This window comes from Ranitomeya imitator, chromosome 4, assembly GCF_032444005.1.
Source record: "Ranitomeya imitator isolate aRanImi1 chromosome 4, aRanImi1.pri, whole genome shotgun sequence".
Classification (NCBI taxonomy): Eukaryota; Metazoa; Chordata; class Amphibia; order Anura; family Dendrobatidae; genus Ranitomeya; species Ranitomeya imitator.
In genome coordinates this window covers 293,194,867-293,339,045 of record NC_091285.1, presented here as the reverse complement: position 1 = coordinate 293,339,045, position 144,179 = coordinate 293,194,867, and positions in this window count along the sequence as shown.

Here is a 144,179-nt window from a genome sequence, read left to right as displayed (position 1 = left end):
GAGAGAGACAAGCCAGAATCTCTCTGAGAAGAGACTGCACAGGCCATGTGCACCAAAACAGCAAGTATCAATGGTTGCTATGAATGATAGCTGTTTTGTGTCACCTAACTGAGACTTGCTCAGCCGTGTCTGAGTAGCCAGGTTCTGTATTATTTAGTTAGCGCCTGGACAGGGCTAGTTATTTTATATTTACGGCTTTATTTTTAGTACTGTGCAACCAGTGGAAATAAACACTATTCTTTTTTTGAGGTAAAAATCCTTTGGCTCCCTTTTCTAATCGGCTACCCGATAGGGTGAATACTTACATCTGTAGCATTACACACGGTACTGCCTGAGAATGAGTGTAAAATCTGCATTGACAGGTTCCCTTTGAAGTTGAATTACTTTATCCAATTAAAAAGCTGACTGTATCTAACTGACATACACTGCCATTCAAAAGTTTAAGGTCACCCAGGCAATTTTGTGTTTTCCATGAAACCTCATACTTTTATTAATCAAATGAGTTGCCAAATAATTGCAAATCTAATCCAGACATTGACAAGGTTCGAAAAAAAGATCCCCTTGCAGCAATTACAGCATTACAGACCTTTGGCATTCTAGCAGTTAATATGCTGCAATAATCTGGAGAAATTTAATCTCATGCTTCCAGAAGCCCCTCCCACCAAGTTGGTTTGGCTTGATGGGCACTTTTTGCGTACCATACGGTCAAGCTGCTCCCACAACAGCTCAATGGGGTTGAGATCTGGTGATAGTGCAGGTCACTTAATTCCTGATAGAATACCAGCTACCTGCTTCTTCCCTAAATAGTTCTTGCATAATTTGGAGGTGTGCTTTGGGTCATTGCCCTGTTCTAGGATGAAATTGGCTCCAATCAAGCGCTGTCCACAGGGTATGGCATGGCATTGCAAAATGGAGTGATAGCCATCCTTATTCAAAATCCCTTTTACCTTGTACAAATCTCCCACTTTACCAGCACCAAAGCAACCCCAGACCATCACATTTCCTCCACCATGCTTGACAGATGGCGTCAGGCACTCTTCCAGCATCTTTTCAGTTCTGCATCTCACAAATGTTCTTCTGTGTGATCCAAACACCCCAAACTTGGATTTATCTGTCCATAACACTTTTTTTCAATCTTCCTCTGTCCAATGTCTGTGTTTTTTTGCCCATATTAATCTTTTCCTTTTATTAGACAGTCTTAGTTATGGTTTTTTCTTTGCCACTCTGCCCTGAAGGCCAGCATCCCGGAGTCACCTCTTCAATGTCAATGTTAACACTGGTAATTTGCATGTACCATTTAATGAAGCTGCCAGTTGAGGAACTGTGAGGCGTCGATTTCTCAAACTACAGACTCTAATGTACTTGTCTTGTTGCTCAGTTGTGCAGAGGGGCCTCCTACTTCTCTTTCTACTCTGGTTAGAGCCTGGTTGATCTCTCCTCTGAAGGAAGCAGTACACACAGTTGTAGGAAATCTTCAGTTTCTTGGCAATTTCTTGCATGGAATAGCCTTCATTTCTAAGAACAAGAATAGACTGTCGAGTTTCACATGAAAGCTCTTTTTTTCTGGTCATTTTGAGAGTTTAATGGAACCAACAAATGTTATGCTCCAGATTCTCAACTAGCTCAAAGGAAGGTCAGGTTTACAGGTTCTCTAATAAGCCAAACTGGTTTCAACTGTGCTAACATACTTGCACAAGAGTTTTCAAGGGTATTCTAACATCCACTAGCCTTCTTATACAGCAAGCACAAAGTACCATAAGATCACTGGAGTGATGGTTGTTGGAAATGGACCTCTATACACCTATGAAGATATTGCATTACAAACCAGACGTTTGCAGTTAGAATAGTCATTTACCACATTAACAATATATAGAGTGTATTTCTAAATCACTTAATGTTAGCTTTTTTGGAAAAAACTGTGCTTTTCTATCAAAAATAAGGACATTTCTAAGTGACCCTAAACTTTTGAATGGTAGTCTAGGTCCTAAAAAATAACATGAATACAATAATTTTTGGCCTTAGACATACACATATTAACTGTATTGCAGTATTTTTTAGACATTGCATAGCTTTGTTATTGAAATATTTATGAGGCTGCTATTTGACTATCGTATGCTTGTGTTGTTATAGTATATATTTATGCACAGTGTGGCACCATTATTTGGATGGGATATCGATAAATATGGGATATTGTATAGCAAATTATTTGCTGATGATAGTGATATTGTATAACCATATAGAGAGAATATCAACAGGAGGTCCTTCAATCATGATGGCATGCACCTCAGTTGAACAAGATCATGACAACTTTGTAGCCACTGGACAAACACAAAAATTATTTTTACTTAGTGTTTTAAGATTTTAAAAATGGTGAGGACCTGAAACAATGTAGTTTAGAAGATGTTACAATGATTATTATTTATTTTTATAAGACTAGAACAATTTATTGTCATCACAATTAATCTCTTCTTATAGTATCATTACTCTTGTAATTAGAAATGAGCGATTAGGCGAATATTTGAATTCGCCTGTTCACACAGATTTTCCCGGGAAATTTTTCTCCCCTAGTTTAATGTCACTTATGATGCTATGGCGTCGCTCTAGACCTCAGAGCTAGGGTTGAGCGAAACGGATCGGACAAATTCAAAAATCGCCGACTTTCGGCAAAGTCGGGTTTCATGAAACCCAACCCGATCCTAGTGTGGGATCGGCCATGAGGTCGGCGATCTGTGCGCAAAAGTCGTGTTTCGTATGATGCATTCAGCGCCATTTTTCAGCCAATGAAGAATGCCGCAGAGTGTGGGCAGCGTGATGACATAGGTCTTCCAGCCACTTTCTGCCACTTAGATTGTGTTGTTTTATACACTGGGCCTGAGTTTTGGTTCAGTCTCCCCCCAAAAAAGTGAGATTCAAATTCTCACAAAGTGGATATACTTCAGTCCTGTTAGTTTGTCGTATGTCAGCCAGCCAATTTCTGCCACTTAGTCTCCCCCCATAAAAAGGGAGATTTAAATTCTCAACAAGTTTATATACACCTTCTACCTTGTTTTACAGTACCATATAACGGTTATTATTTTGGTTAGATTTTCCAAAAAATTAGGAAGTCTGGTGGAAGAGCCCGTGGGCGGTGGTTGCCAGCTGGTACTGATGGTGGTGGTGCTGCATCTGGTGGTAGTGGCAAAAGCACAATAGCTCCTAAGGCTGGAGGTGTTGAGCCAGTGTCATCGTCTGGCTACACAAGGCCTCGAAGGCAGTTTACATACAGAATATACAGCGTGCTTACATATATATACACATATTTACACAATATAATGCACATATGCAGTATATATATAATATACACAGACACACATACTATATACTGTATGTACATGCATATATATATATATATATACACACACACACAAATGCACCACATATATACACAATCATGCTATATACTGTATGTACATGTAAACACAATATATATACATATATAGACACACACATTGTATATTACCCATGTACACACAGATACACATATACAGTATATTTATACTTATCAGATCCTGAGGACAGTGATGTAGGAGCAGTCATGATGAGGATGTGACACACACACACAGGCACTGTGTGCAGACATTGTCCTGCCCCTGGTCTGACCTCTGCTGCACTGTGATCACGCCCCTCCTCACTCTCAATTTCTAACCTGACACTGCAGGGGAGAGAGAGGGGGGATTGGAGGGGGTTTGAGATCAAAGACTATTGAGGATGCACAGCGTTATTCACTGTAAGTAATGCTGTAAACGCTCTAGGCACTTCACAAAGAGGCTTCAGACACAGGGGGGCCCCTTTGTGGGTGGGGGCCCCAGGCGGCTGCCTTGTCTGCCTGCCCCAAACGCCGGCCCTGTGTGGGGGCTAAAATAGCATTTTTGTGGTAAAAATGTTTTTTTTTTTGACAGCCCAATATTATAAATTTCTGTGAAGCCCCTGGAGGTTCAGGGTGCTCACCAGACATCTAGATAAATTAGTTGAGGGGTCTAGTTTCCAAAATGGGTCACTTGTTGGGTGTTTCCACTGTTTAGACATGTCATGGGCTCTCCAAATGCAACATGCCGTCCTCTTTCGATTCCAGTCAATTTTGCATTCCAAAAGTCAATGGCATTCCTTCCCTTCTGAGCCCTGTCGCACACCCAAACAGTATTATTCCCCCACATATGGGGTATCGACATGCTCAGGAGTAATTGCAAAACAAAATGTATTTCTCCATTTTCTCCTGTTACCCTTGCAAAAGTAAAAAAAAATAGTTCTAAAGGAAAATTTTTGTGACAGAAAATTAAATGTTTATTTTTTCCTTCCACATTCCATTCATTCCTGTGAAGCACCTGAATGGTTAATAAACTTCTTGAATGTGGTTTTGCGCACCTTGAGGGGTAAAGTTTTTAGAATGGTGTCACACTTGGGTATTTTCCATCATATAGACCCCTCAAAGTGACATCAAATGTAAGGTGCTCCCTAAAAAAATGGTTTTGTAAAATTTGTTGAAAAAATGAAAAATTGCTGGTCAACTTTTAACCTTTATAACGTCCTAACCAAAAAACTTTTGTATCAAAATTGTGCTCTTGTAAAGTAGACATATGATAAATGTTTTTTTTTTTTTACACCCGGTCCAGTCTCTGTACCTTTATAGCGTCCTTTCTAGAGGCATTTTTGCAAGACTTTCGATAAACCCTGTCGTGCTACGTCGACAGCTTCGGCTCTTCTTCGACTGCGACAGGAGGATTTTATAGTGGCTCAGTATGCAGTGCAGTTTCGTGCCCTATCGTCTGAACTATCCTTGAACAACGAAGCTTTGGTAGCTACCTTCTGGCAGGGTCTTTCAGGAACAATAAAGGATGAGCTGGCGGAATGGGGCATACCTACAATTCTGGATGACCTGATTTCCCTGGCAAATCGGATTGATCTACGGTTTCAAGAACGATTCCATGAAGACCAAACATGAAAAGGGGTCCTATTATTAAGGTTCTAATACTCCTAAATCCACAACTTCCTCAACTTCGTCTCCCTCACCTATGGCTATGGAGGTGGATCGTGCAAGCTTGGGCAACCGCCGCCAGGAGGCACGTTCCCTGGAGGGGAGCTGTTTCTACTGTGGCAGTTCCAGGCATTATATTCACTCTTGTCCAAAGAAGTCGGGAAACTCCAGTGCCTAGGGTCTGTAGGAGAGGCTACCCTAGGTAAGGATCATCTCTCTCCTTCACTGCAAATAACTGTCTCCGTAGCCTTTGGCAAGGTAAAATTTTCAGAACTCTGCCACCTGGATTCCGGAGCTGCCGGATATCTCATTCAGCAGGCGCTGGTGGATCGATATCAGATTCCAGTTCAGCGTCTTCTGGAGCCGTTGCAGGTGACATCTGTGGATGGTAATCCCTTGTCCGAGTCCATTCGGTTCCAGACTGAGTCTTTGGAACTTTGGGTAGTTTCAATGCATTCAGAAAGAATCTGCTTTTATGTGTTGACATATTCATCTCACCCCTTGCTTTTAGGCCTACCTTGGTTTCAGATACATGAACTAGTCTTAAAATGGAAGACAGGAGAGGTTCTTCGCTGGGGAGACTCCTCCTTGGATTGGTGTATCATTCCCGTCCATCCTGTTCTCCCTCCAGTCCAGCCTACTGCCCAGCCGGGTCTACCGCCTTCTTACTGGTCCTTCACTGATGTCTTCGGGAAAAAGGAGGCAGAGAAATTACCTCCACACAGGTTGTATGATTGCCCCATTGATCTGCTCCTTGAAACATCACTTCCTCGAGGGCGAATTTATCATCTTTCTCAAGCAGAGACTCACTCCATGTCTGAGTACATCCAGGAGAATCTGGCCAGGGGATTTATCCGGAAGTCATCCTTGCCAGCTGGAGCAGGATTGTTCTTCATGAAGAAAAAAGATGCTTCTCTACGGCCCTGTATTGATTACCGGGGGCTGAATCAGATTATGGCAAAGAACAGGTATCCATTGCCACTAATTTCTGAGTTGTTTGACCGTCTTAAGGGTTCTAAAATGTTCACCAAATTGGACTTTAGATGAGCCTACAACCTGATACGCATTGGTGAAGGAGATGAGTGGAAAACCACCTTTAACCCCCGGGATGGACACTACAAATACCTGGTTATGCCGTTCGGCCTAAGCAATGCTCCGGCAGTTTTTCAGGAATTGGTTAATGATATTTTTAGAGATCTGCTTTATTCATGTGTTGTTGTTTATCTGGATGACATCCTGATCTTCTCTCCAGATTTAGCTTCTCACCGGAGACAAGTACATCTGGTGTTACAAAGACTCAGGGAGAACAGACTTTATGCTAAATTTGAAAAGTGGCTCTTTGAACAAGCCTCTCTGCCTTTACTTGGATACATAGTTTCATCCACAGGTTTAAAGATGGACCCGGAGAAGGTATCCGCTATCCTAAAATGGCCTCGTCCTCGTCCATCCGGCCTAAAGGCCATACAATGCTTCCTGGGGTTCGCCAACTATTACCGTTTGTTTATTCCACATTTTTCTACCCGAGTGGCTGCCATCTCTGCCTTGACCCAGAAAGGTATGAACGCCAAGGAATGGACTCCTGAGGCAGAGAAGGCTTTTGTTTCTCTAAAACAGACCTTTTCTTCTGCACCTGTTCTCCATCGTCCGCATTCTGATCAACAATTTTTTCTTGAGGTAGACGCTTCTTCTATAGGTGCTGGAGCTGTTCTCACCCAGAAGTCGTCTACTGGTCGGATGGTTACTTGTGGTTTTTTTCTCCAAGGTTTTTTCTACTTCAGAAAGAAATTATTCTGTAGGAGATCGTGAATTGTTGGCAATCAAGTTGGCCCTGCAGGAGTGGCGGCATCTCCTTGAGGGAGCTGTTGATCATGTTGTCATCTTCACTGATCATAAAAACCTCGCCTATCTTCAATCTGCTCAAAGACTGAATCCTCGCCAGGCTCGCTGTGCCTTATTTTTTGCTCGATTTAATTTTGTTCTTCATTTTCATCCAGCTAATAAGAACATGAAAGCTGATGGACTCTCTAGAGTGTTCCTGCCTCCCGACTCTGAGGATGAACCTCAACACATCATAGAGCCGTCTAAATTTGTGTCTGTGGCTGCAGTTAATCTTGCTCGTCTTCCTCCGGTAAAACTCTTGTATCTAGTTCCGAAAAGATTCGAGTTCTTCGCTGGGGTCACTCTTCTAAGTTGGCTGGTCATGCCAGTCAGAGGAAGACTCTGCAACTCATTTCTCGTTACTACTGGTGGCCCACCATGGGCAAAGATATCCAGGAATACTTTGCTGCCTGTCCTTCGTGTGCCTGCTACAAGACTGCTAAACATCTGCCCTCCGGGCAGTTATTACCTCTTTCTGTTCTGTCTGTTCCCTGGCAGAACATCGTGATGGATTTCATGACTGATCTTCCTGTTTCTTCTGGCTGTTCTGTCATCTGGGTAGTGGTGGATCGGTTCTCGAAGATGGCTCATTTTGTTCCGCTGCCTGGTCTTCTGTCTGCTTCTGAGCTTGCTGACCATTTTATACAGCACATCTTCCATCTTCATGGATTCCCTCTCCACATTGTGTCCGACAGGGGTGTCAAGTTCACCTCCATGTTTTGGAGAACAGTTTGTAAATCTGTGCAAGTGAAATTAGACTTCTCTTCTGCATACCATCCTCAATCCAATGGGCAAGTAGAGAGGACCAATCAAATCCTGACAGGATTCCTGCGTCACTTCATCAATGTGCATCATGATGACTGGACCAAGTTGCTGCCTTGGGCAGAATTTTCGTACAATAATCAAGAAAGTGAATCTTCCAGAAAATCTCCTTTTCAGATTGTGTTTGGACTCCAACGCGGAATTCCTCTTCCCATCTCCGTGTCCTCTTAGGTTCCTGCAGCTGACACTTTTACTGGGGAATTCTCGAAGATTAGGAGTGACACAAAAGTCGCTTTGGAGAACGCCTCTCAACGTATGAAGAGGCATGCAGACAAGAGACATCTGGATGCTTCAATCTTTCGGTCTGGAGCTCAGGTGTGACTTTCTTCCAGGTTTTTCCGTCTGAAGATGCCTTTATACAAACTGGATCCCCGATTCATCGGTCCATTTGAAGTTTTGAAACAAATTAATGGAGCTTCATACAAATTGAAATTGCCTCCTTCTTTATGTGTGCCTAACTCCTTTCATGTTTCCCTTCTCAAACCAGTAGTTTTGAGCTCCTTCTTTAAAGACTGGGGTCCCACTCCGAATCCCGTCAGTGAGGAGGATGTTTTTGAGGTAGAGAATATCTTGGCCACTAAGAGAGTAAGGGGTAAAATCTATTATCTGGTGGATCGGAGGGGCTTTGGTCCTGAGGAGAGGTCATGGGAGCCTAAAGAGAATATCCGGGCTCCTCTTCTTCTGAAAAGATTCTATGCAGGCTTGAAAAGAGGGGTGTAAAGAGGGGGATACTCTTACACCCGGTCCTGTCTCTGTACCTTTGCGGGATCCCCGTCGGGACTCCCGCTCTGTGCTGACTCCACGCTTCCTGGCCTGCTGCCATTAGGTTCTTAGGCAGAGTGCTTAGGGCACGCGCGCACTCGTTCCCGGTCTCCTTAAGAGACAGTGTGCATTTTTTAAAATAAGCTTCTAGCCAATAGCGTGTTATTCATTGCTATTTCTATTTCCTCCACCATAGGGAGGGCGCTGTAGCAACAAGTATCTACTGTTGCTTACTTCCGGTTCCTGTCTGCATGTGCTACTGTTTCTGAAGTGCTTTCGCTTGTACTCCGCTTATACTGTCTGTTTCTACAGATCATCAGCTACCAGTTAACTGGCTATCCTGGACGACAACTGTTCTTTCTACGCAATCCCGTCTCGTCCCGCCAATCTGCCATCCTCATCTCCGGACAACGCCAGTACCATTGGAACCAGCTTCTACCCCTACACCTGGTATCACCTGGTTAGCTCCACGTCTCCCGCTAACCCTGCTTGTCCAATTCTCCCACTGGGACAGCTGCCACGAGTTTGGGGTCTAACTGGAGGTAGCACCCATGTCCCCCAGGCTTCCCACTCTGTCCCTGTTCGAGGGGACTTACCACGAGTGTCTGGGGCTCATGTAGTCACGCTCCCTTCAGAGCCCCCCGGACCGTGGTCCCGAGGTTCCACATTACACCTAAATAAAAATGAATGTGAACTTCAACTTCTGTGCCTCCGTTTCCATTCATTACATTTTTATTAAATATTTTGCGGCATATGACTCACTGATTTAAGGGCATAACAATTAAAATTTGAAAATTGTGAAATTTTCAAGATTTTCACTAAATTTCCACATTTTTCACCAATAAACGCAAGTCATATCAAAGAAATGTTACCACTGTCATAAAGTACATTATCTCACAAGAAAAAATTCTCAGAATCACTGGGATTTGTTGAAGCGTTCCAGAGTTATGACCTTTTAAAGCGACAGTGTTCAGAATTGTAAAAATTGGCACAGTCACGAAGACAAAAACAGGCCCGGGCACAAAAGGGTTAACCTAGAATAATACAGAAGCATTGACCAGAAATGCCCAATATCTATAGTTCCATTTCAACTATTTACTATTCATTGCATCTTCAGGTCACAGAGGTGGGTAATGGAGGAAGACTCACATGATCAGGGTAATGTATCTCATGATTTACAACCAGTCCATTAACAGGTAACATTTCCATCAACAATTCCAAGAATGCGTACATTATCTTTTCGTTTAAATGATTTATAAAGTGTTGTATTTGGAAGAACTGATTCTAAGGCATGTAGATAAATATACCGTTTGCAATTATCACAAAGGATATCTGACATTATAGTTAGGTAATCACAAACACATAAGGTCAAAACACAAATATATTACCAGCAGAGCACTTAGCCTTTGGGTGAACAAAAATTATGTCCACTATTAAAGGAATAACAAAAGCAACCGTTAGCACTAATGTAGTAGGCGTAATGCAGGAGCAAATTGAGCAATCATAATAAATAACCAGTAGATTGCTTTTACCTTGACAGACATAATTCATATTTTCTCTTAAGTTCATACTCATTTCCTGGTCTTTGACGATAATGGGAGCATTTTCCCATTGATTAATACATTGATACACTTTTTCTTTCAGATTCTGGGTTTAAACATGAATGTAATAATATTTGTACAGGCAATTGCCAGATAACATGTCATGTTATCTGGCTGAATCAATAGATAATGCAACTTTTTATTGTTTAAATTAAATATTGTATTGCAAATATAGTGCATAAATAACCACTGAGGATGTAATATGCTTTACAAGGATATTATTTTAAAAATGTGACATGGGCACTGTCAAATTATACCATGAGATATTACAGGGATTCTCCACTATTCATCAAAACCCTTCTGCATTTGTTAATTGTCCTATGTAAAATAGAAACATTTCTTAAATGGCCTCACACTGGAAAGTGACTATATACAGTATCTTTTATGTTATATGAGGCACTTAAGAAATTAACAAAGGATTGTCCACTAGAAGAGCGTATCCAGTAGTGAAGAGACATTTTAATGGAATACTTTGAAGACCCACTCCATCTGTTTTAATTTTATTTCAGTGCTGAAGTGGTATGAGTAATGTAAGTTCCCTGCCCCTAGTGTTATACTCACGGACACTGTCTTCAACTCTACCCAGTACCACTCTTTTCCCAGGCCACCATCTTATGACTAGTGTTGAGCGATACCTTCCGATACTCAAAGGTATCGGTATCAGATGGGATTGGCTAATATCCAAAAAATATCGGATATCGCCGATACCGATACCCGATACCAATGCAAGTCAATGGGACACAAGTATCGGAAGCTATCCTGGATGGTTCCCAGGGTCTGAAGGAGAGGAAACTCTCCTTCAGGCCCTGGGATCCATATTCATGTAAAAAATAAAGAATACAAATAAAAAATATGGATATACTCACCCCTCAGACGAACCCTGGCTGTCACCGCTCCAAGCGTCTGCCTCCGGTCCTAAGGATGCAGAGAGTGAAGGACTTTCGATGACGTCGCGGTCAGGTGACCGGTCACCTGACCACTCACGTGACCGCGACGTCATCGAAGGTCCTTCACTCTCTGCATTCTTAGGAACGGAGGCAGACGCTTGCAGCGGTGAGAACCAGGGTCCTTCTGAGGGGTGAGTATATCCATATTTTTTATTTTTATTCTTTATTTTTTACATGAATATGGATCCCAGGGCCTGAAGGAGAGTTTCCTCTCCTTCAGACCCTGGGAACCATACGCACCACACACTCCGAAGATGACTGGGAACACTTCCGATTCCGATTTCCGATATCACAAAAATATCGGAACTCGGTATGCATGAGGTATCGGGGTCTGGGTCAATATTTACAGCTTTCATTTGAACATCAAAGTAAGATGAGGGGGGTGATGGATCAGTATAGACCTGCTGTGCTTGGAGCTCTGATAACCCATGCAACAGCTCAACCTTCTTTCATGCCCAGCTGCACTCAGGTGGCACAAATATCAGTTTCATAGACTATTGTTATCAGAAAAATGTAAGGATAGTAGAAACACGGGTAATTAACTCAAAGGTAGTGGAGGCTTGACGGTCTCGGAGGCCTACTGCTACAGTTAGCATGCGTAAAGGAAATCCAACCAGGAGTCTACACATTTACCAAAATTAATGGCAGACACCAGTGAAGTGGCATAAATTCACCAGAGTACAAATAGTATTATGGAGGACGATATCTCTTTCACTACAGTCAACCCAGCAGATGGAGATACACAATCAGTACTCTACATATTTCTAAAAATTATTGTCAGAAACTATCCAAAGTGGCATCAATTTCAACACAGTATAAATAATAAAATAGGGACCAACAGATCTTCCACTACACCAAACCCAGCAGATGGACACTCAACCAGGAGCATTTACATTTAGAATAATTAGTTGCATATTCCACCAAAGTGGCATCGATTTCACCACAGTAGAAATAGAATAATAGGGACCAACAGGTCTTCCACTTCAGCCAACCCATCACATGGATGCGCAACCAGGAGTGTTCACATTTACCAAAATTAATGGCAGACACCACTGAAGTGGCATAATTTTCACCAGAGTACAAATAGTATAATGGAGAACGATATCTCTTTCACTACAGCCATCCTAGCAGATGGAGATACACAATCTGGACTCTCCACATTTCTAAAAATGATTGGCAGAAACCACCAAAGTGCCATCAATTTCAACACAGTATACATAATATAATAGGGACCGACAAGTCTTCCACCACACCCAACCCAGCAGTTGGACACCGAACCAGGAGTGTTCACATTTAGAAAAATTAGTGGCATATTCCACCAAAGTGACATCACTTTCACCACTGTAAAAATAGTACAATAGGGACCAACAGGTCTTTCACTAGAGCCAACCCATCACATGGACACCTAACCAGGAGTGTTCACATTTCCCAAAATTAGAGCAGGACATCACTGAAATGGCATTAATTTAACCAGAGTACAAATAGTTTAATGGAGAACAATAACTCTTTCACTAGAGCCAACCCAGCAGAGAGAGAGACACAATCAGTACTCTCCACATTTCCAAAGATTATTGGCAGTCACCACCAAAGTGGCATCAATTTTACCACAGCATAACTAGTACAATAGGGGTTAAAAGTTAGGTGGTCTACACTTTCAGGGGAAATCCAGCTGCCCTTATCCATCAGGACACCACCAGGAGTGCTGAAGACATGTTCTGAGAGAACGCTGGCTGCGGGGCATGATAAAACCTACAAGGTGTGAGAGTCGAGCTCGGGCCACTCATCCATTTTTAAAGACCAAAATGTAAAAGGGTCCAAACCCTTCCTGATGGTATTGGTATTCAGTTCTAGATACTCCTGCACCTACTCACCATTCGTTCACCACATGTAAGACATGGTGTCACGATAGGACTGGTGAGTAAACTGAGACCAGGGGCACCTTTCTTGGCCCTAGCACTAGGGGGCACCCTAACTCGCCCTCTTCCCCGGGATACCTCAGATGACGAGGATGCTGGGGCCTCCGCCCTTGCCCTGTCTCCTTATTGCAGCCCTTTCTCTGTCTCCTTCCCCCACCCGGGGAAGAAAGGCGCTACCGTGTACCACAGTACACCAACCTGACAGACAGGGGAACAAAGACAAGGGTAAAATAAAATTCCACTCGCACAAAATATACTCTCCCAAATAACAGAGGTATTCACCAGGGTGTGAAGGACGGGGGAAGAAAATAAGGCAGGTATGGATGAGAAATTTCCAAGCGTACAAACCAAGCAACAGTCACACAATAATCTCCTCCAGCTCTCCAGACACCAGCTCTTCACTCTCCAGGTCTATTTAGCAAGTGCTATCTCAGACAAGGATCTGTCCTGAAGGCCTAGCTTTTATAGGAGAGAGGAGTGGCTAACCAAGTATAGCTGAATGCAGGGATTACCACATGGCCAATTAACCCCTGTCCTGCTGAAAGAAAACAAACACATTTAATACACAAGGAGAAGTGCTTCTTCTCAGCGGCGAAGCATGAGCCATCAGATGCTGCGGTCTTCTGGTACTGCTCTGTCACGGTAACTCCGTGACACTTGGACTCTGTTTGGTTTCAACGGACTCACAGAAATTGCTTCTTACACTGCTGCAGCTAGTGCTGCTAATGTTTTGGTGTTGACAAATTGACATGCCAGAAGTTGGAAGTCTAGAGCTGCGTTACGCACTGTGTGCCTCACAGCTGTCTTGGGGAAAACCTCTCCTAAGGTTGAGTAAAAGTGTGTTTGGATACTTCAGCATTAGTGATGAGCAAATATACTCGTTACTCAAGATTTCCTGAGTGTGTCCTCCGAGTATTGCCGTGTGGGGATTCCATAGCAACCAGGAAACCCCCACATGTACTTATGCTGGCTAAGAGATGTAAATCATTCAGCTGCGGCAATAAAAATTAAATTTCCGAGCACTAAAAAATACTCGGAGGACACCCGAGCGTGCTCGGGAAATCTCGAGTAACGAGTATATTCGCTCATCACTATTCAGCATTCATGTGACCCTTTACAGAGGGGAATCATCTAGCAAAATTTAGTCTTAAAACATCATTCTAACAGTGACAACCCAGTAGTCAGCATTATTTAGAATTATAAATATACGGAGATCATGTTGCAGGCACTCATATGTCAGGCTCTTCCATGAGGTTCCAGCCCATGCTGTGTTGGTGGCTAGGTAACACTAATGCATGTTTCTTCCATCTGCTCCCACCAGCCATGAGCAACAGAGAGAGGATGATTACTCTCTTCATCTCCTGACAGTTGCTCACCTATCACCTCTTCCTCCTCCATTTGCTCCTTGGCTCTTGCACCTTCACTAACAGTTTGTTATCACTAGCCCCACTAGATCACAGTAACCCACCATCCCTTGACACTAGCCTGTGTGAGACAATGTTAACCCTTACGCATCTTCCTCTGCTTCCTCCTCTTCTTCTGGGATGACCACCTTCTCCAGCAGACTATTCAAAGTCTGAGCCAGCATATAGATGACCGGAATTGTGCTGCTCATGACTGTAGTCAGCGCTAACCATCTTAGTAGCCATTTCAAAACTGTGCAGAAGGGTACAGATTTCCTTAATCTGTGCCCACTCCGTAATCTGATATGCCCCACTTCTGTACTGCATTGACCCAGGCTATACAACATGACATACTGAGTCAGGGCTCGTTGCTGCTGCCACAGTCGCTGCAACATGTGCAGAGTGGAATTAAACTGTATCAGCACATCGCATATCAACCTGTTAATTGGTATGAACAAAGGCCTCTGAATCGATGCAAGTCAATGACATGAGGGGTGCGAACCACGGAAATGAGCTCACAGCTTCCATGCTTTCTGCAAAAGCTCACCCAGGCCAGGATAAGGGTGGAGAAAATGCTGTACCACTTGGTTTAGGACATGAGTCATTCAAGGCACGTGTGTGAGCTTGCCTCGGTGTAGAGCCGCCACCAGGTTCACACCATTATCGGACACGGCCTTCCCTGGATGCAGGCTCAGTGGAGACAGATATTGCTCAAACTAAGCCTGGAGAGCTATTTACAACTCTTCAGCTCTATGACTGCGAACTCATAGGCATATCAATTTCAACACTGCCTGATTGAGGTAAGCCCTAGCTGCGCAGTACGGAGCTGTTGAGGATTTGCTCTGCACTGTTGGAACACGTATCTCATTAAGTCAGAGGTTGAGGGCAGAGATGGAGGCCCTAGAGGAGAAAGTGGGAAATTTAGAGGTTTATCCTGCATGCATTGGGGATTCCAAGACAGCCACCAGAGTCACCTAGTGCCCAGTCAGTGAGATGTAACACCCTTGGCCATGCTTACTCGTCCAAGTGTCTGTGGTGAAATGCACCCTGACAAACATCAAATTAGTCAAGGAAAGGCCAAGCACAGCTTTCTTAGAAAAGTAATGACGACTGGGCAACTGGTAATGGGGGACTAAGACGGCCATCAGCTTTCAGAAACTGTCTGTATCTACCAGGCTTTTTCATGCATAGGAGGAAAGAATCTTTTACGTGACCACAACTGCGGGACCGTGGGCTGGCTGCAGTGCTGAGAGAGGGTGGAGTACGGTGAACCAGACACACTGTTGGACCGTGATGGAGGTACGGGTGGAGATGTTACGGTGGATTGAGAAAGTTGTGGTGTGCTCATTCTCTGAGATAGATCAAAAACAGCAGGCATATTCGCTTCCATTACAACTGACAGCAGGCTCTCAGTCAGCATGATTTTAATAGGTAAAGAACCCAAGTTTCTGCAGTTGGAGATCGGCGTCACAATATTTGGCACGGTAAAAGAGAAGGAGGAAGAAGCAGCAGATGCATTTGGTGGAGAGGCTCATGTTTGTTGAAGTTTGCTGGTCCGCATTTTGGCGTAGTGGGACTCCCAGAATAACGCATGTTAATTGCGCATGTGAAGGTACATACATGTAGTAGTCAAATTATTGTACTTTTCCCCTCTACTTAGCTTTTATTTTTCAAAGTTGGCAGATTACATGAGTTTGCTCATCCTTTGTGGTGTCCAAAAAGGCCCAGGCTAGGCAACCCTTGCCACCCCTGTGAGGTGCAGACCTCCAGATGCAGCTGGTCACAGCCGCAATGTAACCTCCTTGTCTTTCTCCTCATATTACCTACTCAGCTATGTGCCTCTGTGTTCATGCCAACTGGGATCTAACACCTTGTCATCATCATTATCCTTTGCGTTATCACATTTCTCGCCATTAGAGTCGCCCTCCTCCTCTTCCTGCCCTGACAGCACAGCACAATCTGCGTGAGCCTCAGATATCTGAGTCTCATTAGGATCACCCCCCAAGGGGGGTTAACATCTGGTTATGGGGGTCAGAATGATGCTCAGACCCTATTTCATACTGCCTCGATTCCAAGTTAAAAATATTTTGGACATTGGTGCAGATTTCCTCCTCTTGACTCTGTGAAGCTTTTGAGTATACTTCTGATGCTCATGGCATAAAATGTGTGAACAGCTCTTCAGACTCACCCATCTGTGGTTCCCTACAGTCAGTTGTATGGTTGGAGAGTTGTGACGCGTTGGGAAGCAAAGTTAATTTGGGTGCCACCTCTGTGGACTGTACTGAGTGTGATGTTGAAGTGGAGGAATAGGAGGAGAAGCCACTTAAAGCTGAACTTGCCATCCACTCGAGCACATGCTCTTTCTGTGCCTCATCAAAAAGGCGTACCACTGTACGTCTGCCAAAGAAAGGTAGTGGAGTAGCCTGTCCAGTAACAGAAGTTGTCAGTTTTCTATGTATAGAATGTGACGTTGTTGGTTCACTAGTGCTTTCAGAAATATTACCACTAACCCCACGTATATCTTGAACTCCAGGCCTAATCCCCCTTCCACCACAACCTCACTTTTTACCAATCATTTTTGGTAGCTGCACAGTATTAGCAACAAAAAAATTAGATTTTAAACTCTGCACTAGCTCTGAAAACAGCTGAATTTGAGCAGCACTAAGTGACAAGGTGAAATATAGCATGCTGAATCACATTAGTCATAGAATAAAGAATTGTTTGAGTGTGAATGAGGCCTGTATGACAAACAAGATATGCTCAAAGCAATTTTAAAATTAGCCTTCCCCTATTGTATGACGTGCTAGTAACACAAGATTTTTTTTTGGGGGGTGCTTTGGATGAGGCCTCTATAACATAGAGTAGATGCAACAAACAATTTGAAAATGAGATCTCCCCTACTGTATGACATTAGTAACAGAAGAATTTCTTTTGGGCCTGTGGATGAGTCCTCAATAACATAGAGTAGATGCTACAAAAAATTTCAAAGTGAGGTGTCCCCTACAGTATAACGTTAGTAGCAGAAGAATGTTTTTGTTTCTGTGGGTGATGCCTGTATAAACTAGAAGATATGCTCCAAACAATTTCACAATTGTATTTACAGTGTTGTGTCATGTTTGTAAAGCCCCCCAAAGTTTTTTTATGTGTATCAGCTCTGTGTAATTTTACCACCACAAAATTACAATGAAGAATATGGCGGGCTGAATCACGTTTAGCAACAGAAAAAATTTATATATATTTTTTATTTGCGTGAGATCTGCAGACAGCATAATTTCAATCAACACCAAAAATTTAGAATGTGGGATACGGCAGGCTGTATCACGTTTACCAACAGAAAAAAATTATATAATTTTTTAATGTGCATGAGGGCTGCAAACAGCTTTATATCACCGCCATAAAATTACAACTTGTGATACGGCGGTCTGTATCACATTTAGCAACAGAATTTTTTTCTTTAAATATGCATCAACTATGCACACTGTGGAATTTCACTGCCACTAAATAACAAGGTGATATATGGCATAGTGAATCACGGTAGCAACTGCCACAAAAAGACATTTCTTCATGCACAACAGTTCAAATCACAGATCAATGCTACTACAGACCTGAATGGCAAAGTGTGACATGGTACGCTGTTTCACATTTAGCTAGTGAAAAAATAAGATTTAGAACAGTGTACTCATGCATGGAGCACAATAGAAGCAGTGCACAACACACTTGTAAGACATGTGCCCTGCTGTCTTTATCTGTCTACCTCAGTAATGGCAAAAAAAAAAAGAATCGTTGGAAGGTCGATTTCACAGCCACACAGGACACTATCTAGATAAACTATCTGATTAAGAAACAACTGCCTAGCTAACTACATAAAATCTATCTGCTAGCAGTGCCAGCATCAGGAGCAGCCTCTCTGCGTTGTTACAGTGTCAAAATGGAGCTAAAACAAGATGTCTGCTCTTTATATGGAGAGGGACATGTGATTGCAGCAGGCAATGACACAAGCCACTGTGTCAGGACATTGTGGATGTTTCCTGTGCCCTGATTGGCTAGCTGCAATGTGCACACATAAAGTTAGGAAAAAAAAGTGTTTACAAGTACGCTGCGCCTCTGAGCTCTGCAAAGCCCCTGAAGTACGTGCCCAACGCTTATGATACACCACCATTATCGTAGACAAGGTGCTGAAAATACTTTATTGGCAACGCAAATATTTTCCCACACTTTTACTGAATGCTACCAATGTTTTCTGATTTTATAAAATTTTGCACATGTTTCCAATCACGAATCCGAATGTGCCATATTCGTGCCAAATTTATGTTTGGCAATAGTTTTTCAAACAAATTCGCTCATCACTAGTAACAAGCTCTCAACTTAAATCTATGACAGCCTCGTTATGGCTCTCAAATACAGGGTGGGCCATTTATATAGATACACCTAAATAAAATGGGAATAGTTGGTGATATCAACTTCCTGTTTGTGGCACATTAGTATATGGGAGGGGAAAAACTTTTCAGGATGGGTGGTTACCAAGGTGGCCATTTTGAAGTCGGCCATTTTGGATCCAACTTTATTTTTTCAATGGGAAGAGGGTCATGTGACACATCAAGCTTATTGAGAATTTCTCAAGAAAAACAATGGTGTGCTTGGTTTTAACATAAATTTATTCTTTCATGAGTTATTTGCAAGTTTATGACCACTTATAAAATGTATTCAACATGCTGCCCATTGGATTGTCACTGCAACCCTCTTCTCCTACTCTTGACACACTTATAGCAACACCGCAGAAGAAATGCTAGCACAGTCTCCCAGTATCCGTTGTTTCAAAAGCTGCACATCTTGTATCTTCAAAGCATAGAAAATTGCCTTCAGATGACCCCAAAGATAAAAGTCTAAGGGGGTCAGATCGGGATATCTTGGTGGCCATTCAACTGGCCCACGACGACCAATCCACTTTCCAGGAAATTGTTCATGTAGGAATGCTTGGACCTGACACCCATAATATGGTGGTGCACCATCTTGGGTGTTAGGTCCCAGCAGCACTGATAAAAGATGAAGACGACTGCTAGTAAGTAGAAGACTTGGGCAGGAAACTTAGATAAAATATGCAACCCAACTCTGAGAAATCATACAGCTAAAAAAAAACCTCATAATGAAAGTATCACAATATTCATAGTCTGTAAACTTTCCCTGTAATATTTTTTATAGAATTTTCTGTTTAGCAGTAAAGGAAAATCTCTATATGCAGTATGATCTGTAAACATCAGTATATATTTATTATTTATATCATATTATATATTATGTAAATTTGTATTTCTGGGACATGGAATATTAACAGGAGTGATCTGATGTTGTAATGGGCAACACTAATATTTTTTAGAGCACTTTTATTCATGAGGCCTACTGTATAAATTCAACCAGAAGGTAAAGATCATGTGCTGTATGCAGGGTTATACACAGCTGCAGTCACACTTAGTCATGTTATCCTCAGGACTGTAAAGTACAAGGCTCAATTTGCCCCAAAAACTTGTTGTACTTGCCACGCATTACACTTATTATGCATGTTATACCATTTTTTGGCTGGTTTGACAAGGAACGTGACCTATTACAAAGGGAATTTTACTTGCAATGAAAGAGCGTGGCTTGAAATGTAACAACATGTGTAAACAAATCCACACAAAATGCTGAAGAAAAGCAAACTTAAGTTAGGCAAAAGTGATTCACTACGAACCCTTATAATACATCTTGCACATTTTGAGACTGTTCAGTCTTAAAATTTCTAAAAATGATCAAGCTTTAGTAAATCATTTAAACTCTTAATTACTAACTTATTTTTCATTATTTCTTCCCGTCTTCCCAGGGCCAGAACTTTTCCATTCTCCTTTTTTATTCCCCTAATCTGTTGTTGTAGAACAAATTTTAGTTAAAGGGAATCTGAAGGTCTTTGCTACCTCATCTGAGAGCAGCGCAATGTAGGCAAAGAGAAGCTGAATCTAAGAAGTATCACTTAGATTACTGGGTGCAGCCATTCTGATACAATTTGCGTTTTTAAATTTAAAATGAAGCAGAGCTGAGGAAGCTAACCACGCCCACACGAGACTCACTATGTACAAAGTCCATAGACAGTGAGGGGAAGGGGTTGCCAGACTAGTGTAGTCTGTCAATGTTAATCTCTTAAGGTACCTTCACACTGAGCGACTTTAGAACGATAACGATAACGATCCGTGACGTTACAGCGTCCTGGATAGTGATATCGTTGTGTTTGAAACGCAGCAGCGATCAGGATCCTGCTGTGAGATCGCTGGTCGGAGCTAGAAGGCCAGCACCTTATTTCGTCGCTGGATCACCCGCTGACATCGCTGAATTGGCATGTGTGACGCGCTTAGTAACCTGATGTTTACCCTGGTAACCATTGTAAATGTAAAAAAAAAACACTACATACTTACATTCCGGTGTCTGTCGCGTCCCACGCCGTCAGCTTCCCTGCACTGTGTCAGCGCCGGCCGGCCGTAAAGCAGAGCACAGCGGTGACGTCACCGCTCTGCTTTACGGCCGGCGATTACACAGTGCAGGGAAGCTGAAGGTGGGGGACGCAACAGACACCAGAATGTAAGTATGTAGTGTTTTTTTTTTACATTTACAATGGTAACCAGGGTAAACATCGGGTTACTAAGCGCGGCCCTGCGCTTAGTAACCCGATGTTTACCCTGGTTACTAGGGGACTTCTGTGTGACAGCTCTCCAGCGACCACACAATGACGAAACAGCGATGCTGCAGCAATCGGCATCGTTGTCTATATCGCTGTAGCGTCGCTTAATGTGACGGTACCTTAAGTGATAAATCCTTCACAGTTTGTAAACAACAGAATCCACTTTGACAAGTGACACATCCCTGAATTTTCAGCCTCTATCTCCTGCTGTCTTCAGATTGCATAGCAAAAACCTGCTGACAGATTCCTTTAACTCCTAATCATACAAGGATCATTATCTGCGTACTTTGAAAGATTCAGAAAATTTAAGAAATCCATGCCATACCTTTTTTGTATCCATTTTTCACCAGGTACATTTTAGAAAGATTTCAGTTTTTTATATTTTGCTCACATTTGTTCTTTCTGCTGTGCTATGCACTTTTGTAGCTTTATAGCAATGTAGCTAACTACAAACAACCCTTTAAAATTTAACCTTTATTGATGGATAAAATCCTTTACCACCAGTGAAAGTGCATTTGTGCATATAAAAGATAGGAAGACCTGAGCGGTATATATCAAAGCAGCGTAAAGCCAACATACTACTCTATCTACCCTGTTTAAGTTTTCAGATCAACGATAACTCACTTCAGATCCTATACAGTCCCAATATGGACTAATTATGGGTCCTGTACCAACCACTCCTCCAATTTCATATTTACCCAATCTCCAAAAGAATGGCATATATCAATGCGTCTATGCTACATAACCTAACCATATGTAATGCAAAGTGACTGTGCTCGAAAAGTATTCCAACGCTCAGACACACAAGGTTCTGATATAGGTGCACTGTCCATATTCAGGTATCTATCCTGTATCATACCTACACTCCCTGACGGAAGTTATGTCTCTTATCCATGTTATGTACATGAGAGCTTATAGCCTGGCATTAAAGACATCCATTGGTTGTATAAATTCTTTTGAAAGCTGAAACCCTCTGAAATGTGGTTTAGGTTAAGAGAATAAATTGGCATCAATGCAGAAATCTTGATCAGTTAATGGACACAGAATGGTCAGATTTTGTCAAGACAAAAGTTGTGTCGCCCACAGAAAGTAATGTGATATTCAAATAAATAATTAACTTAAAATACAAATATATGTTGCATAACATTGGTGAATGAAGTTGTGCTGCTATTAGAGTCATATTTCATATTTTGTGTGACTTCCATGAGCTTGAAGGACTGCATCCATTCGGTTCAGAAATGATTCATACAATTTACTAATGAAGTCATCAGGAATAGCAAAGAATGCAGTCTTGCATGCCTCCCAGAGTTCATCTAGATTCTTTAGTTTTGTCTTCCAAGCTTCCTCTTTCATCCTTCCCCAAACATGCTCAATGATGTTCATGTCTGGTGACTGGGCTGGCCAGTCCTTGAGCAACTTGATCTTTTTTGCCTGGAGGAACTTTGTTGTAGAGATGGATGTATGAGATGGAGCACCATCCTGATGCAGAATTTGAACCTTTTTATGATTTGGAATATAAGAGGTAGCTAATACTTCTTGATATTTTAGGCTATTGATATTGCTTTCCACCTTGTAAGTGTTTTGCACACCCCCATACAGAATGTAACCCCAGGCCATGATCTTTCCACCACCAAATTTAACTGTTTTCTAGGAGTATTCTGGATCCATACGGGCTCCAGTAGGTCTTCTGCAGTATTTGCGGTGGCTGTGGTGTAATACAACTGAAGATTCATCAGAGAAATCCACCTTCTGCCACTTTTCCAGCATCCATCTGTTTAGCAGGCTGTGGGACTTTGCAAATGCCACACAGTTTTTTATTTTCCTTTTGTTTAGTGCTTCTTGGCACTGATTCGACCATGGAGGCCATTTCGAGACAGAATCCTACAAACTGTTCTAGTTGACACAGGGACTTGAGGTGACCAGGCCTGTTGGAGCTCTGCTTCAATGAAAGAGGGGCTTGCTTTGGATTTTCTAACCAGCAAACAATCCTCCTGAGCAGATGTCTTGCGGGGTCTGCCGGACCAGGGCTTGTGAAACACATCTCCAGTCTCTTCAAATCTTTTTTTAATTCTTTGTACTTGACACTGAGACACATTAAAGGTGCCAGCCACCTCTGCAGTGGATCTGGTCTTCAGCATCTTGATAATCCAGGCTTTGGTCGCAGGGTGGATCAAGTTGCCGTTCAAGTGAAGGTCTGGGATGATGGGTTTCTTTTTATACACACACACACACACACACTAATTAACCGATCGTTTACTGAGCACAGGTGAGGATGTAAACTAGGATTGGGTGCATTATATGACCAGGCAACAAAACTTTTGTCTTGCCAAAATCTGACCATTCTGTGTCCATTAACTCATCAATATTTCTGCATTGATGCCAATTTATTTTCTTAACCTAAACCACGTTTCGTGGATGAATTTAACGTCAGGTTATAAGCTTTTATTTACATAACATGGATAAGTGACATAACTTATGTCAGGGAGTGTAGTAGTACGTGGTGGGGCCCTGGGAGGCTTGAGGAGATCTCTGCGTGTAGTAGCCGTAGCTCTCTGATATCCCTGTCTTATGCACCGGTTAGAGTACCCGCGTGCAGTAAATCTCACTTTTAAATCAGAGGCCTGTACTTCAAATTTATCATCAGATGAGCAGATCTGCCTCATCCGTAGGAAATGTCCGACAGGGACGGCCCTGATTGTAGATGGATTGTGAGAGGAGGATGCATGACTCAGAGAATTGACTGATGTGGGTTTACAATAAACATTAGTCTGAATGCAACCACTATGGTCAACCTCAAACATGACATCCGGAAAATTAATGTTTCTAGGGTCAAAGTATAGTTAAGATGAATGTTTAGAGAATTCTGATTCAGCATCCCAATAAATTCCTTGCGCTTTATCTACTACATCGGGAGCCCAGGGGACCCAGATTCACCTGTGGGAAGCCATACTATCCCTGCTGCCGTAACATCACCCCAGTGGACCCCTTTAAGCAGCATCGGTCATCCCTGACCGAATACCACAGGTGGCATCACGAACATTCTTATTTCTAATAACCCCTTTAAAGACCTTTCCTTTTACTTGGACACCCAGGGCCACGGACCGGGTTACTGCCACCATGATCACCCCTTTAATGATGACCGGACCCGGTACCGAGTACCCCTAGGCCCTGGCGGGCACTCCATAACAGGATAAGAGTATAAAGAGGAGGAAGGGGAGGGATAACAAGGGTTATCAGGAAAGTAAAGGGAAGGGAAATTAAAATTTTGAAAAGGAAATATAACCGGGAAAGAAAAGGAACAGGGATGGGAAGGGATGGCTAATAAAAACAAACCCTATAAAAATAGGGAAAAGACAAGTATACATACAATTCAAAAAGATATAAGTCAAATTTAACTGTTGCTTTAATCTCAATACCTGTAAAAAGAAAACATGTTATTAAATATGCAAATGATGTACAAAAATGTTCCTACATATGTAGAACAAGTAAAGTTGTTTAAAGTGTATGCATACATGTCTGGTCTGGGTATACCCTTGAGTAACCCTAAGACTTGATGGAGGGAAAGTTCGGTTTTGATGTAACTGTAACAATCTCTTAATAATCAAGATATATTCAATTATCAAAGTTGCGAATATGTAAATAAAATGTAATGCAAGGATGAAAAGAGCTTTACCTCACTTCCGGTATTTTTCCCTCCTCATTTAAGCATGCCATCATACATCCATTACTTAAAAAACCATCCCTCGACCAAAACTGTGCCGCTAATTATAGACCTGTCTCTAATCTTCCCTTCATCTCTAAACTCCTCGAACGCCTGGTCCACTCCCGTCTTACCCGCTATCTCTCAGATAACTCTCTTCTCGACCCTCTTCAATCTGGCTTCCGCTCTTTACACTCTACTGAAACTGCCCTCACTAAAGTCTCTAATGACCTACGAACAGCTAAATGTAATGGTCACTACTCCATGCTAATTCTCTTGGATCTCTCTGCAGCATTCGATACTGTGGATCATCAGCTCCTCCTCACTATGCTCCGCTCCATCGGCCTCAAGGACAATGTTCTCTCCTGGTTCTCCTCCTATCTCTCTGACCGATCCTTCACTGTATGTTTTGCTGGTTCCTCCTCCTCTCACCTTCCCCTTACTGTTGGGGTTCCTCAAGGATCAGTCCTAGGCCCCCTCCTCTTTTCATTGTATACTGCCCCTATTGGACAAACAATCAGTAGATTTGGTTTCCAGTACCGTCTCTATGCTGATGACACCCAATTATACACTTCTTCTCCTGATCTCACGCCTGCCTTATTAGAAAACACCAGTGATTGTCTTACCGCTGTCTCAAAAATTATGTCCTCCCTCTATCTGAAACTAAACCTGTCAAAAATTGAACTCCTCGTGTTCTCTCCCTCTACTAACCTACCTTTGCCTGACATTGCCATCTCCGTGTGCGGTTCCACCATTACTCCAAAGCAACATGCCCGCTGCCTTGGGGTCATCCTTGATTCTGACCTTTCATTCACCCCCCACATCCGATCACTGGCTCGCTCTTCTTACCTGCATCTCAAAAACATTTCTAGAATTCGCCCTTTTCTTACTTTCGACTCTGCAAAAACTCTTACTGTTTCACTTATTCATTATCGTCTGGACTATTGTAACTCTCTACTAATCGGCCTCCCTCTTACCAAACTTTCCCCGCTCCAATCTGTCCTGAATGCTGCTGCCAGGATCATATTCCTCACCAACCGTTACACCGATGCCTCTACCTTGTGCCAGTCATTACACTGGCTACCCATCCACTCCAGAATCCAGTACAAAACTACTACCCTCATCCACAAAGCACTCCATGGCTCAGCACCACCCTACATCTCCTCTCTGGTCTCAGTCTACCACCCTACCCGTGCCCTCCGCTCCGCTAATGACCTCAGGTTAGCATCCTCAATAATCAGAATCTCCCACTCCCGTCTCCAAGACTTTACACGTGCTGCGCCGATTCTTTGGAATGCCCTACCTAGGTTAATACGATTAATCCCTAATCCCCACAGTTTTAAGCGTGCCCTAAAAACTCATTTGTTCAGACTGGCCTACCGCCTTAATGCATTAACCTAATGATCCCTGTGTGGCCTATTAAAAAAAAAAAACAAAAAAAAAACAACAGGTTCCTCTCATTATGTTCTCATTCACTTTATGCAGTTAATAGCCCTCTGTGTCTGTACTGCTACATACTTAGGCAGTTAACTGGTTCATGCAGCTTTACATGAACACCCGAGCCTTACACTATGGCTGGTCCGAATAACTATAGCAATTGTTACCATCCACCTCTCGTGTCTCCCCTTTTCCCCATAGTTTGTAAGCTTGCGAGCAGGGCCCTCATTCCTCCTGGTATCTGTTTTGAACTGTATTTCTGTTATGCTGTAATGTCTATTGTCTGTACAAGTCCCCTCTATAATTTGTAAAGCGCTGCGGAAGATGTTGGCGCTATATAAATAAAAATTATTATTATTATTATTATTATTATAAATTATTATTATTATTAGGGAGTACAGTGACATAGTAACATAGTTACTAAGATTGAAAGAAGACTTTAAGTCCATCTATTTCAACCCATAGCCTAACCTAACAAGCCCTAACATGTTGATCCAGAGGAAGACAAAAAAAAACCCATGTGGCAAATAGTAAGCTCCACTTTGGGGAAAAAAATTCCTTCCTGACTCCACATACGGCAATCAGAATAGTTCCCTGGATCAACACAATATCAGGGAAACTAGAGTATATAACCTGTATCATTATACTTTTCAAGAAAGGCATCCAGTCCCTTCTTAAATTTTAGTAGGGGATCACTCATTACAACATCATACTGCGGAGAGTTCCATAGTCTCACTGTTCTTACAGTAAAGAATCCACATCTATGATGATGCTTAAATCTTTTTTTCTCCAGATGTAGAGGATGCCTCTTTGTCCCTGCCTTAAGTCTATGAGTAAAAAGGTCATTAGAAAGGTATTACTGTCCCCTCATATATTTATACATTAAAATAAGATCACCCCTTAGCCTTCATTTTTTGCAAACTAAATAGCCCCAAGTGTAATAACCTATCTTGGTATTGCAGACCCTCCAGTCCTCTAATAACCTTGGTCGCTCTTCTCTGCACCCGCCCTAGTTCAGCTATGTCTTTCTTATACACCGGAGACCAGAACTGTACACAGAAGTCTAAGTGTGGTCGAACTAGTGACTTGTATAGAGCATCTATGCCTCTTTTAATGCATTATTCATGCATAAAATCCATTATTTTATTTGCCTTTGTAGCAGCCGCCTGACACTGACCACTAAATGTGAGTTTGTCATCCACCATACACCCAGGTCTTTTTCATTGATGGTTTTTCCCAGTGTTTTACAATTAAGCACATAATTATACATTTTAATTGCTCTACCCAAGTGCATGACCTTACATTTATCCCCTTTAAAGCTCATTTGCCATTTATCAGCCCAAGCTTCTATTTTACATAAATCCTCCTGTTTTATAAAATTGTCCTCATCTGTATTGATTATCCTGCAGAGTTTAGAGTCATCTGCAAATATTGAATTACAACTCTGTATGCCCCCTACAAGGTCATTAATAAATATGTTAAAAAGAAGCGGGCACAATACTGACCCCTATGGTAACCCCACTGCTAACTGTGACCCAGTCCTAGTGTGCTCCATTAATAACCACCCTTTGTTTCCTATCCCTGAGCCAGCTCTTAACCCGCTTACACATATTTTTCCCTAACCCCATTGCTCTCATTTTATGTATCAACCTTTTGTCTGGTACCATATCAAAAGCTTTTGAAAAGTCCATATACACTACGTCCACTGCATTCCCTTGGTCCAGCCTGGAACTTACCTCTTCATAGAAACTGATCAGATTAATCTGACAGGAATGGTCTCTTTAAACCCATGTTGATATTGGGTCATGAGGTTCGTCTTCTTCAGATACTCCAGTATAGCATCTCTGTTGTGAATTCTGTTATGGAACTCCCTCCTGTGGTCATGAATGGTACTTCGGCGAGTTCTGTCCATGGACTCCCTCTGGTGGCTGTGAGTGGAGCTGCTGGTTCTGAGGTTCCTTCCACAGGTGTCCTAGTTTAGTCTTAGGCTGGCTGCTCTATTTAACTCCACTCTGATCGTTACTCCATGCCAGCTGTCAATGTTCTTGCACTGGTTCAGTTCGCTCTTGGATCTTTCTGGTGACCTGTCTACTCCAGCAGAAGCTAAGTCCCTGCTGGTTATTATTTGTTCTTTGTTTCCTTGTCCAGCTTGCAATCATGATTTTGCCTTGCTAGCTGGAAGCTCTGGGATGCAGAGTGGCACCTCCGCACCGTGAGTCGGTGCGGAGGTCTTTTTGCACACTCTGCGTGGTCTTTTTGTAGTTTTTTTGTGCTGACCGCAAAGATACCTTTCCTATCCTCAGTCTGTTTAGTAAGTCTGGCCTCCCTTTGCTGTAACCTGTTTCATTTCTGTGTTTGTGACTTTCATCTTTACTCACAGTCAATATATGTGGGGGGCTGCCTTTTCCTTTGGGGAATTTCTCTGAGGCAAGGTAGGCTTTGTTTTCTATCTCTAGGGCTAGTTAGCTCTTAGGCTGTGAAGAGGCGTCTAGGTAGAGTTAGGTACACTCCATGGCTATTTCTAGTTGTGTGATAGGATTAAGGGTTGCGGTCAGCAGAGCTCCCACTTCCCAGAGCTTGTCCTGTGTGAGTTTACCCATCAGGTCGTTCCGAGTGCTCCTAACCACCAGGTCCATAACAGTACAGCTGGCCCAAAGTATTAATGCATCTCAATAGAGGGATAAGAGAAGTTCTGAGACCATTTTTTTTTCTCTGCAGTGTGTTTTGTCTTTCTTTTCCCCTTAACCTCTGGGTGGTTCAGGACACAGGTGTAGATATGGACATTCAAGGTCTGTCCTCTTGTGTGGATCATCTCACTGCAAGGGTACAAAACATTCAAGATTTTGTGGTTCAGAATCCGATGTTAGAGCCTAGAATTCCAATTCCTGATTTGTTTTCTGGGGATAGATCTAAGTTCCTGAATTTCAAAAATAATTGTAAACTGTTTCTAGCTTTGAAACCCCGCTCCTCTGGTGACCCCGTTCAACAAGTAAAAATCATTATTTCTTTGTTGTGTGGTGACCCTCAAGACTGGGCATTTTCCCTTGCGCCAGGAGATCCTGCATTGCGTGATGTAGATGCGTTTTTTCTGGCGCTTGGATTGCTTTATGATGAACCGAATTCAGTGGATCAGGCAGAGAAAATCTTGCTGGCTTTGTGTCAGGGTCAGGATGAAGCGGAGGTGTATTGTCAGAAGTTTAGAAAGTGGTCTGTGCTTACTCAGTGGAATGAGTGTGCCCTGGCGGCAATTTTCAGAAAGGGTCTTTCTGAAGCCCTTAAGGATGTCATGGTGGGATTTCCCACGCCTGCTGGTCTGAATGAGTCTATGTCCTTGGCCATTCAGATCGATCGGCGCTTGCGTGAGCGCAAAGCTGTGCACCATTTGGCGGTATTCTCTGAGCATAGGCCTGAGCCTATGCAATGTGATAGGACTTTGACCAGAGCTGAACGGCAAGAACACAGATGTCGGAATGGGCTGTGTTTTTACTGTGGTGATTCCACTCATGCTATCTCCGATTGTCCTAAGCGCACTAAGCGGTTCGCTAGGTCTGCCACCATTGGTACGGTACAGTCTAAATTTCTTTTGTCCGTTACTCTGATTTGCTCTTTGTCATCCTATTCTGTTATGGCATTTGTGGATTCAGGCGCTGCCCTGAATTTGATGGACTTGGAGTTTGCCAGGCGCTGTGTTTTTTTCTTGGAGCCCTTGCAGTATCCTATTCCATTGAGAGGAATTGATGCTACGCCTTTGGCCAAGAATAAGCCTCAGTACTGGACTCAATTGACCATGTGCATGGCTCCTGCACATCAGGAGGATATTCGCTTTTTGGTGTTGCATAATCTGCATGATGTGGTCGTTTTGGGGTTGCCATAGCTACAGGTCCATAATCCAGTATTGGATTTGAAATCTATGTCTGTGTCCGGCTGGGGTTGTCAGGGGGTACATGGTGATGTTCCATTGCTGTCAATTTCGCCTTCCACTCCTTCTGAAGTCCCTGAGTTTTTGTCAGATTACCAGGATGTATTTGATGAGCCCAAATCCAGTGCCCTACCTCCTCATAGGGACTTCGATTGTGGTATTAATTTGATTCCTGGTAGTAAGTTTCCTAAGGGCAGACTGTTTCATTTATCTGTACCAGAGCACGCCGCTATGCGGAGTTATATAAAGGAATCCTTGGAGAAAGGTCATATTCGCCCGTCGTCATCACCGTTGGGAGCAGGGTTCTTTTTTGTGGCCAAGAAGGATGGTTCTTTGAGACCTTGTATTGATTACCGCCTTCTTAATAAGATCACAGTTAAATTTCAGTACCCTTTGCCGCTGCTGTCTGATTTGTTTGCTCAGATTAAGGGGGCTAGTTGGTTCACCAAGATAGATCTTCGAGGGGCGTATAATCTTGTGCGAATTAAACAGGGCGACGAATGGAAAACAGCATTTAATACGCCCGAGGGCCATTTTGAGTACCTGGTTATGCCATTCGGGCTTTCTAATGCTCCATCTGTGTTTCAGTCCTTTATGCATGACATCTTCCGAAAGTACCTGGATAGATTCATGATTGTATATTTGGATGATATTTTGGTCTTTAGAGATGATTGGGAGTCTCATGTGAAGCAGGTCAGAATGGTGTTCCAGGTCCTCCGTGCGTATTCCTTGTTTGTGAAGGGGTCAAAATGTCTCTTTGGAGTTCAGAAGGTTTCATTTTTGGGTTTCATTTTTTCCCCTTCTACTATCGAGATGGACCCTGTTAAAGTTCAGGCCATTTATGATTGGACTCAGCCGACATCTGTGAAGAGCCTGCAGAAGTTCCTGGGCTTTGCTAATTTTTACCGTCGCTTCATTGCTAATTTTTCTAGTGTTGCTAAACCGTTGACTGATTTGACCAAGAAAGGTGCTGATGTGGTCAATTGGTCCTCTGCGGCTGTAGAGGCTTTTCAGGAGTTGAAGCGTCGTTTTTCTTCTGCCCCTGTGTTGTGCCAGCCAGATGTTTTGCTCCCGTTTCAGGTCGAGGTTGATGCTTCTGAGATTGGAGCAGGGGCTGTTTTGTCGCAAAGAAGTTCTGATGGCTCGGTGATGAAACCATGTGCCTTCTTTTCTAGAAAATTCTCGCCTGCTGAGCGCAATTATGATGTTGGCAATCGAGAGTTGTTGGCCATGAAGTGGGCATTCGAGGAGTGGCGTCATTGGCTTGAAGGAGCCAAGCATCGCGTGGTGGTCTTTACGGATCACAAGAATCTGACTTATCTCGAGTCTGCCAAACGGTTGAATCCTAGACAGGCTCGATGGTCGCTGTTTTTCTCCCGTTTTGATTTTGTGGTTTCGTACCTTCCGGGCTCTATGAATGTGAAGGCTGATGCCCTGTCAAGGAGTTTTGTGCCTGACTCTCCGGGTGTTCCTGAGCCGGCGGGTATTCTCAAAGAGGGGGTAATTTTGTCTGCCATCTCCCCTGATTTGCGGCGGGTGCTGCAGAAGTTTCAGGCTGATAGACCTGACCGTTGTCCAGCGGAGAAACTGTTTGTCCCTGATAGATGGATTAGTAGAGTTATCTCTGAGGTTCATTGTTCGGTGTTGGCTGGTCATCCTGGAATCTTTGGTACCAGAGATTTGGTGGCTAGATCCTTTTGGTGGCCTTCTTTGTCACGGGATGTGCGTTCTTTTGTGCAGTCCTGTGGGACTTGTGCTCGGGCTAAGCCCTGCTGTTCTCGTGCCAGTGGGTTGCTTTTGCCCTTGCCGGTCCCGAAGAGGCCCTGGACGCATATTTCCATGGATTTTATTTCAGATCTTCCTGTCTCTCAAAGGATGTCGGTCATTTTGGTGGTTTGTGATCGCTTCTCTAAGATGGTCCATTTGGTACCCTTGTCTAAATTGCCTTCCTCCTCTGATTTGGTGCCATTGTTTTTCCAGCATGTGGTTCGTTTGCATGGCATTCCGGAGAACATCGTCTCGGACAGAGGTTCCCAGTTTGTTTCGAGGTTTTGGCGGTCCTTTTGTGCTAAGATGGGCATTGATTTGTCTTTTTCCTCGGCTTTCCATCCTCAGACAAATGGCCAAACCGAACGAACTAATCAGACTTTGGAAACATATCTGAGATGCTTTGTTTCTGCTGATCAGGATGATTGGGTGTCCTTCTTGCCTTTGGCTGAGTTCGCCCTTAATAATCGGGCCAGCTCGGCTACTTTGGTTTCGCCTTTTTTCTGTAATTCCGGTTTCCATCCTCGTTTCTCTTCAGGGCAGGTTGAGCCTTCGGACTGTCCTGGTTTGGATACTGTGGTGGACAGGTTGCAGCAGATTTGGACTCATGTGGTGGACAATTTGACATTGTCCCAGGAGAAGGCTCAACGTTTCGCTAACCGCCGGCGCTGTGTTGGTCCCCAACTTCGTGTTGGGGATTTGGTTTGGTTGTCGTGTCGTTATGTTCCTATGAAGGTTTCCTCTCCTAAGTTTAAGCCTCGTTTCATTGGTCCGTATAAGATTTCTGAAGTTCTCAATCCTGTGTCATTTCGTTTGGCCCTTCCAGCTTCTTTTGCCATCCATAATGTTTTCCATAGGTCATTATTGCGGAGATACGTGGCGCCTATGGTTCCCTTTGTTGACCCTCCTGCCTCGGTGTTGGTCGAGGGGGAGTTGGAGTATGTGGTGGAGAAGATTTTAGATTCTCGTATTTTGAGATGGAAACTCCAGTACCTGGTCAAGTGGAAGGGTTATGGTCAAGAAGATAATTCCTGGGTTGTTGCCTCTGATGTTCATGCTGCCGATCTGGTTCGTGCCTTTCATTTGGCTCATCCTGATCGGCCTGGGGGTTCTGGTGAGGGTTTGGTAACCCCTCCTCAAGGGGGGGTACTGTTGTGAATTCTGTTATCGAACTCCCTCCTGTGGTCATGAATGGTACTTCGGCGAGTTCTGTCCATGGACTCCCTCTGGTGGCTGTGAGTGGAGCTGCTGGTTCTGAGGTTCCTTCCACAGGTGACCTAGTTTAGTCTTAGGCTGGCTGCTCTATTTAACTCTACTCTGATCGTTACTCCATGCCAGCTGTCAATGTTCTTGTACTGGTTCAGTTCGCTCTTGGATCTTTCTGGTGACCTGTCTACTCCAGCAGAAGCTAAGTCCCTGCTAGTTATTATTTGTTCTTTGTTTCCTTGTCCAGCTTGCAATCATGATTTTGCCTTGCTAGCTGGAAGCTGTGGGATGCAGAGTGGCACCTCCGCACCGTGAGTCGGTGCGGAGGTCTTTTTGCACACTCTGCGTGGTCTTTTTGTAGTTTTTTGTGCTGACCGCAAAGATACCTTTCCTATCCTCAGTCTGTTTAGTAAGTCTGGCCTCCCTTTGCTGTAACCTGTTTCATTTCTGTGTTTGTGACTTTCATCTTTACTCACAGTCAATATATGTGGGGGGCTGCCTTTTCCTTTGGGGAATTTCTCTGAGGCAAGGTAGGCTTTGTTTTCTATCTCTAGGGCTAGTTAGCTCTTAGGCTGTGAAGAGGCGTCTAGGTAGAGTTAGGTATGCTCGACGGCTATTTCTAGTTGTGTGATAGGATTAGGGGTTGCGGTCAGCAGAGCTCCCACTTCCCAGAGCTTGTCCTGTGTGAGTTTACCCATCAGGTCGTTCCGGGTGCCCCTAACCACCAGGTCCATAACACATCTCTTAGAAAACCTTCTAAGATTTTACCCACAGTAGAGGTTAAGCTTGCTGGCCTATAATTAGATATTGATAAACTTGTAAACTTAGTTAGAAGATCATTGTTGAAAAGAACAAACAATATAAGGCTGAAAAAGTAATCCGTTAAGTGGAAGAAAAGTCTTGTGGAGGTGAAGATGAAAAACCATTGGGAGGAGTGGAAGATCTTATACCTATTTGGCTCAGAATGTCAATGCCTTTTTCAAGGGAAGATATAATGATTGGTATGGAAGCATATTTTAATCGTAAGGTAGAAATTTGGGTCCACCTATAAAGTATTCCAGCACAAAGGAGTTCCCGTGTAACATAGTGAAAAGATTTCCTTGACTGCATCTTTACTTTAGACAGGTGTTTGTAGAAAGAAATACCATTATAAGGGGATGAAAATTTTTTGAGTCTCTTGTCAACTCGAGTAAGCCATTTCTAATCCAAGTTGAGTGAAAAGACATGATTACGTCTCTAGCTATATTAGCTGGGAGAAAGCTTGGTTTACGGATTCTGTATGCTTTCTCTAATCAGATTTTTCTCCTTTATGTTTGGTAATAGATGAGAGATCATTTTAGAAATGTAATTTCCTAATTGAGAAGACTGGACTGACTCAGGAATCAATCTAATTTTAAGGTTATTTTTCCTTTTAACGTCTTCATAATTTGCCAGACGATTTTTAAAAGAAGCAATGTCCCTTTGAGTCTGTTCAGAGAATCCAAAAATTTAAATATATATTTAGAAAATTATTGGGTTTTGGGGTGTCAAAATTCTTTAACCCCTTCCCGACCTTTGACGCATACGCTGCGTCATGAAAGTCGGTGCCATTCCGACCCATGACGCAGCATATGCGTCATGGAAAGATCGCGTCCCTGCAGGCCGGGTGAAAGGGTTAACTCCCATTTCACCCGATCTGCAGGGACAGGGGGAGTGGTAGTTTAGCCCAGGGGGGGTGGCTTCACCCCCTCGTGGCTACGATCGCTCTGATTGGCTGTTGAAAGTGAAACTGCCAATCAGAGCGATTTGTAATATTTCACGTAAAAAAATGGTGAAATATTACAATCCAGCCATGGCCGATGCTGCAATATCATCGGCCATGGCTGGAAACACTTATGTGCACCCACCCCACTCCTCCGATCGCCCCCCCAGTCCCCCGATCTGTGGTCCGCTCCCCTCCGTCCTGTGCTCCGCTCCCCCGTCCTCCTGCCCGCTCCCCCGTGCACCAATCAGACCCCCCGCGCTCCAATCAAACCCCCCCGCACTCCGATCCCCCCCCCCGCACACAGCGACCCCCCCCCGTGCTCCGATCCACCCCCCCCGCACAGCGATCCCTCACCCCGTGCTCCAATCCTCCCTCCCGTGTTCCGATCCACCACCCCCCATGCTCCGATCCACCCCCCCGTGCTCCGACGCCCCCCCCGTGCCCTGATCTCCCCCCTCTTATACTTACCTAGCCGCCCGAGGTCCGTCCGTCTTCTTTCCTGGGCGCCGCCATCTTCCAAAATGGCGGGCGCATTTGCAGTGCGCCCGCCGAATCTGCCGGCCGGCAGATTCGTTCCAGAGTGAATTTTGATCACTGAGATATAACCTATCTCAGTGATCAAAATAAAAAAAATAGTAAATGACCCCCCCCTTTGTCACCCCCATAGATAGGGACAATAAAAAAATAAAGAATTTTTTTTTTTTCACTAAGGTTGGGGTAAGAACTAGGGTTAGGGTTAGGGGTAGGGTTAGGGGTAGGGGTAGGGTTAGGGTTAGGGGTAGGGTTAGGGTTAGGGGTAGGGTTAGGGGTAGGGTTAGGGGTAGGGGTAGGGTTAGGGGTAGGGTTAGGGTTTCGGTATGTGCACACATATTCTGGTCCTATGCGGATTTTTCCGCAGCGGATTTGAAAAATCCACAGTGCTAAACCGCTGCCGATTTATGGCGGATTTACCGCGGTTTTTCTGCGCATTTCACTGCGGTTTTACAACTGCGATTTTCTATTGGAGCAGTTGTAAAACCGCTGCGGAATCCGCAGAAAGAAGTGACATGCTGCGGAATGTAAACCGCTGCGTTTCCGTGCAGTTTTTCCGCAGCATGTGTACAGCGATTTTTGGTTCCCATAGGTTCACATTGAACTGTAAACTCATGGGAAACTGCTGCGGATCCGCAGCATTTTCTGCAGCGTGTGCACATACCTTTAGAATTAGGCTATGTGCACACGGTGCGGATTTGGCTGCGGATTCGCAGCAGTGTTCCATCAGGTTTACAGTACCATGTAAACATATGGAAAACCAAATCCGCTGTGCCCATGGTGCGGAAAATACCGCGCGGGAACGCTGCGTTGTATTTTCCGCAGCATGCCAATTCTTTGTGCGGATTCCGCAGCGTTTTACACCTGTTCCTCAATAGGAATCCGCATGTGAAATCCGCACAAAAAAACACTGGAAATCCGCGGAAAATCCGCAGGTAAAACGTAGTGCCTTTTACCCGCGGATTTTTCAAAAATGGTGCTGAAAAATCTCATACGAATCCGCAACGTTGGCACATAGCCTTAGGGTTGGGTTGGAATTAGGGTTGTGGTTAGGGTTAGGGGTGTGTTGGGGTTAGGGTTGTGGTTAGGGGTGTGTTGGGGTTAGGGTTGTGATTAGGGTTATGGCTACAGTTGGGATTAGGGTTAGGGGTGTGTTGGGGTTAGTGTTGGAGGTAGAATTGAGGGGTTTCCACTGTTTAGGCACTTCAGGGGGTCTCCAAACGCAACATGGCGCCACCATTGATTCCAGCCAATCTTGTATTCAAAAATTCAAATGGTGCTCCCTCACTTCCGAACCCCGACGTGTGCCCAAACAGTGGTTTACCCCCACATATGGGGTACCAGCATACTCAGGACAAACTGCGCAACAATTACTGGGGTCCAATTTCTCCTGTTACCCTTGAGAAAATAAAAAATTGCTTGCTAAAACATCATTTTTGAGGAAAGAAAAATGATTTTTTATTTTCACGGCTCTGCGTTGTAAACGTCTGTGAAGCACTTGGGGGTTCAAAGTGCTCACCACATATCTAGATAAGTTCCTTGGGGGGTCTAGTTTCCAAAATTGGGTCACTTGTGGGGGGTTTCTACTGTTTAGGCACACCAGGGGCTCTGCAAACGCAACGTGACGCCCGCAGACCATTCCATCAAAGTCTGCATTTCAAAAGTCACTACTTCCCTTCTGAGCCCCCACGTGTGCCCAAACAGTGGTTTACCCCCACACATGGGGCATCAGCGTACTCAGGAGAAACTGGACAACAACTTTTGTGGTCCAATTTCTCCTGTAACCCTTGGGAAAATAAAAAATTCTGGGCTAAAAAATTATTTTTGAGGAAAGAAAACGTATTTATTATTTTCACGGCTCTGCGTTATAAACTTCTGTAAAGCACTTGGGGGTTGAAAGTGCTCACCACACATCTAGATAAGTTCCTTTGGGGGTCTAGTTTCCAAAATGGGGTCACTTGTGGGGGGTTTCTACTATTTAGGCACACCAGGGGCTCTGCAAACGCAACGTGACGCCCGCAGACCATTCCATCAAAGTCTGCATTTCAAAAGTCACTACTTCCCTTCTGAGCCCCCACGTGTGCCCAAACAGTGGTTTACCCCCAGACATGGGACATCAGCGTACTCAGGAGAAACTGGACAACAACTTTTGTGGTCCAATTTCTCCTGTAACCCTTGGAAAAATAAAAAATTCTGGGCTAAAAAATTATTTTTGAGGAAAGAAAACGTATTTATTATTTTCACGGCTCTGCGTTATAAACTTCTGTAAAGTACTTGGGGGTTGAAAGTGCTCACCACACATCTAGATAAGTTCCTTTGGGGGTCTAGTTTCCAAAATGGGGTCACTTGTGTGGGGTTTCTACTGTTTAGGCACACCAGGGGCTCTGCAAACGCAACGTGACGCCCGCAGACCATTCCATCAAAGTCTGCATTTCAAAAGTCACTACTTCCCTTCTGAGCCCCCACGTGTGCCCAAACAGTGGTTTACCCCCACACATGGGGTATCAGCGTACTCAGGAGAAACTGGACAACAACTTTTGTGGTCCAATTTCTCCTGTAACCCTTGGGAAAATAAAAAATTCTGGGCTAAAAAATTATTTTTGAGGAAAGAAAACGTATTTATTATTTTCACTGCTCTGTGTTATGAACTTCTGTGAAGCACTTGGGGGTTCAAAGTGCTCACCTCACATCTAGATAAGTTCCTTTCGGGGTCTAGTTTCCAAAATGGGGACACTTGTGGGGGGTTTCTACTGTTTAGCCACATCAGGGGCTCTGCAAACGCAACGTGACGCCCACAGAGCATTCCATCAAAGTCTGCATTTCAAAACGTCACTACTTCACTTCCGAGCCCCAGCATGTGCCTAAACAGTGGTTTACCCCCACATATGGGGTATCAGCGTACTCAGGAGAAACTGCACAACAACTTTTGGGGTCAAATTTCTCCTGTTACCCTTGGGAAAATAAAAAATTGCGGGCTAAAATTCATTTTTGAGAAAATAATTTTTTTTTTTTATTTTCATGGCTCTGCGTTATAAACTTCTGTGAAGCACTTGGGGGTTCAAAGTCCTCACTACACATCTAGATTAGTTCCTTTGGGGGTCTAGTTTCCAAAATGGGGTAATTTGTGGGGGATCTCCAATGTTTAGGCACACAGGGGCTCTCCAAACGCGACATGGTGTCCGCTAATGATTGGAGATAATTTTCCATTTAAAAAGCCAAATGGCGTGCCTTCCCTTCTGAGCCCTGCCGTGCGCCCAAACAGTGGTTTACCCCCACATATGGGGTATCTGCATACTCAGGACAAACTGGACAACAACATTTGTGGTCCAATTTCTCCTATTACCATTGGCAAAATAGGAAATTCCAGGCTAAAAAATCATTTTTGAGAAAAGAAAAATTATTTTTTATTTTCATGGCTCTGCATTATAAACTTCTGTGAAGCACCTGGGGGTTTAAAGTGCTCAGTATGCATCTAGATAAGTTCCTTGGGGGGTCTAGTTTCCAAAATGGGGTCACTTGTGGGGGAGCTCCATTGCATAGGCACACAGGGGCTCTCCAAATGCGACATGGTGTCCGCTAACAATTGGAGCTAATTTTCCATTCAAAAAGTTAAAAGGCGCGCCTTCCCTTCCGAGCCCTGCCGTGTGCCCAAACAGTGGTTTACCCCCACATATGAGGTATCGGCGTACTCGGGAGAAATTGCTCAACAAATTTTAGGATCCATTTTATCCTGTTGCCCATGTGAAAATGAAAAAATTGAGGCGAAAATAAATTTTTTGTGAAAAAAAAGTACTTTTTCATTTTTACGGATCAATTTGTGAAGCACCTGAGGGTTTAAAGTGCTCACTAGGCATCTAGATAAGTTCCTTGGGGGGTCCAGTTTCCAAAATGGGGTCACTTGTGGGGGAGCTCCAATGTTTAAGCACACAGGGTCCCTCCAAACGCGACATGGTGTCCGCTAACGATGGAGATAATTTTTCATTCAAAAAGTCAAATGGCGCTCCTTCCCTTCCGAGCCTTACCATGTGCCCAAACAGTGGTTTACCCCCACATGTGAAGTATCGGTGTACTCAGGAGAAATTGCCAAACTAATTTTAGGATCCATTTTATCCTGTTGTCCATTTGAAAATGAAAAAATTGAGGCTAAAAAACTTTTTTTGTGAAAAAAAAGTACTTTTTCATTTTTACAGATCAATTTGTGAAGCACCTGGGGGTTTAAAGGGCTCACTATGCATCTAGATAAGTTCCTTGGGGCGTCTAGTTTCCAAAATGGGGTCACTTGTGGGGGAGCTCCAATTTTTAGGCACACGGGGGCTCTCCAAATGTGACATGGTGTCCGCTAAAGAGTGCAGCCAATTTTTCATTCAAAAAGTCAAATGGCGCTCCTTCCCTTCCAAGCCCTGCCGTGCGCCCAAACAGTGGTTTACCCCCACATATGAGGTATCAGCGTACTCAGGACAAATTGGACAACAACTTATGTGGTTCAGTTTCTCCTTTTACCATTGGGAAAATAAAAAAATTGTTGCTGAAAAATCATTTTTGTGACTAAAAAGTTAAATGTTCATTTTTTCCTTCCATGTTGCTTCTGCTACTGTGAAGCACCTGAAGGGTTAATAAACTTCTTGAATGTGGTTTTGTGCACCTTGAGGGGTGCAGTTTTTAGAATGGTGTCACTTTTGGGTATTTTCAGCCATATAGACCCCTCAAACTGACTTCAAATGTGAGGTGGTCCCTAAAAAAAATGGTTTTGTAAATTTCGTTGTAAAAATGAGAAATCGCTGGTCAAATTTTAACCCTTATAACTTCCTAGCAAAAAAAAATTTTGTTTCCAAAATTGTGCTGATGTAAAGTAGACGTGTGGGAAATGTTATTTATTAACTATTTTGTGTCACATAACTCTCTGGTTTAACAGAATAAAAATTCAAAATGTGAAAATTGCGAAATTTTCAAAATTTTCGCCAAATTTCCGTTTTTATCACAAATAAACACAGAATTTATTGACCTAAATTTACCACTAACATGAAGCCCAATATGTCACGAAAAAACAATCTCAGAACCGCTAGGATCCGTTGAAGCGTTCCTGAGTTATTACCTCATAAAGGGACACTGGTCAGAATTGCAAAAAACGGCAAGGTCTTTAAGGTCAAAATAGGCTGGGTCATGAAGGGGTTAAGATACTGTCCAATTTTTTTAAATGAGTGTAGGAAAGAAACTGGAGCATTTAAAATATTTGAATTGGTGAATTTGGACATACAGTAAGAGATAGAGTATTGTGAAAAAGCTTTTTCATAAAAATCTTGGAAGCCTTGACCTCATTTGTTTGGGGGGAATCGGACATGATCAGGTTAATCTCTAGATGATCCTCCGTGTTCCTTTCATTCCAGATATAATTTCCTGGTGTGTCAATTGAAGCTAGAAATGCTTTGCAAATGTTTACCATAAAGCTTTCAGAAAGAGAAAGCGGGTATGTCGTTAATCTTAGAGAATTTAAAGGGGTGATTGCTGGTCTCAGTTGAGAGTTGCTCCTGGTTAAAGCTTTCATTATATGACTGATTTGAGGGTTTAACTGAATATTCCAAATTCTCGGAGTCAATAGATCCCTCTGAGTGAGAATGTAGAAAGGAATTTTTTTCTGAGTCAATATCATTGGGAGTTTCCTCACAATAAGAGGAGTCTGTTGTATCAATAAAATCTTCAGAATAAAAGCTTCCAATCCCTCATGTGAATTGGAGGAATAATCTGTATCAGAGTTTCCCATTTTTAATATTACTGTTAATTTTATCCTTAGGTAGATATTCAGTAGAGTTCGGACCGGTAGGAATCTGAAAAGAAAGCGCATTAAACCTCTTATCAATGATAGATACAATTATATCCAGTGAAGATGCCATCCAAGATTCTTGATTAATGTATAACTGTTTTAGGATAGGAGAATTGCCCATATGATTAGTGGCATTATAATCACTTATATCCCCATATTTAAGAGTCTTAGTGTCAGGGATAACACAAGACTCTCCAATAGGATGATTGAAGCTTCTATGTAATTCTGACCCTTGTGTAAGGTCGTAGCTGTAATATATCAGTCGTGTTGTTTATTACATTTCTGCATGGTCTCCCCTGGTTAATAATGTTATCAGGCATATTGTCCCAAATTTTGGAGTGGAAAAGATCATTTTTATGGGTGGCACAGTCATTCAGTAAAGCCGGTTGTAAAGTGCCATGCTCCTGCAGCAATGATTCACTCACCCCCTCCTTGCTCTGTCTCATTATCATGCTGGCTCCTTCTTCTGTCCCCTCCTCATCAGTTGATGAGGAGACTGCATTATTAAAATGGTTCCTCCCAATAGATTCCTGGTGGTCTGGCGGAACTGCCAAATGTTCTCCAGACCCCGGCACATGCAAAAGAATCTCCTTGGAGCTCCACAGCAGGGCTACACCACCTGTCACCACCGCAGCCTCCAGGTGCCTCCTCTCCTTCCCCGCAGCTGACAGGGAATCCTCAACGTAGCGGAGGAAATTCCCTCCTAAGTCCTGGTAGCCGGGGAGAGCCCGGAGGGTCTTCACTAGATCCAGAGCGGAATGAGTCTCCCCTGTAGATCTTTGCAGCGGTGATGTATCCACCGCCACAGCAGCAATGTCCCGGCGTCCATTTATTTCCCCGGCAGCCACATCACTAATAACGTAAGAGATCTCCCCTCCTGGCTTGCAGTGCTCTGGCATGGTTTCTGATGGCTTCTACTGCCACAGCACGGGTGGGGGAGTCTCAGCAGAGTTGCGCAGCAGAGCCATGCTTACCTCCGGCTCCCATGCTGTCCCGGCATCAGTCACACGATGTCTCCTCTTCTGTTCAGCGGTACTTGCAGAGAGCACAGCTTGTCTGAGGGTCCCTCTTCCCTGGACTCGGTGAGCTGAGGCACCATTAGGCACCGCCGCCCTCTGAGATAGGAGGAGACCGCCAACGGAACCAGCTGTACTCAGCTGTGAAAGTGTCAGCTGAGTTTGCGTCCAGATGTGTCTTGATTTTCGGCATCTCAGGACTTTCGACATCTCTCTTCTTTGATCTGGAGGTGTAATGTCCTCTGTGGGGTTTTCTTTTCAAAGCTTCTTGTGTGGCCATATTGTCTGTCAGTTTCACAACAGACAAAGAAGCTGCAGTACCAGATCAGACCCAGTTCCTTCTTTGTTCAAATAAGGGTTTCTTTTCCAATAATTCCATTTATTTTTTCCTTTGAATGGTTGCTAACATGATCCAAGAGGTGTTCCAGAATTATTAGTCCATATTAATCCACTTTATGTATGCTGAAAGTAGCTTTTTATAGGGGAATCCCAGGAGCTCAGTAAGAACACGTCTGCTCCTGTCCCCTGCAAACCACGCGCCCCACAAGTTATGCAATGTAAACAAACATCTATGGTGTCCGGATACTACCATTTTTTTGCTCCTTGACTTTAAATTATGATTTACCTCTTAAGATGAAAATTTGTATTTGCTATGAACAAGTGTCCCTTATTGGCCATTTTTCCTATTTCAAATGCATTGGCCTCTTTGGGAAAATTGTTCATTTTCATTCTCAAATAGGGAGCACCAGATAGATGTTAGTAGATTATAATTATAGCAAGATCCTGACTTTCCATATAAATGTAAGCTACCAGCTCATGAGAGGAGTTTCAAATAGGATAGGTGCCAACAAAGAGAACCGCCTTATAGCAGCTGCTGGGTACACATGAATTGGCCAATTTATGTGCTAAGTAGTCTCAATGTTTCATATTCTAAACTAGTAATGCAATACAAATTTCATATATTTCATGTTTTCATGTTATATCACTACAGAGTGCTATTTATTTTGTTGGTTATGGAGATGGCTAAGTAAACAACTGTAAACACCTGATTTTTGTTGGGAAGTGACAGTCAGTGTTTTTGAGGTTTATCTATTTACTTTTCACGGCCAGAGAATCAGGTCGAGGAATATAATATCTTCAATTAATATGTTACTGATCATTTGATATTCTTATTTATATATATTATTATGCACATATTTTCAATCTATTTGGAAATTTTTTTTAAATTGAGTCTCTAATTAAATGTGATATGCTCTTATCTATGAAAGTTTTGTGATCCTTAGTCAAGGGGCATGCCAGTACATCATATATGTGTGTAAAACTGAATCATATATCAAAACAAAAATCTTTCAATATTTGGTTATTTATTCATTTTTTATATTTATTTGTCCAGTTACACCCGAATAAACTTCTTTTTCTTTCATTTTAAACAAAGAGATCTTGTACATAACCCTTATTTTGAATACAACAAGGTCAAAAGTAGACAATGGGTAATTAGAACATTTTATTATAGGAGACTAATAATCTCCTTCCCTTTTGTAGCAATTATTTTCTCACTTCTTATATTTTGTTATTATTTACTATTTTAGGACTGCTCCCAGAGGTAGCTACTAATTATTTTACATGTTAATCCTTCATGTATCTCTTCAAAGTTAGCAGTTTTGTATTCTGCTTGTTTGTTTAATTTTCTAGTAAAAAAAGAATATTAACCCCTTCATGACCCAGCCTATTTTGACCTTAATGACCTGGCCGTTTTTTGCAATTCTGACCAGTGTCCCTTTATGAGGTAATAACTCAGGAACACTTCAACGGATCCCAGCGGTTCTGAGATTGTTTTTTCGTGACATATTGGGCTTCATGTTAGTAGTAAATTTCGGTCAATATATTCTGCGTTTATTTATGATAAAAACGGAAATTTGGCGAAAATTTTGAAAATGTCGCAATTTTCACATTTTGAATTTTTATTCTGTTAAACCAGAGAGTTATGTGACACAAAATAGTCAATAAATAACATTTCCCACATGTGTACTTTATATCAACACAATTTTGGAAACAAAATTTTTCTTTGCTAGGAAGTTATAGGGTTAAAATTTGACCAGCGATTTCTCATTTTTACAATGAAATTTACAAAACCATTTTTTTTAGGGACCACCTCACATTTGAAGTCAGTTTGAGGGGTCTATATGGCTGAAAATACCCAAAAGTGACACCATTCTAAAAACTGCACCCCTCAAGATGCACAAAACCACATTCATGAAGTTTATTAACCCTTCAGGTGCTTCACAGCAGCAGAAGCAACATGGAAGGAAAAAATGAACATTTAACTTTTTAGTCACAAAAATGATTTTTTAGCAACAATTTTTTTATTTTCCCAATGGTAAAAGGAGAAACTGAACCATGAAAGTTGTTGTCCAATTTGTCCTGAGTACGCTGATACCTCATATGTGGGGGAAACCACTGTTTGGGCACACGGCAGGACTTGGAAGGGAAGGAGCGCCATTTGACTTTTTGAATGAAAAATTGGCTCCACTTACACCATGTCGCGTTTGGAGAGCCACCGTGTGCCTAAAAATTGGAGCTCCCCACAAGTGACCCCATTTTGGAAACTAGACACCCCAAGGAACTTATCTAGATGCATAGTGAGCACTTTAAACCCTCAGGTGCTTCACAAATTGATCCGTAAAAATGAAAAAGTACTTTTTTTTCACAAAAAAATTCTTTTAGCCTCAATTTTTTCATTTTCACATGGGCAATAGGATAAAATGGATCCTAAAATTTGTTGGGCAATTTCTCCTGAGTACACCGATACCTCACATGTGGGGGTAAACCACTGTTTGGGCACATGGTAAGGCTCGGAAGGGACGGAGCGCCATTTGACTTTTTGAATGAAAAATTATCTCCATCATTAGCGGACACCATGTCGCGTTTGGAGAGCCCCTTTGTGCCTAAACATTGGAGCTCCCCCACAAGTGACCCCATTTTGGAAACTTGACCCCCCAAGGAACTTATCTAGATGCCTAGTGAGCACTTTAAACCCTCAGGTGCTTCACAAATTGATCCGTAGAAATGAAAAAGTACTTTTTTTTCACAAAAAATTTCTTTTCACCTCAATTTTTTCTTTTTCACATGGGCAATAGGATAAAATGGATCCTAAAATTTGTTGGGCAATTTCTCCCAAGTACGCCGATACCTCATATGTGGGGGTAAACCACTGTTTGGGCACACGGCAGGGCTCAGAAGGAAAGGCGCGCCATTTGACTTTTTGAATGGAAAATTAGCTCCAATTGTTAGCGGACACCATGTTGCGTTTGGAGAGCCTAAACATTGGAGCTCCCCCACAAGTGACCCCATTTTGGAAACTAGACCCCCCAAGGAACTTATCTAGTTGCATTTTGAGCACTTTAAGCCCCCAGGTGCTTCACAGAAGTTTATAACGCAGAGCCATGAAAATAAAAAATAATTTTTCTTTCCTCAAAAATGATTTTTTAGCCAGGAATTTCCTATTTTGCCAAGGGTAACAGGAGAAATTGGTCCCCAAATGTTGTTGTCCAGTTTGTCCTGAGTATGGTGAAAACCCATATGTGGGGGTAAACCACTGTTTGGGTGCAAGGCAGGGCTCGGAAGGGAAGGCATGCCATTTGGCTTTTTAAATGGAAAATTAGCTCCAATCATTAGCGGACACCATGTCACGTTTGGAGAGCCCCTGTGTGCCTAAACATTGCAGATCCCCCACAAATGACCCCATTTTGGAAACTAGACCCCCAAAGGAACTAATCTAGATGTGTGGTGAGCACTTTGAACCCCCAAGTGCTTCACAGAAGTTTATAACGCAGAGCCATGAAAATAAAAAAATGTTTTTCTTTGCTCAAAAATGATTTTTAGCCCGCAATTTTTTATTTTCCCAAGGGTAACAGGAGAAATTTGACCCTAAAAGATGTTGTCCAGTTTCTCCTGAGTACGCTGATACCCCATATGTGGGGGTAAACCACTGTTTCGGCACACGTCGGGGTTTGGAAGGGAAGTAGTGATGTTTTGAAATGCAGACTTTGATGGAATGCTCTGTGGGCATCACGTTGCGTTTGCAGAGCCCCTGATGTGCCTAAACAGTAGAAACTCCCCACAAGTGACCCCATTTTGGAAACTAGACCCCCAAAGGAACTTATCTAGATGTGTGGTGAGCACTTTGAACCCCCAAGTGCTTCACAGACGTTTACAATGCAGAGCCGTGAAAATAAAAAATCATTTTTCTTTCCTCAAAAATGATGTTTTAGCAAGCAATTTTTTATTTTCACAAGGGTAACTGGAGAAATTGGACCCCAGTAATTGTTGCGCAGTTTGTCCTGAGTATGCTGGTACCCCATATGTGGGGGTATACCACTGTTTGGGCGCACGTCGGGGCTCGGAAGTGAGGGAGCACCATTTGACTTTTTGAATACAAGATTGGCTGGAATCAATGGTGGCGCCATGTTGCGTTTGGAGACCCCTGATGTGCCTAAACAGTGGAAACCCCTCAATTCTAACTCCAACACTAACCCCAACACACCCCTAACCCTAATCCCAACTGTAGCCATAACCCTAATCACAACCCTAACCCCAACACACCCCTAACCACAACCCTAACCCTAACCACAACCCTAATTCCAACCCTAACCCTAAGGCTATGTGCCCACGTTGCGGATTTGTGTGAGATTTTTCAGCACCATTTTTGAAAAATCCGTGGGTAAAAGGCACTGCGTTTTACCTGCGGATTTACCGTGGATTTCCAGTGTTTTTTGTGCGGATTTCACCTGCGGATTCCTATTGAGGAACAGGTGTAAAACGCTGCGGAATCCGCACAAAGAATTGACATGCTGCGGAAAATACAACTCAGCGTTTCCACGCTGTATTTTCCGCACCATGGGCACAGCGGATTTGGTTTCCCATAGGTTTACGTGGTACTGTAAACCTGATGGAACACTGCTGCGAATCCGTAGTGGCCAATCCGCTGCGGATCCGCAGCCAAATCCGCACAGTGTGCACATAGCCTAATTCTAAAGGTATGTGCACACACTGCGGAAAACGCTGCGGATCCGCAGCAGTTTCCCATGAGTTTACAGTTCAATGTAAACCTATGGGAAACAAAAATCGCTGTACACATGCTGCAGAAAAACTGCACGGAAACGCAGCGGTTTACATTCTGCAGCATGTCACTTCTTTCTGCGGATTCCGCAGCGGTTTTACAACTGCTCCAATAGTAAACTGCAGTTGTAAAACCGCAGCGGAATGCGCAGAAAAACCGCGGTAAATCCGCGATAAATCCTCCGGTTTAGCACTGCGGATTTATCAAATCCGCTGTGGAAAAATCCGCAGAGGACCAGTATACGTGTGCACATACTGAAAACCTAACCCTAACCCTAACCCTAACCCTTAGTGGAAGAAAAAAAAAATTCTTTTTTTTATTATTGTCCCTACCTATGGGGGTGACAAAGGGGGGGGGGGTCATTTAGTATTTTTTTTATTTTGATCACTGTGAAAGGTTTTATCACAGTGATCAAAATGCACTTGAAACGAACGGCAGATTCGGCGGGCGCACTGCGCATGCGCCCGCCATTTTGGAAGATGGTGGCGCCCATGGAGAAGACGGACAGACCCCGGGAGGCTCGGTAAGTATGATGGGGTGGGGGGGAGCACAGGGGGGTGGATCGGAGCATGGGGGGTGGATCGGAGCACCGGGGGGGTGGATTGGAGCACGGGGGGGTGGATTGGAGCACGGGGGTGGGATTGGAGCACGGGGGGAGCGGACAGGAGGACGGAGGGGAGCAGAGCAGTGTAAAGGACAGATCGGTGGCTTGGGGGGGTGATCGGTGGGGTGGGGGGGTGCAGACCAGTGTTTCCAGCCATGGCCGATGATATTGCAGCATCGGCCATGGCTGGATTGTAATATTTCACCAGTTTTAATAGGTGAAATATTACAAATCGCTCTGATTGGCAGTTTCACTTCAACAGCCAATCAGAGCAATCGTAGCCACGGGGGAGGGGTGAAGCCACCCCCCTGGGCTGTACTGCCACCCCCCTGGGCTGTACTACCACTCCCCCTGTCCCTGCAGATCGGGTGAAATTGGAGTTAACCCTTTCACCCGATCTGCAGGGACGCGATCTTTCCATGACGCCACATAGGCGTTATGAGTCGGATTGGCACCGACTTTCATGACGCCTACGTGGCATCATGGGTCAGGAAGGGGTTAATAAGAAAAATGCAGTAGAAAATGTGCAAATTGTTAAGATGAGGTAGTATGGTTTAGGAAAGTGAAATTAATGAAACCATATAATCGATATTACCATAGTCTAGTACTTGTATTCCTGCATAAGTTATGGATCTGCCATAAATATCGTTATTCATGTGATTGAGCAACCACTGAGCCATGGTCCAGGGCGAGCCTGGAGGGGCGTAGCTAAGCAAACAACTGACTCTTCGCTAGAGCCCCTGATGGTGGGATTATACTTGGCTCCAGGTGAACACCAAGTGCTACTCTGGGATGGACCCACGGAGCCATGGCAGCTGACCCCTAAGGGTGACAGGGAAGCGGAACTGATCAGGAACTGGTTAGTGGAATGGTACAGCTGGAAGACCAGTGTTGGTTCAGGTACAAGCAGGACTTGTATAGGAACACGAGACAGCCACAGGTAAGGTTTCACAAATGCAGGTTCACAGGTGCAAGTTCAGATTGGGCAGGTGAGGTTAGCTTCACAGGTGAGGGTCAGATGGTCCAGGATCAGGACTATACATAGGCAGGGTGGATTCAAGTATGAGTTCAGCTAGACAGACAGGAAGAGGTGTAGACAGGGTGAACAGGGTGGACAGGATCAGAGAGCACGGGTTCGGGGACCTATCAATTAGCTAGCAGGATACTCACTGAATAACTAAAGATGCTAAGGTGCCTCCAAAAAAGGAAGTTGCCTTATATACCAAATGTTTCTTAGCTATTGCATTTTGGCGTTTTTAGCAACACACACTGGCCCTTTAAGAGGCCAGGAGGGCGCGTGCCCTAAGCACACTTCAAGGAGACCTGCATGCCATGCACAGGTCCTGGGAGGGAGCAGATGCTGAGGGACCATGAATAGGTGAATGCACATGCCGACATCCCTGTTGGGGGGAGAAAGAGGACACGTACAGGGGCGGCAGCTCCTCTGTAACAAATATTTGAGATGGGAACACTCAAATTAAGATTTTAGTTTTCGAAAGCTGAGGAAAACTAACTCAGTTATCTTGATATATCCATATAGTTTTTATTCCTTACCATTTAAGTGTTTTCAAGTGTATCTATTTTTTAGCTAAATAATATTCAAAGTCTTACCATTTAACTTACGAAATATCACAGTGAAAGTAATTTATAATAAATGCAAAATAAAGTGATTAATGTCTGCAATGCTCAAACATCAAATTCTCAAGAGGAACATAAAGAAAATCATCCTTGTTCAGATGTAATCCATTTCTTCAAACCATTTTGTTTGCTTTTTGAACTTTTGAACTTTGATTATTTTTTTCTTTGTACAAGGCATATATACTAAAATAAGTCACCTGATTAATAAAGCATTTTGTCTTTCTTATGGAGCAATTTGTAAATGTCTAGTTTTATATATCGCATGAAATATAAGATGTGGAAGAGCAGGGTAAGGTTACATCTGAATGAAAACGTAAGTCAGTATCTTGAAGCATGTCATGAAGTATCTGTTGACCTTTTGAATATAAAAATGCTGATCATTTAGGATAAAGTAAAAAGTATATTTTAGAGTGCATACTCTCAGTCTGAATAAACCTTAAATCAAGTGGTGGCAACAGTACAATTTTCTAACAATCTTTTTATAGTGAAACGTATCTGAAAACTGAAAAATGTAAGAAAAATTTCAATAATATTATGCAAATTAATATGTTTATGAAGAGGTTTTCAGTTTTTGTGAAAGGAATGCATGCTTCACAACAGTTATATTTTTAGATTCTGTCCCTCACAATTGAAGTGTATCTACGATAAAAATGGCAGACCTCTCCATTCTTTGTAAGTGGGAAAACTTGCAAAATTGGTAGTGTATCAAATAGTATAATACTTATTTACTCACTGTGTTTATATATATATAAAGTTAATTTTTCCTTGGCACCCTAACATATACAGACCAAAAGTTTGGACACACCTTCTCATTTAAAGATTTTTCTGTATTTTCATGACTATAAAAATTGTAAATTCACACTGAAGGCATCAAAACTATGAATGAATACATGTGGAATTATATACTTAACAAGAAAAGTGTGAAACAACTGAAATTATGTCTTCTATTCTAGGTTCTTCAAAGTAGCCACCTTTTGCTTTGATGACTGCTTTGCACACTTTTGGCATTCTCTTGATGAGCTTCAAGAGGTAGTCACCGGTAATGGTCTTCCAACAATCGTGAAGGAGTTCCCAGAGATGCTTAGCACTTGTTGGCCCTTTTGCCTTCACTCTGCGGTCCAGCTCACCCCAAACCATCTCGATTGGGTTCTGGTGACTGTGGAGGCCAGGTCATCTGGCGTAGCAGCCCATCACTCTCATTCTTGGTCAAATATCCCTTACACAGCCTGGAGGTGTGTTTGGGGTCATTGTCCTGTTGAAAAATAAATGATGGTCCAACTAAATGCAAACCGGATGGAATAGCATGCCTCTGCAAGATGTTGTGGTAGCCATGCCAAAAAATCTTTAAATCTTTAAAACAGAAAAATCTTTAAATGAGAAGGTGTGTCCAAACTTTTGGTCTGTATATATTAGGGTGCCAAGGAAAAATTAACTTTGCAAATTGGTAAGTTTTACCCCTCAAATTTGTTCCTTTTGGCATAAGGATTCACCATGTAAAAAATGTTGACATTAAATTTAGATTTACCACTTGTTCAAGGCATGTGAATTATTCCATGTTTCTCATTTTCCACAATATTGTACACACAATAACCACTCCATTTGCCATCATATATTTAACTGGATATACTATTTATAATTCAAAAAACATAGAATGGCAGTAAGCATTCTATTACAGTAAAATATGCATTACACAATTATGTACATTGTACATGTATCAGTACTTAGTAGCAGTCAGTTCAGTTTTTCGCGTAAATATAATTAATCTGATCGGTAAACGGCATAACTAGAGTTGAGCGACCTTGACCTTTTTAGAGTCGAGCCGGGTTTCGCGAAACCCGACTATCTCAAAAGTCGGGTCGAGTGAAATCGGCCGATTATGACATAAAGTCGGGATCGACCGAAACACGAAACCCAATGCAAGTCAATGGGGCAGCATAGTCGGCAGTGAGTGGGGGCCAGGAAAACACCTAGAGTGCCCATTTTAATGTCAAAACCATCCATTCTTCTTAATGAAGCTTGTCAAGCGTAATTTACCTTATAATAATTGGAAGGCATTTGAAATTGGGGGTCATTTGGCTAAAGTTGTGTGGGGTAGGGCTGGTTCAAGTAATTAGTGGGCCCAGGAAATCTGGACCACGTCACGGCAGTGGAGCAGGGAGAGGTAAGTATTTCAACTTTGCAAGTGCTGTGATCCTGAGCAAGCAGGGGGTGCCCACTTGTTGGCATTGGCACTGGCACAGGGCCCCTCAAAGTACAGCGGTGTGTTTGCACGGCGGGGGCGCCTCCCACCGGCAGCAACACTTTTGCATACTATGAGAGGCCCTGTGCCAGTGACGTCGCCAACTAGTATTCCTCCCCCCACCTGATGAAGGAACCTGCACTTTCATCTGCACCTTCCTCTTTGTCCCCGTGTAAGGTGGTATGGTATGCGGGAAGAGCAACCTGACTTTCAGCAGGGTCACAATGTTGTTGTGTAGCATGCACGGGGAATGTTGCGTTATGGGTCAATGTACCAGCAGACTCATCTATCACTGGCTGGGCAATGGGCACGATGAAGTGGAAACACAGATATAGGCCCAAAGAATAAAGTGGGCTAAATGCAGTTCAAAATTGGTAACACAGGAATAGCCAGGGGGCATTGCAGTGGAGGACAACTGGAATGAGAGGCTGACACAGAGAGTAGGGCCAAATCAGTAAGTAGTCGAAATGCAGTTCAAAATTGGCAACCGTAGTAAACAGGCGGCACAGCTTTGTTCAGTGGAGGAGAACAGCAAGGAGTGGCAGACACCGATAGTAGGCCCCAACCCAACTAGTAGGCCAAATGCAGTCTAACATTAACAACTACTTAACGAGAGCCTGAAAATGGAATTTCAGGACAGGAAACCAGGAGAACAGCAAGGAGTGGCAGACACCGATAGTAGGCCCCAAACCAACTAGTACGCCAAATGCAGTTGTTCCATTTAACCACAATTTAATGAGAGCCTGAAGATAGAAGCTCAGGAAAGGCAACCTGGGGAACACCTTGGAGTGTAACACACCATCTCTCTCCACCCCATACCCATTTTGTAGGCCTAATGCAGTGTACTTTTCTACAACTACTAAACGAGAGTCGGAAGACCGAAGCAATGGCAAGGAAACCTGGGGAACACCTTGGAGTGTAACACACCATCTCTCTCCACCCCATACCCAATTTGTAGGCCTAATGCAGTGTAGTTTCCAAGAACTACTAAACGAGAGCCGGAAGATCGAAGCTCAGGAAAGGCAACCTGGGGAACACCTTGGAGTGTAACACACCCTCTCTCTACACCCCATACCCAATTTGAAGGCCTAATGCAGTGTAGTTTCCAAGAACTACTAAACGAGAGCCGGAAGATCGAAGCTCAGGAAAGGCAACCTGGGGAACACCTTGGAGTGTAACACACCCTCTCTCTACACCCCATACCCAATTTGAAGGCCTAATGCAGCGTAGTTTCCAACAACTACTAAACGAGAGCCGGAAGATCGAAGCTCAGGAAAGGCAACCTGGGGAACACCTTGGAGTGTAACAAACCCTCTCTCTACACCCCATACCCAATTTGTAGGCCTAATGCAGCGTAGTTTCCGACAACTACTAAACGAGAGCATGAAGATCGAAGCTCAGGAAAGGCAACCTGGGGAACACCTTGGAGTGTAACACACCCTCTCTCTACACCCCATACCCAATTTGAAGGCCTAATGCAGTGTAGTTTCCAAGAACTACTAAACGAGAGCCGGAAGATCGAAGCTCAGGAAAGGCAACCTGGGGAACACCTTGGAGTGGAACACACCATCTCTCTACACCCCATACCCAATTTGAAGGCCTAATGCAGCGTAGTTTCCAACAACTACTAAACGAGAGCCGGAAGATCGAAGCTCAGGAAAGGCAACCTGGGGAACACCTTGGAGTGTAACACAACGTCTCTCTACACCACGGAAGGGCTGATTCTTAGGAAGGAAGGCTGTTGGAAATAAGCATTGCGCGTCCGAGGGTGATTATATTCTTATTAGGTATATACTCACCCTCGGACGCGCCCTGCTTCCTTATTTGGAATGAATGTTTATTTGCAATGTGGTGTTGACTTTCTCTATTATTTTGGTAATTAATGATTTTATTATTTTCATTGTTTTGCATCTTCTCGGCAATAATATAAAGAAGACGCGACAGGACAACACTCGGTGGATGCCATATCTGTGTTTTCAATTTAAAAAACCTTTCAGTTAAATACTTGCAGGAGAAAGTAATTGTAGCTGGTGGCCATTTTTAGTACTGTACCAGATTTTAGTTGTGTGTTTGTTTTTAATGTTAAAATGTCTGCATTTGATATCTCACCAGTATTTTCTTTTTTATAAGCAAAATACTTTTTTTTTTATTTTATGATGTTGGTTCAAGGGGTACACGGGCAGCAGTAGACAGGTCAGTGGAGGCCTAGTGGAAGGAGGGACCGCAGACAGGCTTCGAAGCCCTAACATAATAAATTGGGCTGCCTGTAGGCAATTTAAAATTGGTTCCAGGGGAAAACGGGCAGCAGTAGACAGGTCAGTGGAGGCCTAGAGGAAGGAGGGACCGCAGATGCGCCAATGTTTCCCCCATACCAAATTTGTATGCCTGATGCAGTGTAGTTTCCAACAACTACTAAACGAGAGCCGGAATATCGAAGCTCAGGAAAGGCAACCTGGGGAACACCTTGGAGTGTAACACACCCTCTCTCTACACCCCATACCCAATTTGAAGGCCTAATGCAGTGTAGTTTCCAAGAACTACTAAACGAGAGCCGGAAGATCGAAGCTCAGGAAAGGCAACCTGGGGAACACCTTGGAGTGTAACACACCCTCTCTCTACACCCCATACCCAATTTGAAGGCCTAATGCAGCGTAGTTTCCAACAACTACTAAACGAGAGCCGGAAGATCGAAGCTCAGGAAAGGCAACCTGGGGAACACCTTGGAGTGTAACAAACCCTCTCTCTACACCCCATACCCAATTTGTAGGCCTAATGCAGCGTAGTTTCCGACAACTACTAAACGAGAGCATGAAGATCGAAGCTCAGGAAAGGCAACCTGGGGAACACCTTGGAGTGTAACACACCCTCTCTCTACACCCCATACCCAATTTGAAGGCCTAATGCAGTGTAGTTTCCAAGAACTACTAAACGAGAGGCGGAAGATCGAAGCTCAGGAAAGGCAACCTGGGGAACACCTTGGAGTGGAACACACCATCTCTCTACACCCCATACCCAATTTGAAGGCCTAATGCAGCGTAGTTTCCAACAACTACTAAACGAGAGCCGGAAGATCGAAGCTCAGGAAAGGCAACCTGGGGAACACCTTGGAGTGTAACACAACGTCTCTCTACACCACGGAAGGGCTGATTCTTAGGAAGGAAGGCTGTTGGAAATAAGCATTGCGCGTCCGAGGGTGATTATATTCTTATTAGGTATATACTCACCCTCGGACGCGCCCTGCTTCTTTATTTGGAATGAATGTTTATTTGCAATGTGGTGTTGACTTTCTCTATTATTTTGGTAATTAATGATTTTATTATTTTCATTGTTTTGCATCTTCTCGGCAATAATATAAAGAAGACGCGACAGGACAACACTCGCTGGATGCCATATGTGTGTTTTCAATTTAAAAAACCTTTCAGTTAACTACTTGCAGGAGAAAGTAATTGTAGCTGGTGGCCATTTTTAGTACTGTACCAGATTTTAGTTGTGTGTTTGTTTTTAATGTTAAAATGTCTGCATTTGATATCTCTCCAGTATTTTCTTTTTTGTAAGCAAAATACTTATTTTTATATTTTCTGATGTTGGTTCCAGGGGTACACGGGCAGCAGTGCCCTGGTCAGTGTAGTAGTAGTTGAAAGAATGGACCGCAGACAGGCATCGAAGGCCTAAAATAAAAAAATTGGGCTGGCTGTAGGCAATTTTAAATTGGTTCCAGGGGTACACGGGCAGCAGTGGTGTGGTCAGTGGAGGCCTAGTGGAAGGAGTGACCGCAGACAGGCATCGAAGGCCTAAAAAAATAACACATGGCTGTAGGCAATTTTAAATTGGTTCCAGGGGTACACGGGCAGCAGTGGTGTGGTCAGTGGAGGCCTAGTGGAAGGAGTGACCGCAGACAGGCATCGAAGGCCTAAAATAATAACACATGGCTGTAGGCAATTTTAAATTGGTTCCAGGGGTACACGGACAGCAGTGACCTGGTCAGTGTAGTAGTAGTTGAAAGAATGGACCGCAGACAGGCATCGAAGGCCTAAAATAAAAAAATTGGGCTGGCTGTAGGCAATTTTAAATTGGTTCCAGGGGTACACGGGCAGCAGTGGTGTGGTCAGTGGAGGCCTAGTGGAAGGAGTGACCGCAGACAGGCATCGAAGGCCTAAAATAATAACACATGGCTGTAGGCAATTTTAAATTGGTTCCAGGGGTACACGGGCAGCAGTGACCTGGTCAGTGTAGTAGTTGTTGAAAGAATGGACCGCAGACAGGCATCGAAGGCCTAAAATAAAAAAATTGGGCTGGCTGTAGGCAATTTTAAATTGGTTCCAGGGGTACACGGGCAGCAGTGGTGTGGTCAGTGGAGGCCTAGTGGAAGGAGTGACCGCAGACAGGCATCGAAGGCCTAAAATAATAACACATGGCTGTAGGCAATTTTAAATTGGTTCCAGGGGTACACGGGCAGCAGTGCCCAGGTCAGTGTAGTAGTAGTTGAAAGAATGGACCGCAGACAGGCATCGAAGGCCTAAAATAATAACACATGGCTGTAGGCAATTTTAAATTGGTTCCAGGGGTACACGGGCAGCAGTGGTGTGGTCAGTGGAGGCCTAGTGGAAGGAGTGACCGCAGACAGGCATCGAAGGCCTAAAATAATAACACATGGTTGTAGGCAATTTTAAATTGGTTCCAGGGGTACACGGGCAGCAGTGCCCTGGTCAGTGTAGTAGTAGTTGAAAGAATGGACCGCAGACAGGCATCGAAGGCCTAAAATAATAACACATGGCTGTAGGCAATTTTAAATTGGTTCCCGGGGTACACGGGCAGCAGTGGTGTGGTCAGTGGAGGCCTAGTGGAAGGAGTGACCGCAGACAGGCATCGAAGGCCTAAAATAATAACACATGGCTGTAGGCAATTTTAAATTGGTTCCAGGGGTACACGGGCAGCAGTGGTGTGGTCAGTGGAGGCCTAGTGGAAGGAGTGACCGCAGACAGGCATCGAAGGCCTAAAATAATAACACATGGCTGTAGGCAATTTTAAATTGGTTCCAGGGGTACACGGGCAGCAGTGGTGTGGTCAGTGGAGGCCTAGTGGAAGGAGTGACCGCAGACAGGCATCGAAGGCCTAAAATAATAACTCATGGCTGTAGGCAATTTTAAATTGTTTCCAGGGGTACACGGGCAGCAGTGCCCTGGTCAGTGTAGTAGTAGTTGAAAGAATGGACCGCAGACAGGCATCGAAGGCCTAAAATAATAACACATGGCTGTAGGCAATTTTAAATTGGTTCCAGGGGTACACGGACAGCAGTGACCTGGTCAGTGTAGTAGTAGTTGAAAGAATGGACCGCAGACAGGCATCGAAGGCCTAAAATAAAAAAAATTGGGCTGGCTGTAGGCAATTTTAAATTGGTTCCAGGGGTACACGGGCAGCAGTGACCTGGTCAGTGTAGTAGTAGTTGAAAGAATGGACCGCAGACAGGCATCGAAGGCCTAAAATAAAAAAATTGGGCTGGCTGTAGGCAATTTTAAATTGGTTCCAGGGGTACACGGGCAGCAGTGGTGTGGTCAGTGGAGGCCTAGTGGAAGGAGTGACCGCAGACAGGCATCGAAGGCCTAAAATAATAACACATGGCTGTAGGCAATTTTAAATTGGTTCCAGGGGTACACGGGCAGCAGTGGTGTGGTCAGTGGAGGCCTAGTGGAAGGAGTGACCACAGACAGGCATCGAAGGCCTAACATAACAAAAATGTCAATACAATGGTATTGTCAGTGGCAGGCATTGAAGGATGTCAGCGCATAGACTAAACATTGGTGGAGCTGTGAGATAATTTTGCAAGTGGTAGAGCACTGTTTGAGCTGGGGTGGGGGGAAACTGTCTTGTGGCCGGCGGTACAGGCCCAGGGCCCCTCATATTACAACGGTGTGTCTGACGTTGGGTGCGCACCACCACCGCCAGAGACACTTTATTGTACTAGGAGGGACCCAGTGGCAGTGCCGTCGACCAAAAGCGGGCTCACCCACCTCTTCAGACAAACTGCACTCTCACGGGTGCTGTCGCCAAGTGTCGATACCACGGCCCCTTGTGGGGAGTTTGGCCATTTAGTGAGGTGTAAACATGTCGTATGCTGGACAATCAGGTGCTGAAAATTACGAGATTGGAAAAGGCATTCAGAATAGTCCACAGGCAAGACCTTTTCATAGGAAAGCTAGGTGTCAGCCGGGCAAGGTGGGGCAAAAGATTTCGAAATCCAGTTGTGGTTCATTTTAATGAAGGTTAGATCATCTACATTTTGGGTAGCCAGACGAGTCCTTTTTTCTGTTAGTATTGAACCTGCAGCACTGAATACTCTTTCTGATAGGACACTAGCTGCCGGGCAAGCAAGCTCCTGCAATGCATATTCTGCCAATTCTGGCCAGGTGTCTAATTTGGATGCCCAGTAATCAAATGGGAATGACGGTTGAGGGAGAACATCGATAAGGGATGAAAAATAGTTTGTAACCATACTGGACAAATGTTGTCTCCTGTCACTTTGAATTGATGCTGCAGTACCTGTCCTGTCTGCGGTCATAGCAAAATCACTCCACAACCTGGTCAGAAAACCCCTCTGGCCAACGCCACTTCTGATTTCTGCCCCTCTAACTCCTCTGGTCTGCTGGCCCCTGCAGCTCGTGTGAGAACGATCACGGGCGCTGTGTGCAGGGAATGCCAGAAGCAAACGGTCAACAAGAGTTGATTGTTTGGTTGCTAATATTAGTTCCAAGTTCTCATGTGGCATTATATTTTGCAATTTGCCTTTATAGCGAGGATCAAGGAGGCAGGCCAACCAGTAATCGTCATCATTCATCATTTTAGTTATGCGTGTGTCCCTTTTGAGGATACGTAAGGCATAATCCGCCATGTGGGCCAAAGTTCCAGTTCTCAAATCTGCGGTTGTGCTTGGTTGAGGGGCAGTTTCAGGCAAATCCACGTCACTTGTGTCCCTCAAAAAACCAGAACCCGGCCTTGCCGCGCCACCAATTTCCAGTGGCCCCGGAAAAGCTTCCTCATTAAAAATATAATCATCCCCATCATCCTCCTCGTCCTCCTCCTCCTCTTCGCCCGCTACCTCGTCCTGTACACTGCCCTGGCCAGACAATGGCTGACTGTCATCAAGGCTTTCCTCTTCCTCAGCTGCAGACGCCTGATCCTTTATGTGCGTCAAACTTTGCATCAGCAGACGCATTAGGAGGATGCTCATGCTTATTATGGCGTTGTCTGCACTAACCAGCCGTGTGCATTCCTCAAAACACTGAAGGACTTGACACATGTCTTGAATCTTCGACCACTGCACACCTGACAACTCCATGTCTGCCATCCTACTGCCTGCCCGTGTATGTGTATCCTCCCACAAAACCATAACAGCCCGCCTCTGTTCACACAGTCTCTGAAGCATGTGCAGTGTTGAGTTCCACCTTGTTGCAACGTCTATGATTAGGCGATGCTGGGGAAGGTTCAAAGAACGCTGATAGGTCTGCATACGGCTGGAGTGTACGGGCGAACGGCGGATATGTGAGCAAAGTCCACGCACTTTGAGGAGCAGGTCGGATAACCCCGGATAACTTTTCAGGAAGCACTGCACCACCAGGTTTAAGGTGTGAGCCAGGCAAGGAATGTGTTTCAGTTGGGAAAGGGAGATGGCAGCCATGAAATTCCTTCCGTTATCACTCACTACCTTGCCTGCCTCAAGATCTACAGTGCCCAGCCACGACTGCGTTTCTTTCTGCAAGAACTCGGACAGAACTTCCGCGGTGTGTCTGTTGTCGCCCAAACACTTCATAGCCAATACAGCCTGCTGACGTTTGCCAGTAGCTGCCCCATAATGGGAGACCTGGTGTGCAACAGTGGCAGCTGCGGATGGAGTGGTTGTGCGACTGCGGTCTGTGGACGAGCTCTCGCTTCTGCAGGAGGACGAAGAGGAGGAGGAGGGGGTGCGAACGGCTACAGCCAATTGTTTCCTAGACCGTGGGCTAGGCAGAACTGTCCCAAACTTGCTGTCCCCTGTGGACCCTGCATCCACCACATTTACCCAGTGTGCCGTGATGGACACGTAACGTCCCTGGCCATGCCTACTGGTCCATGCATCTGTTGTCAGGTGCACCTTTGTGCTCACAGATTGCCTGAGTGCATGGACGATGCGCTCTTTAACATGCTGGTGGAGGGCTGGGATGGCTTTTCTGGAAAAAAAGTGTCGACTGGGTAGCTCGTAGCGTGGTACAGCGTAGTCCATCAGGGCTTTGAAAGCTTCGCTTTCAACTAACCGGTAGGGCATCATCTCTAACGAGATTAGTCTAGCTATGTGTGCGTTCAAACCCTGTGTACGCGGATGCGAGGATAAGTACTTCCTTTTTCTAACCATAGTCTCATGTAGGGTGAGCTGGACTGGAGAGCTGGAGATCGTGGAACTAGCGGGGGTGCCGGTGGACATGGCAGACTGAGAGACGGTGGGAGATGGTATTGTTGCCACCGGTGCCCTAGATGCAGTGTTTCCTACTACGAAACTGGTGATTCCCTGACCCTGACGGCTTTGGCCTGGCAAAGAAACCTGCACAGATACTGCAGGTGGTGCGGAAAATGGTGGCCCTACACTGCCGGAAGGGATGTTGCGTTGCTGACTAGCTTCATTGGCCGAGGGTGCTACAACCTTAAGGGACGTTTGGTAGTTAGTCCAGGCTTGCAAATGCATGGTGGTTAAATGTCTATGCATGCAACTTGTATTGAGACTTTTCAGATTCTGTCCTCTGCTTAAGGTAGTTGAACATTTTTGACAGATGACTTTGCGCTGATCAATTGGATGTTGTTTAAAAAAATGCCAGACTGCACTCTTTCTAGCATCGGATACCTTTTCAGGCATTGCAGACTGAGCTTTAACCGGATGGCCATGCTGTCCTCCAACAGGTTTTAGCTTTGCCACGCGTTTTGGGCAAGATACGGGCCCGGCAGATGGAACCTGTTGCGATGTTGATGCCTGCTGCGGCCCCTCCTCCTCCGCATCAGAACTGCTGCCGCCTGCACCCTGTTCCCCCAATGGCTGCCAATCGGGGTCAAGAACTGGGTCATCTATTACCTCTTCTTGTAGTTCGTGTGCAACTTCGTCTGTGTCACCGTGGCGGTCGGTGGTATAGCGTTCGTGATGGGGCAACATAGTCTCATCAGGGTCTGATTCTTGATCAGCACCCTGCGATGGCAATGTTGTGGTCTGAGTCAAAGGACCAGGATAGTAGTCTGGCTGTGGCTGTGCATCAGTGCACTCCATGTCAGATTCAACTTGTAATGGGCATGGACTGTTAACTGCTTCACTTTCTAAGCCAGGGACGGTATGTGTAAAGAGCTCCATGGAGTAACCCGTTGTGTCGCCTGCTGCATTCTTCTCTGTTGTTGTTTTTGCTGAAGAGGACAAGGAAGCGACTTGTCCCTGACCGTGAACATCCACTAACGACGCGCTGCTTTGACATTTACCAGTTTCACGAGAGGAGGCAAAAGAGCTAGAGGCTGAGTCAGCAAGATAAGCCAAAACTTGCTCTTGCTGCTCCGGCTTTAAAAGCGGTTTTCCTACTCCCAGAAAAGGGAGCATTCGAGGCCTTGTGTAGCCAGACGACGAACCTGGCTCCACAGCTCCAGACTTAGGTGCAATATTTTTTTTCCCACGACCAGCTGATGCTCCACCACTACCACTACCCTCATTACCAGCTGACAATGAACGCCCCCGGCCACGACCTCTTCCACCAGACTTCCTCATTGTTTTAAAAACGTTAACAAACGAACGGTATTTGTTGCTGTCACACAACTTACACGGTGAGCTATAACTTCAGTATGATTTAGCTACCCCTTTACAGGTGGATGAGACCACAACGAAAATCAGCCACAATGTTACATACTCTGTTGTTGTTGGCAACAAATGAGATGGCACACACGCAGGACTGTCACTGAAGCGCAAATGTAAATATTTATCTCCCACTGATTTGTGTTTGTTTTTTTTAAAAGGGAGACTTCAGAAAAAAATAAAAATTAAAAAAAAATTATTTTTTACAGAAGAATTTATAAAACAAATAAAATGAAATGATTGTTTCAGGGAGAATTTAGGAAAAAAAAAAAAAGGCTTTCTAGGGCCCACTGAGTGAGAGAGGACGCACACAGGAGTCAGGAGTGGCACACAAGCCCAGAGGCCAATATTAATCTCCCACCGATTGATTTAGTTATTTTTTTTGGTAGATTTTGGAACCCAAATCAAGCAAAAAAATTAATAGGCTTTCTATGGCCCACAATTGGGGAGAGAGAGAGAGATGGCACACCCAGGAGTCAAGACTGGCACACAAGCAGAAGGGGCAATATGAATCTCCCACAGATTTTTTTTTTTTTTTTTTTTTCAGGGAGACTTGAGAGAAAAAAAAATACAAAAAAAATGATTTTTTTCAGGAATAATTTAGAAACCAAAGAAAATAAAATGATTGTTTCAGGGAGAATTTAGAAAACAAATAAAACAAAAAATAGGCTTTCTAGGGCCCACTGAGTGACAGATGACGCACACAGGAGTCAGGAGTGGCACACAAGCCCAGAGGCCAATATTAATCTCCCACTGATTGATTTAGTGATTTTTTTTGGTAGATTTTGGAACCCAAATCAAGCAAAAAAATTAATAGGCTTTCTATGGCCCACAATTGGGGAGAGAGAGAGAGATGGCACACCCAGGAGTCAAGACTGGCACACAAGCAGAAGGGGCAATATGAATCTCCCTCAGTTTTTTTTTTTTTTTTTTCAGGGAGACTTGAGAGAAAAAAAAATACCAAAAAAATGATTTTTTTCAGGAATAATTTAGAAACCAAAGAAAATAAAATGATTGTTTCAGGGAGAATTTAGAAAACAAATAAAACAAAAAATAGGCTTTCTAGGGCCCACTGAGTGACAGATGACGCACACAGGAGTCAGGAGTGGCACACAAACCCAGAGGCCAATATTAATCTCCCACTGATTGATTTAGTGATTTTTTTTGGTAGATTTTGGAACCCAAATCAAGCAAAAAAATTAATAGGCTTTCTATGGCCCACAATTGGGGAGAGAGAGAGAGATGGCACACCCAGGAGTCAAGACTGGCACACAAGCAGAAGGGGCAATATGAATCTCCCACAGATTTTTTTTTTTTTTTTTTTTTCAGGGAGACTTGAGAGAAAAAAAATACCAAAAAAATGATTTTTTCCAGGAATAATTTAGAAACCAAAGAAAATAAAATGATTGTTTCAGGGAGAATTTAGAAAACAAATAAAACAAAAAATAGGCTTTCTAGGGCCCACTGAGTGACAGATGACGCACACAGGAGTCAGGAGTGGCACACAAGCCCAGAGGCCAATATTAATCTCCCACTGATTGATTTAGTGATTTTTTTTGGTAGATTTTGGAACCCAAATCAAGCAAAAAAATTAATAAGCTTTCTATGGCCAACAATTGGGGAGAGAGAGAGAGATGGCACACCCAGGAGTCAAGACTGGCACACAAGCAGAAGGGGCAATATGAATCTCCCACAGATTTTTTTTTTTTTTTTTTTCAGGGAGACTTGAGAGAAAAAAAAATACAAAAAAAATGATTTTTTTCAGGAATAATTTAGAAACCAAAGAAAATAAAATGATTGTTTCAGGGAGAATTTAGAAAACAAATAAAACAAAAAATAGGCTTTCTAGGGCCCACTGAGTGACAGATAACGCACACAGCAGTCAGGAGTGGCACACAAGCCCAGAGGCCAATATTAATCTCCCACTGATTGATTTAGTGATTTTTTTTGGTAGATTTTGGAACCCAAATCAAGCAAAAAAATTAATAGGCTTTCTATGGCCCACAATTGGGGAGAGAGAGAGAGATGGCACACCCAGGAGTCAAGACTGGCACACAAGCAGAAGGGGCAATATGAATCTCCCACAGATTTTTTTTTTTTTTTTTTTTTCAGGGAGACTTGAGAGAAAAAAAAATACCAAAAAAATGATTTTTTCCAGGAATAATTTAGAAACCAAAGAAAATAAAATGATTGTTTCAGGGAGAATTTAGAAAACAAATAAAACAAAAAATAGGCTTTCTAGGGCCCACTGAGTGACAGATGACGCACACAGGAGTCAGGAGTGGCACACAAGCCCAGAGGCCAATATTAATCTCCCACTGATTGATTTAGTGATTTTTTTTGGTAGATTTTGGAACCCAAATCAAGCAAAAAAATTAATAGGCTTTCTATGGCCCACAATTGGGGAGAGAGAGAGAGATGGCACACCCAGGAGTCAAGACTGGCACACAAGCAGAAGGGGCAATATGAATCTCCCTCAGTTTTTTTTTTTTTTTTTTTTTTCAGGGAGACTTGAGAGAAAAAAAAATACAAAAAAAATGATTTTTTTCAGGAATAATTTAGAAACCAAAGAAAATAAAATGATTGTTTCAGGGAGAATTTAGAAAACAAATAAAACAAAAAATAGGCTTTCTAGGGCCCACTGAGTGACAGATAACGCACACAGCAGTCAGGAGTGGCACACAAGCCCAGAGGCCAATATTAATCTCCCACTGATTGATTTAGTGATTTTTTTTGGTAGATTTTGGAACCCAAATCAAGCAAAAAAATTAATAGGCTTTCTATGGCCCACAATTGGGGAGAGAGAGAGAGATGGCACACCCAGGAGTCAAGACTGGCACACAAGCAGAAGGGGCAATATGAATCTCCCACAGATTTTTTTTTTTTTTTTTTTTTCAGGGAGACTTGAGAGAAAAAAAATACCAAAAAAATGATTTTTTCCAGGAATAATTTAGAAACCAAAGAAAATAAAATGATTGTTTCAGGGAGAATTTAGAAAACAAATAAAACAAAAAATAGGCTTTCTAGGGCCCACTGAGTGACAGATGACGCACACAGGAGTCAGGAGTGGCACACAAGCCCAGAGGCCAATATTAATCTCCCACTGATTGATTTAGTGATTTTTTTTGGTAGATTTTGGAACCCAAATCAAGCAAAAAAATTAATAAGCTTTCTATGGCCAACAATTGGGGAGAGAGAGAGAGATGGCACACCCAGGAGTCAAGACTGGCACACAAGCAGAAGGGGCAATATGAATCTCCCAGAGATTTTTTTTTTTTTTTTTTTCAGGGAGACTTGAGAGAAAAAAAAATACAAAAAAAATGATTTTTTTCAGGAATAATTTAGAAACCAAAGAAAATAAAATGATTGTTTCAGGGAGAATTTAGAAAACAAATAAAACAAAAAATAGGCTTTCTAGGGCCCACTGAGTGACAGATAACGCACACAGCAGTCAGGAGTGGCACACAAGCCCAGAGGCCAATATTAATCTCCCACTGATTGATTTAGTGATTTTTTTTGGTAGATTTTGGAACCCAAATCAAGCAAAAAAATTAATAGGCTTTCTATGGCCCACAATTGGGGAGAAAGAGAGAGATGGCACACCCAGGAGTCAAGACTGGCACACAAGCAGAAGGGGCAATATGAATCTCCCACAGATTTTTTTTTTTTTTTTTTTTCAGGGAGACTTGAGAGAAAAAAAAATACCAAAAAAATGATTTTTTCCAGGAATAATTTAGAAACCAAAGAAAATAAAATGATTGTTTCAGGGAGAATTTAGAAAACAAATAAAACAAAAAATAGGCTTTCTAGGGCCCACTGAGTGACAGATGACGCACACAGGAGTCAGGAGTGGCACACAAGCCCAGAGGCCAATATTAATCTCCCATTTTTTTTTTTTCCAGGGAAAATTTATAAACCCAATAAAAAAATAATAATAAATAGGCTTTCTATGGCCCACTATCTGAGAGAGAGAGATGGCACGCTTAGGACTGGCACACAAGCCCAAAGCCCAATATTAATCTCCCACTGATTGATTTAATGATTTTTTCAGGTAGAATTTAGAACCCAAATCAAGCAAAAAAATTAATAGGCTTTCTATGGCCCACTGAGTGAGAGATGGCACACACAGGAGTAAGGAGTCGCACACAAGCCCTGAGGCCAATATTTTTCTCCCACTGATTGATTGATTGATTTTTTCAGGTAGAATTAGTAACCCAAATCAACCCAAAAAATAAATAGGCTTTCTATGGCCCACTATTTGTGAGAGAGATGGCACGCTCAGGACTGGCACACAAGCCCAGAGGCCAATATTAATCTCCCACTTTTTTTTTTTTTCCAGGGAAAATTTATAAACCCAATAAAAAAAATAATAATAAATAGGCTTTCTATGGCCCACTATCTGAGAGAGAGAGATGGCACGCTTAGGACTGGCACACAAGCCCAAAGGCCAATATTAATCTCCCACTGATTGATTGATTGATTTTTTCAGGTAGAATTATGAACCCAAATCAACCAAAAAAATAAATAGGCTTTCTATGGCCCACTATTTGTGAGAGAGATGGCACGCTCAGGACTGGCACACAAGCCCAGAGGCCAATATTAATCTCCCACTTTTTTTTTTTTTCCAGGGAAAATTTATAAACCCAATAAAATAATAAAAAAATAGGCTTTCTATGGCCCACTATCTGAGAGAGAGAGAGATGGCACGCTTAGGACTGGCACACAAGCCCAAAGACCAATATTAATCTCCCACTGATTGATTTATTGATTTTTTCAGGTAGAATTTAGAACCCAAATCAAGCAAAAAAATTAATAGGCTTTCTATGGCCCACTGAGTGAGAGATGGCACACACAGGAGTAAGGAGTGGCACACAAGCCCTGAGGCCAATATTTTTCTCCCACTGATTGATGTTGTGATTTTTTCTGGTAGATTTTGGAACCCAAATCAAGCAAAAAAATAAATAGGCTTTCTATGGCCCACTGAGTGAGAGATGACACAGACAGGGATGGCACTCTAGCAGAAATGTCAATCTTAATCTCCCACAAAAAAAAAAAAAAAAAAAAGGAACTGTCCTTCAATTACTATCTCCCTGCAGTAATCTCAGCCAGGTATGGCAGGCAGCAATAAGGAGTGGACTGATGCACAAATTAAATAAAAAGTGTGGACAAACAAACAAGATAGCTGTGCAGAAAGGAAGGAACAAGAGGATTTGTGCTTTGAAAAAAGCAGTTGGTTTGCACAGCGGCGTACACACAGCAATGCAGCTATCAGGGAGCCTTCTAGGGCAGCCCAATGAGCTACAGCGCTGAGGAAAAAAAAAAAAAAAAGGAGCTTCCACTGTCCCTGCACACCGAAGGTGGTGTTGGGCAGTGGAAATCGCTACAGCACAAGCGGTTTTGTGGTTAATGGACCCTGCCTAACGCTATCCCTGCTTCTGACGAAGCGGCAGCAACCTCTCCCTAAGCTCAGATCAGCAGCAGTAACATGGCGGTCGGCGGGAACTCCCCTTTATAGCCCCTGTGACGCCGCAGACAGCAAGCCAATCACTGCAATGCCCTTCTCTAAGATGGTGGGGACCAGGACCTATGTCATCACGCTGCCCACACTCTGCGTTTACCTTCATTGGCTGAGAAATGGCGCTTTTCGCGTCATTGAAACGCGACTTTGGCGCGAAAGTCGCGTACCGCATGGCCGACCCCGCACAGGGGTCGGATCGGGTTTCATGAAACTCGACTTCGCCAAAAGTCGGTGACTTTTGAAAATGTTCGACCCGTTTCGCTCAACCCTAGGCATAACACATCATACATAACACGAAATATGCGTGATGATAAATACTAAACAAACATGTAAAACTGTAATATGATGTGCCATTGAGCATCCAGTAAATGATAACTAATTTAAAAAAAAGAAAATGATAAAATATCTATGACCAAAAAGGAACAAAATTAGGAGGTAAGACCTTCAAAACCGTGCCACTTAATTTTTACCATGCATTTCCTTGGCACCCTAATATATATATATATATATATATATATATATATATATATATATATATATATATGTATAGTCATGGCCAAAAGTATTGACACCCCTGCAAATCTGTCAGATAATACTCATTTTCTTCCTGAAAATGATTGCAAACACAAATTATTTGGTATTATTATCTTCATTTAATTTGTCTTAAATTAAAAAACACAAAAGAGAATGAAGCAAAAAGCAAAACATTGATCATTTCACACAAAACTCCAAAAATGGGACAGACAAAAGTATTGGCAACCTCAGCCTAATACTTGGTTGCACAACCTTTAGCCAAAATAACTGCGACCAACCGCTTCCGGTAACCATCAATGAGTTTCTTACAATGCTCAGCTGGAATTTTAGACCATTCTTCTTTGGCAAACCGCTCCAGGTCCCTGATATTGGAAGGGAGCCTTTTCTAAACTGCCATTTTTAGATCTCTCCACACGTGTTCTATGGGATTCAGGTCTGGACTCATTGCTGGCCACCTTAGAAGTCTCCAGTGCTTTCTCTCAAACCATTTTCTAGTGCTTTTTGAAGTGTGTTTTGGGTCATTGTCCTGCTGGAAGACCCATGACCTCTGATGGAGACCCAGCTTTCTCACACTGGGCCCTACATTATGCTTAAAAATTTGTTGGTAGTCTTCAGACTTCATAATGCCATGCACACGGTCAAGCAGTCCAGTGCCAGAGGCAGCAAAACAACCCCAAAACATCAGGGAACCTCCGCCGTGTTTGACTGTAGGGACCGTGTTCTTTTCTTTGAATGCCTCTTTTTTTCTCCTGTAAACTCTATGTTGATGCCTTTGCCCAAAAAGCTCTACTTTTGTCTCATCTGACCAGAGAACATTCTTCCAAAATGTTTTAGGCTTTTTCAGGTAAGTTTTGGCAAAATCCAGCCTGGCTTTTTATGTCTTGGGGTAAGAAGTGGGGTCTTCCTGGGTCTCCTACCATACAGTCCCTTTTCATTCAGATGTCAACGGATAGTATGGGTTGACACTGTTGTACCCTTGGACTGCAGGGCAGCTTGAACTTGTTTGGATGTTAGTCGAGGTTCTTTATCCAACATCTGCACAATCTTGCGTTGAAATCTCTTGTCAATTTTTCTTTTCAGTCCACATCTAGGGAAGTTAGCCACAGTGCCATGGGCTTTAAACTTCTGGATGACACTGCGCACGGTAGACACAGGAACATTCAGGTCTTTGGAGATGGACTTGTAGTCTTGAGATTGCTCATGCTTCCTCACAATTTGGTTTCTCAAGTCATCAGACAGTTCTTTGGTCTTCTTTCTTTTCTCCATGCTCAATGTGGTACACACAAGGACACAGGACAGAGGTTGAGTCAACTTTAATCCATGTCAACTGGCTGCAAGTGTGATTTAGTTATTGCCATCACCAGTTAAGTGTCACAGGTAAGTTACAGGTGCTGTTAATTGCACAAAAGCATCACATGATTTTTTGAACAGTGCCAATACTTTTGTCCACCCCCTTTTTTATGTTTGGTGTGGAATTATATCCAATTTGGCTTTAGGACAATTCTTTTTGTGTTTTTTAATTTAAGACAAATTAAATGAAAATAATAATACCAAATAATTTGCGTTTGCAATCATTTTCAGGAAGAAAATGAGTATTATCTGACAGAATTGCAGGGGTGTCAATACTTTTGGCCATGACTATATATATATATATATATATATATATATATATATATAATACAGTCATGGCTAAAAGTTAAATTGTTTCAGAAAATAAAGCATTTCTCCCAGAAAATTATTGCAAGCTGTCCTACAGGCTTCAGTGTGCTTCACTGTCATTTGAATGAAAAGAAATGCTTTGACAGGAGGCTCAGAAGGACCCCACTGCTGGTGCCCGGATGGCATCCTATGTGTGGTCTCAAATATCACGTGCCTCCACCGCCCAGTCTGCCACCCTAGAATCGGTGGATGACACAGGCATGGGCACAGGGACACGCGGATGCTGGCCGTAATTAAGGAGAAAAGGAGTCTGCCCAGTGGAATTGGCTACGGCGTTGTTCAAGGCAAATTCCGCCCAAGGTAGCAAAGATGCCCAGTCATCCTGCCTAGCAAAGACAAAATGACGCAAGTATGTCACCAGAGTCTGGTTGGTCCTCTCTACCAACCCATTCCTCTCGGGATGGTATGCAGAGGAGAGATTCAACTCTATGCTGAGTAAACGGCAGAGCTCTCTCCAAAACCGAGACGCGAACTAGGGACCCGGGTCGCTAACAATTTTTTCAGGCATTCCATGTAAACTGAAAATATGCTTTATGAACAATGCCGCCAAGGCCCGTGCAGAAGGTAACCGTGGAAGCGGCACCAAGTGCACCATTTTAGAGAAATGATCAATGACAACCCAGATAGCGGTGCAGCTACGAGACTTGGGTAGGCCCACCACAAAGTCCATCCCGACCATTTCCCAGGGCCTGTCTGCCACCGGTAGGGGGTAAAGCAACCTAGCAGGCCGTTGCCGAGGAGACCGATTCTGGGCGCAGGAAACGCATGCCCGAATATAGTCCCCGACATCACGGGCCACATGCGGCCACCAGTACTTTCTCGCCAAAAGCTCAGATGTCCTTTTGGTCCCAAAATGCCCACCCACTCTGGACGAGAGACCCCAAGCGAGAACCTCCGGTCACAAATTCGCTGGCACGAAAGTCTTGCCCGGGCACACTGACTCTAGCGAAACTGGAGCTACAGTTCTCAAGCTCTCAGAAGGGACAATAGGCCGAGGCTCCTCCTCCTCCTCCTCAGATGACACTACGGAGCAGGAGAGAGCGTCGGCATGAATTTTCTTCATCCCGGAGAGAAAATGAAGAGTAAAATGAAACCGGGAGAAGAACAGGGACCATTTAGCCTGGCGAGAATTCAGCCGCTGGCCCGTCTGTAGATACACCAAGTTCTTGTGGTTAGTGAAAACCTGGAAGGGAAAGCGAGCTCCCTCCAAGAGGTGTCTCCACTCAGAGAAAGCCAACTTCATGGCTAGCAACTCCCTGTCCCCGATGGAATAATTCCTCTCTGCCAGTGTGAAGGTCTTGGAGAAGAAGAAGCAAGGATGCTTCCGACCTTGAGCATCCTTTTGGAAAAGGACTGCTCCAGCACCAACGGATGAGGCACCCACCTCCATGATAAATGGCTTATCTACATCGGGGCGATGTAGAATGGGAGTGCTAGCGAAGTGTGTCTTAACCGAGAGGAAAGCCTTGGAGACGTCCTCCGACCACAACTTGGGATTTGCTCCCTTCTTGGTGAGGGCAACCAAGGGAGCTACCAAAGTTGAGAAGTGTGGGATGAACTGACGATAGTAATTAATGAACCCCATAAAGCGCTGCACCGCTTTAAGTGAATGGGGTTCCTGCCAGTCCATCACAGCCTGTAGCTTGGCAGGATCCATAGCCAAACCCGGGGCAGAGATGATATAACCAAGGACAGGCAAGGACTCCTGCTCAAACACACACTTCTCTAACTTGGCGTAGAGGTAGTTTGCCCGTAAGAGGTCGAAGACTTTGCGAACATCTCTCCGATGGGGGTCAATATCTGGAGAGTAGATGAGAATATCATCCAGATAGACTACGACCAAGGTGGTGAGCATATCCCGGAAGATGTCATTCACAAAGTCTTTGAAAACGGCTGGGGCATTACAGAGCCCAGAGGGCATCACCAGATATTCATAGTGCCCATCCCTGGTGTTAAAAGCCGTCTTCCATTCGTCTCCCTCACGGATGCGAATCGGGTTGTAAGCACCCCGCAGATCTAATTTTGTAAATACCCTTGCTCCCCATAGCCTATCAAAAAGCTCAGATATGAGGGGTAGTGGGTACTTGTTCTTAACGGTGATGACGTTAAGACCCCTGTAGTCTATGCATGGACGTAAGTCTCCACTCTTCTTCTGCACAAAGAAGAACCCAGCCCCTGCAGGTGACACTGACATCCTAATGAATCCTCTTGCCAGATTCTCTTGGATGTACTGAGACATTGCCTCCGTCTCCAGGAGACATAATGGATAGACTCGACCTCGGGGAGGCTCAGCACCAGACATGAGGTCAATAGAACAGTCATAGGGGCATTGAGGCGGAAAGGTCTCCGCAGCCCTTTTGGAGAACACGTCCGCATAGGGCCAATAGTGCTTGGGGAGAGAGGAAAGATCTGCGGTACCTCTGTTGTAGCAACCTGAATGCACTCCCTCTGACATCTACCCTCACAGGATTTACTCCATCCCAAAATTCTCCCTGAGGACCACTCTATATGAGGAGAATGATAGCGTAGCCATGGTATCTCCCCAACAGGACCTTATCAATTCCCTCAGGAATGACTAATAGAGAGATAACCTCCTGATGTGATGGAGACACAGAAAGAGTGAAAGGAATGGTTTGGTGGGTAATCTGTGAGGGTAGTGTCGACCCATTTACCACTCGAACGGTTACTGGTTTGGCGAGCATCACCAGGGGTATTGCGTGACGCTGGGCGAAAGCGGATGACATAAAATTACCCTCCGCCTCAGAGTCCACGCACAGCTCTACCATAAGAGTGTATGAGCCTATAGTAATTGTCCCCTTGAAGGACAACTTAGAGGCAAACGTCGCCGTGTCTAGTGTACCTCCTCCAACTGCCACTAGATACTGACGTTTCCCCGACCGCTGAGGACACTTGGAGGCAAGATGTCCTGACTGCCGGCAAACATGACAGACCTTAAGTGCACGAGCGGAATGGGACTTGGACCCTGCTCGTGTCACCTCTATGGCCTCATGTGACTCAGACGCTTGGACTGGAGATTCCAAAGGTCTGGCGAAGGTGAATCTCCCTAGTGACCAAAGCGTCGTTCACATGGTCAGCCAGCCCCCTCCAAAATACAGGAATGAGGGTTTTATCTGGCCATTCCAACTCAGACGCTAATGTCTGGAAGTGGACGGCAAAATGGCTGACCATGGTTGAACCCTGAGTCAAAGCCAGCAGTTGGAGCGCTGTATCATGGGTGACTTGAGGTCCTACAGAGACTTGTTTCAGAGTGTCCAGAAACCGAGGAACACTCCGCACCACATGATCGTTGCGCTCCCACAGTGGCGTAGCCCACTCCAATGCTCTGTCCGACAGGAGAGAGATTATGAATCCCACCTTTGCCCGCTCTGTGGGAAAACGTGTAGCCAGGAGCTCGAGGAGTATACCACACTGGCTCACGAAACCCCTACAGGACTTACTGTCCCCAGAGTATTTCTCGGGCAATGGGAGGTGAGATAAAGTCAGAACAGAGGTGGCAGTGGGTAAAACTGCTGTGGCTACGCTAGCAGCCTGAACAGCTATTGCGGTAACATCGACCGCCGAGGTTGCACGCTCAAGAGGCGCCAACCGGCCCTCCAGCAGCTGGATGTACCACTGCAATCGCTGTTCATCTGCCATTACTTAGCCAGATCCTGGTGCTAGTATATTGTTAGGGTTGGCGGAATGCACTGAATATATTTATTAGATGAGATAGGTGCGTTCGCAACCCGGGATCCACCGTGCAGGAAAGAACCTGCTGCTAAGCAAGGTGGCGAAACAAATTAGTTACTTCACAGAGCCCATAGTAAAGAGAATGCTGTGCCCTGTTTAGCTCACAGGGGACACAGCTACTGTGTAGAGCCGACAGTGGTCATGCAGTCCAACCAACAAGCAGCTCCTCTCCGGTGGAGCCGGAATTCTAATGGCTATTAGCCAGCCCTGAATTCCGACATAAACTCTGCACCGGAGGTGCCAGCATTCTAGGGGCTTATTTCAGCCGGGTCCCTGACTGCATACACAAAACTCCTCGCCGGAGGTGCCAGCAGTCTAGGGGTTTATTTCAGCCGAGTCCCTGACCATACACACGGCCACAATGGCGCTGAGCTCGTACATATTTGATACTAGCGCATGGCCGTGCAGTCATGAGAACCTTTTATAGCTGTAGCACCTACAGGACCTTCCCAGAAGGACCAATGAAAGGCTGCCACAGAACTTGATCAGGTACAGGACCTTCCTGGAGGACCAATGGAAGTTGCTGCAGTACCTGAGCATGTGATTCTTGATCTCCACTGAGAGATCTTACCCTGGGCATGCTCAGTGTGTGCAAAGCAGGACTTAGTCCCAGAAAAGCCTGCTCGCCGCAGACCAGTGCTGTGTACAATAGTAGAGCCTGGAGAGGCAGCAGTAACCCTTTGCACTGTATCAGATTCAGTGAGACGCTGGGACCGACGTCTCCACTGAGCAGGCTCCACTGCGGCTGATGCAGAATGGGAGACCGCAGCAGACATGGTTCGAGATTCCCCATGTGCAGCGGCGGGAACTCGACTCCTAACAGTTATTTCATACAAAATACTTAATAAGTAACATTTCACACATGTCTACTTTACATCAGCACAATTTTGGAACCAAATTTTTTTTCCCAAATGTGACACTATTCTAAAAACTGAACCCCTCAAGGTGCTCAAAACCACATTCAAGAAGTTTATTAACCCTTCAGGTATTTCACAGGGATTTTTGGAATGTTCTAAAAAAAGAACATTTAACTTTTTTTCACACAAAATTTACTTTAGCTCCAATTTGCTTTATTTTACCAAGGCTAACATGAGACATTGGACCCCAAAAGTTGTTGTACAATTTGTGCTGAGTATGCTGATACCCCATATGTGAGGGTAAACCACTGTTTGGGCGCATGGCAGAGCTCAGAAGGGAAGGAGCGCCATTTGACTTTTCAATGCAAAATTGATTGGAATTGAGATGGGACGCCATGTCACGTTTGGAGAGCCCCTGATGTGCCTAAACATTGAAACCCCCCTCGAGTGACACCATTTTGGAAAGTAAACCCCCTAAGAAACTAATCTTGATGTGTGGTGAGCACTTTGACCTACCAAGTGCTTCACAGAAGTTGATAATGTAGAGCTGTAAAAATAAAAAATCTAATTTTTCCACAAAAATGATTTTTCACCCCCAATTTTTTATTTTCCCAAGGGTAACAGAAGAAATTGAATTCCAAAATTTCTTGTGCAATTTTTCCTCAGTACGCTGATACCCTAAATGTTTGGGTAAACCACTGGGCGCATGGCAGAGCTAGGAAGGGAAGTAGCGCCGTTTGACTTTCCAATGCGAAATTGACTGGAATTGAGATCAGACGCCATGTCGCATGTGGAGAGCCCCTGATGTGCCTAAGCATTGAAACCTCCACAAGTGACACCATTTTGGAAAGTAGACCCCCTAAGGAACTTTTCTAGATGTGTGGTGAGCACTTTGACCCACCAAGTGCTTCACAGAAGTTTATAATGTAGAGCCATAAAATAAAAAATCATATTTTTTCACAAAAATTATATTTTGCCCCCAATTTTTTATTTTTCCAAGAGTAGCAGAAAAAATTGGACCCCAAAAGTTGTTGTGCAATTTGTCCTGAGTACACTGATATCCCATATGTGGAGGTAAACCACTGTTTGGGTGCATGGCAGAACTCGGAAGGGAAGGAGCGCCGTTTGACTTTTCAATGCAAAATAGACTGGAATTGAGATAGGACACCATGTCTCTTTTGGAGAGCCCCTGATGTGCCTAATCATTGAAACCCCCCACAAGTGACACCATTTTGGAAATTAGACCCACTAAGGAATTTATCTAGATATGTGATGAGCACTTTGACCCACCAAGTGCTTCACAGAAGTTTATAATGTAGAGCTGTAAAAATAAAAAAATATATTATTTCACAAAAATGATTTTTTCGCCCCCAATATTTTATTTTCCCAAGGGTAACAGAAGAAATTGGACGCCAAAATTTGATGTGCAATTTGTCCTGAGTATGCTGATACCCTATATGTGGGGCTAAACCACTGTTTGGGCACATGGCAGAGCTCAGAAAGGAAGAAGCGCTGTTTGACTTTGCAATGCAAAATTGGCTGGAATTGAGATGGGACGCCATGTTGCGTTTGGAGAGCCCCTAGTGTGCCTAAGCATTGAAACCCCCCACAATTGACACCATTTTGGAAATTAGACCCACTAAGGAACTTATCTAGATGCGTGGTTTTAGGGCTAGCAGAACGCACCAAATAATTAGAGAGATGGAATAAGGTGCGTTCGCAGCCTGGTGTCCACCGTGCAGAGATGGAACCTGCTGCTGAGTAATGACGGACCATATGGAGTTACAATGTGGTTACACACACGGATTAACTTCACTTTGTGCGAAGGAAGTGAACCCTGTTGTGTCACAGGGCCACAGTACCACACCAAGAGCGCAAGCAAGGAGTCTCAGAACTCTATCCCAAGACACAGGATTAGAGTTCGTCTAGACCTCTTGCGCTCGACACCACAACTGGGGTATCAGAGTAACTGCAAAAATAACTTAAATGCACAAGAGAGCGTGCAGTGCCACTCTGGCGGACGCCACTAACCACCCAGACTTGGGATAGGAAAGCGCTCTAATAGCGCACATCGCTGCACTGGCGGTCACAGCAATTAGATGCTGTTTCGTGTGTTTATTGCTGATAGCTCAGATGGGCGCTAGATAGCAGACATCCACCTTACGCGAGCAGTCAAACACAAGGAAGGGGATGATTAACGAATAACTTTCACTCATCAACACACACACAATTTCAAGAGTACACTAGCGCATGGCTGAGCGGCCATGCAAACCTTTTATAGCGGCAGTGCTGCAAGACCTCCCAGATGGACCAATAGGAGCTGCAACAGGACCTGAGCATGTGACCCCCGATCTCCAATGGGAGGTCGTCCCGTGGGCATGCTCCGTATGGGAAAAGCAGGACATATTCCCAGAAAGACCTGATCGCTGCTGATCATTGTTGGCTACAAAGGCAGAGCCTGGAAGGGCAGTAGTAACCAGTCGTCCTGTATCAACCTGAGCTAAACGCTGGGACCGATGTTTCCGTTGAGCAGGCTCCACTGCAGCTGGAGAAGAATGGGAGACCGCAGCCGAGATGGTTTGAGATTTCCCTAGTGCAGAGGTGAGAACTCGATGCCTAACATGTGATGAGCACTTTGACCCACAAAGTGCTTCACAGAAGTTTATAATGTAAAGTCGTTAAAATAAAAAATTATATTTTTGCCCCCAATTTTTTATTTTCCCAAGGGTAACAGAAGAAACTGGACCCCAAAATTTGTTGTGCAATTTGTCCTGAGAACGCTGATACCCCATATGTGGGGGTAAACCACTGTTTGGGCGCATGGCAGAGCTCAGAAGGGAAGGAGCGCCATTTGACTTTTCAATGCAAAATTGACTGGAATTGAGATGAGACGCCATGTCGCGTTTGGAGAGACCCTGATGTGCCTAAACATTGAAACCCCCCACAAGTGAAACCATTTTGGAAAGTAGACCCCATAAGAAATTTATCTAAATGTGTGGTGAGCACTTTGACCCATCAAATGCTTCACAGAAGTTTATAATGTAGAGCCGTTAAAATAAAAAATCATATTTTTTCACAAAAATTATATTTTCTCCCACAATTTTTTATTTTCCCAAGGGTAACAGAAGAAATTGGACCCCAAAGTTGTTGGGCAATTTGTGTTGAGTACGCTGATACCCCATATGTGGGGGTAAAAAACCACTGTTTGGGTGCATAGCTGATCTTGGAAGTGAAGGAGCTCCGTTTGACTTTTCAATGCAAAATTGACTGGAATTGAGATAGGACACCATGGCGCGTTTGGAGAGCCCCTGATGTGCCTAAACATTGAAACCCCCCACAAGTGAGACCATTTTGGAAAGTAGACCCCCTAAGGAACTTATCTGGATGTGTGGTGAGCATTTTGAAACCCCAAGTGTTTCACTGCCGTTTATAACGCAGAGCCGTGAAAATAAAAATATTTTTTTTTCACAAAAAATATATTTTTTTAGCCACCGGTTTTGTGTTTTCCCAAGGGTGACAGGAGAAACTGCATACCAAAAGTTGTTGTCCAATTTGTACCAAGTACGCTGATACCCCATATGTTGGAGGGAACCACCGTTTGGGCTCATGGCAGAGTTTGGAAGGGAATGAGCGCTGTTTGGAATGCAGACTTGGAATGGAATGGTCTGCAGGCATCACATTGCTCTTGCAGATCCCCTGATGCACCTAAACAGTAGAAACCCCCCACATGTGACCCCATATTGGAAACGAGATCCCCCAAGGAACTTATCTAGATGTATTGTGAGAACTTTGTACCCCCAAGTGTTTCACTACAATTTATAACGCAGAGCCATTGTTAGGGTTGGCTGAACGCACCAAGTATATACTGTATATATGTATTAATAGGTGCGTTCGCAACCTTGGGTCCACCGTGTAGCAGAGGAACCTGCTGCTGGCAAATGGCGGCGCTATAAGGCGGTATAAGCAAACAAACTCTGTTAACTCCACAGATTCGCTAGAAACAAGATGCCGTGCCCTGTTAACCTCACAGAGGTACACAGCTACCAAACCGAGCAAAACTGTGGTCATCCAGTCAGAGAAATAGGAAAACAACTCCTCACCGGAGGTGCCGGTATTCTAGCAGCTTACTTCAGCCAAGGCCCTGAATACATACATTCAAACTCCTCACCGGAGGTGCCGGTATTCTAGGGACTTATTTCAGCCAAACCCTTACCACATCCAGACATGACCACACTGGTGCTGAGCTCATAGACTTTGGTTTGATACTAGTGGATGGCCGTGTGGCCATGCGAACCTTTTATAGCTGTAGAAGACAATGACCTTCCAAGTGGTCCAATAGGAGCTGCTACAGGGCCTGAGCGTGTGACCCCCGACCTCCAATGAGATGTCCTCCCATGTCCCAGAAAAGCCTGCACACCACTGACCAGTGCTGGCTATAAAAGCAGAACCTGGAAAGGCAGCAGTAGCCCTTTGTACAGTATCAGGCTGAGCGAGACGCTGAGACCGACGTCTCCACTGAGCAGGCTCCACTGCGGCTGAAGCAAAATGGGAGATCACAGCAGAAATGGCTCAAGATTCCCCTGTGCAGCATCGGGAACTCAACGCCTAACATTACCCTCCCTCCTAGGACCCCCCTCCTTGGCCCTCGCTATGCTCAAAGGCTGCAATGAGCAGCGAAGCCCGAATGTGCTCCACAGGTTTCCAGGTTCTGTCCTCTGGGTCGTGACCCTTCCAGTCCACCAGATAATATTTATTGCCACGTACCACCTTGCACTTCACGAGAGAGTTCATCTCAAACTCATCCGTGGACGAACCTGATGTCCAGGCAGATGACTCGGAAAACCGGGACAAATAGACGGGCTTTAAAAGGGAAATGTGAAAGGTGTCGGTGATACCAAGGCACGGAGGAATAGCCAAATGGTAGACCACAGGGTTAACCTGTTCCAGAACCTTTAAAGGGCCTATGTAGCGAGGCGCAAACTTAGTGGACTCCACTCGCAGCCTGACATTCCGGGCAGAGAGCCACACTAAGTTGCCAGGAGCAAAGGTCGGAGCGGGGCACCGGTGTGCATCAGCAGAAACCCTCATTCTCTCCTTGGAGGCCCGGATGGCATCCTGTGTGCGGTCCCAAATGTAACGTGCCTCCACCACCCAGTCTGCCACCCTAGAATCGGTGGATGACATGGGCATGGGCACAGGAACATACGGATGCTGGCCGTAATTAAGGAGAAAAGGAGTCTGCCTGGTAGAGTAGGCTACGGTGTTGTTCAAAGCAAATTCCCCCCAAGGTAGCAAAGATGTCCAGTCATCCTGCCTGGCGGAAACAAAATGTCGTAAGTATGTGACCAGAGTCTGGTTGGGCCTCTCTACCATCCCATTCGTCTCGGGATGGTACACAGAAGAGAGATTCAGCTCAATGCTGAGTAAACGACAGAGTTCTCTCCAGAATCGAGACGCAAACTGAGGACCCCGGTAACTGACAATTTTGTCAGGCATGCCATGTAAATGGAAAACATGCTTGACGAACATCGCCGTTAAATCTCGTGCAGAAGGTAACCGTGGAAGCGGAACCAAGTGCACCATCTTAGAAAAATGGTCGGTAACTACCCAGATAACTGTACAGCTACGAGACTTTGGTAAGCTTACCACGAAGTCCATCCCAACCATCTCCCAGGGCATGTCTGCCACCAGCAGGGGGTAATGTTGCCCAGCAGGCCGTTGCCAAGGAGACCAGTTCTTGGCGCAGAAGACACATGCCCGAATATAGTCCCTGACGTCACGGGCCATATGCAGCCACCAATACGTCCTCGCCAAGAGCTCAGATGTCCTCTTGGACCCAAAATGTTCAGCCACCCAGTACGAGTGAGTCCAAGAGAGAATCTCCGGTCACAAATTAGATGAAACGAAAGTCTTGCCTGGGGGCACAGTTCTCAGGCTCTCTGAAGGGACAATAAGCCGAAGCTCCTCCTCCTCTGATGACAGTACAGATCAAGAGAGAGCGTCGGCACAAACGTTCTTCTCCCTGGAAAGAAAATGGAGGGTGAAATGGAACCAGGAGAAGAACAGGGACCATCTAGCCTGGCGAGAATTTAGCCGCTGGGCTGTCTGTAAATACACCAAGTTCTTGTGGTCTGTGAACACCTGGAAGGGAAAGCGAGTGCCCTCCAGGAGGTGTCTCCACTCTGAGAAAGCCAACTTCATGGCTAGCAACTCTCTGTTCCCGATGGAATAATTCCTCTCTGCTGGTGAAAAGGTCTTGGAGAAGAAGAAGCAAGGATGCTTCCAACCTTGAGCATCCCTTTGGAAGAGGGTGCTCCAGCACCAACGGATGAGGCACCCACCTCCATGATAAATGGCTTATGTACATCAGTGCGATGTAGAATGGGAGTGCTAGCGAAGTGTGACTTAACCGAGAGAGTGAAGTGTGATGTAATCAAGAGTAAGGCCTGGGAGACCTCTTCCGACCACAACTTGGGATTTGCCCCCTTCTTGGTGAGGGCAACCAAGGAACCAAAGTTGAGAAGTGGGGAATGAACTGGCGATAGTAATTAATAAACCCCATATAGCGCTGCACCGCTTTGAGAGAATGGGGTTCCTGCCAGTCCATTAGAGCCTGTAGCTTGGCAGGATCCATAGCCAATCCCCGGGCAGAGATGATATAGCCAAGGAAAGGCAAGGAATCCAGCTCAAACACACACTTCTCCAACTTGGCATAGAGGGAGTTAGCCTGTAGGAGGTCGAAGACCTTGCAAACCTCTCTCTGGTGGGAGTCAATATCTGGATAGTAAATGAGAATATCATCCAGATAAACTAAGAACGAGGTGGAAAGCATATCCCGGAAGATGTAGTTTACAAAGCCTTGGAAAATGGCTGGGGCATTACAGAGCCCGAAGGGCATCACCAGATATTCATAGTGCCCATTCCTGGTGTTAAAAGCCGTCTTCCATTCGTCCCCCTCACGGATGCGAATCAGGTTGTAAGCACCCCACAGATCTAATTTTGTAAATACCCTTGCTCCCCATAGCCTATCAAAAAACTCAGATATCCGGAGTAGTGGGTACTTATTCTTAACGGTGATGGCGTTAAGACCCCTGTAGTCTATGCATGTACGGAGTTCTCCACTCTTCTTCTGTACGAAGAAGAACCCAGCCCCTGCAGGTGACACTGACTTCCTAATGAATCATCTTGCCAGATTCTCTCAGATATACTGTGACATTGCCTCCATCTCCGGGAGAGACAACAGATAGACTAAACCCCGGGGATGCTCAGCACCTGGCAAGAGGTCAATAGGACAGTCATAGGGGCGGTGAGGCGGAAGGGTCTCCGCAGCCCTTTTGGAGAACACGTCCACATAGGGCCAATATTTCTTGGGGAGAGAGGAAAGATCTGCGGGTACCTCACTTGTAGCAACCTGAACGCTTTCCCTCTGACATCCACCCCCACAAGATTCACCCCATCCTAAAATTCTGCCTGTGGACCACTCAATATGAGGAGAGTGCTACCGTAGCCAAGGCATCCTTAACAGGACCCCATCAATTCCCTCAGGAATGACGAGCAGAGATATTATCTCCTGATGAGATGGTGACAAGGACAGAGTGAAAGGGATGGTCTGGTGTGTTATTTGTAAGGGCAGTGTTAACCCATTCACCACTTGTACAGTTACTGGTTGAGCTAGCATTACCAGGGGTATTGCATGATGCTGGGTGAAGGCAGAAGACATAAAATTGCCCTCTGCCCCAGAATCCACGCAGAGCTCTACCGAGTGAGTGAATGAGCCTATTGTAATTGTCCCCTTAAAGAACAATTTGGAGGCAAACATCACCATGCCTAGTGTACCTCCACCTGCTACCACTATACGCTGACTTTTCCTCGTCCGCTGTGAACATCTGGTGGCAAGATGTCCTGACTGCTGGCAAACATGGCAGACCTTGAGTGCACGAGCAGTCCGGGACTTAGATCCCGCTCGTGACACTTCCATGGCCTCATGTGACTCAGAGACCAGGTCCAGAGATTCCAAAGGTTTGGCAAAGGTGGGACCCAGTCAAAACCTTTGCCTACACTGGGCTCGCTATAACCTCCACTGGTGAAGACGGAGGTCAATACGGGTAGACACAGCTATTAACTCGTCCAGTGTGGTGGGAATCTCCCTTGAGGCCAGAGCGTCCTTCACGTGGTCAGGCAGCCCCTTCCAAAATATAGGGATAAGAGCTGTATCCGACCACTCCAGCTCAGATGCTAGGGTGCGGAAGTGGACAGCAAAATGGCTGACCCAGGACGAGCCCTGAGTCAATGTCAACAGTTGGAGCGCTGTATCATGGGTGACTCGAGACCCTAAAAAGACCTGTTTCAGAGTGCTCAGTAACAGCGGAGCACTCTGCACCACATGATCGCCACGCTCCCACAGCGGCGTAGCCCACTCCAACGCCCTGTCCAACAGAAGAGACAAAATAAATCCCACCTTTGCCCGCTCTGTGGGGAAACGTGCGGCCAGGAGCTCAATGTGTATAGAGCACTGGCTCACGAAACCCCTACAAGATTTACTATCACCAGAAAATTTTTTTGGTAGCGGGAGGCAAGATAGAGTCAGAACAGGGGTGGCCATGGACAAGGTTGCTGCAGCCGTGCTAGCAGCCTGAACAGCATCTGCGGTAACATCCACAGCTGAGGTTGTGTGGTAAAGAGCCGCCAACCTACCCTCCAGCTGCTCGATGTGCCACAAGGATTGCTGTTTGTCCGCCATTTGCTAGCCAGACCCGGGCGCTAGTATTATGTTAGGGTTGGCAGAATGCAGTATATATATATATGTATTAATAGGTGCATTCGCAACCTTGGGTCCACCGTGCGGCAGAGGAACCTGCTGCTGGCAAATGGCGGCGCTATATGGCGGTAAAAGGAAACTCTGTTAACTCCACAGATTTGCTAGAAACAAGATGCTGTGCCCTGTTAGCCTCACATAGGTACACAGCTAACAAACAGAGCAAAACTGTGGTCATGCAGTCGGAGAAACAGGCAAACAACTCTTCACCGGAGGTGACGGTATTCTAGCAGCCTATTTCAACCAAGGCCCTGAATACACACATACAAACGCCTCACCGGAGGTGCCGGTATTCTAGGGGCTTATTTCAGCCAAGCCCTAACCACATCCAGACATGACCACACTGGTGCTGAGCTCATAGACTTTGGATTGATACTAGCACATGGCCGTGCGGCCATGCGAACCTTTTATAGCTGTAGCAGACAAGGACCTTCCAAGTGGTCCAATAGGATCTGCAACAGGACCTGAGCATGTGACCCCCGACCTCCAATGAGATGTCCTCCTGTGGGCATGCTCAGTGTGTGCAAAGCATGACTTAGTCCCAGAAACGCCTGCACGCTGCTGACCAGTACTGGCTACAAAAGCAGAACCTGGAAAGGTAGCATTCACCCTTTGCACTGTATCAAGCTGAGCGAGACGCTGGGACCGACATCTCTGCTGAGCAGGCTCCACCGTGGCTGAAGCAGAATGGGAGATCGCAACTGACATGGCTCGAGATTCCCCCTGTGCAGCAGCGGGAACTCGACTCCTAACAGCCGTGAAAATAAAAAATCATTTTTTCCCACAAAAATGATTTTATTAGCCCCTAAAATTTTTATTTTCCCAAGGGTAACCAGAGAAATCGCACCACAAAAGTTGTTGTCCAATTTGTCCTGAGTACGCTGATACCCCATATGTTGGGGTAAACCCCTGTTTTGGTGCACGTAGGGTTGAGCGACTTTTACTTTTATAGGATCGGGTCGGGTTTCACGAAACCCGACTTTCTCAAAAGTCGGGTCGAGTGAAATCGGACGATCCTATAGAAAAGTCGGGGTCGGGGTCGGCCGAAACACGAAACCCAATGCAGTGCAATGGGATACTATGGTTCCCAGGGTCTGAAGGAGAGGAAACTCTCCTTCAGGCCCTGGGATCCATATTTAAGTGTAAAATAAAGAATTAAAATAAAAAATATTGCTATACTTACCCTCTGACGCGCCCTGGTACTAACTGGCAGCCTTCCTTCCTTAGAATCAGCGCGTGAAGGACCTTAGATGACGTCGCGGCTTGTGATTGGTCGCGCGACCGCCCATGTGACCGCTCACGCGACCAATCACAAGCCGCGACGTCACCGAAGGTCCTTCAAGTGCTGATTCTTAGGAAGGAAGGCTGCCGGAAAGAAGCAGGGCGCGTCCGAAGGTGAGTATATTCCTATTAGAGAGTCAGAGCCCATGGGCTGCCCCTATAGTCTTGGTGAGAAAGAAAGACGGGTCCTTGCAGTTCTGTGTGGACTATCGCCAGTTCAACGCTTGCACAGTGCGAGACTCATACCCACTGCCCAGGATAGAGGAGTCCCTGATGGCACTAGAGAATGCCAGATATTTCTCCACGTTAGACTTGGCCAGCGGCTACTGGCAGGTGCCCATGTCTGAGCAAGACTGAGCCAAGACGGCTTTCATCCTTCCGATGGGACTTTATGAGTTCGACCGGATGCCCTTCGGCCTAGCAAATACCCCAGGAACATTTCAGCGACTCATGGAGAGATGTCTGGGAGACCTGAACTTTGTAGCCACTTTGATTTACCTGGATGATATCATTGTCTTTGCCCCCACCTTTGAGGAGCATCTGCAGAGACTAGAGCAAGTTCTGAGTCGGCTACAGAAGTATGGCTTGAAAGTGAAACTCCAGAAATGTCACCTTTTCCGTGCCGAGATTGAATACTTGGGACACATTTTCTCCGCTGAGGGGGTGAGGCCTTCCCAGCAGAAGATTGCTGTGGTACAAGAGTGGCCAACTCCAAAAACTGTGAAAGATGTGCGTGCGTTCTTGGGACTCACAGGATACTTCACATGCTTCGTAAAAGACTTTACCAGTCTTGCAAATCCACTCCAGGAGTTGTTGAGGGGAGAGCCCTCTTGCACCAAAAACAGGAACATACAGTGGGGGAAGCGTCAGGGGGGAGGCATTCTTGACTTTGAAGAAGGCTTTGACGGAGGCCCCCGTGCTGGCCTACGCTGACTTCATCTTGCATACTGATGGGAGCCTGCAGGGCCTCGGGGCCGTACTATCGCAGATGCAGGACGGGAAAGAGCACGTCATCGCATACGCCAGTCGGTCTTTGCATGACTCAGAAAAGAATCCAGAAAAACTACAGTTCGTTTAAGCTGGAGTTGTTGGCGCTGGTGTGGGCAATGACTGAGAAGTTCACAGAATATCTGGCTGGCTCAGAAGTTCATGTACGCACCAATAACAATCCATTGGCCCATGTCGAGAATGCCAAGTTAGGTGCTCTAGAACAATGATGGGTAGCCCAAATGGCCAAGTTCCGATACAGAATTTAGTACAAAAGAGGAACTGAGAATGTTCATGCGGATGCTCTCTCCCGAGTAAACTATCGCAAACCAGCACCCAGCCAAGATGAAGAACTGGAGGATGTGGAGGTTCTAGGTTTTGGAGAGACTGCCAGGACGGTGGCAGCGACGCAGGAAATTGAACAGGAAGAGGCCTGTGTGAATCTTCTGGAGCAGCCCCGCGATCAGTGGGTTCGAGTGCAGCAGGAGGATCCAGAGCTAGCTCAGTTGAGAAGGTGGGTCGTGTCTGAACAAATGCGCAATCGGCAAGAGATGAGGTCCATGTCACCTGAAGTACTGAAGATGCTACACCAGTGGGGGAGGCTCCAGTTGCGGGATGGTATCCTGTACTGGAAGGTATTCCTACAAACAGAACTCAGTCTTGTATGGCAGACGGTGATTCCCTCATCCTTGATAGATCAGGTGGCTAAGGAAGCACATGAGAAAGTAGCACACTTTGGGCAAGAAAAACTTTCCAGTGGTTACAGCACCTATTTTATCATCCCAACTTAAGGAACATTGTGGAGAAAGTATGTCAGCAATGCAGAAGTTGTGAGCTGGTCAAACCACCAGAACAACGAGCCCCCACAGAGACGGTGAGGTCTCCTGGCCCCATGAACCTACTGGCAATAGATTACTCGACAATTGAACCAGCACACTAAGGCTGTGAGCATTGTTTAGTGATGATAGACCACTTTACTAAATTTGCCGTAGTGACACCCATGCGGGACCAGACTGCCGAATCTGCTGCTCACGCAATTTGCAAACACTTCATATAGGTGTACGGGTGTCCCAAGCGCATCCATTCTGATAAAGGGGCCTGCCTCCTCAGAAGAGAGATGGAGGAGCTGCACCAGCTGTACAAAATTGATAAGTCCCGGACCACCCCTTATCACCCACAGGGGAATGGGGCTTGTGAAAGATTTAACCGCACTCTTATTCAAATGCTGAGGACCCTGGAAGAGGACCAGAAGGCGAAGTGGACTGAGTCCGTCCCTGAATTGGTGTGGGCGTGTAACAATCGGTAACACAGCACTACCGGATTCACCCCCTACTCTTTGTTCTTTGGCCGACCCGGGAAGGGGCTGGCAGAGCTGGAGCTGGAACCCAAGGAGGACTACCCACGGATGGGGTGTACTCCTGGGTTCAAGAACATCGTCGTCGGCTGCGGACAATTCAACATCTAGTGCAGAACCAGCTGCAAGAATTGGAGCATCCCCAGGTAGCTCCTCAAAAGGGGACAGCCCTGCGGCCTGGAGACCGAGTCTTAGTGTGGAAAAGGCGCCCACATAACAAACTAGAGTACCGTGGGAGAAAAGGCCGTACCGAGTGAAGTGGCGGCTCGGCAACGGGGGTCCCGTTTATGAGGTCCAGCCCGAAATGGAAGAGGGGACTCTCACCCGCACACTGCACAGGAATATGTTGCGCCCCTGTTTGTCTCAAGATCTTGAATCAGTCCAATTAGCTCCTGAGCCCCAACCAGCTGCGCCAGTGATCAATGTAGATGTGGAAGATGAGGAAGACTCCCAATCTCTCCCAGGGAACCCAGAAATAGGGCTGGTGCCTGAAACTACCAACGTATCGGAGGAAACCTTGACTCCTCCCACAGCATTTGACACCACGGCCCCTGCTGATTTGAGACGCTCTGAACGTTCAACAGCTGGTGCACCCCCTGTTCGCTACAATCAGGACGAGTTCATCTGGCAGCAGATTGTGCAAGGACTGGAAGATTGCCAACAGGAACTCCTGAAAATCTCGCCCGTGGAATGGCGAGTAGAAAGGTGGGGGGAATGTAAGGAGGTGAAGCATAAGAAGAGTACAGGGGTGGTTACCTTCTCGGCACTGTGCCTGGAACCATTGAGCTGTGCTACAGGTTCCCCAGGGGGAGACTTAGAGACTGGGACAGGAAGGAAGCTGGGCAGAGAGCGGGAAAGGCACGCGCGCAAGGAACCGAGCAGCGTTAGCAGCGGTCAGAGCAGGGTGCAGCTGCGCTCCGGGAGAGAGAGAGGGCTTCTGGTCAGGGGACAAATACAGGGAGATTGCCCAGAAAGACTGCATCTTGTGAGTACATGAAAGCAGACTCTGCTGTGACTGGAGAGGGGGGCTTTGAGACCTGTGTAGAGACACTGGTCCTTGCAGAGACTGCGACCCCCTGGCATCAGTACAGAGACTGTGACCCCTGGTACCCACGGTAACAGTGCAGATCCCCTGATTCCTGGGGGGAGACTTAAGAGTGCAGAGCCCCTGATTCCTGGTGAGAGACTTAATAATAGACTGACCATCGGTTTCCCGGGATAGGCTGTTCTGTAAAAGCTAAAGACTGTGCATATTACATTAACTCCCGAAACCCCAGGCAGCGGGCTCCTAGAGACTACTCAGCCCATGGACAACAAAGAGGGACGACAAGTGCCACTGTTTCTCGGCGCCTATGTTGGAGAAGACGACCCTTCAAGCAAATCCTCATCAGACTGATTTTTATTTAATTGTATGAACATATATTTTAACAACATATAAGAATGAATAACAAACAATAAAAAGTGATTGAAAGAGGACAAAGGAACACAAATCAGAGTCGAAATGATGTAAAATATATTGACCAAGATATCTAGATGTAATTTGATTGTTTAGTCGTCAAGATTGTTAGTCCTTTAGCGTTACCTAGGGTGCACCACATGGAGGCGGACTAACATTGCACCCTATCAGACTGATAAGTGTTCCTTTCTTAAGAAATCTTGCTTACTTCTGTTACACTGTTTGTCTCCCATATTTTTGCACTGTTTTATTGCTAGTTATTTTCCATTGCTTCCTCCCTGCGAAGAGAACCTGATTCCTGTTATTAAACCCCTCAACTGTTGGTCTGTCTATTCCGTGGTGACATACTCAGTACCTGTATACTTTTACACCCTACTCACCCCTCTTGGTCCTGATGTGGTTGGTTGTCTGGTGGTGGAGGTAAACGAATGATCAGTGGGGGTGACATGCTGTTCTACAACTTCCTAACTCTCTGGATTACTGTCAGCTCACTACCAAAAAGTCAGTGTCCCCACTACCCACTAACCACACTACTGTGTCAGCTTCTTATGTCACTAGATGTGATCTTGTCTGGACAGGATTTAGTGCAATTCACTTAGGTCTGCTTGCAGCACAGGTCATACAAGTGTTTCTCCAGTCTGGGTTTGGCTGACCACGATGTTTACAAGTCCATGTGTCTTGTCTCGGTCTCTGGTTATACAGAGGTGGGGCGCTAGCAGTGATAAATTTTTGTGTATCAAAACAGTCATAATACACCTTACATCCTACTGTAGTCTCTATACTTCCATACTGTTGTATTTCCTCCGCCACACAACACCATTTATTCACCTGTTGCTCTCTCTCCTCGTCTTTTATCCAACCTCTATACTCCTCTCTGAAACTATGCCACTTCTGTACATCCAAACATCCACACTCTCGCATGTTTGCCTTTTTCAATATTGGTCCCACATCTTTCACTGCTTCCTTTCCTTCTCTGTCTTTTACAATCTGCATAGCTGTTTTGGATATCATTGAGGGCCCTGGCTCCACATAGAAAAAGTTGCCCATGGCTTCAACTTATTCTCCAGACAGCTCACCTTTATTCTGCAAATTCCCTTTAAGTGTGCCTGGATCTTGTCTACGGGCCACACGTAGTAAGTCAGAGTGAGCCTGTCAAGGTGTAGCGGGAAGGCTCCTTGCCTCTCACCCGGTAGAGCTACAGGATGTAATAAGAAGACTCTTTGCCTCTCACCTTTAGATCAGCTGACTTGAATAGGAATGCCCAGATGTGTTAGGCCTCTAACCTACAAGCCCAGCTCCATGGAACTAGGGAAGACTCTTTGCCTCTCACCCATAAGAAAAACCAGCTGACTAAAGTAAGAAGGCCCAGTTGTGTTAGGCCTCTGACCTACTAGATCAGCAGTGCTGTTGACTACCTCCTTTGTTGATCCTCAGTTAGCTATATATCAATCACTCAACTTGAAGCAGGTGAATCTTTTACCAATCTTTCAATCACACTGATGACCAAACAATCTTTTACAAATTTCCTCTAAAATAGGCACAGTTCTTTTTCCTTTTTCCTGTTTAGAACAGTACTGTTGCTTTAAGGGCACATCTTCCAGCTTGTATTATACCTCCTCCCATCAGGCACTTAGCGGAAATAAGAACAGAGAGGAGAAACTCACAAGCAATTATGCAATGGCTTCATTCACCCCTTGTCACGGGGAGCCTAGGTAGGCAAAGCTAATAACCCGGGCCCCTGCAATATCCCTCAGACTAGGGAAACCCTGTCTGTCCCTCTCCCAGAGATTACACTGATGATGTGCTCATCTGGGTCGCCAGGCCTGACCCTGACTCCTGTTTCAGTACTAATCTGAAATCTCCACCCTCCACCCATTGATAATTCTTCACACCAACCCCTACAGAAAGCACAGACAGAGAAAACCAAAAACGCACCACGCCGCAAACACACTAAGGAAAACACTATAATGTGCACAGGGCAAAACAAACACAAATATAGGAAGGAGAAATATGACAAAGGATCATACACCACCAGATATGATATTTCCACTCCAAGACCCCCACTCCGAACCGAGATCACCAGGCACAAGACACAAGCTATAATCGGCGACGCCCAAAGTTCAGTAGAACTATTTAAAGGCCGTGGGTGTGACCCAGCCTCCAATCCAAGTACCAGCTAGATTAACCCCGGACAACCTAGATAAAATCTAGCCGTGCCACTGAGCGCATAGTGGACGAATGCAGAATTACCGCTGTCTGTCGGACGCCCTAGTGTGAATAGCGTCCGACATGACACCCATCCCATAAGAATTTTAGAAATGTAGTGTCCTTCACACAGAAACAGAATACAGCAGTGCTAAGGCTTAATTCATTTATACAAAACCTTCATCCTCTAGGAATCAAAAACAGTTTCACTATAAGGGCAGATCACTGGACAATTTGAATAATCTGATCCTGACCGCGTCTGGCCAAACCACATACAGGAACCTGTCCAATGTCAAACCATATATAACACAGGTTTCACTGAATCTCAGATGTAAGTTAAATTTAAAATAAAAATATCCACAACTCATCCATCCTGGACCCTCAGCAACAATTGGATAAGTAATGATATTTATGTGATGATTAATTCATACGTGCTCATTCAGGGATTTTTTTTGTCCCTTCACTTGTCAGTAGATTTCTACAAGAAGAGAATCAAAATCCCTTATCTCAATCACTCTGCCTGATTCAGCTCAAAGTGAGCTGAATAATATCCTCTGTCACATATAGAGGACCACACCTAACGGAACCCCTCATCAATCAGGGATTTATTTATATCCCTTATACTCAATTAGTCACCTCTTATCTCATTCAGAAGTTCTCATAGACATACATAAAAGGATTCACACAGCCTACCTATTTTGCACTTTGGAATTAACACAACTTATGAAAAACTGCAGCAGTGTCCACTGAAACTCCAAAAACGCCAAAGCCAATTACTTAAACATAAAAAAAATAATCCACAGAAATACAACCCTATACAATGTACTGACAATCCAAGATGACCAAAAGACCAAAACACCAAAACTGCACAGAGTCTGTCCCAGCTCTGCATTATACAACCAGTTAGTATATTGACAGATAATACAGATAACCATAATCATCTTACTACTCTATTATTCAACTCTCATATGGACATAAACAGACAAAACATAAAACTCAATGGTGATGTAGGTTCTTTGAACCGATTTTGCAGCCTTTACCCAGAGATATGGGGAGATCTGGAGAGATTGCAAGTGCAAAACAAAGTGCAAGAATACAATTTCTCACCTTGCTGCAGCTGGATTTGCATGTCCAATCTCCCAGGAAGCTCCCACTTACGAATTCCGAATAGGCTGTTACCACAGCCCCACATTGGATGCCAATACTGTCATAGCTGTTTGCGTTCTGACCAAATGTCAGATATGCCAGATAACCAGAGAGGCCAAATAAGGAGTTTACACCCTTCATTGACAAGCGCGCTTGGAGAAAAATGAAACTGCACAGATGTTGTGAGCAAAATCACTTTATCTGATATAATGAAGCAAGATGCAGTATTTTATACCATTTACAGCAATGTAACTCATGTAGCCCCCCCGTTACTCGGGTCATGCTGACCTTTATTTACCATGTACCCAGAACATGCTGTTTGCTGACTATTGGAAACATATAATAAAAGAAGTATAAAATCCTTGAATCGGAGACTACAAGACTACTACATCATAGGAACAAATTCTAGCAAATTCTAGCAATTAAAGGCACAAGGCAAATTAAAGGCAAAACATTAGCCCTTCCATATCAGGTGGATACCCGGTCTGTACCCCATTACTTGACAGACTTTGAGGATGTGTTTTTTGAGCAGGGGAGCCAAGAGCTTTCCCCTCATCGTCCTTATAATTGTGCCATTAATCTGGTTCCATCCACAATTTAGTTCGTTCAATGGTGATCGCCCTTCTGGTTTACCAGAGGAGGAACGGTTTTCTTCTTCTATTTATACTGTATGGCAGGGGGTGATTAATAATTTGCGAAAGATGGGTTCCAAATATAAAAGTGTGACTGATCAAAGACGTTTGGTGGGTCCGGACCTGTGTGTTGGTGACTTTGTATGGCTGTCCTCAAGGAACATTAAGCTGAAGGTTCCGTCTTGGAAATTGGGTCCCAGGTTTATTGGTCCTTATAAGATCTAAACTGTTGCCGATTTGGTAGCATTCCGCCTTGCTCTGCCACCTACTTTAAAAAACCATAAAGTTTTTCACTATTCACTTCTCAAGAAGTACGTAGCATCTGCAGGACCTTCACCTCTGCCACCTTCTCCTGTTGTTGTCGATGGTAATCGTTCCAGATAGCAAAGATCTTAGACTCTCCTCTTGTTTGTAGGTCACTTCAATACATGGTACAGTGGAAGGGGTACGGTCCTGAGGAGAGGATGTGGGGTCCAGCTTCTGACATCCATGTGGCCAGACTGGTTCGAGTCTTTCATGTTGCACACCCAAATAAACCAGGCCCTGAGGTTCCGGAGGTCCCTCGTAGAAGGGGGTACTGTCACGGACATACATGAGACATAGCAGCGCCAAAAGACCACAGCGTCTGATGGTTCCTGCTTCGCCGCTTTGAGGAAGCACTTCTCTGGTGTATTAAATGTGTTTTCTTTTCTTTCAGCAGCACAGGGGCTAATCGGCCATGTGAAAATCCCTGCATTCTGCTGTGCGCGGTTAGCCACTCCTCTCCCCTATAAAAGCTTGGCCTTCTGGCCAGGTCCTTGTCTGAGTTAGCACTTGCTACATAGATCTGGAGAGTGAGGAGCTGGTGTTTGGAGAGCTGGAGTAGTTTATTGTGCGACAGTTGCGTGGTTTGTGTGCTTGAAAATTCTTCATCCTTACCTCCCTTATTTTCTTCCCACGTCCTTCACACTCTGGTGAATACCTCTGTTATTTGGGAGAGTATATTTTGTGCAAGTGAAATTTTCTTTTACCCTTGTCTTTGTTCCCCTGTCTGTCAAGTTTGTGTACTGCGGTACACAGTAGCGCCTCTCTTCCCTGGGTGGGGGAAGGGGACAGGTGCAGGGCTGCAGGTGGGAGACAGGGCAAGGGCAGAAGTCCCAGCATTCTCGCCATCTGAGGTATCCTGAGGAAAAGGGTGTGCTGGGCACCCCCTAGTGCTAGGGCCAGGAAAGGTGCCCCTGGTCCCAGTTTACTCGCCAGTCCTATTGTGCCAAGTATTCTGTGGTCTGGGGTATATTACTGTGCTATTTCTCAAAAAAAAACATAAAAACATCTTTGTGGAGTTAAATTTCTCAGCTATGCAGTGTTCCGTGACGTGGGGTACATTTATGTGATATCTAACACTTCCAAAAAATGTTTACATTTTTTTTCTGGGTTAAATTACTTACCCATACAGTATTAAGTGGTCTGGAGTACAATACTGTGACATGTATGACTCTAAAAAAAGAGTTTGAAAATTTTGCTGGGTTAAATTTCTCACCCATACAGTATTCCGTGGTCTGTGGGACATTTTTGTGATATATAACACTCCACAAAAAGTGTTTAAAATTTTTGATGGGCTAAATTTCTAACCGATACCCTACTCCATGATCTGAGGTATATTTTTGTGGTATTTAACACCCCAAAAAGTGTTAACATTTTTTGCAGTATTCAATTTGTTATCCATGCAGTGTAATGTGCTTAGTGGGCAGCAAAAATGGCAGAACCACACAAGACTCCAGAGAGACTGGAGGAATATCAGAGACAGAGTGAGCTGGTGCAACAGCAGAGGTGGCAGGATCCTGTGGCCTGAAACCGGTCGATTTTCTGAAACTAAGACTGAAACTCAGGCTGCATTTTTAACTGCTGGGGTTATTGCAGGCTGCAGATGGAAGAGACAAGAACTGGTGAGTGGACTGCGGGTCCTAGGCTGGTCAGAAAAGACAAGGAGGTGAGCCAGCACCAAGTTTGGAGAAATGTTAATGGACCCGCTAGCCTCAAAGTTCTGACAGTGGAGAAGGGAGTACATTGAAGAGTTAGGCAACTGCCATCACATCTCGATCAACCATCAGGCAGTAGAAACGGAACACTTGCCTCAAAAGGCTGCAAGAGCTGAAAGCTGGAACCAGGGTCACATTCCTAAAAATGGAGAGGCAACATTGCTGATATGCAGTGGGTGCGATCCCAGAAGGAAGGGAGCAGTATCTACCCTCTTTGAGGAATTAATGGGCCTAGGAGAAGCTCCTTGAGGTGGCTCGAGGCAAGACTTCTACCACCCTCGAGAATCCTCGCCTCCTATGTAGGAGCAGGCGATGGTGCAGGTGACACAGTGAATGGTTGCCCATTTCTATATGTTGGGGGCTCTGGCACTACTTGACGCCTTGTCACTTACAGGCCAGGCACCTGGGAGTAAGGCTCCAGGAAGCAGGTGGAGGCAGTCCCTTCAGCCTCCCAATGAAGACCAAAGACCAATGAAGGAGAAAAAGCAGACAACTGAAGAGGATTAATGTATTACCCTGCTTATAATACGTACTGGCCTTCCACTTTGTAAAAAGGCTTTATGAGTGTAGGAGTACAGTACCTACACTTTAAAAGTACTTGAATGAAGCCCGCCAGTTGCTATCTTTCAGGGGTCTATGGATGACCCTCCTTTTAATTTTTTCCTGGCTTTGAACTTTCTGCAAAGTCTTTATGAGTTTAGAAGCATATAAACTACATTTTCAAAATATTTATGTTACAAATTTATTTCTGGATTATACTTACCTGCTCCTGGCGCGGTCCCTGCAGGTCCCTGGCTTCCCGACGCCGGCAGCTTCCTCCTGTACTGAGTGGTCACATGGTACCGCTCATTACAGTAATGAATATGCGGCTCCACCTCCCATAGAGGTGGAGCCGCATATTCATTACTGTAATGAGCGGTAATGGTGACCGCTCACTACAGGAAGAAGCTGCAGCGTCGGGGAAGCAGGGACTGCACAGCGCCAGGAGCAGGTAAGTATAACCGGGAGGGGAGCTCTGCACTGCGCGATAGTCACCTGCTCCTCGTTCCGGCGCTGCTCCATCTTCAGCAGTGGCGCTCAGGTCAGAGGGCGCGGTGACGTGGTCAGTGCGCGCCCTCAGCCTGAACGCCAGTGCTGAAGACGGAGCGGCGCCGGAGTGAGGAGCAGGTGACTATTGAATGTGCCGGGGGCCTGAGCGACGGAGAGGTGAGTATGTGATTTTTTTTATCACAGCAAATGGGGCAAGTGTCTGTATGGAGCATCTATGGAGCCATAACGTTTGTGCAGCAGTATAAGGGGCCATAACGTTTGTGCAGCACTATATGGGGCCATAACGTTTGTGCAGTACTATATGGGGCCATAACGTCTGTGCAGCACTGTATGGGGCCATAATGTTTGTGCAGCACTGTATGGGGCCATAACGTTTGTGCAGCACTATATGGGGCCATAACGTTTGTGCAGCACTATATGGGGCCATAACGTTTGTGCAGCACTGTATGGGGCCATAAAGTTTGTGCAGCACTATATGGGGCCATAACGTTTGTGCAGCACTGTATGGAGCAAGTGTCTGTATGGGGCCATAACGTTTGTGCAGCACTATATGGGGAAAATATCTTTATGGAGCATCTTATGGGGCCATAATCAGCATTTGTGCAGCATTATATGGGACAAATATGTCTATGGAGCATCTTATGGGGCCATTATTAAACTTTATGCAGGATTATATGGGGCATAATTTAATATGGAGCATCTTATGGGGCCATCATAAACTTTATGGAGCATTATATGGGGCTCCTGATTCAATATGGATATTCAAAAACACTTAACCTACTGATGTCTCAATTAATTTTACTTTTATTGGTATCTATTTTTACTTTTGACATTTACCGGTAGCTGCTGCATTTCCCACCCTAGGCTTATACTCGAGTCATTAAGTTTTCCCAGTTTTTTGTGGCAAAATTAGGGGGGTCGGCTTATACTCGGGTCGGCTTATACTCGAGTATATACGGTATATTAAAATCACAAAAATCCTTCCAAAACCTTTTATGGATGCAAGGATTCATCCAAACACTGTAGCGTGGTTCTTGTTACTTTTCTCTGGCATATTAAACTCACAAAAACCCTTTCAAAACTTTTTAGAGATTCAATGAGACATCCATACACTGTAACACAGTTCTTGTCACATTTCGCTGGTAAATTAAACTCACAAAAATCTTCCAAATCTTTTTATAGTTTTAATGATTCATCCATACACTGTAAAGCGGTTCTTGTTACATTTTTATGGTATATTAAATCCTAAAAAAGCTTCCAAAAATATTTATGAATTCAATGATTAATGCTTACAGTTTAACGTGATTTGTGTAAAACTATGGTGGCATAAAATTTTAAAAAACCACTTAGCCTTTTACAGTTCACAAAGAATTTTTGGTCAAACATTTGACTATGGTCATATATATTGTAGAACCTGCTTTGTATTAATTTTTTTTAAATAAAAACCAAAATTAGCCACTACTGGTGTACTACTTTCTTAATATTTTAAAGAGGCCACCCAGTTGTTGTCTTCAAAGGTGTATAGATAACCCTGCTTGTAATTTTTGAAGGAATTTGCACTCTGCATAACTTTTAGGAGTGTAGGCATACCACAGCTATACCTTATTCTCAATAGCTGAATGAGGTACTTCAGTTGGTGACTTCAAGGTTGTATGGATGACCCTGCTTCTAATTTTCGGCAGGCTTTGCACTCTGCATAGATTTCACGAGTGTAGGAGTACCATATCTACACTTTGTTCACAATATTTGAATGAAGTACTACGGTTGGCGCCTTCAAGGTTCCATGGATAGCCCTGCTTGTAATTTTTAGAAGGATTTACATTTATTGCATAGCATAGCTTTAGTATTGTGAGGAAGAAGGGAGACACAAGCGCAAATGGGTCTTATCCCACAGATAGAGTATGCAATTTAACTGAAAACTGCTCACCTGGTATTAGGTATTCAAAGCATGTGTAGGTAATGGCTGCCGCAGATCCACAAGTCGGTCACCGACTGCATAAAACAGAACTCTGAAAAGGAATATGTGGATTTCGTCCGCGCTGCCCAAATGATGAGATTCCAGAAAGTTATTAAAGTTTGTCAGTGGTTTATTCTATGCGTTTCAAGGTTTTTTGCAGCCTTTTCTTCAGGAAATACCACATGAAACATACATAGGTGGAGCATTAAATACACACAGGTTTCAAAGGAAAAAAAGATAACCTGTGTCTAGGAGTAATAATTCACCGACTAAAGCACTAAATAAGCAAATAAATCCAATACACAATAAAACATAACATTTACTTATAATAAAGCTAAAAAACGACAACACTCACGACCTAAAAACGTCCACTGTTTGGCTGAAAAAAGATACAGGGTGCACGCAGTTCCTAATATGCGGCTATCTATGCCCTACCTTGCTGCAGAGGTTGGCACCCTATAAATCCTGTGCAATGGCGCCCCCGCTCAACGTAGGCTCACCCTGACTCACCCTGGAAAACCCTCAAGTGTGGAAAAAGATAGACATACAGCAGACCATACAGACAAACAAATAGAATAGACCAATGTGCTATGCAATTGGAGCACAAAAAATAATGTGCAAGTGTGCTATAATAAATCAACAGCAACGCACACTCAGTACATAATTGCACATATCCCCATATGGCCTATAGCCTTCCTGCGGGATTTTTCTGTACCTAGATACGTTCTGCCTGCTTGCGGGGGTTGGCACCCTATAATCCTGCACAAATGGTGCCCCCGCTCCCGTCGTCTGACCCTAATAAGCCCTACCACTGCCAGATGGCAAAAGACCGAAAAAATACTCTTTGACTCCTTGAAAAAGCCACTTAGGCGAAACGTACGTTGGAGTCGGAGTCCTTGAGGGTCACAGATCATCTTCACACTGGTACTAGTATTGCTCCAGAGGTTTTATGCACTTTTTGTCTTTATTAGACTATTTACTATGAAAGCATATGCACTTTATTGAGATGGGTTGTCCATTTCTTTTTTCATCCATCTTTTGCACCTTGGAGAGTTATATATTATTTTTTTAGTATATTTTATTATATGGATCTGGTCTCCTCATTCGGTATATCCTTTATATGTAGTATTACTGGTTGTTTTCTTTCTTTTTTTGTACTTTGTTTTTGTTTGTTATTCATTTTTGTAATAAAAATTATATTTTTATACTTTATTGTGATTATTGCCTTATGTTCATTTTGATATTGGTTTATACTTGAAGGTACTAGGAAAGGCACTGCACTTTGTGTCCAAGAATTTAGTTCCATTTTTCCAACGGAGTTACCAATATAAAGTCTAAAGAAAGTTCAAAAAGAGCAAAAAGCAAAGTTCAAAAAGCAGTCTTTCCGGAGCTTTGATTTAGTGTCTCCGGGCTGATAAAAATTCAAGAATATGCAATAAGTTCATACAGACAAGTCTCTGTAGGTACTGGGCTTAAACGTTGCAGAATGATAACAATGACTATAGTTTTATAGTTGGTAATCCGCATACCTGGCCGGTAATTGACCGTGGGTACTACGCTGTGATCTACGTAATAGCAGTGTCTCTTCATGTGGTGTACTACTGTCTACTGCGGATGTAATATCTGCCCGCTCTGCTAAAGATAATTCCACGACTATGGAGTTGGCAAGTCCACCGTGAATGGGATTACTCTGATCAGGAATCTGTTCTTCCTGGCCTGGAACCTCCCGTAGTATGGGGTCAGCCTCTTCCTGTCTTGGTACTTCTGGTATTGGGTTCGGTGTTGGGTAAAAGGCCACCATGGGAACCACTACTGCACCATGGTATGTTAGTAGGGTTTTGGGAAAGTCTCCTATACAGGTGTGATACATTTCCTCTTCTTTTTCCTTTACTGGTTGGACCTGCATGGGTTGTATAATTTCTGGTTCTGGCTGGACAACTTCTGGCTCTTTCAATGCTTCCGGACATAATTTAAGATTGTCTCTTGACACTAGTACAGATGTTAAGCCTCCGTTTTTGCTAATGAGACACATTTTAGGATTATCCATTCTTGTTGGTAAAACTGTGTAGGGTACGGCTTCCCACTGATTGTCTAGTTTATTGGTTCGACGATTTCTCTTGAGCACTTGGTCACCCGGTCTTAATGGGGTCGCTAGAGCATCCTGGTTGAAAGTTCGCTCTTGTCTTTCTCTAGTTTGCTGAAGGCTTCTTTCCACACTCTCTTGCACTTGGCGATACTGCTTTTGCCGTATGATATCCCAATTGGAGTCTTGAACTTCTGCGTCTGGTTTCAGAATTCCCATTTCTAGATCGATTGGTAATTGGCCGGGTCTTGCACGCATAAGGTAAGCTGGGGTGCAGTTGGTGGAGCTCACCGGGACATGATTATACAGATCCACCAAGTCAGGCAATTTCTCTGGCCATTGATTCCTTTCTGTCTCAGGTAAAGTCTTTAGTAGGTCTATTACAATATGGTTCATCTTCTCGCATAAGCCGTTTGTTTGTGGATGATAGGCCGTCGTCCGGATCTTTTTGCAACCATACATATTACAGAATTCTCTGAAGATCTCTGATTCAAAGGCTGTACCTTGGTCGGTGAGAACCTGTTCCGGATATCCATGGGGTCTACAAAAGTACGTTTGGAACGCTTTGGCTGCTGTTTTTGCTGTCAGATCTTTTACGGGTACTACTACCAAGAAGCGTGAATAATGGTCCACGATGGTCAAGGCATAGACATAGCCGGACCGGCTTGGTGTCAACTTCACGTGGTCTATGGCTACAAGTTCAAGTGGTTGTTTGGTGATAATGGGCTGCAGTGGTGCTCTTTGGTTCTTTTGATCGTTTCTTCTGAGGTTGCACGGGCCACAGTTTCTGCACCACTGTTCAATTGATTTTCTCATCCCGACCCAATAAAATCTTTCTCTTAGAAGTACTTCTAACTTTTTCCAACCGAAGTGACCAGCACCATTATGGTAAGCTTCGAGGACCATCTTCACATCTTGTTTAGGCACGATAATCTGCCAAACCAATTCATGTGTTTTCGGATTGGTGTACCTTCTACAGAGCTTCCCTTGATACAGGAACATTTTGCCTCTCTCTTTCCAGAGTTGATGCGTCTCTTCTGGGGCATCCTCATCGGGATATGCACTTTGCTCAGTCAGCAGTTCCTTCACCAACTTCACAGCCGGATTGCTGTCTTGGGTGTCAGCCCATCTATGGTGTGCTAACGGATTAAAATTCACCTCTTGTTGTTTCTGATAGGTACTTGACTGATGATGTTTTGCCTTGGGATGATGGAAGGCTGGTAGTTCAATTTCTTCAAGCTCCCCCATTTCTTCTTCTACATCTCTCAAGTGTGGCATCCGGGATAGGGCATCGGCATTTCCATTCTTGCGACCTGCTCGATACTTGATTATGACGTTGTAATTAGATAACCGGGCTATCCATCGCTGTTCTAACGCACCTAATTTGGCTGTGTCCAGATGGGTCAACGGATTGTTGTCAGTATAGACAATAAATTCTGCAGCGGCCAGATAGTGTTTGAAACGTTCAGTCACAGCCCAAACTACTGCCAGTAGTTCCAATTTGAAGGAGCTGTAATTTTCTGAATTTCTTTCAGTTGGCCGGAGCTTTCTACTTGCAAAGGCGATGACTTTCTCCCGACCTTCTTGCTTTTGTGACAGCACCGCTCCTAGTCCCACATTACTGGCATCGGTGTAGAGGATGAAAGGTTTATGGTAATCTGGGTATGCCAGAACCTCTTCTCTGGTTAGTGCCTTCTTTAGTTGTTCAAAGGAGTCTTCCCTTTCGTCGTTCCACTGAAAAGGAGGGTTTCGGTTTGAAGGTTTCTTCGTCTGCCCTACCAAGGCGTCTTGCAAGGGTGCTGCCAACTTGGTAAATCCTTTTATAAATCTGCGAAAGTAACCCACCAATCCCAGGAATTGCCTCACTTCTTTTGCGTTGGTAGGTCTTGGCCAATCCCTTATGGCGCTTATTTTCTCGGGATCCGGTGCTACTCCCTCCGAACTCACGATGTGTCCCAGGTACTGTACCTTTGGCTTGAGAAGGTGACATTTGGATGGCTTGATTTTCATGCCATACCTGGATAAGGCTTCGAACACTTCTGCCAGGTCTTTTAAGTGTTGTTCGTAAGTCTTTGAGTAGACGATCACATCATCTAGGTACAGGAGGACGGTCTCGAAGTTCTTGTGTCCGAGGCAGCATTCCATCAGCCGCTGGAGGGTACCGGATGCGTTGCAGAGTCCGAATGGCATGCGATTAAATTCACATAGACCCATTGGTGTGGTGAATGCCATCTTTTCCTTATCTCTCTCAGCCACAGGGACTTGCCAATACCCGCTTGTTAAGTCTAAGGTGGAAAAATAATTAGCAGATTTCAAAGCATTCAAGGACTCTTCTATCCTAGGCAAGGGGTAGGCGTCTTTATGGGTGATGTTATTAATCCGCCGGTAGTCTACGCACATTCTCATGGTTCCGTCCTTTTTTTTGACAATCACTAGAGGGGCCACCCAGGGGCTACAGCTGTCTCTTATTACCCCGGCCTGTTTCATCTCCCTCAGCATATCTTTTGCACATTGATAGTGAGCGGGCGGTATGGGTCTATATCTTTCTTTTATTGGGGGATGGTCACCGGTGGGGATTGTGTGTTCTACCCCTTCTATCCGTCCGAAGTCCAATGGGTGTTTACTGAAGACTTGTTCATATTCCGTCACTAGCCTATACACCCCTTGTTTTTGATGGGTAGGTGTTGAATTTATGCCCACGTGTAGCTGTTGGCACCAATCCTCCAATTCTCCATCTGAGCCGTTGACTTCCACCTGACAGGTTGGTTCTAAGGGCTCAATGGTTGTGATGGCATTGTTGTCAACAGTATATAGCTTTGCCACTGTAGCATACCTTGGCAAAGTGACCTCTTCCTCTCCACAGTTCAAAAGTCGTACCGGCACTCGTCCCCGGTGTACCTCGACTACCCTCGTGCTGTGAGTATAGTGGGCCTGCTGTCGGTGTACACTGGTTCTATTAAGGCTTGATAATCTCGTCCCTTAGTACCAATGGCTGCTCTACACCATACCAGCATTTCTGTTTTTGGTGGGATTACAATAGACGTTGGATCACTTACCCTCACACTGCCGATTTTTCCACCTGCAACTTCTACCTGTTGCCTTAACATCAATACTTTTATTTCCCTCCGGAGAACTCTCTGCTGGTAGGATTGGGCAGTTTCAGCAATTTGCTGTAAGACAGAAATAACTTCGGCAAAGCAGTTCTCTAACACATTCATTCCTATCAATACAGTTGGTTCACAGTTCCGCCGGTCAACATCAACAACAATTATACCCTGTTTCTTCAATTCTACTTTACCAATTTTTATGGTCATCTCCCTGAATCCTAGTTTCGGTACCAACTTACCATTACTGGCCCATATATCTAGTTCAACATCAGAGGGCCCTTTATCAATATCTGCATCAGCCCAGTACCTCTTATAAAGGATATACGGTATAGATGAAATTTGGGAACCTGTGTCCAGCAAAGCGTTGAGGGGAATTCCGTCCAGCACGATAGGGATAATGGGTCGTCCTCTGATGTACCTGTCATGCCAGGGTGTTGGGCCTTGAAAGTTCATTCCTGTGAAGCGGCCCGCATTCCCAGGGGATTCCCGTTTAAATCACAATCTTGTGCAAAGTGGCCTGGCTGCTGGCAACGGCGGCAAATGGGCTGTCCATCCGGTTGGTAGCGGTCGCGGGGTCGTCCTCTCCATGTCGGGAATTTCCGGGGTCTCATCCATGGAACATCCTCTCTACGGTTTGCCAACTCCATCTTGGGTCCTCTCATCTCCTGCATGGTTTTAGCCATTGAAGCAAAAACATCAGTTAAAGAGTCAAGCTTTTGTTGAAGAGCCTCATTAGTACTGGGCCCCAGGGGCTTAGCAATGACCCCGGACATAGCTGATGTCACTTGCACTCCCTGTTGTTGAGGTGCCTCTGCCATGGGTTGCGCAGGATCCTGATCCCGAGGTACCTCTGCCAGCTGGAGACGTATAGCGCTCTCCTTTAATTGGGCAAATGTCAATTCAGGGTTCTTAAAAACAAGCATACTCACATGCCCCCGGTGAGAAGGGGTGTAGAGTCCCTCAATAAATTGTTCTCTTAGCAGTTTATCCGCTCCGGTGTTAAAAATGGGTTCAGCCAGTGTAAGTGATTTAAGGGCTTCCTGCAGGTTTAAGGCAAAGTCTCTCACGCCCTCATTAGCTTTTTGTTTGCAATTAAAGAATCGTACTTTAGCTTTGCTGCCGGCAGTGGTTTCAAATGTAGCTTTTAATCCAGCAAATATGCGTTCAACAGTGCCTTTTAGATCAGCTGCCCATGCTGTGACTTCTCGCTTAGCATGGCCACTTAACTGCATCATCAGGAGACTAACACGCTGAACTTCACCCACGGGGAACATGTCAAAATGGGCCAGCATCTTTTCTCTGAAATCGTCAAGGGTATTAGGCTCACCTTCATACATTGAAAGCCACGGGCCACCCGGGGTATATGGCATCAGCACCGGCATGATGGGCGCCACTCCTTGCACCGCTGCGCTACCGGACTCTCTATCGACACCCTGTCTTTCAGCTGCATTAGCGTCGCCGGGTGCTGCGGCGTCTCCGTGCAGCGACATACTGTGCCCCCTTAGTTAATCCGGACCCTTCCAGTCCTCCGCTTCCGTCGGGATAGTGTAGATTCGTTCCACTTTGCAGCAGGATTGGTTTTCCCCTTGCTCTGACGTCAGAGCGCTCAGCTTGGTGCCGCCCACAATGACACGCCCCCTGCTGCTCCCGCCCGCTGCGCGCTCTGTAATGGCGGATTCTGAAGTTTTTCAGTCAGACTGGGGCTCAGGTAATGGCGTAGCTCAATTAACAGTCTCGTGCCTAACGGTTATGAGGTGATGGCGGCCATCTTTACTCCATTATAACCAACTAGATTGTGGCCCGATTCTAACGCATCGGGTATTCTAGAATATGCATGTCCCGGTAGTATATGGACAATGATGATTCCAGAATTTGCGGCAGACTGTGCCCGTTGCTGATTGGTCGAGGCAACCTTTATGACATCATTGTCGCCATGGCAACCATTATGACATCATCGTCGCTGTGCCCGTTGCTGATTGGTCGAGGCCTAGCGGCCTCGACCAATCAGAGACGCGGAATGTCTACTTTCTTTATGACATCATCGTCGCTGTGCCCGTCGCTGATTGGTCGAGGCCTGGCGGCCTTGACCAATCAGAGACGCGGGATTTCCTGGACAGACAGACAGACAGACGGAAAAACCCTTAGACAATTATATATATAGATGGAGAAAAGTCACTTTCAATAGTTTTTAATGGGAAATGGAATTTTCTTTAATAAAGTCAATTTTCAAGATTTTTCATCCAAGTTTTCACAGTTTTGGGCTCCAATCACGGCACACAATACCCGGTATACGGGCTGGCTGAATCCTGTTTGTGACGCCAATTGTGATGCCCAGGAGACCGGGGTACCCAGCACCGGACCAATGGGGTCTGTCTCTTGAGGGAGATGTCACGGGTGGCTTGACCCGGTGCTGTGGCCTCAGGCAATGCACAGTGTAAGGGGTATCATGAGGGAACAGGCACTTACTTGATCAGCAGCAGGTTCTCTCAGCGGTGATGATCCTGATCCTGGATAGATAGCTATTGTCCAAATGAAAGTCTGAGGCACTGAAACGTTTAACCAGTTTACTTCAACATAAAGGGATTTACAACCAGTCCTGTCACCGGAGTCTGTATGGGAACTCTGAGTTACTTTGACCCTGCCGGGGTCTTCGCCTCTTATTGTACGCAGTTTTTGTGTGGCCCTGCTGCTGTATGTGAACTGGCTGCTGGCCCAATCTGTCCACTCCGGGTCCTGGTTCGACGGGCAACTCGAGTCCTTTTATCGGCTTACCCCCTCCAGGAGTACCGCTGAACTCTGTGTCTGTTGCTGCGTCCGGCCCTAGTGAAGCTGATATCACCTCACGTTTTTCCGGTTGCTGTATTATATATAATGAATACAGCCACGGATCCGGTATCCGTCTTTGCGCCTGTTCTGGGTAGTGATTAATGCTACCCGGTTCTCACAATGTCCTTTTTCTCTGTCCCTTTTCTCCTCAGGCCGGTGATTTGGGCCTGGAAACCGTCATAGGGCTGTTAGAAATTCAGCTGTATGACCTCTCACTTTCAGCTCCTTAGCCCAACTGCCAGTTCTTCTCTCAGACCAGAATGGATCAAGGGGAGTCTCTGGAGCTCCCCCTTCTGGCCAGAGGTGGTAGTGCAGTCTTGCTATTTTAGTATTTGTATTTAGTGTCAGTAACTGTTTTTGTGGCAAATACCCCTAGGGGTGCCACACATCCATCACAATTGCATGGCTTCACAGAAAAAAAGTTAAGGTGACGAAGAGCAGGGGTGTCAAACTGCATTCCTCGAGGGCCGCAAACCATACGTGTTTTCAAGATTTCCTTAGCTTTGCACAAGGTGCTGTAATCATTATGTGTGTAGGTGATTAAATTATCACCTGTGCAGTACAAGGAAATCCTGAAAACATGACCTGTTTGCAGCCCTTGAGGATTGCAGTTTGACACCTCTGACGAAGAGGCCACCTACAGTACAGTTCTTTCACCAAAAGAAAACACTTCACTCATTAGAAAATTAAAAATCCAGAACAGAACCAGGATTGGCAAACAGCTAGAACCCTACATCAAACCAGGTGACTGTTTACAGACTGTTATATGTAGAACAGGGGATGCTACACAATGGTAGATATGGCCCTGTCCCAACTGTTTTGAGATGTGTTGCACCCATCAATTTCTAGATTTTTTAATTAATTTTTTCCTTCTGATTTATGTTCTACGTTCTGCTGTGAAAAAAACATATGACTTTAAGAAATTTCCAAATAATCACATTCTTGTTTTATTCACATTTTACACAGTGACCCAACTTTTTTGGAAGTGGGGATATACAATACATCTTACAAACTTTGAAGTTTCAGCTCCATCAGAAGCCTTTCCCAAATTTGAGAAACATTTTGTTAGGGGTCGAGTTCCCGCCTCTGCACAGGGGGAATCTCGGGCCATCTCCCCTGCGGTCTCCCATTCTTCTCCTGCCGCAGTGGAGCCTGCTCAGCGGAGACGTCGGTCCCAGCGTCTCGCTAGGTCTGACTCTCTACAAAGAGTTACTGCTGCTTTTCCTGCTTCTGCCATTGAAGCTAGTGCTGGGCAGTGGCAAGCAGACGCTTCTAGGACTAAGTCCTGCTTTTCTCGTTCTGAGCATGCCCAGAGTAAGATCTCTCAGTGGAGATCGAGGGTCACATGTTCAGATACTGCAGCTAAATCCATTGGTCCTCCAGGAAGGTCCTGTAGGTGCTCAGGCTCTGTAGCAGCTTCTCATTGGTCCTTCTAGGAAGGTCCTGTACTTGCTGCAACTATTTAAGGCTCACATGGCCGCACGGCCATGCGCTAGTATCTTTCTAAGTTATGTGCTTTGTGCCTGTGTGGTCATGTAAGATTGTATTCAGAGACTCGGCTTTAATAAGCCCCTAGAATGCTGGCACCTCCGGCGAGGAGATTGTGTTTGTACGTATTCAGGGACCTGGCTGAAATAAGCCCCTAGAATGCTGGCACCTCCGGCGAGGAGTTTTGTGTGTATGCATGACCACTGACTGCTCTCATTTGGGTAGTTAGCCTGTGCCTCTGTGAAGTCTAACAGGGCACAGTGCTTTGCTTTCACGGCTACTCTGTGATATAACAGAGCTAGTTCATACCGCCATATAGTGCCGCCGTTTGCTAGCAGCAGGTTCTCCTGCACGGTGGACCCCGGGCTGCGAACGCATCAATTACAATAAAACATCTATATTTACTCGGTGCGTCCCGCTAGCCCTAACACATTTCTCCTGGGACAGAAACATTACAGACTGTATGGATGCATTGTAACAGGCTGCTGCACTTATTACATTTTTTTCAAGGATTGAAAAACTTTTAGCTGAGAATGAAGTATTCATTGCATGAAGCCACTTCAACCAAGGACCATAACTTGTTTGCTGTGACATCAATGTACCTGTGTCAAGCTCTGATAACACATGGTGAAATGGCCAAACCTTTCCAATGGCGTTTATGTAGATAAGTGTTTCCTTTGCTCATTAAATATTCATGAGCAATATCATTCATGGTTTACATAGAACCATAGACTGTTAGAGTTGGGAAGTACCTCAAGGGTCATCGTGTCCAACCCCCTGCTCAATACAGGATTCACTCATATAAATAGTATAAGCTGCCCTTATTCATGTAGTCTATGGAGGCATTGAGGTTAGATGTAACCAAAACAAAGCCTATTGTATAAAGTCCTACTTTTGGTAATATCCAAAGTGGACTTGTGGCTTTAATAACATTATGGGTCGCAATTTATCATTTATTTATAAAATGATTCCAGTTTTTAATGTATAGTTAAGCTGTGAAATGTGAAAAGCAGAATTACACATCTGTTCAATATCCCATAGGACACTGTCAAGCCTTTACCCAGTATACATTTGTCAAAAATGGCATCCCACCACAGCAGTCATACTTATTAGCTATTCTTGCAGAGTTGCAGTTTTTCCTATCAGAGAACCATCCTGAGCATTTCACAATTCTGATTTTAGGGAGTGGGAATGCCTTTCTGCTGATGTACATCACTGGAACTTAATAAGTCAGCCTATGAAATAATAATTCTGTTTGACATTTTGCTTCAGCGATAAGTCTGCAATTTAGCTGAAATCTTAAAAACATTAACTGCTGGGAGGTATTTTATCATTTTATCCACATTTCTAACTAGTGAAGCTTAACAATAGGTGACATTATATAATTTGTCTTAAACAAAACCAATGACATCAAAATATAAATGTAATGGTGGTAATGGTAAATGGTACTGTAAAAAAATGTGTGCTGTACCCATACCAGAGAAACCTATGGGAGGTTGGTAAATGAAAAATCTATTGGTACAGTTCTTTGACATTAGTGATGAATTAAGAGAATACATTTTTCTGAGAGGCATCCTGAGAACTCATTTCATAGTGATCAGGTCAATGACTAAATAAAGAATCAAGACTGAGGAAATGGCAATTGCACGTTATAGAGTTTTTTTTCCATTTCAGCATGCTGAGAAGTTATGTGGAACCCATTGCCTGACTTGTTGTGATAGAATATTTCCACTGATCGCTGCCTTCACAGGGTGCAGAGATTGAGTTCTCTGAACTGCACTATACAAGAAACTTTGCTTTTATAATCCTGCGGAGGGACAAACTATCTAAACCCCCTATGTGAGCAACCTGGCCTGTGCTGATAATATAAAACCCTATTGACTTGGCTTTAAATTGACATTTCAATTCTTTTTTTGTGTGCAGTTTAGTATAGTGTAAAATGATATTGATAGTGATAATCATAACTCTTAAATATTATCACTACTATTATTAAACTATTAACATAACTTCTCATACCTAACATGACAGAATGTATCATTGATGACCCCCTGTTAAATAGATGAGGGTGAAAGAACTAAAAATAAGAAAAATAGCATGAGGTCGGTGCAACAAAAATGAACAAATGATGAATATAAAATGAATGAAAGTGATTGAAAATTGTACTGATCACAGCATTTATATCTGCTAAAGTATGTAGGGTCATTCATTTTTAAAGGGAACCTGTCACCTGAATTTGGCGGGACAGGTTTGTGGTCATATGGGCGGGGTTTTCGGGTGTTTGATTCACCCTTTCCTTACCCGCTGGCTGCATGCTGGCCGCAATATTGGGTTGAAGTTCATGCTGTGTCCTCCGTAGTACACGCCTGCACAAGGCAAGATTACACAAGTAACTTCCTATATAACCATAACATTTTCTATGGAAATAACAATGAAAAAATTAGTCTGCAACTTAAAGGGGGCTGGACTAATGGTAAACTTAAATGTAGAAAATATGAAAAATAAACTGAGAATGTTCTCCACTGTCTAGTTTACGACAAAAGAAGGTATATTAAGATATTGAAAACAGACATCCAAGAATAGGCTTTCTTTTATGGATACATGCCTTTAAAAAAAATGTAATAGTCATTTTTATTGAGTCTGCAGCTTTTATCCTAGGGTAATAATTCATAACATTGGGAGCCTTATTATACCTGGAGATATCCAGGTGAGAAACTAGAAAAGACTATTTCCTAAAGCTTTTAATATCTGAGACAAGCATTACAGAAAAGTAGTCTCACAGACATAAAAATTTGTGTAGATACAGTACAGACCAAAAAGTTTGGACACACCTTCTCATTTAAAGATTTTTCTGTATTTTCATGACTATGAAAATTGTACATTCACACTGAAGGCATCAAAACTGTGAATTTACACATGTGGAATTATATAGTGTTGAGCGATACCTTCCGATATCGGAAAGTATCGGTATCGGATAGGATCGGCCGATATTCAAAAAATATCGGATATCGCCGATACCGATACCCGATCCCAATGCAAGTCAATGGGACCAAAATATCGGAATTAAAATAAACCCTTTCTTTCCTTGTAGGTTCATTCTACATGAAGGAAAACAACTAAGAATAATGCAGGATGTATTTGGGGAGGTGGCGGAGACATTAAAGTCATAGAGGTTTAGCCCAATCAAATAGAATAGCATGTTTTTTTTTTTTTTTTTTAAAGACGTTCGGAGTGACAAAGATATTGACTATGTAAATATTTTTTTTATTTTGTCAGATATTGATGTTTCACTATTCCACGACCTTCCCCTTCTTTTTTTTTTAACTTTTCCCACACTTTCATCTTCATCATCATCAGCATCATTGACATCAACTTCTTCTTCACCTTATTTATCTTCTTCTTCATCCTTTACTTTTTTTTTTTTTATTACATTCTTCATATTCATTTTATTCAACTATTATTATTCTTCCTATTCTACATATTCATTTTATTCAATAGTATTATTCTTCCTATTCTACTTCTTCATCATATTCTCATTTGTGACAGGCATTCCCGAAGTTGTTATCTATAAAAGTTGGAAGATTACACCTTCCGTTCTGCCAGTCACAAAAGTTACATTTGTCCGCGTTCAGTTTGGCCTGCAGCATCAGGCTTTATCCAGGGGCACCACGAGGAGGAAAGGACTCACCCCCATACACTGCTTAGTCTTCTTCTGCATATAATTGAGATAATATCTTTTGCTCTGATATTAAGTGTTATGCTTAATGTTCTTCTGCTCTTTGTTCTGCAGCCTCTTGTTCTTCTGCTTCTCGGTCTTCCATGTCGTCGTCTTCAGTGTCGTCATCTCCGCCGTCGTCGTCTCCGCCGTCGTCGTCTCCGCCGTCGTCGTCTCCGCCGTCGTCGTCTCCGCCATCATCGTCGTCGTCATCGGGGTGGTCTTCCGGGTTGTCGTCGTCGTCATCGGGGTGGTCTTCCGGGTCGTCGACTTTAGGGTCTTCAACTTGGAAATGTAGCAGAAGGTACAAGAAGGCTGAGAAAATGCCAAGAACCTGATGATGGAACTGGAACTCGGATGTCTACCCGAAGGTTCAAGAGCCTATGGAACTACCGAGGACCAGCTGACGTTACTGGAACCCGGTTACTAAGCAGGAGGTACCCGTGCTAAAAAGCACTACCAAGGACCGCCTGACGTTGGCGGAACTCGGATACCCAGAAGGATGCACCTAAGCCAAAGGCTCTGCCTGGAACCAGCTGACGGTACTGGAACCAGGATGGGGAGCATTAGGTACAAGAGCAAAAGACACTGCCGAGAACCAGCTGACGGTACTGGAACCCGGATGGGTAGCCGAAGGTCCAAGAGCCAATGGAACTACCGAGGACCAGCTGACGTTACTGGAACCCGGTTACTAAGCAGGAGGTACCCGTGCCTGAAAGCACTACCAAGGACCACCTGACGTTGGTGGAACTTGGATACCCAGAAGGAGGCACCTAAGCCAAAGGCTCTGCCCGGAACCAGCTGACGGTACTGGAACCAGGATGGGGAGCAGAAGGTACAAGAGCAAAAGACACTGCCGAGAACCAGCTGACGGTGCTGGAACCAGGTGGTGGACCCGAAGGCCCACAGGAGAGGAGAGAACAGCTAGGCCGCGAGGCAGCCGCAGTTACCGAACCCCAACAGTCCTACAGGGGGAGCTGGGCCTACTGGCACTACAGAACCAGCCTTGACTACCAGTTCACGCAGCCCACATAGGAAGCTCCTAAACTGGAGGCACCCTGGAGTTGGCTAACCCGACCGCACCACGACGGGGCAAGCATAGGCGTCTCAGTGAGCTTGACACAACCCGGAAACAGCTGACGGTGCTGAAACCAGGTTTGGCACGAGGGAGTACCTGTGACAAAAACACTGCCAAGAACCAGCTGGCGGTGCTGGAACCCAGATGCGTTGCCCCAGTGTGCAAGAGCCAATGGCACGACCGAGGACCAGCTGACGGTGCTGGAACCCGGTTACTAAGCTGTAGGTGCCCGCGCGTGAAAGCACTACCAAGGACCGCCTGACGTTGGCGGAACTCGGATACCCAGGAGGAGGCACCTAAGCCAAAGGCTCGGCCCAGAACCAGCTGACGGTGCTGGAACCAGGTGGTGGACCCGAAGGCCCACAGGAGAGGAGAGAACAGCTAGGCCGCGAGGCAGCCGCAGTTACCGAACCCCAACAGTCCTACAGGGGGAGCTGGGCCTACTGGCACTACAGAACCAGCCTTGACTACCAGTTCACGCAGCCCACATAGGAAGCTCCTAAACTGGAGGCACCCTGGAGTTGGCTAACCCGACCGCACCACGACGGGGCAAGCATAGGCGTCTCAGTGAGCTTGACACAACCCGGAAACAGCTGACGGTGCTGAAACCAGGTTTGGCACGAGGGAGTACCTGTGACAAAAACACTGCCAAGAATCAGCTGGCGGTGCTGGAACCCAGATGCGTTGCCCCAGTGTGCAAGAGCCAATGGCACGACCGAGGACCAGCTGACGCTGCTGGAACCCGGTTACTAAGCTGTAGGTGCCCGCGCTTAAAAGCACTACCAAGGACCGCCTGACGTTGGCGGAAGTCGGATACCCAGGAGGAGGCACCTAAGCCAAAGGCTCGGCCCGGAACCAGCTGACGGTGCTGGAACCAGGTGGTGGACCCGAAGGCCCACAGGAGAGGAGAGAACAGCTAGGCCGCGAGGCAGCCGCAGTTACCGAACCCCAACAGTCCTACAGGGGGAGCTGGGCCTACTGGCACTACAGAACCAGCCTTGACTACCAGTTCACGCAGCCCACATAGGAAGCTCCTAAACTGGAGGCACCCTGGAGTTGGCTAACCCGACCGCACCACGACGGGGCAAGCATAGGCGTCTCAGTGAGCTTGACACTACCCGGAAACAGCTGACGGTGCTGGAACCAGGTTTGGCACGAGGGAGTACCTGTGACAAAAACACTGCCGAGAACCAGCTGGCGGTGCTGGAACCCAGATGCGTTGCCCCAGTGTGCAAGAGCCAATGGCACGACTGAGGACCAGCTGACGGTGCTGGAACCCGGTTACTAAGCTGTAGGTGCCCGCGCTTAAAAGCACTACCAAGGACCGCCTGACGTTGGCGGAACTCGGATACCCAGGAGGAGGCACCTAAGCCGAAGTCTCGGCCCGGAACCAGCTGACGGTGCTGGAACCAGGTGGTGGACCCGAAGGCCCACAGGAGAGGAGAGAACAGCTAGGCCGCAAGGCAGCCGCAGTTGCCGAACCCCAACAGTCCTACAGGGGGAGCTGGGCCTACTGGCACTACAGAACCAGCCTTGACTACCAGTTCACGCAGCCCACATAGGAAGCTCCTAAACTGGAGGCACCCTGGAGTTGGCTAACCCGACCGCACCACGACGGGGCAAGCATAGCCGTCTCAGCGAGTTTGACACAACCCGGAAACAGCTGACGGTGCTGAAACCAGGTTTGGCACGAGGGAGTACCTGTGACAAAAACACTGCCGAGAACCAGCTGGCGGTGCTGGAACCCGGATGCGTTGCCTATCAAAGATTGTCTTCCTACAGCCCCAACTAGCGGTGTTGGAGCAAAGGAAAAGCAGGGGGAGCAGAGTGTAGGCCGAAGCCTGCACTGGAGTCAGCTTTGTGTCTGCGTTGCGTTTGCAGGACACTTTGCCGGCTACACAGTGGGGGAACAGCAGGCGGTGCTGAACCCCACTAACACATTGGCTGGTGTTTTTCTCTGTGCAGCTAGCACTTCCGGGCAAAAACTAGCGGTGTTATAGCCCAGGGGCAGCAGGAGGAGGACAGGAGCAGAGTGTAGGCCGAAGCCTAGTTGAACCAATTTCAAAGGTAACCTTTAACCCCCCCTCAGGTGTTACAAAGTACAAGAGCCACACCTTGTGCAGCATTAATGCTGCACAAGTAAAAGGTTGCTCTATTAATTTTTCTACTTGCACACGCTGAATGCAACACGTACACTATTTAGCCCATTCTACAGTCAAACTGTAGTTGAGGCGTGACTTGTATTTTTAAGGAGACGCAGCATAGGTGTCCCAAATAACGCCTTTGTGCTTGGCGCAGCTTCCTGAGCGTTGTTTTTTGCTGTACAGGAGTCTGCGCTCTTGTGTTATCCCTTGGCAATGCCCTGTTAGCGCTGCCCGTCTTATGACCTCATTTCATGTTGGCCGCTGCGGTTAACGATGGCTGTTCTGCCCATTCTAGCGAAGGTCAGGTTTCGTATCTAGCTTTAAAAAGGTTTAATACCATAGTTTTGGTTTTGCTGTGTTATAGCACCACCCAGTGGTGGTTAAATTTATTACCTGTGTTTTTCAGTAACTATTAGAGTGTTGCATTCTGGGATTCACCAAGGTATCATGGGAAGGGGAAACTCCATTTTCTCTCTGTGTATTTCCCTGGACACACGTGTTAATCTGCTGTGTTGAACTACCTCACTTACTTGCCATTCCGGTTAAGATTATCCGGTAAGACCATTATCCCTGTTCTTGCTATGTAATGTTGTACAGAGTGTGATTAACTGTATAGCAGCTAGTACAGAGGAAATGTGATTTTTGGTTACCTGCTGTATGTAGTTATTATAGAAGTTGCATGATCCTGTATGCTTTCACTGTTAGTTGCAGTCATGTTATTATTTGCCCAATACTTATACAAATCATTTGTATTCTTATAGTTTTACCGCGCTCATGTTTACCAATAAACAAGTTAGACTACAGAGAACAGTCTGCTTATTTGGGAGACAGAAGTGGTTTATGCCGTATGTCGGATCACACACCGTATCAACGTGTATGAAGACAGAACAGTAAAACGGATTCTTGACGCCAGCGGAGGCCAGTAAAACGCAGGCTAGATACTAGCAAGCAGTAAAACAGAAGCTAAATACCAGCGGAGGCTAGCAAAACCAGGCTAGACGCCAGCAATAACAAGACCACTTACACAGCCGCTTGTACCTCACCGCACAGCCTGCAGATACCGCAGCGGCCGCCATATTGCCCGCCAAGCGCTACACGTCTCAGTCTACGCTGAAGTCATTCCTACCCACTCTGAGACGTCCTACAGCCTGCAAACGGACACACGATGTCTGCAAGTCGAGCATCCTCAGTCAGGACGAGGTCTCAAACAAGCCGCTCTAGCAAGTCTTCCTCGAAAAGGTCTGTCACCCTCGCCCGAGCAGAAGCTGAGGCGGCGAAGGTAAGATCCTCCTTCGCTGCACAAGAGATGCAGTTAAAGTTAAGACAAGCAGAGCAAGAAGCAGAAAGAGCCCGCCTGCAAGCCGATAGAGACGCAGATACAGCACGCCTGCGAGCGACCTTAGAAAGGCTTTCCGCCAAAAAAGAAGCAGCAGCCGCAATAGCCAAAGCTGAGTTCTTAGAAGCCGTGGAGTTTCCCGAATTTGAGCGTGACAGCGACGTACGTGGACCAGACCTTGATCGTCAGGACCCTGCTCAACGCGTCTCAGAATATGTCCACCAACATCCCGGAATTGAAGACAACTCTGATCCGTTACACCAACCAGCCTATACAGATTACCAGAGATCCTTCCCCCAAACACCGTACTGGAAGCAGGAAGGTATACTGCGAAACGACGTCGACCACCACTATCGTCTTACAGAACAGAAGGTACGGCCTCCTCCCAGACTGACAGGGACACCCTTCGCTTCAGAACGGTTTTATACAGACTTTCCTAAGCCAGAAGCTCCTACCAGGTATGAGGATGCACCACACACACTGCATGACAACAGCACACCAGCTCATGTTGACACTGACTCAGCCACTATGAACTTTGCAAGGTTCTTTACCCGCCGGGAGCTGGTGACCAAGGGACTTGTAAAGTTCACCGATCGAGCTGAAAGCTACAGAGCTTGGCGAGCCTCCTTCCAGAAGCCATCAGAGACTTGCATCTTTCCAGTAGTGAAGAGTTAGATCTGCTGGTTAAGTGGCTTGGGAATGAGTCAGCTGAACACGCCAAAAGAATCAGGAACATTAACATAAAGTACCCACACACAGGACTTCGCATGGTGTGGGAGAGACTCGAAGAATGTTATGGGTCAATAGAAGCTATAGAAAATGCTTTGTATAAAAGAATTGATGATTTCCCCAAGATAGCAAATAAGGGTTATCAAAAGCTCAGGGAACTGAGCGACTTGTTAATGGAGGTACATGCTGCTCAGGCAGAAGGTGACCTACCAGGGTTGGCATTCCTGGACACTGCCAGAGGTGTCAACCCGATTGTCCAAAAGCTCCCTTACAATTTACAAGAAAAGTGGGTCAGTCACGGGTCCCGTTACAAACAGGCTCATAAGGTGCCATTTCCTCCTTTCAGGGTGTTTGTAGACTTTGTTGCTCAGCAGGCTAAAGTTAGAAATGACCCCAGTTTCGATTTCACTATGTCATGTACCACTGCCTCAGGTGTAAAACCCAGTAAAACACCAGTGGCAGTACACAAAACTAATGTTACCTCCACAGGTTTTCCTTACAGGGCAAGTAAGTCCTCTCCAGAGGAGGACAAACCTCAGGATCTCAGCAAACACTGCCCCCTACACAAGAAACCTCATCCTCTACTAAAATGTAGAGCCTTCAGGGAGAAGCCTCTAGAAGACCGTAAGAGCTTCCTAAGGGAAAACAAGATATGCTTCAGATGCTGCACGACTACCTGACACTTCGCCAAGAACTGTGAAACCAGTGTGAAATGCGCAGAATGCAGTAGTGTGGAGCACAACACGGCTTTACACCCTGGACCACCCTCAGAGGTATCGTCACGAGTAGAAGAGTCTGCCGAAAAACAGACGGACACTGACATTGACACCCCAGTGGTCACTTCTCAGTGTACAGAGATCTGCAAGGAATTTGTAGCAGGGAGATCCTGCTCGAAGATTTGTCTTGTCAGAGTATTCCCAGTGAGCCAACGGGATAAGGCAATCAAGGTATATGCAATATTGGACGATCAGAGCAACAGGTCTCTAGCTAAGTCCTTTTTCTTCAACACCTTCAACATTCCTGGTCCCGGCTCTCCGTACTCCTTGAAGACATGTGCAGGTACTGTCGAGACGGCGGGGAGAAAGGCGACCGGATTCAAAGTAGAGTCTATAGACGGTCAAACCTGCTTATCCTTGCCATCGATACTGGAGTGCAATCAAATTCCCGACAACAGGTCGGAGATACCTACACCAGAGGTAGCAGCTCATCATACCCACTTGAAATGTATAGCTCACCTGATACCGGAGCTTGACCAAGGAGCTCCTATCGTCTTACTCCTCGGAAGAGACATTTTACAGGTCCACAAGGCTAGAGGACAGATCAACAGCCCACAAAACGCCCCATATGCTCAGAGACTTGACCTAGGATGGGTCATTGTGGGAGACGTCTGTTTGGGTGGAGCACCCAGGCAGACATCAGTCAACAGCATGCTCACCAATACCCTCGAGAATGGACGCCCGTCTCTCTTCCAGCCATGCGAGAGCAGTTTCCTGATTAAAGAATTGCCACACAACGCCCTTCCACCTTGTCCGTTAGCTGATCCTTCCTGTGAAGACCATGCATGCGATGGTGAGGAAGATCATATAGGGTGCACAGTTTTCCACAGGACAAGAGAAGACAACCAGGTAGCAACGTCCATAGAGGACAGACTGTTCTTGGACATCATGGAGCGGGAGATAGTAAGAGATGAATCAAAGAGTTGGGTCGCACCTTTACCATTCAAACCACAGAGGCAACGCTTACCCAACAACAGAAAACTTGTGTACAGTCGATTTGTCTCCCTTACACGCAAACTGCAGAAGTCACCAGAGACAAAAGAACACTTCTTTACCTTCATGGAGAGAATATTCCAGAGTGGCCACGCGGAAATTGCACCTGTACTTCAAGATTCCGAGGAATGTTGGTACTTACCTATTTTCGGCGTGTATCATCCGAAGAAACCTGGTCAGATAAGAGTGGTATTTGACTCAAGTGCCAGATACGAAGGTGTTTCTTTAAACGACGTCTTTCTATCTTGTCCAGACCTCAACAACATACTTCTGGGAGTACTTCTTCGTTTCCGCAAAGATGCAGTAGCATTTATGGCCGACATACAACAGATGTTTCACTGCTTCCTTGTTAAAGAAGAACACAGAAACTACTTGAGGTTTTTCTGGTACCGCGATAATGACCCCTACAAGGACATCGTGGAATATCGTATGAAGGTACACATCTTCGGGAACAGCCCTTCCCCTGCTGTCGCTATCTATGGGCTTAGACATTCAGCCAGAGAGGGTGAAGCAAAGTACGGATCGGATGTAAGATCTTTTGTGGAAAAGGATTTCTACGTAGATGACTGCCTGAAATCCACACCCACAGATGAGTCGGCAGTCAGTCTCCTGAAAAGGGCGCAAGAAATGCTCGCTTCATCCAATTTGAGGTTGCACAAAATTGCTTCCAACAGCCAAAAACTAATGGCAGCCTTTCCCTCTCAAGATTACTCAACCGATTTAAAAGACTTGGATTTAAGCACGGACTCCCTCCCTATGCAGCGGAGCCTGGGTTTACTTTGGGATTTGAAAAGGGATGCATTCACCTTCCAGATCAGCGAAGAAGAGAAACTTTTCACGCGTAGAGGCGTCATGTCCGTTGTGAACAGCTTGTACGATCCTCTGGGATTTGTAACTCCTGTAACTATCCAAGGTAAAATGATGTTGAGAGACTTCACCCAAGAGACGTCCGATTGGGATGATCCGCTTCCCAGTGAGAAAAGAGACTTGTGGGTAAGATGGAAGAACTCGTTAGAAGCCCTGTCAAGTCTCTACGTTGCACGACCATATGCTTCTGTGCCATCAACAGAAATCAAGATGCAAAGGCTTTGTATCTTCTGCGATGCCTCAACCAAAGCAATTGCAGCAGTGGCGTATTTGAAAACTATTGACATCAACGAACAATGCCACGTGAGGCTTGTTATGAGCCGGACAAAACTGGCCCCGCTCCGTGAACACACAGTACCCAGACTGGAACTCTGTGCAGCTGTGTTAGCAGTAGAGTTAGCTGAGCTTATCTCAACAGAAATGGACCTGGAGGTCAAAGAAATCGAGTTCTACACTGACAGCAAGGTAGTGTTGGGGTACATTTGCAATGAAACTCGTCGTTTCTATGTCTACGTCAGCAATCGGGTGCTAAGGATCAGGAGATCCACCGACCCTAAACAGTGGCATTATGTGTCCACAAACCACAACCCTGTGGACCACGCAACCAGATCCATTGAAGCAAGACACCTTAACGACACAACCTGGTTTACTGGCCCAACATTCTTATACCGTTCGACGCCATACACGGACGAGTCAAACATCTTTGAGCTGGTAGATCCGGAGGCAGATGAAGAAATCCGCCCTCAGGTATCCGTCCTACGTACGGTGACTAAAGACAATCACCTCAAATCCCACCGTTTCAATAGGTTCTCAACTTGGAACTTGCTTATTGGTGCCCTCGCTTGTTTAATTCATGTGGCTCGATCCTACAAGTCAACGTCACCCGCCATCCAGGAACCTTGCAAAGGCTGGCACCACTGCAAGCTTGCCTTTACCGTTCCAAACATGGAAAATGCCAAGAACGTTATAATTCGTACCATACAACGTGAATGTTACGCCAAAGAAATAGATAACCTCAATAAAAACCAACCTGTCTCTAGAGACAGTGTCTTGAAGAAGCTTGATCCAATCATCGACCAAGATGGGCTGTTAAGAATTGGAGGTCGTCTTCAAGAAGCTGAAGTGGAATTTGGGGAGAAACACCCTATAATAATTCCTGGACATCATCATGTCACGACCCTGCTTGTGCAACACCACCACGTCTTGGTGAAACATCAGGGCCGACTGTTTACAGAAGGAAATCTACGAACTGCTGGACTATGGATAGTTGGAGCAAAGCGGTGCGTGAGTAAACTCATTTACAACTGCGTGATTTGTCGCAAACTCCGTGGCGGGACTCAAAAGCCAAAGATGGCCAATCTCCCACCAGACAGACTTAGTACAGAACCTCCTTTTACCAATGTCAGACTGGACGTATTCGGGCCATGGTCTGTGGTTGCACGGCTTACTAGAAGAGTCCAAGCCAACGCCAAACGCTGGGCGGTTATGTTCACCTGTATGTCCATCAGAGCAGTCCACATCGAAGTAATTGAGTCCATGGACAGTTCAGGGTTTATAAATGCACTCCGATGTTTCATCGCCATCAGAGGGCCCGTGAAGCACATACGCTCCGATAGAGGTACCAACTTTGTAGGAGCAGTGAAAGAACTTCAAATTCCTTCCAACCTAGACACCACCAGTGTGGAAAGGTACTTGAATGAGCAGGGATGCACCTGGACTTTCAATCTTCCACACTCTTCTCACATGGGAGGCGCTTGGGAGAGGATGATAGGAATGGCACGCAGAATCCATGACTCCATCTTCTTGCAAGCAGGTAGCGCAAGACTCACACATGAAAGTTTGACCACATTCCTGGCAGAAGTTTCGGCCATTATTAATGCTAGACCATTGACTTCACTTTCTAGTGACTCTGAGGATCCGACCATTCTCACTCCTGCCATGTTACTTACTCAGAAAGCCAGCGTTCTCAGCGCTCCACCTGGAGAATTTAGCAACAAGGACCTCTACAGAGGACAATGGAGACAAGTCCAAAGTCTCTCCAATACCTTCTGGGACAGATGGAGGAAGCAGTACCTCTCTACCTTACAACCCAGGAAGAAGTGGCAGACCGACAAACCAAACATCAAAACCGGTGATGTCGTTCTCATGAAAGACAGCCAGTCTCACCGTAATGAGTGGCCACTAGGCCTCATCACTAAGATACTCCCAAGCAAAGATGGGAAGGTGCGTAAGGTCGAGGTCAAAGTAGGCAAGTCCGGGGAGAGTAAACTATTCCTCAGACCAGTTGCGGAACTTGTCTTACTGTTTTCGCCAAAAGAACCTGTGGGTGGCATCAGTTGATGCCAAGCGGGGAGTGTTCTGCCCATTCTAGCGAAGGTCAGGTTTCGTATCTAGCTTTAAAAAGGTTTAATACCATAGTTTTGGTTTTGCTGTGTTATAGCACCACCCAGTGGTGGTTAAATTTATTACCTGTGTTTTTCAGTAACTATTAGAGTGTTGCATTCTGGGATTCACCAAGGTATCATGGGAAGGGGAAACTCCATTTTCTCTCTGTGTATTTCCCTGGACACACGTGTTAATCTGCTGTGTTGAACTACCTCACTTACTTGCCATTCCGGTTAAGATTATCCGGTAAGACCATTATCCCTGTTCTTGCTATGTAATGTTGTACAGAGTGTGATTAACTGTATAGCAGCTAGTACAGAGGAAATGTGATTTTTGGTTACCTGCTGTATGTAGTTATTATAGAAGTTGCATGATCCTGTATGCTTTCCCTGTTAGTTGCAGTCATGTTATTATTTGCCCAATACTTATACAAATCATTTGTATTCTTATAGTTTTACCGCGCTCATGTTTACCAATAAACAAGTTAGACTACAGAGAACAGTCTGCTTATTTGGGAGACAGAAGTGGTTTATGCCGTATGTCGGATCACACACCGTATCAACGTGTATGAAGACAGAACAGTAAAACGGATTCTTGACGCCAGCGGAGGCCAGTAAAACGCAGGCTAGATACTAGCAAGCAGTAAAACAGAAGCTAAATACCAGCGGAGGCTAGCAAAACCAGGCTAGACGCCAGCAATAACAAGACCACTTACACAGCCGCTTGTACCTCACCGCACAGCCTGCAGATACCGCAGCGGCTGCCATATTGCCCGCCAAGCGCTACACGTCTCAGTCTACGCTGAAGTCATTCCTACCCGCTCTGAGATGTCCTACAGCCTGCAAACGGACACACGATGTCTGCAAGTCGAGCATCCTCAGTCAGGACGAGGTCTCAAACAAGCCGCTCTAGCAAGTCTTCCTCGAAAAGGTCTGTCACCCTCGCCCGAGCAGAAGCTGAGGCGGCGAAGGTAAGATCCTCCTTCGCTGCACAAGAGATGCAGTTAAAGTTAAGACAAGCAGAGCAAGAAGCAGAAAGAGCCCGCCTGCAAGCCGATAGAGACGCAGATACAGCACGCCTGCGAGCGACCTTAGAAAGGCTTTCCGCCAAAAAAGAAGCAGCAGCCGCAATAGCCAAAGCTGAGTTCTTAGAAGCCGTGGAGTTTCCCGAATTTGAGCATGACAGCGACGTACGTGGACCAGACCTTGATCGTCAGGACCCTGCTCAACGCGTCTCAGAATATGTCCACCAACATCCCGGAATTGAAGACAACTCTGATCCGTTACACCAACCAGCCTATACAGATTACCAGAGATCCTTCCCCCAAACACCGTACTGGAAGCAGGAAGGTATACTGCGAAACGACGTCGACCACCACTATCGTCTTACAGAACAGAAGGTACGGCCTCCTCCCAGACTGACAGGGACACCCTTCGCTTCAGAACGGTTTTATACAGACTTTCCTAAGCCAGAAGCTCCTACCAGGTATGAGGATGCACCACACACACTGCATGACAACAGCACACCAGCTCATGTTGACACTGACTCAGCCACTATGAACTTTGCAAGGTTCTTTACCCGCCGGGAGCTGGTGACCAAGGGACTTGTAAAGTTCACCGATCGAGCTGAAAGCTACAGAGCTTGGCGAGCCTCCTTCCAGAAGCCATCAGAGACTTGCATCTTTCCAGTAGTGAAGAGTTAGATCTGCTGGTTAAGTGGCTTGGGAATGAGTCAGCTGAACACGCCAAAAGAATCAGGAACATTAACATAAAGTACCCACACACAGGACTTCGCATGGTGTGGGAGAGACTCGAAGAATGTTATGGGTCAATAGAAGCTATAGAAAATGCTTTGTATAAAAGAATTGATGATTTCCCCAAGATAGCAAATAAGGGTTATCAAAAGCTCAGGGAACTGAGCGACTTGTTAATGGAGGTACATGCTGCTCAGGCAGAAGGTGACCTACCAGGGTTGGCATTCCTGGACACTGCCAGAGGTGTCAACCCGATTGTCCAAAAGCTCCCTTACAATTTACAAGAAAAGTGGGTCAGTCACGGGTCCCGTTACAAACAGGCTCATAAGGTGCCATTTCCTCCTTTCAGGGTGTTTGTAGACTTTGTTGCTCAGCAGGCTAAAGTTAGAAATGACCCCAGTTTCGATTTCACTATGTCATGTACCACTGCCTCAGGTGTAAAACCCAGTAAAACACCAGTGGCAGTACACAAAACTAATGTTACCTCCACAGGTTTTCCTTACAGGGCAAGTAAGTCCTCTCCAGAGGAGGACAAACCTCAGGATCTCAGCAAACACTGCCCCCTACACAAGAAACCTCATCCTCTACTAAAATGTAGAGCCTTCAGGGAGAAGCCTCTAGAAGACCGTAAGAGCTTCCTAAGGGAAAACAAGATATGCTTCAGATGCTGCACGACTACCTGACACTTCGCCAAGAACTGTGAAACCAGTGTGAAATGCGCAGAATGCAGTAGTGTGGAGCACAACACGGCTTTACACCCTGGACCACCCTCAGAGGTATCGTCACGAGTAGAAGAGTCTGCCGAAAAACAGACGGACACTGACATTGACACCCCAGTGGTCACTTCTCAGTGTACAGAGATCTGCAAGGAATTTGTAGCAGGGAGATCCTGCTCGAAGATTTGTCTTGTCAGAGTATTCCCAGTGAGCCAACGGGATAAGGCAATCAAGGTATATGCAATATTGGACGATCAGAGCAACAGGTCTCTAGCTAAGTCCTTTTTCTTCAACACCTTCAACATTCCTGGTCCCGGCTCTCCGTACTCCTTGAAGACATGTGCAGGTACTGTCGAGACGGCGGGGAGAAAGGCGACCGGATTCAAAGTAGAGTCTATAGACGGTCAAACCTGCTTATCCTTGCCATCGATACTGGAGTGCAATCAAATTCCCGACAACAGGTCGGAGATACCTACACCAGAGGTAGCAGCTCATCATACCCACTTGAAATGTATAGCTCACCTGATACCGGAGCTTGACCAAGGAGCTCCTATCGTCTTACTCCTCGGAAGAGACATTTTACAGGTCCACAAGGCTAGAGGACAGATCAACAGCCCACAAAACGCCCCATATGCTCAGAGACTTGACCTAGGATGGGTCATTGTGGGAGACGTCTGTTTGGGTGGAGCACCCAGGCAGACATCAGTCAACAGCATGCTCACCAATACCCTCGAGAATGGACGCCCGTCTCTCTTCCAGCCATGCGAGAGCAGTTTCCTGATTAAAGAATTGCCACACAACGCCCTTCCACCTTGTCCGTTAGCTGATCCTTCCTGTGAAGACCATGCATGCGATGGTGAGGAAGATCATATAGGGTGCACAGTTTTCCACAGGACAAGAGAAGACAACCAGGTAGCAACGTCCATAGAGGACAGACTGTTCTTGGACATCATGGAGCGGGAGATAGTAAGAGATGAATCAAAGAGTTGGGTCGCACCTTTACCATTCAAACCACAGAGGCAACGCTTACCCAACAACAGAAAACTTGTGTACAGTCGATTTGTCTCCCTTACACGCAAACTGCAGAAGTCACCAGAGACAAAAGAACACTTCTTTACCTTCATGGAGAGAATATTCCAGAGTGGCCACGCGGAAATTGCACCTGTACTTCAAGATTCCGAGGAATGTTGGTACTTACCTATTTTCGGCGTGTATCATCCGAAGAAACCTGGTCAGATAAGAGTGGTATTTGACTCAAGTGCCAGATACGAAGGTGTTTCTTTAAACGACGTCTTTCTATCTTGTCCAGACCTCAACAACAGACTTCTGGGAGTACTTCTTCGTTTCCGCAAAGATGCAGTAGCATTTATGGCCGACATACAACAGATGTTTCACTGCTTCCTTGTTAAAGAAGAACACAGAAACTACTTGAGGTTTTTCTGGTACCGCGATAATGACCCCTACAAGGACATCGTGGAATATCGTATGAAGGTACACATCTTCGGGAACAGCCCTTCCCCTGCTGTCGCTATCTATGGGCTTAGACATTCAGCCAGAGAGGGTGAAGCAAAGTACGGATCGGATGTAAGATCTTTTGTGGAAAAGGATTTCTACGTAGATGACTGCCTGAAATCCACACCCACAGATGAGTCGGCAGTCAGTCTCCTGAAAAGGGCGCAAGAAATGCTCGCTTCATCCAATTTGAGGTTGCACAAAATTGCTTCCAACAGCCAAAAACTAATGGCAGCCTTTCCCTCTCAAGATTACTCAACCGATTTAAAAGACTTGGATTTAAGCACGGACTCCCTCCCTATGCAGCGGAGCCTGGGTTTACTTTGGGATTTGAAAAGGGATGCATTCACCTTCCAGATCAGCGAAGAAGAGAAACTTTTCACGCGTAGAGGCGTCATGTCCGTTGTGAACAGCTTGTACGATCCTCTGGGATTTGTAACTCCTGTAACTATCCAAGGTAAAATGATGTTGAGAGACTTCACCCAAGAGACGTCCGATTGGGATGATCCGCTTCCCAGTGAGAAAAGAGACTTGTGGGTAAGATGGAAGAACTTGTTAGAAGCCCTGTCAAGTCTCTACGTTGCACGACCATATGCTTCTGTGCCATCAACAGAAATCAAGATGCAAAGGCTTTGTATCTTCTGCGATGCCTCAACCAAAGCAATTGCAGCAGTGGCGTATTTGAAAACTATTGACATCAACGAACAATGCCACGTGAGGCTTGTTATGAGCCGGACAAAACTGGCCCCGCTCCGTGAACACACAGTACCCAGACTGGAACTCTGTGCAGCTGTGTTAGCAGTAGAGTTAGCTGAGCTTATCTCAACAGAAATGGACCTGGAGGTCAAAGAAATCGAGTTCTACACTGACAGCAAGGTAGTGTTGGGGTACATTTGCAATGAAACTCGTCGTTTCTATGTCTACGTCAGCAATCGGGTGCTAAGGATCAGGAGATCCACCGACCCTAAACAGTGGCATTATGTGTCCACAAACCACAACCCTGTGGACCACGCAACCAGATCCATTGAAGCAAGACACCTTAAGGACACAACCTGGTTTACTGGCCCAACATTCTTATACCGTTCTACGCCATACACGGACGAGTCAAACATCTTTGAGCTGGTAGATCCGGAGGCAGATGAAGAAATCCGCCCTCAGGTATCCGTCCTACGTACGGTGACTAAAGACAATCACCTCAAATCCCACCGTTTCAATAGGTTCTCAACTTGAAACTTGCTTGTTGGTGCCCTCGCTTGTTTAATTCATGTGGCTCGATCCTACAAGTCAACGTCACCCGCCATCCAGGAACCTTGCAAAGGCTGGCACCACTGCAAGCTTGCCTTTACCGTTCCAAACATGGAAAATGCCAAGAACGTTATAATTCGTACCATACAACGTGAATGTTACGCCAAAGAAATAGATAACCTCAATAAAAACCAACCTGTCTCTAGAGACAGTGTCTTGAAGAAGCTTGATCCAATCATCGACCAAGATGGGCTGTTAAGAATTGGAGGTCGTCTTCAAGAAGCTGAAGTGGAATTTGGGGAGAAACACCCTATAATAATTCTTGGACATCATCATGTCACGACCCTGCTTGTGCAACACCACCACGTCTTGGTGAAACATCAGGGCCGACTGTTTACAGAAGGAAATCTACGAACTGCTGGACTATGGATAGTTGGAGCAAAGCGGTGCGTGAGTAAACTCATTTACAACTGCGTGATTTGTCGCAAACTCCGTGGCGGGACTCAAAAGCCAAAGATGGCCAATCTCCCACCAGACAGACTTAGTACAGAACCTCCTTTTACCAACGTCGGACTGGACGTATTCGGGCCATGGTCTGTGGTTGCACGGCTTACTAGAAGAGTCCAAGCCAACGCCAAACGCTGGGCGGTTATGTTCACCTGTATGTCCATCAGAGCAGTCCACATCGAAGTAATTGAGTCCATGGACAGTTCAGGGTTTATAAATGCACTCCGATGTTTCATCGCCATCAGAGGGCCCGTGAAGCACATACGCTCCGATAGAGGTACCAACTTTGTAGGAGCAGTGAAAGAACTTCAAATTCCTTCCAACCTAGACACCACCAGTGTGGAAAGGTACTTGAATGAGCAGGGATGCACCTGGACTTTCAATCTTCCACACTCTTCTCACATGGGAGGCGCTTGGGAGAGGATGATAGGAATGGCACGCAAAATCCATGACTCCATCTTCTTGCAAGCAGGTAGCGCAAGACTCACACATGAAAGTTTGACCACATTCCTGGCAGAAGTTTCGGCCATTATTAATGCTAGACCATTGACTTCACTTTCTAGTGACTCTGAGGATCCGACCATTCTCACTCCTGCCATGTTACTTACTCAGAAAGCCAGCATTCTCAGCGCTCCACCTGGAGAATTTAGCAACAAGGACCTCTACAGACGACAATGGAGACAAGTCCAAAGTCTCTCCAATACCTTCTGGGACAGATGGAGGAAGCAGTACCTCTCTACCTTACAACCCAGGAAGAAGTGGCAGACCGACAAACCAAACATCAAAACCGGTGATGTCGTTCTCATGAAAGACAGCCAGTCTCACCGTAATGAGTGGCCACTAGGCCTCATCACTAAGATACTCCCAAGCAAAGATGGGAAGGTGCGTAAGGTCGAGGTCAAAGTAGGCAAGTCCGGGGAGAGTAAACTATTCCTCAGACCAGTTGCGGAACTTGTCTTACTGTTTTCGCCAAAAGAACCTGTGGGTGGCATCGGTTGATGCCAAGCGGGGAGTGTTCTGCCCATTCTAGCGAAGGTCAGGTTTCGTATCTAGCTTTAAAAAGGTTTAATACCATAGTATTGGTTTTGCTGTGTTATAGCACCACCCAGTGGTGGTTAAATTTATTACCTGTGTTTTTCAGTAACTATTAGAGTGTTGCATTCTGGGATTCACCAAGGTATCATGGGAAGGGGAAACTCCATTTTCTCTCTGTGTATTTCCCTGGACACACGTGTTAATCTGCTGTGTTGAACTACCTCACTTACTTGCCATTCCGGTTAAGATTATCCGGTAAGACCATTATCCCTGTTCTTGCTATGTAATGTTGTACAGAGTGTGATTAACTGTATAGCAGCTAGTACAGAGGAAATGTGATTTTTGGTTACCTGCTGTATGTAGTTATTATAGAAGTTGCATGATCCTGTATGCTTTCCCTGTTAGTTGCAGTCATGTTATTATTTGCCCAATACTTATACAAATCATTTGTATTCTTATAGTTTTACCGCGCTCATGTTTACCAATAAACAAGTTAGACTACAGAGAACAGTCTGCTTATTTGGGAGACAGAAGTGGTTTATGCCGTATGTCGGATCACACACCGTATCAACGTGTATGAAGACAGAACAGTAAAACGGATTCTTGACGCCAGCGGAGGCCAGTAAAACGCAGGCTAGATACTAGCAAGCAGTAAAACAGAAGCTAAATACCAGCGGAGGCTAGCAAAACCAGGCTAGACGCCAGCAATAACAAGACCACTTACACAGCCGCTTGTACCTCACCGCACAGCCTGCAGATACCGCAGCGGCTGCCATATTGCCCGCCAAGCGCTACACGTCTCAGTCTACGCTGAAGTCATTCCTACCCGCTCTGAGACGTCCTACAGCCTGCAAACGGACACACGATGTCTGCAAGTCGAGCATCCTCAGTCAGGACGAGGTCTCAAACAAGCCGCTCTAGCAAGTCTTCCTCGAAAAGGTCTGTCACCCTCGCCCGAGCAGAAGCTGAGGCGGCGAAGGTAAGATCCTCCTTCGCTGCACAAGAGATGCAGTTAAAGTTAAGACAAGCAGAGCAAGAAGCAGAAAGAGCCCGCCTGCAAGCCGATAGAGACGCAGATACAGCACGCCTGCGAGCGACCTTAGAAAGGCTTTCCGCCAAAAAAGAAGCAGCAGCCGCAATAGCCAAAGCTGAGTTCTTAGAAGCCGTGGAGTTTCCCGAATTTGAGCGTGACAGCGACGTACGTGGACCAGACCTTGATCGTCAGGACCCTGCTCAACGCGTCTCAGAATATGTCCACCAACATCCCGGAATTGAAGACAACTCTGATCCGTTACACCAACCAGCCTATACAGATTACCAGAGATCCTTCCCCCAAACACCGTACTGGAAGCAGGAAGGTATACTGCGAAACGACGTCGACCACCACTATCGTCTTACAGAACAGAAGGTACGGCCTCCTCCCAGACTGACAGGGACACCCTTCGCTTCAGAACAGTTTTATACAGACTTTCCTAAGCCAGAAGCTCCTACCAGGTATGAGGATGCACCACACACACTGCATGACAACAGCACACCAGCTCATGTTGACACTGACTCAGCCACTATGAACTTTGCAAGGTTCTTTACCCGCCGGGAGCTGGTGACCAAGGGACTTGTAAAGTTCACCGATCGAGCTGAAAGCTACAGAGCTTGGCGAGCCTCCTTCCAGAAGCCATCAGAGACTTGCATCTTTCCAGTAGTGAAGAGTTAGATCTGCTGGTTAAGTGGCTTGGGAATGAGTCAGCTGAACACGCCAAAAGAATCAGGAACATTAACATAAAGTACCCACACACAGGACTTCGCATGGTGTGGGAGAGACTCGAAGAATGTTATGGGTCAATAGAAGCTATAGAAAATGCTTTGTATAAAAGAATTGATGATTTCCCCAAGATAGCAAATAAGGGTTATCAAAAGCTCAGGGAACTGAGCGACTTGTTAATGGAGGTACATGCTGCTCAGGCAGAAGGTGACCTACCAGGGTTGGCATTCCTGGACACTGCCAGAGGTGTCAACCCGATTGTCCAAAAGCTCCCTTACAATTTACAAGAAAAGTGGGTCAGTCACGGGTCCCGTTACAAACAGGCTCATAAGGTGCCATTTCCTCCTTTCAGGGTGTTTGTAGACTTTGTTGCTCAGCAGGCTAAAGTTAGAAATGACCCCAGTTTCGATTTCACTATGTCATGTACCACTGCCTCAGGTGTAAAACCCAGTAAAACACCAGTGGCAGTACACAAAACTAATGTTACCTCCACAGGTTTTCCTTACAGGGCAAGTAAGTCCTCTCCAGAGGAGGACAAACCTCAGGATCTCAGCAAACACTGCCCCCTACACAAGAAACCTCATCCTCTACTAAAATGTAGAGCCTTCAGGGAGAAGCCTCTAGAAGACCGTAAGAGCTTCCTAAGGGAAAACAAGATATGCTTCAGATGCTGCACGACTACCTGACACTTCGCCAAGAACTGTGAAACCAGTGTGAAATGCGCAGAATGCAGTAGTGTGGAGCACAACACGGCTTTACACCCTGGACCACCCTCAGAGGTATCGTCACGAGTAGAAGAGTCTGCCGAAAAACAGACGGACACTGACATTGACACCCCAGTGGTCACTTCTCAGTGTACAGAGATCTGCAAGGAATTTGTAGCAGGGAGATCCTGCTCGAAGATTTGTCTTGTCAGAGTATTCCCAGTGAGCCAACGGGATAAGGCAATCAAGGTATATGCAATATTGGACGATCAGAGCAACAGGTCTCTAGCTAAGTCCTTTTTCTTCAACACCTTCAACATTCCTGGTCCCGGCTCTCCGTACTCCTTGAAGACATGTGCAGGTACTGTCGAGACGGCGGGGAGAAAGGCGACCGGATTCAAAGTAGAGTCTATAGACGGTCAAACCTGCTTATCCTTGCCATCGATACTGGAGTGCAATCAAATTCCCGACAACAGGTCGGAGATACCTACACCAGAGGTAGCAGCTCATCATACCCACTTGAAATGTATAGCTCACCTGATACCGGAGCTTGACCAAGGAGCTCCTATCGTCTTACTCCTCGGAAGAGACATTTTACAGGTCCACAAGGCTAGAGGACAGATCAACAGCCCACAAAACGCCCCATATGCTCAGAGACTTGACCTAGGATGGGTCATTGTGGGAGACGTCTGTTTGGGTGGAGCACCCAGGCAGACATCAGTCAACAGCATGCTCACCAATACCCTCGAGAATGGACGCCCGTCTCTCTTCCAGCCATGCGAGAGCAGTTTCCTGATTAAAGAATTGCCACACAACGCCCTTCCACCTTGTCCGTTAGCTGATCCTTCCTGTGAAGACCATGCATGCGATGGTGAGGAAGATCATATAGGGTGCACAGTTTTCCACAGGACAAGAGAAGACAACCAGGTAGCAACGTCCATAGAGGACAGACTGTTCTTGGACATCATGGAGCGGGAGATAGTAAGAGATGAATCAAAGAGTTGGGTCGCACCTTTACCATTCAAACCACAGAGGCAACGCTTACCCAACAACAGAAAACTTGTGTACAGTCGATTTGTCTCCCTTACACGCAAACTGCAGAAGTCACCAGAGACAAAAGAACACTTCTTTACCTTCATGGAGAGAATATTCCAGAGTGGCCACGCGGAAATTGCACCTGTACTTCAAGATTCCGAGGAATGTTGGTACTTACCTATTTTCGGCGTGTATCATCCGAAGAAACCTGGTCAGATAAGAGTGGTATTTGACTCAAGTGCCAGATACGAAGGTGTTTCTTTAAACGACGTCTTTCTATCTTGTCCAGACCTCAACAACAGACTTCTGGGAGTACTTCTTCGTTTCCGCAAAGATGCAGTAGCATTTATGGCTGACATACAACAGATGTTTCACTGCTTCCTTGTTAAAGAAGAACACAGAAACTACTTGAGGTTTTTCTGGTACCGCGATAATGACCCCTACAAGGACATCGTGGAATATCGTATGAAGGTACACATCTTCGGGAACAGCCCTTCCCCTGCTGTCGCTATCTATGGGCTTAGACATTCAGCCAGAGAGGGTGAAGCAAAGTACGGATCGGATGTAAGATCTTTTGTGGAAAAGGATTTCTACGTAGATGACTGCCTGAAATCCACACCCACAGATGAGTCGGCAGTCAGTCTCCTGAAAAGGGCGCAAGAAATGCTCGCTTCATCCAATTTGAGGTTGCACAAAATTGCTTCCAACAGCCAAAAACTAATGGCAGCCTTTCCCTCTCAAGATTACTCAACCGATTTAAAAGACTTGGATTTAAGCACGGACTCCCTCCCTATGCAGCGGAGCCTGGGTTTACTTTGGGATTTGAAAAGGGATGCATTCACCTTCCAGATCAGCGAAGAAGAGAAACTTTTCACGCGTAGAGGCGTCATGTCCGTTGTGAACAGCTTGTACGATCCTCTGGGATTTGTAACTCCTGTAACTATCCAAGGTAAAATGATGTTGAGAGACTTCACCCAAGAGACGTCCGATTGGGATGATCCGCTTCCCAGTGAGAAAAGAGACTTGTGGGTAAGATGGAAGAACTCGTTAGAAGCCCTGTCAAGTCTCTACGTTGCACGACCATATGCTTCTGTGCCATCAACAGAAATCAAGATGCAAAGGCTTTGTATCTTCTGCGATGCCTCAACCAAAGCAATTGCAGCAGTGGCGTATTTGAAAACTATTGACATCAACGAACAATGCCACGTGAGGCTTGTTATGAGCCGGACAAAACTGGCCCCGCTCCGTGAACACACAGTACCCAGACTGGAACTCTGTGCAGCTGTGTTAGCAGTAGAGTTAGCTGAGCTTATCTCAACAGAAATGGACCTGGAGGTCAAAGAAATCGAGTTCTACACTGACAGCAAGGTAGTGTTGGGGTACATTTGCAATGAAACTCGTCGTTTCTATGTCTACGTCAGCAATCGGGTGCTAAGGATCAGGAGATCCACCGACCCTAAACAGTGGCATTATGTGTCCACAAACCACAACCCTGTGGACCACGCAACCAGATCCATTGAAGCAAGACACCTTAAGGACACAACCTGGTTTACTGGCCCAACATTCTTATACCGTTCGACGCCATACACAGACGAGTCAAACATCTTTGAGCTGGTAGATCCGGAGGCAGATGAAGAAATCCGCCCTCAGGTATCCGTCCTACGTACGGTGACTAAAGACAATCACCTCAAATCCCACCGTTTCAATAGGTTCTCAACTTGGAACTTGCTTGTTGGCGCCCTCGCTTGTTTAATTCATGTGGCTCGATCCTACAAGTCAACGTCACCCGCCATCCAGGAACCTTGCAAAGGCTGGCACCACTGCAAGCTTGCCTTTACCGTTCCAAACATGGAAAATGCCAAGAACGTTATAATTCGTACCATACAACGTGAATGTTACGCCAAAGAAATAGATAACCTCAATAAAAACCAACCTGTCTCTAGAGACAGTGTCTTGAAGAAGCTTGATCCAATCATCGACCAAGATGGGCTGTTAAGAATTGGAGGTCGTCTTCAAGAAGCTGAAGTGGAATTTGGGGAGAAACACCCTATAATAATTCTTGGACATCATCATGTCACGACCCTGCTTGTGCAACACCACCACGTCTTGGTGAAACATCAGGGCCGACTGTTTACAGAAGGAAATCTACGAACTGCTGGACTATGGATAGTTGGAGCAAAGCGGTGCGTGAGTAAACTCATTTACAACTGCGTGATTTGTCGCAAACTCCGTGGCGGGACTCAAAAGCCAAAGATGGCCAATCTCCCACCAGACAGACTTAGTACAGAACCTCCTTTTACCAACGTCGGACTGGACGTATTCGGGCCATGGTCTGTGGTTGCACGGCTTACTAGAAGAGTCCAAGCCAACGCCAAACGCTGGGCGGTTATGTTCACCTGTATGTCCATCAGAGCAGTCCACATCGAAGTAATTGAGTCCATGGACAGTTCAGGGTTTATAAATGCACTCCGATGTTTCATCGCCATCAGAGGGCCCGTGAAGCACATACGCTCCGATAGAGGTACCAACTTTGTAGGAGCAGTGAAAGAACTTCAAATTCCTTCCAACCTAGACACCACCAGTGTGGAAAGGTACTTGAATGAGCAGGGATGCACCTGGACTTTCAATCTTCCACACTCTTCTCACATGGGAGGCGCTTGGGAGAGGATGATAGGAATGGCACGCAGAATCCATGACTCCATCTTCTTGCAAGCAGGTAGAGCAAGACTCACACATGAAAGTTTGACCACATTCCTGGCAGAAGTTTCGGCCATTATTAATGCTAGACCATTGACTTCACTTTCTAGTGACTCTGAGGATCCGACCATTCTCACTCCTGCCATGTTACTTACTCAGAAAGCCAGCGTTCTCAGCGCTCCACCTGGAGAATTTAGCAACAAGGACCTCTACAGACGACAATGGAGACAAGTCCAAAGTCTCTCCAATACCTTCTGGGACAGATGGAGGAAGCAGTACCTCTCTACCTTACAACCCAGGAAGAAGTGGCAGACCGACAAACCAAACATCAAAACCGGTGATGTCGTTCTCATGAAAGACAGCCAGTCTCACCGTAATGAGTGGCCACTAGGCCTCATCACTAAGATACTCCCAAGCAAAGATGGGAAGGTGCGTAAGGTCGAGGTCAAAGTAGGCAAGTCCGGGGAGAGTAAACTATTCCTCAGACCAGTTGCGGAACTTGTCTTACTGTTTTTGCCAAAAGAACCTGTGGGTGGCATCGGTTGATGCCAAGCGGGGAGTGTTCTGCCCATTCTAGCGAAGGTCAGGTTTCGTATCTAGCTTTAAAAAGGTTTAATACCATAGTTTTGGTTTTGCTGTGTTATAGCACCACCCAGTGGTGGTTAAATTTATTACCTGTGTTTTTCAGTAACTATTAGAGTGTTGCATTCTGGGATTCACCAAGGTATCATGGGAAGGGGAAACTCCATTTTCTCTCTGTGTATTTCCCTGGACACACGTGTTAATCTGCTGTGTTGAACTACCTCACTTACTTGCCATTCCGGTTAAGATTATCCGGTAAGACCATTATCCCTGTTCTTGCTATGTAATGTTGTACAGAGTGTGATTAACTGTATAGCAGCTAGTACAGAGGAAATGTGATTTTTGGTTACCTGCTGTATGTAGTTATTATAGAAGTTGCATGATCCTGTATGCTTTCCCTGTTAGTTGCAGTCATGTTATTATTTGCCCAATACTTATACAAATCATTTGTATTCTTATAGTTTTACCGCGCTCATGTTTACCAATAAACAAGTTAGACTACAGAGAACAGTCTGCTTATTTGGGAGACAGAAGTGGTTTATGCCGTATGTCGGATCACACACCGTATCAACGTGTATGAAGACAGAACAGTAAAACGGATTCTTGACGCCAGCGGAGGCCAGTAAAACGCAGGCTAGATACTAGCAAGCAGTAAAACAGAAGCTAAATACCAGCGGAGGCTAGCAAAACCAGGCTAGACGCCAGCAATAACAAGACCACTTACACAGCCGCTTGTACCTCACCGCACAGCCTGCAGATACCGCAGCGGCCGCCATATTGCCCGCCAAGCGCTACACGTCTCAGTCTACGCTGAAGTCATTCCTACCCGCTCTGAGACGTCCTACAGCCTGCAAACGGACACACGATGTCTGCAAGTCGAGCATCCTCAGTCAGGACGAGGTCTCAAACAAGCCGCTCTAGCAAGTCTTCCTCGAAAAGGTCTGTCACCCTCGCCCGAGCAGAAGCTGAGGCGGCGAAGGTAAGATCCTCCTTCGCTGCACAAGAGATGCAGTTAAAGTTAAGACAAGCAGAGCAAGAAGCAGAAAGAGCCCGCCTGCAAGCCGATAGAGACGCAGATACAGCACGCCTGCGAGCGACCTTAGAAAGGCTTTCCGCCAAAAAAGAAGCAGCAGCCGCAATAGCCAAAGCTGAGTTCTTAGAAGCCGTGGAGTTTCCCGAATTTGAGCATGACAGCGACGTACGTGGACCAGACCTTGATCGTCAGGACCCTGCTCAACGCGTCTCAGAATATGTCCACCAACATCCCGGAATTGAAGACAACTCTGATCCGTTACACCAACCAGCCTATACAGATTACCAGAGATCCTTCCCCCAAACACCGTACTGGAAGCAGGAAGGTATACTGCGAAACGACGTCGACCACCACTATCGTCTTACAGAACAGAAGGTACGGCCTCCTCCCAGACTGACAGGGACACCCTTCGCTTCAGAACGGTTTTATACAGACTTTCCTAAGCCAGAAGCTCCTACCAGGTATGAGGATGCACCACACACACTGCATGACAACAGCACACCAGCTCATGTTGACACTGACTCAGCCACTATGAACTTTGCAAGGTTCTTTACCCGCCGGGAGCTGGTGACCAAGGGACTTGTAAAGTTCACCGATCGAGCTGAAAGCTACAGAGCTTGGCGAGCCTCCTTCCAGAAGCCATCAGAGACTTGCATCTTTCCAGTAGTGAATCCACTGGGTAAATCTGACAGGGAGAAGGACTTGGGGATCCTAGTTAATGATAAACTTACCTGGAGCAGCCAGTGCCAGGCAGCAGCTGCCAAGGCAAACAGGATCATGGGGTGCATTAAAAGAGGTCTGGATACACATGATGAGAGCATTATACTGCCTCTGTACAAATCCCTAGTTAGACCGCACATGGAGTACTGTGTCCAGTTTTGGGCACCGGTGCTCAGGAAGGATATAATGGAACTAGAGAGAGTACAAAGGAGGGCAACAAAATTAATAAAGGGGATGGGAGAACTACAATACCCAGATAGATTAGCGAAATTAGGATTATTTAGTCTAGAAAAAAGACGACTGAGGGGCGATCTAATAACCATGTATAAGTATATAAGGGGACAATACAAATATCTCGCTGAGGATCTGTTTATACCAAGGAAGGTGACGGGCACAAGGGGGCATTCTTTGCGTCTGGAGGAGAGAAGGTTTTTCCACCAACATAGAAGAGGATTCTTTACTGTTAGGGCAGTGAGAATCTGGAATTGCTTGCCTGAGGAGGTGGTGATGGCGAACTCAGTCGAGGGGTTCAAGAGAGGCCTGGATGTCTTCCTGGAGCAGAACAATATTGTATCATACAATTATTAGGTTCTGTAGAAGGACGTAGATCTGGGGATTTATTATGATGGAATATAGGCTGAACTGGATGGACAAATGTCTTTTTTCGGCCTTACTAACTATGTTACTATGTTACTATGTTACTATGAAGAGTTAGATCTGCTGGTTAAGTGGCTTGGGAATGAGTCAGCTGAACACGCCAAAAGAATCAGGAACATTAACATAAAGTACCCACACACAGGACTTCGCATGGTGTGGGAGAGACTCGAAGAATGTTATGGGTCAATAGAAGCTATAGAAAATGCTTTGTATAAAAGAATTGATGATTTCCCCAAGATAGCAAATAAGGGTTATCAAAAGCTCAGGGAACTGAGCGACTTGTTAATGGAGGTACATGCTGCTCAGGCAGAAGGTGACCTACCAGGGTTGGCATTCCTGGACACTGCCAGAGGTGTCAACCCGATTGTCCAAAAGCTCCCTTACAATTTACAAGAAAAGTGGGTCAGTCACGGGTCCCGTTACAAACAGGCTCATAAGGTGCCATTTCCTCCTTTCAGGGTGTTTGTAGACTTTGTTGCTCAGCAGGCTAAAGTTAGAAATGACCCCAGTTTCGATTTCACTATGTCATGTACCACTGCCTCAGGTGTAAAACCCAGTAAAACACCAGTGGCAGTACACAAAACTAATGTTACCTCCACAGGTTTTCCTTACAGGGCAAGTAAGTCCTCTCCAGAGGAGGACAAACCTCAGGATCTCAGCAAACACTGCCCCCTACACAAGAAACCTCATCCTCTACTAAAATGTAGAGCCTTCAGGGAGAAGCCTCTAGAAGACCGTAAGAGCTTCCTAAGGGAAAACAAGATATGCTTCAGATGCTGCACGACTACCTGACACTTCGCCAAGAACTGTGAAACCAGTGTGAAATGCGCAGAATGCAGTAGTGTGGAGCACAACACGGCTTTACACCCTGGACCACCCTCAGAGGTATCGTCACGAGTAGAAGAGTCTGCCGAAAAACAGACGGACACTGACATTGACACCCCAGTGGTCACTTCTCAGTGTACAGAGATCTGCAAGGAATTTGTAGCAGGGAGATCCTGCTCGAAGATTTGTCTTGTCAGAGTATTCCCAGTGAGCCAACGGGATAAGGCAATCAAGGTATATGCAATATTGGACGATCAGAGCAACAGGTCTCTAGCTAAGTCCTTTTTCTTCAACACCTTCAACATTCCTGGTCCCGGCTCTCCGTACTCCTTGAAGACATGTGCAGGTACTGTCGAGACGGCGGGGAGAAAGGCGACCGGATTCAAAGTAGAGTCTATAGACGGTCAAACCTGCTTATCCTTGCCATCGATACTGGAGTGCAATCAAATTCCCGACAACAGGTCGGAGATACCTACACCAGAGGTAGCAGCTCATCATACCCACTTGAAATGTATAGCTCACCTGATACCGGAGCTTGACCAAGGAGCTCCTATCGTCTTACTCCTCGGAAGAGACATTTTACAGGTCCACAAGGCTAGAGGACAGATCAACAGCCCACAAAACGCCCCATATGCTCAGAGACTTGACCTAGGATGGGTCATTGTGGGAGACGTCTGTTTGGGTGGAGCACCCAGGCAGACATCAGTCAACAGCATGCTCACCAATACCCTCGAGAATGGACGCCCGTCTCTCTTCCAGCCATGCGAGAGCAGTTTCCTGATTAAAGAATTGCCACACAACGCCCTTCCACCTTGTCCGTTAGCTGATCCTTCCTGTGAAGACCATGCATGCGATGGTGAGGAAGATCATATAGGGTGCACAGTTTTCCACAGGACAAGAGAAGACAACCAGGTAGCAACGTCCATAGAGGACAGACTGTTCTTGGACATCATGGAGCGGGAGATAGTAAGAGATGAATCAAAGAGTTGGGTCGCACCTTTACCATTCAAACCACAGAGGCAACGCTTACCCAACAACAGAAAACTTGTGTACAGTCGATTTGTCTCCCTTACACGCAAACTGCAGAAGTCACCAGAGACAAAAGAACACTTCTTTACCTTCATGGAGAGAATATTCCAGAGTGGCCACGCGGAAATTGCACCTGTACTTCAAGATTCCGAGGAATGTTGGTACTTACCTATTTTCGGCGTGTATCATCCGAAGAAACCTGGTCAGATAAGAGTGGTATTTGACTCAAGTGCCAGATACGAAGGTGTTTCTTTAAACGACGTCTTTCTATCTTGTCCAGACCTCAACAACAGACTTCTGGGAGTACTTCTTCGTTTCCGCAAAGATGCAGTAGCATTTATGGCCGACATACAACAGATGTTTCACTGCTTCCTTGTTAAAGAAGAACACAGAAACTACTTGAGGTTTTTCTGGTACCGCGATAATGACCCCTACAAGGACATCGTGGAATATCGTATGAAGGTACACATCTTCGGGAACAGCCCTTCCCCTGCTGTCGCTATCTATGGGCTTAGACATTCAGCCAGAGAGGGTGAAGCAAAGTACGGATCGGATGTAAGATCTTTTGTGGAAAAGGATTTCTACGTAGATGACTGCCTGAAATCCACACCCACAGATGAGTCGGCAGTCAGTCTCCTGAAAAGGGCGCAAGAAATGCTCGCTTCATCCAATTTGAGGTTGCACAAAATTGCTTCCAACAGCCAAAAACTAATGGCAGCCTTTCCCTCTCAAGATTACTCAACCGATTTAAAAGACTTGGATTTAAGCACGGACTCCCTCCCTATGCAGCGGAGCCTGGGTTTACTTTGGGATTTGAAAAGGGATGCATTCACCTTCCAGATCAGCGAAGAAGAGAAACTTTTCACGCGTAGAGGCGTCATGTCCGTTGTGAACAGCTTGTACGATCCTCTGGGATTTGTAACTCCTGTAACTATCCAAGGTAAAATGATGTTGAGAGACTTCACCCAAGAGACGTCCGATTGGGATGATCCGCTTCCCAGTGAGAAAAGAGACTTGTGGGTAAGATGGAAGAACTCGTTAGAAGCCCTGTCAAGTCTCTCCGTTGCACGACCATATGCTTCTGTGCCATCAACAGAAATCAAGATGCAAAGGCTTTGTATCTTCTGCGATGCCTCAACCAAAGCAATTGCAGCAGTGGCGTATTTGAAAACTATTGACATCAACGAACAATGCCACGTGAGGCTTGTTATGAGCCGGACAAAACTGGCCCCGCTCCGTGAACACACAGTACCCAGACTGGAACTCTGTGCAGCTGTGTTAGCAGTAGAGTTAGCTGAGCTTATCTCAACAGAAATGGACCTGGAGGTCAAAGAAATCGAGTTCTACACTGACAGCAAGGTAGTGTTGGGGTACATTTGCAATGAAACTCGTCGTTTCTATGTCTACGTCAGCAATCGGGTGCTAAGGATCAGGAGATCCACCGACCCTAAACAGTGGCATTATGTGTCCACAAACCACAACCCTGTGGACCACGCAACCAGATCCATTGAAGCAAGACACCTTAAGGACACAACCTGGTTTACTGGCCCAACATTCTTATACCGTTCGACGCCATACACGGACGAGTCAAACATCTTTGAGCTGGTAGATCCGGAGGCAGATGAAGAAATCCGCCCTCAGGTATCCGTCCTACGTACGGTGACTAAAGACAATCACCTCAAATCCCACCGTTTCAATAGGTTCTCAACTTGGAACTTGCTTGTTGGTGCCCTCGCTTGTTTAATTCATGTGGCTCGATCCTACAAGTCAACGTCACTCGCCATCCAGGAACCTTGCAAAGGCTGGCACCACTGCAAGCTTGCCTTTACCGTTCCAAACATGGAAAATGCCAAGAACGTTATAATTCGTACCATACAACGTGAATGTTACGCCAAAGAAATAGATAACCTCAATAAAAACCAACCTGTCTCTAGAGACAGTGTCTTGAAGAAGCTTGATCCAATCATCGACCAAGATGGGCTGTTAAGAATTGGAGGTCGTCTTCAAGAAGCTGAAGTGGAATTTGGGGAGAAACACCCTATAATAATTCCTGGACATCATCATGTCACGACCCTGCTTGTGCAACACCACCACGTCTTGGTGAAACATCAGGGCCGACTGTTTACAGAAGGAAATCTACGAACTGCTGGACTATGGATAGTTGGAGCAAAGCGGTGCGTGAGTAAACTCATTTACAACTGCGTGATTTGTCTCAAACTCCGTGGCGGGACTCAAAAGCCAAAGATGGCCAATCTCCCACCAGACAGACTTAGTACAGAACCTCCTTTTACCAACGTCGGACTGGACGTATTCGGGCCATGGTCTGTGGTTGCACGGCTTACTAGAAGAGTCCAAGCCAACGCCAAACGCTGGGCGGTTATGTTCACCTGTATGTCCATCAGAGCAGTCCACATCGAAGTAATTGAGTCCATGGACAGTTCAGGGTTTATAAATGCACTCCGATGTTTCATCGCCATCAGAGGGCCCGTGAAGCACATACGCTCCGATAGAGGTACCAACTTTGTAGGAGCAGTGAAAGAACTTCAAATTCCTTCCAACCTAGACACCACCAGTGTGGAAAGGTACTTGAATGAGCAGGGATGCACCTGGACTTTCAATCTTCCACACTCTTCTCACATGGGAGGCGCTTGGGAGAGGATGATAGGAATGGCACGCAGAATCCATGACTCCATCTTCTTGCAAGCAGGTAGCGCAAGACTCACACATGAAAGTTTGACCACATTCCTGGCAGAAGTTTCGGCCATTATTAATGCTAGACCATTGACTTCACTTTCTAGTGACTCTGAGGATCCGACCATTCTCACTCCTGCCATGTTACTTACTCAGAAAGCCAGCGTTCTCAGCGCTCCACCTGGAGAATTTAGCAACAAGGACCTCTACAGACGACAATGGAGACAAGTCCAAAGTCTCTCCAATACCTTCTGGGACAGATGGAGGAAGCAGTACCTCTCTACCTTACAACCCAGGAAGAAGTGGCAGACCGACAAACCAAACATCAAAACCGGTGATGTCGTTCTCATGAAAGACAGCCAGTCTCACCGTAATGAGTGGCCACTAGGCCTCATCACTAAGATACTCCCAAGCAAAGATGGGAAGGTGCGTAAGGTCGAGGTCAAAGTAGGCAAGTCCGGGGAGAGTAAACTATTCCTCAGACCAGTTGCGGAACTTGTCTTACTGTTTTCGCCAAAAGAACCTGTGGGTGGCATCGGTTGATGCCAAGCGGGGAGTGTTCTGCCCATTCTAGCGAAGGTCAGGTTTCGTATCTAGCTTTAAAAAGGTTTAATACCATAGTTTTGGTTTTGCTGTGTTATAGCACCACCCAGTGGTGGTTAAATTTATTACCTGTGTTTTTCAGTAACTATTAGAGTGTTGCATTCTGGGATTCACCAAGGTATCATGGGAAGGGGAAACTCCATTTTCTCTCTGTGTATTTCCCTGGACACACGTGTTAATCTGCTGTGTTGAACTACCTCACTTACTTGCCATTCCGGTTAAGATTATCCGGTAAGACCATTATCCCTGTTCTTGCTATGTAATGTTGTACAGAGTGTGATTAACTGTATAGCAGCTAGTACAGAGGAAATGTGATTTTTGGTTACCTGCTGTATGTAGTTATTATAGAAGTTGCATGATCCTGTATGCTTTCCCTGTTAGTTGCAGTCATGTTATTATTTGCCCAATACTTATACAAATCATTTGTATTCTTATAGTTTTACCGCGCTCATGTTTACCAATAAACAAGTTAGACTACAGAGAACAGTCTGCTTATTTGGGAGACAGAAGTGGTTTATGCCGTATGTCGGATCACACACCGTATCAACGTGTATGAAGACAGAACAATGGCCATAAATCCCAGACCCACAGTGCCTTTTCATAAAGTCACACTGCGGTGCTGGGATTCGTGGCCTTGAGCAGTAAATATTTTCGACGCTCACACACGTCCTTACACCTGCTTCAGACTGGGCGGCCTCTGCTGATCCCTTTTCGCATGCCGCGGCCATGAGGCCGCACAGTCTGAAGAAGGCGGAAGGAGATGAGTGACGACAGGCGAACATATGCACTGCTCGTGCCCATAAACCACACCCTCGCTGACAAAATAAATAAGACAACGAGGGGCGTTATTTCACGCAGGGCGGATGCACAGGCGCAGCCAGCTAACCATGATGTCAAAAGACAGGAAGCGCTACCAAGGGGGGTGCTGCGTATCATTAGAAAGGAAAGTCACACCTCAGGGACAGTGGAATGGTCTCAATGAGACACATTTTGTACGTGTTGAGTTCCACGTGGGCAAGGAGAAAAAGTCAGCCACCTTGTACAAATGCAGCAGTACTGCTGAACAAGGTGGCTGTTATACATAAAAACACCTGGGGGTGGGGAGCAGGCTCCCTTCAATTTCAGTTCATGTGCCTGCATGGCGTTTGCAGGTCACGTTGCCGGCTACACAGCTGGGGAACAGCTGGCGGTGCTGAACCCCACTGACACCATTGGCTGGTGTTTTTCTCTGTGCAGCTAGCACTTCCAGGCTAAAACTGGCGGTGTTATGAGCCCAGGGTCAGCAGGAGGAGGAGAGGAGCAGAGTGTAGGCCGAAGCCTGCACTGGTGGCAGCTTTTGTTCTGTTGTGCCTGCGTGGCGTTTGCAGGTCACGTTGCCGGCTACACAGCTGGGGAACAGCTGGCGGTGCTGAACCCCACTAACACATTGGCGGGTGTTTTTATCTGTGCAGCTAGCACGTCCGGGCAAAAACTGGCGGTGTTAGAGCCCAGGGTCAGCAGGAGCAGGAGAGGAGCAGAGTGTAGGCCGAAGCCTAGTTGAACCAATTTCAAAGGTAACCTTTAACCCCCCTCAGGTGTTGCAAGGTACAAGAGCCACACCTCGTGCAGCATTAATGCTGCACAAGTAAAAGGTTGCTCTCTTAATTTTTCTCCTTGCACACGCTGAATAAAACACGTACACTATTTAGCCCATTATACTGTCAAACAGTAGTGGAGGCGTGACTTGTCTTTTTAAGGAGATGCAGCACAAGTGTCAAAATTTACACCTAGACACCTAGGTGCTGGGCGCAGATTCCTGAGCGTTGTTATTTGCTGTACAGGAGTCTGCGCTCTTGTTATCCCTTGGCCATGCGCTGTGAGCGATGCCTGTCTTCTCACCTCATTTCATGTTGGCCGGTGCGGTTAGCGATGGCCATGAAACCCCGAACCGCAGTGTCTTTTAATAAAGTCACACTGCAGAGCTGGGATTCGTGACCTTGCACAGTAAATTTTGTCGCCTGTCCCTCATGTCCTTACACCTGCATCAGACTGGGCGGCCTCATCTGATCCCTTCTCGCATGCCGCGGCCATGAGGCCGCACATTCTGAAGAAGGCGGAAGGAGATGAGTAAAGACAGGCGAAGATATCCACTGCTCGTGCCCATCAATCACACCCTCGCAGTCAAAATAAGTAAGACAACGAGGAGCGTGGTTTCAGGCAGGGCAGACGCACAGCCGCAGCCAGCCAACCAAAGATGTCAGAAGACGGGCAGCGCTAACAAGGGGGGTGCTGCGTGTCATTAAAAAGGAAAGTCACACCTCAGGGACATTGTAATGGTCTGTAATGAGACACATATTTTACGTGTTTAATTAAACGTGGGCAAGTAGACAAAGTCAGCCACCTTGAACAAATGCAGCAGTACTGCTGTACAAGGTGGCTGTTATACATAGAAACACCTTGGGGTGGGTGGCAGGGTCCCTTTAATTTCAGTTCATGTGCCTGCGTGGCGTTTGCAGGTCACGTTGCCGGCTACACAGCAGGGGAACAGCTGGCATTGCTGAACCCCACTAACACATTGGCTGGTGTTTTTCTCTGTGCAGCTAGCACTTCCAGGCTAAAACTGGCGGTGTTATGAGCCCAGGGTCAGCAGGAGGAGGAGAGGAGCAGAG